This window comes from Apteryx mantelli, chromosome 2 (genome assembly GCF_036417845.1).
Source record: "Apteryx mantelli isolate bAptMan1 chromosome 2, bAptMan1.hap1, whole genome shotgun sequence".
Lineage (NCBI taxonomy): Eukaryota > Metazoa > Chordata > Aves > Apterygiformes > Apterygidae > Apteryx > Apteryx mantelli.
Window position 1 is genome coordinate 153,792,800 of NC_089979.1, and position 119,014 is coordinate 153,911,813.

The 119,014-nt window shown below is 38.7% G+C and overlaps 1 protein-coding gene across 5 annotated transcripts; it reads right to left on the minus strand.

Moving 5' to 3' along the window:
* Positions 1 to 40,688: 40,688 nt before the first annotated feature.
* Positions 40,689 to 108,237, minus strand: EPC1 (enhancer of polycomb homolog 1). Of its 5 annotated transcripts, XM_067291872.1 has the most exons (15): positions 108,149 to 108,237; positions 107,350 to 107,456; positions 62,342 to 62,501; positions 60,421 to 60,566; positions 60,129 to 60,335; positions 59,588 to 59,736; positions 58,047 to 58,206; positions 56,112 to 56,288; positions 55,919 to 56,008; positions 55,685 to 55,833; positions 54,400 to 54,752; positions 44,259 to 44,377; positions 43,279 to 43,420; positions 42,749 to 43,115; positions 40,689 to 42,442 (listed from the first exon to the last, which is right to left on the minus strand). In XM_067291872.1, the coding sequence occupies exons 3-15, from the start codon at positions 62,439 to 62,441 to the stop codon at positions 42,370 to 42,372; spliced, it is 2,232 nt and encodes a 743-aa protein (XP_067147973.1). In that variant the 5' UTR covers positions 62,442 to 62,501; positions 107,350 to 107,456; positions 108,149 to 108,237; the 3' UTR covers positions 40,689 to 42,369. The 5 variants fall into 5 exon arrangements, with proteins under 5 accessions (XP_067147973.1, XP_067147972.1, XP_067147974.1 ...); XM_067291871.1 differs by lacking the exons at positions 107,350 to 107,456; positions 108,149 to 108,237 and adding an exon at positions 89,974 to 90,420; XM_067291873.1 differs by lacking the exons at positions 107,350 to 107,456; positions 108,149 to 108,237 and adding an exon at positions 76,053 to 76,069.
* Between the last annotated feature and the right edge of the window lie 10,777 nt (positions 108,238 to 119,014).

Here is a 119,014-nt window from a genome sequence, read left to right on the forward strand (position 1 = left end):
TTGGAAACCTGTGGAGGTCTTCTGGGGCTAGGAAGTCTGCAGTGGGAGTGTGGACCCAGCACGTTGCAATGATACACAGCCTTTACAGCTCATTTCCCGTGAAGAAGTCTCCCCACCTTTTCATTCCAATAAAAAAAGAACATGCACAATATTTTTCTAAAGTTTCATTTATCACAAGTTTTATTTAGTACAGATTAAGTGGAACTTTAACGCTAATCCTTAGAAACTTGCTGACTGTATCTAGATTTAAAAAGTTGTCAGGTAAACCATTCAGATCAGAGGATCTCAGAAGAGTTTCAAGATTATACCACCATACCGATTCCATCTAGGTATAACATGAACTTTCAAACTGGGTCAAAGTACGGATTTACAGCTCAGCTCAGTTAAGTCAGCTTCCTGTCAGAAATCACCATCTGTATTGGAAACTTTTAAAATGGCCTGGAAATTAATAAAAAATGAAGGAGTCCTCTTAAATTAGTAAATTTTAGTAGGCCAGAATTACTCAGAATAGCAGTGTCATTCCTTTAAAAGTATTCTCTTTTTCATTAGAAAAGGAAATTTGATTGTGAATGTTAATAGGGACCATCTGAAATCAAGCAGCCTCTGTTTTCAAGACCCTTCTTACTGCAAGGTTTTGAAAGGTGTGTTTTTACTTAGTATAGGCATACAAGGTGGATGTTGTTTCAGAACTCCTCCATGCTAATCCACGTGGCAGGAAAGTTACCTAATAACCTAATTTCATCTACAGCTTTTTTTTATATATACTGTAATACAAAAAATATTTTTTGCTCCTTGTTTGATGTTATGAGGTAAGCTCTAAGTCTTCTAAATTGAGATCATGTTGTAACAAGTTTATTTTTCTGCTATAGTTAAAACTTCTGCAGCGCTGTGCTGTCTTGATCAGAGCAGCAAGTCACCCCTCCCAACCTACCAGTGCACTTCAGTTGTTTTGTAAGGCCGGGCTATATACTCCGCCTTTAGAAGGTGCACTGCTGCTCCACAGCATCTAGCATGTGATGTACGGGCATCTGTCTAGAGTCCTGTTTAACTGCTTTCAATAAAATGTTTTAAACATAATGGTTGTTCTCCTTAAAATGTGCAAAAAGCCTGTTTTTGTTGATTTCTATTTTAGAATTTGTGAATTTATATCCCAGTCAGCAAGATACATTAATACATCTAACTCAACTATTTCTTGGACTGTTCACGTGCTTATGGGTAGACATGTGTTTGTACAGCTGCTGGATTTGGATCCTTCCAGATTTCCTGTGACAGGAGGTTATTATTTTTATGAAGGGCACAAAAATTATTTACTACTTTTTCAATTCATTTTCTTTAATATGGGAGGAAAAATAAATGTTAGCTGCTAAATCAACAACTTCATGCTTATTGCTCCCAGCTGAAACACTGCTGAGACATCCTTTACCCCAGTCTATTTAGGAAACTTGTAATTATCATTATCCACAACCGAAGGGGATATATCATTAGCTACATTTGCTGACACACAGTACTCAAAGAAAGAACAACTTGGTAAAGGAAAAAAACTCATAATAAAATGGTTCTCAAGAAAATAAATGCTTAGGCCTGCTTATCTTTTAAATGTTTCAAATAGCATACAGTTCACAAAGAGACAGTATAGACTCATGAATAGGTAGTTACACATTTTAGTTATGTTGTAACAAAAAATACCAGGAGGTATGAACTATGCAGAAGGAACTGCCCTCTTCTAGGCTGTGGGTTCCATGCAAGCTCCTGGGAGATGTGATTGATGGTATCTCTCATACTGGCTGTGGGAAACCTGACTAAATGAGTTCCCTTGAACTGAACATGCATGTTCTCATATTCATTCCAGATATTCGGTCATGAAAATTCTCGTCTGTGATCTGCTCTTCAAAATGTTCAGCAACCATTCTTTTACGTGACCTATTTACAGCCTAACAGTGAAGCAGCATATTCAAAGAGGGCAGTGTGTTATCTCTATCGGCTCTAGCATAGGGTATCAAAGAGCAGTCTCGATGACTTGTATTTAAAGGTGTGGTATCACTTTCCCAAAAGCAGGGCAGACACCAAATGTCCGGGTAAGTTTCCAATTTGTCACAATTAAAAAATTCTTTTTCATTTTTAAGTGGAAATACATTTTACCTCTTCTGTATTATGTAATTACCTGTCTATACCATACTTTTTCAGTCATTTAGGTTGAAAGACTGTTTAAAAGTAATCTGTTATCGTGAGAAAATATGATATATCAGTTGTCATAAAAAGTGAATCTTGTCATCTGGTATTTAAGCCAATATGTCCTCATAAATTAAATATATTTTCTAAAGAAATAATTGATCTAAAAAGTATCATAAAGTTTCTCAGTAAAGACCAATGTCTTTTAATAAAAGTAGTTTATGTAACCAACATGTCTGCTAGTTCACTAACCATGTTTCTTCTCATCTATGATCTGTGCAATAATCCTCTAGAAATTCTTTTATGATTTGCAGTTCCTGTAGATCTCTAGTGCCTTCCTGGCATTAAAAGATCAGCATGTTAAGCAAAGGGAATTAGCAAACCTGAGGCTTACAGTGAAACTATATCTGGATAATGATGTAATTAACCATGAAAATTGTTTTGGCAGAGTGACAGTGATCTTGATTTGATCTTAAAAGAACATTGCATATTTGAATAAATCTTTAAAACAGGTGTTTGTGGAGAAGCAAATTAAAGCTGCTTCCTCCTGCCCTTTAAAGAATGAAATTCTGAGATGGTAGACTCATCAGTTGACAGTACTTGTTGAAATTCAGTGTTCCTGATGCAAACACAAGTGCTCTTTTCATTTTAATTTGCAATGTGCTGGAAAAATATAGCACATGACTTTTGAGAATCCAAGGTATATTCCAGGTCAAATTTATTCTGAATTTGCAAATCAATTTGTAGGACAAATGAGTGATTAGTTTGCTAGATATGCTGCACTTAGAACAAAATTCTTTGTTGCTTGTAACATCCTCTGTCAATAAAGGCTCTTAAGATAATTTATAAAGTTTAGTGTCATTGCTTGACACTGGAAAAGCCTTCATTAAAAGTAACAAGATTTTATTTCAGATAGCTTATTCAAATACATTTTAAAGTCTCTTTACCAGCAAACAAACTGAGTGTGTTCAGTTAATTCAGCTCGGGGAACTCAATAGCTAACTGAACTGAGATTAACAGAAGGTTGAATGAATGAAATTCAGTGGCCTAAGATACTACTGGAGTCAAACTCGATTATCTAGAGGTCTCATTCAGTTATGAAATTATAAAGCTTCCTTTTGCTCCAGCAAACAATATGATGTTGGAATGTATCTCCTGTCCCAGTCAAATTTAGGCTTTTGTATGAACTAGCAGGATGAAACATACATTGAGGATGCAGCTGCTGATGCACATTAACTTCTTGTCATAAATATGAGTAATCATAAAAATTAATTTTATTTTTACTTTTTTTTCCTGGAAATGCATAAAAAGCAAGTTGACCTCTAATTTATTCCTAATCACCAAGACCATATTTAATTGTTTCTAACAATATTAGACTAATTAAAAGCAAAATTAAGCTCTGGGAATGATATCATATATTATAAGTTTATTTTGGCTACTTTATGCAAATGCATGCAAAAATTCTGTAAGCTTGCTATCTGAAGCATTGACTCTGAATCCTATTTGGAGAAGGGCTATTCTCAGTTTTTTTCCATTGCTTGTTATCCCTACTAAACTCACCACTGGATTGTATTTTTGCTTGCTGGGTGCTTGCCTCAAGCAATTTTTTTTTTTTTTTTTACAACAGCAGCAAAAATGGTTTAGCTCTTTTTAAGAGTGAGATTAGAGATACCTTGCTTGCCATTGTTGCTAAGGGAAAACTCATGTGCAAGTTATAGCAGTGTTACCTAAGGACTGAAATTTCTTAGGAAAATCCATGTCAGGGCTCTGCTTTTAATCATGTAAAACTACTCAAGCCTGGCCATATCATAAACAACCTTTGAAAAAATCTCAAATGAACATCTTCTTTAGAGCGCTTCTTATTGAAGCTTTCATTGGAAGGAAATCCTTACAACTATTCTCAGTGACTCTAGTGTATATGTATGAATCACTGAACAAATGAACATGCTCCATGTCTGGACCACAGGGGATGGTTAGCAGGGTTTCCTTTTGTGTTCTGTATATGTGTTTGATCTGGGACCTGGAGCTGAAAGCAAAGAGCACATCTTTCTTGAAAAGCAGGAAGATGCTTGATTCACGTGCAGATAGAGTATGGGGTTTGAGAAGGAACTGGGAAAAACAGCTGGGATAGAAGAGACAAGGCAGAAGAGCCAAGTTTGGGCACATAAGAGAAACAGGCAGAAAGGCAGAAAAGGTCTGTGACTGCTGCAGGAACTTCTCCAAAGCCAAGAATGGGGTCTAAGATCCCTCACTTTCTCCTGTCAGCAAATAGGCGCGGAAGCCTTCAGCAAGCAGGTGAAGCTCAGAAGGCCCCCACACAGAGGCATACCACCTATAGTTGCCATGGGCTTTGTTCGTGAAAGGGGCAAGGCAATGGACCTGAGTCCAGTCATGAGAATGTCTGTATGGTAACTGACATACTCCAAAAAATTTGGCTCAGGTGCTAAGAACAAAATTGGTGCCAATATGGTATCACACAGAGAAATTTCTGGGCTTGTTATAGATAGTTCTTATGCCTGTCAATCCATTTTACAAGTGTTCTAGAAAGAAATAGGCAAAAGTTAGTACACAATGAAATGGTTAAAGGTTAAATTGAGCATATATCTTGCATTTATCAGATGAAAGAAGCTTTTGAGGGAAATAAATTAAAATATGTGAACCTTTAAATGCAGAAGATCTCTCTCTTGTTAAAGCTTACTTTTGGCAAATGGGGAAATTTTTTCCTGGCTGATCCAACTGTCAGGATGTGATATCGATAAGAGTGCGATATTGATAACAGCCTTGATTTCAGTGGATGGCTATAAAGATCATTATCTTGCATCTCGGGTTGCATACAGAAATAACAAGAATCCCACTGAGATGATCATTCTGCCACCTACTTAGCTGGTGGTGAAATTAGCATTTCATAGGAAGCAAAGAAACTGTATCCTCACCTGGAGTGCAAAATGGAAGTCAGCCTTACCTATGTAGTCACATCAGTGTATTCAGAATGCAACATTTCTCTTTGTCCTTGTCTTTGAGTAGCTTTTTCTTTTCCGTTTGGTTTCAGTTTTGTGTTTCCTCTTTTTCCTCACTGCAGGATTGCTCTTCCTAAGGAGCATGTCCTGGTAACCTGGCCCAGAAGTAGCAAAAGTGTACAAATGTACAAAATTGCCGGTACAAGACCTGCATTTGAAAAATATAGCCCTGCTCATTTGTAAACAGCAAGAAGTCCTTAGGGGCCACATGTTATATCTTGAACTTCACAATTAACATTAGATCCAAAAATTGTGCATCCTTTTGGAAAGTGACAGTCACATCTCCTCATTAATATGGTGTGTAGATTGCTTTGCTTTATTATTCCAAGTGCTTTTATGTGCCAAATACCATCACTCTAATATAATCAAAGTTAGGTCATAGCTAACTTGTCTTACTTCAGACCCTACACTGAGAGAAAAGGAAAGACGGGAAACTAAGTTGAATGACAAAGAAATGTCATTGTATAGTATCATCATATATCTACATAATATGTATTACCTGTCATAATACTTGTGTTATATATCATGTGTACTTTAAAGCACATCACAGTTCTTCAGGGGTTTCATATAGCTAGATATAAGGATGTCAGAAATCCTACTCAACGCCCCAACCTGAGTGTGGATGACACATCCATGGGAAGGGAGGAGGGGTGTTGAGAGCTTCTGTCTTTGTTATGTTTTTGCAGGTGATTCAGGCCTATCTTATGTCCAAGGATTTAAAAAACCTTTTCGTGGAACCTATGGAACACCCTCTGACACTTCTGCCTCCACTGTGGTTAAGAGCAGTCACTTGCATCAGCCACTTGCAAGAACATATGCCTCAATTCATACGTTTTTCTGAATTTAGATTTATAGTATCTAAGGAATCAGACAGTAGTTGGTCAAAACCATCTTTTAGTATGATTCTTTAAAATGTAAAGCTCAAAGGAAGTGTTTCGGAAGACCTAGCTGACTTCTTAGGGGAGGATCTGAAGAGCTTGCTAGAGCAGAGCTAACATTTTGCCTTTCTTCCCATTTATTAATTCTTATAGCTAACTGGCCAAGCTTGTCACTTGCTTCAGTCAGCCAGTGAAAATTAAAGACAGAATCAGTTCAAGATATGTGGGTTTTGCTTGCTACTGATACTGTTCCAATAATGACTACCTGGCTAGATCTTTTTGTACAGTTCATGCACCAAAAAAATGTTGGGTCTATGATGTTGAAGGAAAATTAGACTAGACTCCTAGGTACTACATGGTATTAGATCACCTTAAAATGACACCTAACAGCTAGCAGGATAGTTTCTGCAAATGCAGAAGACTGCTTATCATCCACCTGCTGTCTGTGGCAGCAGAAAATGCAGAATGAGATCCAGTCCTCTCACTGAGTCACTTAACTGGGAGTCTAACTTTTAGGTGTACCATGAAGCAGTTCTCTTAAAGCAAGTGCCTAAGTACAGAGTATAATCAAGTAACCAGTTCTCCATATACTCATTTAGGCAGACAAGATCTGGAAGTATTCAGAAGTGCCTACATAACTCCACTGAATGTATAGATAGGCATTTGCTTTACCAGACACAGATTAGGATCCCACTTACAGCCTGCTATTATTAATTACAACATAAACTTCAAGAATAAAACAAAGGCAAAAAGAATGGAATGACTCCATTCCAGTCTTTATCTTCCCTAACCATTTACTTAACTAAAGCCAGACATAGTGGAAAAAATGGAAAAGGGACAGATTATCATCTGATGGTAAAGAGAAACACTGTGAGACACAGAAGTAGTGCAGCAACTCTGTATGACTAGCTACAGAGCACTAACAATAGAGCAAACCTTTGGATCTTGTCTCAGTGATGGAGTTTTTTTGGATCTTGTCTCAGTGATGGTTTTTTTTGGAACATCCGTCAGTGCCCTGAGTACACCAATAGGCCTAAATTGCCCTCACCAGCCTCATCTGGGATTCCCACCCCTGCACCCTCTGCCTCTGTGCCCAGGAGCTTCGTTGAAGATCAGACCTGGGGTCCCAGACCCTGCCCGAGCTACGTTATAGGTAGACATGAGCCCTGCTCTGTTCCCTGCTAGTCCTGACTTTTTGACTAGATGTCCTGGACTGGCTTGACTGTGAACCTGACTTGTCACCTCGCTTTTGGCTTATGCTCAACGGACTGTTGCTGGAACCTGCTACTGTCACCATCCTGCTCAGCTGGTACGGGACTGTGCCCTTGCTGGTGAGGGCACTGCCCCTGCTCTGGTCACCCCAGCTCCTGGCTGCCCAGTGGAACAGCTCTGCTCTTGTTGCTCACTGGCAATGGTTGGCATATGTCTCCTAGAAGTCATCACTTCAGGTCCAGCTCCTGCTGCTCTGCCATTTTGTATGGGGTTTCAGTTTCCAGTGCTCTCAGCCTGGTGCTTTCACGGTCACTGCACACACACATGCACACACACATGCTGATTATAAAATATGTTTTTATTTTTAAGTGTAGTTCTGGTCAGAGAGATGACCATACACAGTTAGCTTTTTACTTAGCAAATCTGAAACATATTTATACTCAAAATCATGTCAGAGATCTATTGGCAAAAATATATTTTATTAATCTCTGCTTAGTAAGCTCTGCAGAAAGAATGCTGGTGGAGAGGAATCCAAACCCTCTTCTAGCTCTTTCATCAACAGAATTAACTAAATTCTGCCATTTACTGCTGGTGACAGCACATGAGACATGCAGAGCACAGCTGACTCTGAGAATCCAGTTTGAAATTGGTAGACTAAAGCCCTTTTTAGTGTTATATGCTGAACAAATTTCTCTGTCAATGGTAAACACACCAGTCCTGTTGGGGGGCATGGGGGAGAGAAACTGGGGAAGCTGTGCTTCAAAATTAACTTTTTATATTGTTTTAAATTCCTGCTGACCTCACATAGACTCACCGTCCTGACTTCTAATCTTCCCATAAATGGCTGTGCCTTGCACGCAGAAAACTAGAAGAGTCTTCATGAGCTGGAGAGCCGCCATAAACTAAGGGTGTGGTGTGTGTGTGCATGCATGCGCATGTATTTGCCATAGTGCTATTCCTACAGTTTTCTCCATCTCCTCAGAGTTATATTTTCACCAAGCTCATTTATCATGCTATTCACAAGACAAAGTAGGGAGGTTTCAACAGCTTTTCAAGATGTTTAGCAGAAGTCTCTTTTCTAATCTGAATTTTTGCCAGACCTTATGACATTGAATTACAATGTGTGAAAGCAGAAGCTCTGTGTGTTTATTCAGAAGCTTTGGCTCTAAAGTGCTGATTTAGCACACTAAGGAGTGGCTGAGTCAAAAAAAGAAAATCACGTAAGGGATGAGGCAGGTACTAATCACTTTCTGGCAACATCTGAAGAGCTTTTGTCATCCTAAGTAAACTTCAGTCACATCCATATTTCATTTAGGTGGGTGAATAGCATTTATATAGCTATACTCTGCCTCTCCGGCCCTGTAATGTTTTCCCTTGATATCCTTTTGTCTTGCTTTCCCAATGTCCAGTAGGTACCTCAGGTAGGTCAAAAGAGGTATAGCTACTAATATAACCTTTCTTGCCCCTTGCTCTAAACGCATTTAATTCTCTCTTCCTTGAGAACTGTAGTAATTTCAAGCTCACTGGTTTTGCGTTCTGAGCTTTGCATGACTTTGCCACTATTCATTTAACTGTCCTTGCCTCCTCCGTTCATGGTTTTCTTGTCCTGTCTTCTCTGCCAGTGATCCCAGGATAGTTTTTCCTTTTTTCTGGAGTTGCCACAATGCTTTCTACTACATTCCTCCAGCTATCAAATCCTCTTGTGTGGCCTTTAGTTTCTCTTATCTCATCTGCTGTATCTCCACCCAGTCACGGGTCAGCAGGATAGTTAGTCTGCGTGGACCTCATGCTGTGGTGCTGAGATCACTAGAGCTGTCCAAGTTAGCTACGGCATACATAGTTGAGGTATGCATATGTATACATACTCAAGTGTGCAGCGTAGTACAGATAAGCACTGGTTCGGTAGCCTGTTCAGAAACAAAATTGTTACAGTGTGAATTTCATTTGCATAAAGAGTATCATGTTTTTCTCCTTCCAATATTCATACCTTGTGTTTCTGTTAACTCCCATAGGGATGGAAGAGTGTGGAGAGAGACAGGATTTTTTGAAAAACACTATTTTATCTTCTTTGGAGACTTGAAACAGACAAATTGGAAATCTTGGAAAAATCTGAAATGCAGCTTTGAAGGGAAATATTTTCGCTCATCACAGTCAGTGAAAAAGTTTTAGAATAATGTGTAAAATGGTTTTACAGATATACTTTAATTCTTCAGAATATTTTCTAAAGTGAATAAGTAGTCAAAATTAATTTAGTTTATGTCAAACTTCTAGTAGTAGACATCAACAGTTCTTGTATGTGGTAGGCCAAATTTACGTTGGTCCTTACTGCTCAGAGTTAACAGCCTCGTAACAATTATCCATATGGATGTCAGGTTCCTTTTGCAAGTGTTTTCTCTGGAACAGACCCTTCTATGTCTGTTATGAAATTCTGTCTTTGTTTGCCTATCAATTCTGAGCCTCATCAATATAATCTTCCTTTTTGTTTTGAGGTCAATAATGTTGATGTTTTCCATTTTCAACACTTTAATTCCACCTATATTTCAAATATCATCAACAACAATAACAAAATTCTGAAGTAGTATCATTTGCATTTGTCATTGTTCAAAAGTGGATAACTTGTATTTATTGGCTTTGTAAATACACTATCAGTATTTTATATGTGAGAGCTAAATCACGTAAATTCCTTACTCTTAAGGAAATCAAGTACTGATGATCAAGCATCTAGTGCAGATATAGTTCCTCAAATTCTTGTAAACATGAAAGAGGAATTCACAATTTCTGGAAATCTTTACTCTCTAACTTCTACTATCTATCAGCATCGAATGGTTAACAATGGCATAGGTGAGTACCAGTCCTATTATGCTTTTAAAAATGTATGTATAGTGTGTGTTTTGCTTTTAATCTAGAATGTGCAAGGTTAATTGTATCAATCTTTTATACATAAATTTACTAGATGACCAGCTATCTGGAGCAGCTGTCTTTGCTGTGTGAGGATGTATACTGACTACAGAAACATTGGTCCTACTTCCATCGTTGGAAGGTACAGCCTTCCAACAGGTGCAGGTACAGGAAGCTGCACTGGTTGCTGTAGTTTTAGACTTAAATAATGTTTAAATAAAACAATGTAGGGGTTAGTACACAAGTTCATGTTGTTTTAGTATTAGAAATGAATTGGATTGCTCTTGTATTCCCCACAGCTAGATTTCCCTTGGAAAAGATAAACAACAATAGTACATTGTTGTAAGAAACACAAACTGTTTTAAGATTGAGTTTGATAAGTTTATGGAGGGGGATCACGAAACAAGATAAGAATGACCCTGAAGTTACAATTAAAGACTGAGATAATTGTTCTTTTGTGTCCAATTTGTTAGCAAGGCTAATACCCAAATGCCTGTTGGAACCTAGATTTCAGTGTGTTTGCACTGTACTCATGTTTTAGCCTCACTTTTCAGGACTTCTGCTGATCAGCTATGGGAGTCAGGCAGGGGTGGGTTTGGTGCTTGGCAAGATGCATTGACTGCTACTTCTGGTGCTAGAAATTCTTGGAACATCTTGGGATCTTTTGGGCAATTTACTTAAAATTCCCACTATTGTAAGGACATGTGGAAATGATCACTCCTTCTTTCTTTTTATGGTACATCAGAGGCATGGCTTTGTCCTTTCCCTCTGGCTCTTAAGTCAGTATAGGCAATTGGGAGTAGTGTGTATCCTGATGAATGGAAGTGTGCATGGAGTAGCTGTATGGATCTTTTGAAACTAAATATCTGTTGCAGTGGTTCTTGAATCACCTGGGACTTCATTCAGTGAGTCAAGTGGTCTTTTGCAGTTCTTTGTTCCTGTTTTCTAAACCGTGCAAAGATCTAAATCCAGCAGTTGAGAAGCAGTGCTTGGAAGCTTGGAAGACTGGCTGTTTGTAACTCTGAACTGCTTAGACCTCTTCTTTCTCAGTCAAACGTAAGATTTCTTAAGAAATCCCAGATGAGCATTTGTGGATGTTGAATGTGTAACAAGAGCTGGTTTTGCTCTGAGTATGAAGTACATTTTTGTTTTCTCTCATTTGCATATAGATGTGGGAAGTGGCACAGCTCTTTCCCTGGGAGGCAGGCATACCCTTTCTTTTTGCGCTTCACAGCTCAACAGCAAGACTTGGTCTTTAAAAAAAGATGTGGAGTGCTAGCATGCTGGTTGCATTGCTTAAGAATTAATTAGAAATTCCCATGCAGTATAAATCTTTATTAAGATCACTGAAGGCCTTATGGGAAATAGAATATTTTAGAGGAAACATTTTTAGAAAATTTCATACATATTAATGAAAGGATACTATAGCGGACTCCTTAAAATAGTAAAAGAGTGGGTTTTTACTTTAAATAGTGTTTCTGTTCTGAGAAAAATGCTACATGAATATGGCAGATTTTTACTCAGCAAATCTATTTCTTCTGTCTGTAAGCATTTTATTTGCACACACTAGAAGCAAAAGTAATTTTGTTTTGCTTTTTATTCCTGTTAGACATGCTTAAAATCTATAAGCTAGATTCTACTCCTTCCTATAATGGTCAACAGGATTTACTATATTGCTAACAAGTATACTTATATAACTTAGGGAGAACACTGTAAAAAGTGCAAAGGCTTGGTTTGCTTCAGGTGGGCTTCTCATGAGATTAGCAGTGTTCATGGTTTTCACCACTCCTCGAGGTCCAACATTAAAATAAAAATATCTAAACAAGACTTAGAAGTTGCTGTCAGCTGATTATTTGATTATTATTTTCCCTAGATTAGTTTGCTCCCACAAAGAAAAACACAATAAAAGAGCACAGCTAGGAAAACAGTCATCTTTTATTTATGGGAACATTGTTCTTCTGCTAGTAAAATTACTTTTTTGGTAGAAATATCAAGAGAAAACAGACTGACTAAGGAAACATCATATCCCATAGTATATTGGGTCATCAGTATTCATAGTCTGTAGTCTGGCTGATGTCCAGGAGAATCTTTTCAGCATTTTGACTGGGGGAAGCTGAAGTTCTGTCTACCAGAGATGTCGTGTCCTTTTTTTGACCTTGTCCTGGGGCAGGAGTGTTAAACAACCAGAACAGTTACAACAGTTAAATATCTTGTCCATGGACAAAGATGAGTATCTCTAGAGGGTGGTCTGTGTCATTGTAAGATAGGTCAGATAAATTGTCATTGGAGAAGCCCGTGTGCTTTCTGTGGACTATAAAAAAGAGTCCAGCTAAACTAGCTCTTAGCTTTGGGCAGCCAAATCCTAGATGCCTAAAGCTTAGATAGGATGAATATGGAACTGGACTCTTAAATACGGGAATTTTTTTCAGACGATTACATTTACTTATGGAGTTCTAAACTGTAAATTTAGTCCTCCTTCTTAATGAGTTTTACAGAAAACTGCCCATAGGAGGAACGCATCAGTCTCAGAACTTCCTTTTTATTCACATGATAGTCTAGGATGTGCTGCATGTATTTAGCACAACTTTTTAGAACACTTTTGTCAAAGGGGAGGCGGTATTTGGCACTCATTTGAAAGTAAGTGTCTTAATATGCCATAGGAACAAAACAGTTATCTATCTGTATTTTGCAAAGATCAAATAGAATCCATTAAGAATGTTATTGATTTAAAACTTTGCACTCTCCATAAAGAGCTCTGTCTTTAGGCCTATGAAAGGGCTTATTAGACTCTGATGTGAGTTATTAGCATATAGAAGATGGGGCTGCCAAACAGTGTTAGTGTAGGTAGTGAAAAGCATAGGGCATAACTGCACTTCTGGCATGCACATGCATACACTCCCCTACTCCCTGTGTGCCACGACTTCTCGATTGTTTTGTCTGACCTATTATTACACTTCCTCTATTTAAAAAAAAAAAAAAAAAGCAACGGAGACTGGCTTTTTAAAAGTTTAAAATAAACATTTTACTTTCATGTTAAAGAGAGAAATTTGGCAAATACCTCCAGTATATTTGAAAGAAAAGTAATGAACAATCAGCTTCAAAACGTAATTCTTTACAGATGAACTGAACAACCTGCCAGTAATGGACTATTATGCACCTTTTCTACCAGGTTCCAGAGACATTATTATCTATGAAAGCACGTTATATTGAATGATAAATAGAGTTAATTGAATGAAAACAAATCTAAAAACAGAATTGTGTAATAAAATCATCTGTCTACATGGCATTAAAAAGCTTTGATTTACTGATGTATCCTGTGTATTTAATTAACACTTGCAATGACCAAAATCAGACATTTTATAGGCAAAGCACAGCATACAATTTTCCTGTTAAACTATTTATTGTTTTATGTGGGTATCAGAATGATCTTTTTTTTTGGTGGAACAACAAAGACAATCACATGAAAAATAAACTACCATGTGTTATTTTAAGGCACATTTCTGCTATTTTCTTTTTGTCCCTAAATGTACAGTTTCTTTTCATAAGCTTCAGCTTATGTAAGCTTATAAAATAGTCTTTATCATCATTTAATGTATTTCAGTAATTTAAAATCAAATCATTAAAGTCTCAACATGTGCAGTCCAAAATGAAGAGTCGTATCAACATTTCACCAATTTCTGTGATCTTTTCAACTTCGTTTGTCCAGGTAAGAGAATCTTTCCACTGCTACACTTAGTTACGAGTGAACATAACGAATTCCACAAAATTTAAGATCTAGGTTTTGAAGATATGAAATGGTATGATATGGTAAGATACGAGTGGTTCTAATACCAGACTGCTGAAGCAGGTACCCCCAGTCTAATTAATCTATATACAATATTTCTCATTCACACTATCTATATGAGCTTTCTGGCATTTTAACTTGCAGTAACGCTTATGAATTTCTGAGGAGTCATTGGGTAGAGGGGTGTTGAAAGCTGATGAATAAAGCAACGGAAGTTTTATCTGCTGAAATCAAAATGTGAAATAATCTGTTTTGACTGAATTAATTTCCCTTTGATTTTATCTACTTTGCTATACTGTGTTTTAGGTGAATCAAACTGATGTCCAAAGAATAAGTGTTAAAATTATTACCTGCATATGATAATACACTGCCAAAATTCAAGCTCTTTGACTGCATTATACTTGATCATATTTTCAAATACTCTTAATGGAGTTTCATTGCTGTCATAGAAATAATCAATCAAATGATGGATGATTTGTTTTTTATCTGTGCAGACGAATGTAATGAATGGCTATCATAAATGTTGTGATACTTCTGAGGTTGCTGCAGAAAAAGTAACTTTTTCAATAGAGTGTTTTGGTTTTTCGCCAGAGATAAAAATATATTGTTGACAAAACATGACACATTTGTCTTAGCAAGCTATATCATTTTAGATCACAAACATTAGGTCTGTGCAAATGACTTGTAATACATTATTTTCACAATATGGTCTGTTTGCGTACTGTCCAACAATCTAATGTGAGCAACTCTGCATAAACTACTGTAAGCCTGTGGCAATACGCAGAAAGCTTGGAAAGTACAAGTATTTTCTTTTCTTCAATGTGACGTTTTTGCTTTCTTCAATGTGAAGTTATCATTGTGTATCTCACGCGCAGTTCAGATTGGGAATGTAACCAGATAAATTTACATAAAGAATATGTATACTCAGCCAAACTCAAATCACTGTTTGCTCTGCATACACTGCATTTTGGGCCAACAGACTCAAAGTATTGGTTTATACAGCTAGTGGTTAGCTTGGGGTGCATATATAAAAAAAATCTTTTAATGTCAAAAGGTTGATTAATAGGGTAATCTTAACTGCAGATCTTTTAGATCAATTAGAGCTATTTTGCAAATGCATTTTAATCTTAACTGGTATGTCTGTATAAACTTTGTAAAGAAATGTAGAGTCCTCCAGTGTTGAGGCTACTTCAGTATTCACTGAATCTTTGTGAAAAAAACATTTCCAGTACCCACACAAGGCAAAAATCTGGTATTTACACAGCCATTAATGAACCTTTCCTGAAGCTTTCTCCCTTGCATGCCATTTCTCTGCCTGGGTTACAAGTGCAAAAACAAAGTCCCAAGAGTATGGTACAACTGTCAAAGAATCAAACATGGAGCCATACCCCTGATCTTTATTACAAGACACAGTTCCTCTTATTTTAATCCTCTTACTGAGGTCTTGTACTTTTGCAAATGAAGTCTTTCCTCATTTTTCTGTTTCTTGGTTGTTTTCTGCTCAGGGAGATAATATGCAAAACCATAAGTTTTTCAGAAACAGTTGCAAACAACTCTATTTTATCTGCAAATATAAGCCATTAGACATAGGGTTGGTTTGAGTTTTTCTTTTCTTTTTTTCATTTTGTTTTACTTCTCCTTTTCTGACTTTTTCTTCGGAGAGTAAAAAATCTGTACAAGCTGAACAAGCCATGAACCAAAAGAGAAGGATCATACACTCTGTTTGTATGTATTTAGAGGAGGCCAGCTGCATGTGAAATAACTACGACAATTCTTTATTCTGATTTATTTGTTTTTATTTGCAGCTCTTGTTTTTACATCATAAGACAAAAAGCTTAAGGTCCCTGGGGTTTTTTGCAACATAAATAGACAGAGGTTTGAACCATTTCCTTTCATTCTCAAACAGTACAGGAAAAAAAATACAGAATTTCTAAAACACCCAGGTACTTTGTAATGGGGAAGCATAATCTTATGCTTCTAACACTTCCATTCAAATATCACACCAGTAGCAGCTTATTACCACCAGTTATTTTCTTGATGTTCTTCTAGAAATAATAGGCCAGTTCCCGGCACTGAGGTATCCTCAGCCCCCGAACTCCCATCTTCATCACACATATAAGCAATCTATACAGCAGCTAGTGATGAATGAACAAAAGACTGACATAACTTTCTCATCCTACCAGTGGTCTTTTCAAGTCAGGACTGAGATTCATTAGCTGTGGAAGAAAACTTGTACTGCTGCTCCCTTCACTCACCCTATTGTGGCTGTAATTTCAACGAGTGCAAAACACCCACATGGAGCATCATTAAAGTTACCCTTAAGTTTTGTTTGGGCATAGTGGGACTGAAAAGAATGTAACCTAACAATGTGCCTCAGAGCTCGGTACAGTGCTGTTCCGAGAAACAGTACTTCTACAGTTGTCCTCTGAAAATGTTCTCCTTCTGACCATAGCCAATGCTAAAATACATTACCGTCTCATATGGGATTTTTTTTCAACTGAGTAGCAGGATGAAACACTAGAAATTCTTGTCTTTCTTTTTTCCTGGCCTGTCTTCATCCAAATTACACCAGAGCTTTTGCTACCATAGACAAAAGTGGCAGAGTTACTATCCTGCTCTCTGAAAACAACTCTACATTGTTATTCTGAACTTGATGGAATTAATTCTGTTAATTCAGGGGACTAGTCGAAGCTAGAACCAGTTTTCAATTGGAATAGGAAAACAGTTACTGCTTCTTTGGAATCGTTTATTCCTCCCTCTTAATGCTGAAAGGGATTTCCAGGAAAATGCTTGTGCAGGTAGATTCTGGAATTCATAAAGATATTTGATTTTGCTGACAGCAGTGCCGCAAGAAGACAAAGGAAATAGAAATATCCTGAGCAGCTTTGTGTGGTAATTATAAACACACACAATAACTCTGCCATCACCATCAGTTCTCCCGTTGCCAACTGACCATCTAGCCACTATGAAGGTCTTTTCATGTGATTTCCTTATCAAGCTTTGAGGTGTTTTCTCAATATTCACAATGGTCTCTCTGTGTGCTGAGCAGAGCGGGGTGTCCCTGCAGTCAGGCAGCTGATAGGGTTAACGAAGAAAAATTCTTCTAGTTTCTTCTTTGTCAAAAGTTGGAGGAAAGGTTATTGTGAGAATTTTATAAATCAATTATTTTCTTCTGTTCAAAAATTAAAAAGGTAAGGAGTGCAGAAGAAAATTGACCATAAAATCAGTAGGGAACATTTGAAGTGAAGTAGATATATTCTACTCCCTAAAAAATTTCCTGCACTCTGACTTAATTCATAAAAAGAAAGATATTCAAAATCACCCTTAATTCTTCTAACAGTATCGTGTGCTTTTCCCATTTACGGAAACAGAAACTTTATTTGTTTTTTCCAGTGAACCCAATCTAACAACATTTTTCTCTAGCGGTGCTCAGGGGTTGTAAATCCTAAGGGACCAAGAAGGCCAAACGCTCTTTTGGTATCCCCCACCTCTGATAGAGGTGAAGAAGTGAGTGACACTGCCAGAAAGAAAGGGTAGTAATGTCTCACACTACCCTGCACAAGTGTCTTTTTACAAAGTCCAAAAGAGCTTTTGTAATGAAGACTGAGAATTGCAATAATCCTACATCCCCCATGACCAAGGAGAGGGAGCAATCAGCAGAGTGAGGACAAGGATGCATGCCAAGCGCTCCAGCTGGACCCACATCCATCCTAAGACTACTTAGCAAGCAGCCAAAGTTAGCTGGGGACAAATGTTGCTCTTGCCCACAGCATGAGTACCTTGTCCCACCCACAGAAAGGAATCCTGAGTTTGGCACCAGATTGGCAGGAGCACAGGGTAGCTCCTTTCTGCTTGTTCTCAGCCCACTTCAGTGCGAGACAGAGCAGGATCCAGCCTATGGAATTTGGATTTTGGAAACTAAGCCACAAGACAGCATTTTGTTTCCACCCTCTAGCAATTAGGCCTTCTTTCTAAAGCAGTTTTCTTTTTTTTTTCTTTTTTTAATTTTGCCTCAGTGTCTGATTAACAGTAGATTTCATCTGTTCAGGATCTCAGGAACTCTGTTTGACCTCAATTAATGCTTTGAGAAACTAAGCTAATAAGTCCCCGAGACATTAGTTTACCATCACAGGAATATATATATATATATATTGGAAACATGTGCTTTGCTAAAACGGGCTTGGAAGAGTTTCTACATGCCTTTGTGTCCTCTTGGATCGTTACTGCCATTCTTTCTGTGCTGGCATTCCAGAGCTGCTGATTCACAGACTACATCTGGTTCTGCATCGTTCTTGCCAACTCAAAGCCTGATGCGTTATTTGGACACTTGGCTTGCTACAGTCATTAGCCCGCTGTCACTGACTCTTGTTTTTTTTAACATCCTATGTGTCATAAATATGTTTTTGCAGGGCTTTTCCTCATTATATTTGATTGAGTGACTCCATTTATAGTCAGAAATGAAGTATTTTCTTTCTTTCTCTGGGCTCAGTTATGTAGTTGAGGCTATGAAGACAGTTGCTGATGCACATATGGAGTCCTGCTGACTTTGGAAAGGCATGGGGTAGGTGAAGAAGTCTGCTTAGGAAGAGTGATCAGGCCCAGGATCAGGACACGACTCTGTAAGTTGCCATTGGTGGGGATAAAAACAAACTTTCCAGACATATTACTAAGGGAAGTCACTTGGGATTTTTGAAACCTAACATGCAGATATTTATAGACTGACATATACCCCAGTTTTTATGTTGAACTGTAGTTGTGTTAATTCATTTATAATTATTAATGAATCTGAATCATTCAGCCATGTAATACAACTCTGGCATCAAAGGCAGCATGTGAGATCAAAGACAGCAGCTGAGATTTCTACCTAATTAGTGGGCTATAGAGAGGCTGGGAACAACAGAACAGTGACGATGCTCACTGCATGCGTGTAAGGAAGTATGCCTTTTGCCCTTCTTCAAATTCCACAGCTAAACTGAAAGAGAATTTAAATGGTTTGCCATCCTGTTGAGTTCAGTTCCTCTCCATCACAAGTGGACAAGATCCCATCCTATTGAAGTCAGTGAGGATTTGCCAGTAACTTCAGTGGATCCAGAATTACTTCCAATAAATATATATCCCTTGCCTTAACCAAGACTGTTTTTTCTCCCGAGCAAACTCTACGAGAGCTCCTCTTTAAAAGAGCTGCCCAAGGCACCAGTGACTGTTACAAAGTAAGGTTTCTTCCACTGAAATGTTTCATAGGTGTAGCAACTGTGCAGCCCTCTTCATCAATGCACTTCACAAGTCTTACTTCCAGCTTTGCTTGTATTAAATCATTCCCAAGGGTGGGATGGGAATTCAGTCACCATAGCCTTTCAGCCCTTTTGTCTTTCTGTTGAAACTTAGTTATCCTCCAATGCGATGGTGCATTCAGTGATAAGGGCGTTGTGAGCTGAGAACAGGATAAAGAGACTCCTAAGCCATTTCACTAAGAAACTGTTTGTTTGTATAGTGCTTTGCTTACTTTGTTGAGTGATTTGAGAAGTCTGTGTGCTGACTGCTTTCCAAAAGACAGAAACAGCAATCTTTCAAGAGACCCGTTACTGACTTACAACAGGGGTCACTTTATATTTCAGCTGGACAGAGGTGGGCTAGACATTTGCTGTAGTGGGCACGGTCACTAGCACTAATAAGCAAAAGGTCCAGGATCAACAGGGGCAATCTGAATGTTGTCAGCTGGCCCTAGTTTAGAGCAAGCTTTGCAACATCAGGTTTTTTTTCTTCAAACCATGATTCCTGGAGTCTGACAGTTACATGAGAATCTTCACTTTCAGAGCTTTTCTTGCTAACAAGCATGATTCAAGCCTTTGAAAAACTGAAGAATGTACATTTTACTGGCTCAGGGCCAGGGGGCACAGTCTGGGTTTTTTAAATGTGTTTTAAGTCTGTTGTGATTTTTTGATTGCGTGGGTTCACGATCTGAGGAATGAACCAATAGAAACATATAGTAAGATCTATTCTTCAAATGTATTGTTTATAGCAAGTAAAATAAGTTAACTAAAGCAGGGAGCAGATATAAAAATCCCTGGTCCAGTTCCTATGAGCTTGGTATCTGTATGCTGGCCTCCTTCCTTTCTCTGCTTTTCTCCACTCTGCAGCCATGCCCACAGTAGCTGGAAACTAGTTCGGGTCTTATATCACAGCAGCAGAACAGGCAGTGTGACAGGATAAGCATATCTACTGAGCCCCATGCACCAAAGCTAGATTTCTGGTGGGGTCCTAACCAGCTAGTCTGAAGTTAGCTCAGAAACCTGTACTGCATTGCAGGCAGACACTGCAGTGGCTGAGTTTCTCAAGAAATCACTTATAGACTTTCCTTATGCTTAGGAGGGAGGGAGGGAGAGCCGATCTCAGGTTTTCGTCTTCCTTCTAGACAGTGTCCCAGATCAGGATGCTGCAGGAAATGTTATAGTTTCCACTGGAGGAGTCTCTGTGAAATTCATCCTGAATGTTTCCGACCTAAATTATTTAAGGCAATAGTGACATTACAGCCAAAAATAATGTATCTATCAGCAGATGGAGCTGTGCTTGAGCTCACCACAATCTCATTTGCCATACCCAGAATAAAAGTCTTTATGCTGAAAACAAAAACAAAAAAAGCACATGAGATACCTCACAAGTGCTGAAAACAGACTAGTTTAATGCTGGCTTTTACTAGTAAGACAGCTCTGCTTTCCGAACAAATACTAAGTTACAGAGCTCCACATTTCTACTCCTTGCAATATTTGAAGTGTGCTGATATCTGTTCTGTCTATACAGGGAATGGTAACTCCTGAAGGCCTCTTCCAAGTCCTTGGCAATCACTAGTCCTTTGCTTTCCCTGGAGTGATGGCTTCTACCAAACGATGGAGCTCTGTTGCTGGCCAGTGAAAAGTCAGTCCTCTAGCAGGAAGTCAGCTTCAATTCAAGTCTGAGTTGTGTTTTGAATCTTTTTTTTTGTAATGTGCATACCTTTCTGGGTAGAATTCACTTTCCTGTACTTCCACTGAGGCCTGCTCAAACCTGCGGGTGGGACAAGCAGCCATGTTCACAGTGAATTACTAGAAATTTGTACCAGTAAATTGACTGGAAATGACAAGGAAAGGCAAAATGAATACAAAATGCCTAGCAAAGGAAGGCATAAAAGCCAAACTAAGTAAGAGAGATGAGGCTTCTGGATTCCAAACAGCTCATCACTACAAATCTAACATTTATTACATTGGTATTTGAAGATATTTGAGGAGAAAAAAAATAAATAGCTGGAGCTAGATACCAACTCATTGTAGGAATATAGGAGTATAAAGTAAGAGCCATATGATGAAGGCCACTAAATCCAGTGGCATGGATGTAATTCACTCCCAGGCAGTGTGCCAACCCAAGGGCTAATCTCTGCCGAATTATTTTTGGGCTCGGTCTCTTTGGTTGTTGATGAATCTGTCTTTTTCCATTTTATTATAACAGGGTGTTCAGCCCCAGCAGACACATGAGACTGAACAGGCAATTTATTTCAGGGAACAGGCTCAATGTTCCTGGCAAGATGGAAAGTCACCAGCTGGGTTATCTTCTGTCTCTAATCCAAGTCAAATATTTTTATCATAATGTCTATTAGATCAAGTAGAACTGAAAGGTTGATTTTCCCAGTATCCACAAAATCCTGTAGCAGTGGAGAAAGAGGCCATATATTGTATCACATTTTATATTGAAACAGTCTGTGTTTAGTAAGGCACAAAGCTTTGACAGGTTTCTCTCCCCTAGTGAGTGCAAGTTTAATGCAGTTTTTGCGGCAATAATCTGACCATTGAAGATTATTTGTTTGGCTGATCTGGAAGGAATGGATATATAGGAAAGACAAAGTGTGAGACATCTCCCAGAAACTTCCAGGTTAAATCTAGAAGTCTTTTTAGAAAAGGGAGGATCTGAAGACACTCAGCAGCTCTGACTGAATTGTTCTTGCTGCTGAGAAATGATTCTGTGGGCAGCATGTCAACACAGACATCCAGGCTCTTTCAGGATGCTCTGTACTGCGATCATCCATTTGGAGCAGTGTTAGGTGCCCAGTTTTAAGCAAGATTTCTCCTGTTCTCGTTACAAATTCAAATGGAGTGGAGTGTTATATACAAAGTGGATCCTAATCCCAATTAGATTATTTTGTTTTCCAGTACTTCTGGAAAACATAGGAATATTAGGCAGAAGTTTTGTGCATGTTATCTTCCTAAATGCTTAGTCTTGTTGCCTGCTTCTTTCTGTGGTTCTCTGCTGAGACTACAACTTCTTCTCTGTGGAGAAATCTATTAAATAATAGCTTGTCACTCTGATTTGCAGGGAATGAAAGAAGGAATTATTCCCTGAGAAATCATCTTTATCATCACTTGGCTTACTCTGTAGGAAACTTTCTTTGAGGCTATCAGCAAAGAGGTAATGTACGTAGCTGGAATCAGTGTATCTGACAAATCTTATTGGTGCCTTTGCTTATGTAAAATACACTATTTTTTTTCCTGTAGCTGCTTAACACAAAGGTGCAGGCTCAATTTACTGCCATTAAACTTGAGGTGGGAAATCCCTTTCAGATTCCCATTGAAAGGGAGCTTTTAATATAATAGAGCTGTGATGATACTTCCTGTGTTGACTCTGTTAGAAACCTGATCTTCAAGGCAGAGTATCACTAGAGTATCACTAAACTAACTAGCACTTATTTGTTAGTTTTGTTTCAGAGTTGAGATTGTATCATTTACCAAACCATTCACCTCCCTCACGAGGCCACTTACAGAAGTCCAAATTAATTGCAGTTGTGGTGATTGGTTTCATGGTAATAATGATCCATGTCTGTCAGGGTCTGGCTTGAGACCAACTGTGCACTTCTATGCAAGCAAACAGCTAAAAGATGTCTTTTGTTAAGCTCTGGACTGTTTTTTAAGCTCTGGACTGTGCTGGAAGCAGATGAATGTCCTCAAGGCAAGTCTCCGTATCCCACTGCAATGCCTTTGAGCCTTCAGAAGTCCTTAAACCAGACAATTTAACTATACCAATTGAAAGAAAAATGAGGTAAACCAGAGTGCAATGGGCAACCTGGAACACTTGACAAATCTAGAGGAGTTGCCGGAAAAATAACTCAATGATTTGGTGAGCAGCTGGGAGAGCAGGTCTATGAACCAGACAACAGCAGGAGAGAAACAAGGACAAACAGTTTGATATACTAGATACACAGATGCCTGGAAGCGGGTCTGGCTGATGGCAGCTGCTTGCCATCACCAGCCACAGTCAGGCATGGCTCCACGACACAAAGAAGAGCAGTCTGACAAAGTGCTTATCCCAGCAGCTTGCCAAAGGCAGTGCTCTAAAAGGAAGAGCACTGGCGCCAAGGGAACTGTGCAATGGAGACTGTTTGTTTCCATTCTCAGTGTTTACCCACATCCGTGTCTTCATCCTGGGGTCAATCTTCTCCCCCTTCACACCCCCACAGAGTGTCACAAGCCTTCTGTGGAAAGGACTCTTCATTCTTTCAAGTCGGTCAGCAGCAGCCCTGAGGAGCAGTGCTTATCATGCCCATCGAGGCTATGCTAATGCTTATGCACACAAACATGCAGATTTATGTGATGGTGCAGTGGTTATTGTGCCCATCAAGGCTATGCTAATGCTTATGCACACAAACATGCAGAAGTATATGCTGGTGCAGTAGTCCCCTCCTGCCAACACATACGAAAAAGGTGACTGTTTATATAAATGAAAAATTAAATATGTGATTTCCTGGTGGGTGCACTTTAATGCCCTTCCTGAATCTTAGCATATGCTTTACTTTCCAAAATATAAATTATACTTGTTAGCTCTAGAGTACAAGCAAAACGTTAAGTGAGACAAAACTGGGGAAGTCATGCTTCTGAAATTTTTAATGTTGACCATATTGGCAACAAAATACTAAAACACACTGCTGATTACAAATATACATGTCAATCCCCCTTGCTAAAGCAGCAGTTATTCCTGTGGTGATGATCCAAAGGTTTTTAGGTTTAAACTGGGCAATTTTTGAAAACTGAAAACCACAACTGTTGTACTGATGGTACTGATGTACCACAAACTAAATAGTCTAAAGAAGAAAACAAGCTTTGAACATACAAGAGATTCCAAATGTCAGATTTATCTAATGCTACATAATATCCCTGTTCTGATTTTTGATGTGGCTGGTTTTCTTTATCTGTGTATGTATACATACTTTAAGAGATGGGATTATCACACTGAGACACGCAAATAGAAACAGAATGAGAACTTTCAAACTTTATGAAATACGTATCTCTGATACTAATATTCCTCCTATGATGATGTCATTTTTATGCTTATGAAAATATTACTGGACATGGAAGTGCATTTGTTTATATGATTTGATCCTGTTTTAGCCATATGCTCAATTATACAGTCAAACTCATTAAACTCATTGTTTCTTTTTTTCAATTTAAATTCTTTCAGGATAAAAATTGAGTTTATCCCAGATACTCAATCAAATAGAAATTCAGTTTAGAAAGCATGATTTCTAACACAGTCTCAAGAAGCTGGACCGTTATACCTGATGTTGCAATGCTGGGGGGCTTGGTGTTTGTTGGCATCTGCAGAGTGGTAACTTAATACAATAATTTGTTCTATTGCTGCTGAAGAAGGGAAGAGCCGTGATCCTGGTTCATCTGCGTATGTGATATCACCTCAGAACTGTACAAAGAGTAACTATTTTTTTGGGCACCACCAAGTCCTGGTCTGAATCATGGACCTCATGCTCATGCCCAGCCCAGCATTAATTTTACCTTTCTAAGAATGGTTGTTCTCTTCCATTCCATCAGGTAGGGCCAGAATGTTAAGATTTTAGATAATATTTTCAGTGAACTTGCTTTAAAAAGTTTACCATTATTTACAACCAATGTTTCCAAAGGTCTCCTTCCCAGATAGATAGGAGCTGACACTCACATGCAAAATTGGAGTAAAAAATATGTTGCTATAAGCAGTACTGGAAATTAGTTTTAGTGACAGTGGTTGAAGTGATTTTGATCCAGGGATTGAAAAAAATCCTCTCTTCTGCCTCAGAGAACATTTGGCTTCCCTGCATCTGCTACAGCCCGAAGCACCATGACACTGTGGATCCTTACCCCTCCCCGAAAATAACCCTTCCCTTACAGTGGCACCACAGTTGTTCCCTTCTCAGCTAGCAGTTATCCACTGTGGCCTAGTGAATGTATTTCCTAAGATAGTACATTTATCCTGCGAGGGCTTGAAAGGAGAAGAGAACTTGAATTTTCAGTGCACTTTATTATCACCCTCTAAAGAGACCTGCCCACCTTTCCGTTAAATGAAGGTGGACACTGCAGTCAAGTTAGTATTTTATTTGCACGTTGCACTATGAGATGCATAATGCAGAGATAGTCTTCATCTAAAAAAAACATATTTGTTTTTAAAATAACTAAGAAACTATAATATTATTAGGACTGTACATTTTAAATATTAAACAAAAACGAAACCTATATAGAAACTTCCTTTTTTCGACCTGATTCAACTTCACTGAATTAATTTTATTCATTTTATATACTAAATATATATTATATATATTTTATACATTTTATATAATAATGCATAAAATTTATATATTATTCTATTAGAGCAAGATCTGCCTCAATATGCTTAAATTGCTAAATATTGGTTCCTAATTTGACGGTTAAAATATCTCCTGTTTTCTAAATGATTTTAAAGTTACCTTTCACTTTTGCAGTCAAAGGAATTAGTTTTGGAACTAATTTGTCCAAAGCTACAGACTCAGCTGAATAAAAGGCTGAATTTATGCCATGTTCTTTAACGAACCTTCATGTTGCTGATTAAGGTAAACTACAAGGACATGAACTTCTAGTGCATAATTTCATTAGCAGACTGTACCTGCAGTAGTGGATGTACTAATTTGCTTTTCCTAAGATTCTGTTTTTCACGCTTGGTACTGAGACCAGTTATTCAGCTGTGATTCAAGCATAGCACAGTAAGAAAAAAGGTGAAATTAAAAGCAACAATGGAGCAATTTCAAGACTAAGAATATTTGGAATTACAGGGAACTAGAAGGTAGTTTTAAGAAATCTTTTTTACATAATGCCGCAAAATCTAAATTTGTACTTCAACCCTTTTGTGCTCAGTTTGCAAAAGTTTGACAATTGCTGAACTTAGATCATGCCGTCTCCCAGTCCTACCTTGAGCAGACAAACTTTTCTCAGCAAGTATTACTGAGAATTATAAGATGATATTAACATGTGAATACAGGAATAAAGAATAGCCCAAATTTAAGCACATTTATATTCTATTTTTCATATATGTATAGATCTGAAATGTTCATGTCATGCCCTTTTTCCCTAACTATCCCAATTTTTGTATAACACAATTCTTTTGATAGTGAGTCATTTATATAAAAATATATAAGAAAAATCTCATCATGCATCCATGCAATTGCAAGCAGATTTGCTGAACTGCAGCCAGGCGCTTGGCCCTCCTGCCCTGTCACATCAGGTGTTTTTCAGCCAGAGAAGTGCAATCATTTCTGCACCAGAAAGGGGAAAGGCCATTGCATTTGGCTGTGGAGGCTCAGCACAGACCAGGCCAGGAGAGCTGAGGCAGGAGGCACCAGTGGGGCATCCCTTGTGCCAGCTCCGCTGTGGGCTGCTCCAGAGCAGGAGAAGCTTCTCAGCACTGCTCTGCACGTCTGTGTGAGGTGATATTCCCATATTGGCGCCAGTGATCAAGGCTAATTCCCTGTGCTCAGCAAGAGGAGGATACGGATGGCCACCCTGTGCTTGCTCCCCTTTTCCCCTGTTGCCTTGCTGGGACTGGCGAGTGTGCGTGCCAGTGTGACTGTCCTCAGCTCATTGGCCTTGAAGTTCATGCTACTTTCAGAATTCACTCCTGCTCCCACTTTGCTTCTTGTCATTAGTTTTGGGGTTTTTTTTCCTCATTCTGCTTTTGTTTGCATTTATTTTTGGAATTGCTATTTTAACTTGTAACTGGTCTGTGCCTAGAGTGAGCCAATCCACACCTCTGAATAAAAAGAGAGCAGGATGCTTCATTTGGTCCTTCTTCCGCCACAGGGAATCAGCAAAAGTCACATTCAACTATTGTACTTTGCTGCTTTCATGGGGAAACCTTCTATGCTCTGGACTAAAGCTGGAACACCATAAAGGGGACAAAAAGGCTGACTTCAACTATGCCATCACAGTTGTTAAGACGCACAACATGTATAACACAACCATAGAACGTGTGTAACCACACACAAGCAGGTTAAACAGAGAGGCTACAGAGGCTCCATCCTTGGAGTTTCTCAAGGTTTAGGCAGAATTACTCTTAAACAACATTACTGAGATTGCAAAGTCAACTCCAGAACTGAGACTGTGACGTAGCCAAGGACACCTGCCCTGCCCACCCTTCTCCACCTGTTTTCAGTGCTCAGGAGGAGCAAGGCTTCATCAGTGAAGCTTGTGTTATTTTTGTTGTTTAGTTAGTCTTATTAATGAACATTAGTCAAATCCTGTTCTCAGTAGACACATTTCTCCATTTTTATGATGTTCTTCACAGTGAATATTTTATTTGCAGTACTACAAAGTCTAAGAGATGAATATTACCCAGGGGGAGATGGTAAAGATAGAATAAATCAGCCTGCTAATTTGGAGGGTGCAAACTGAAATTCCAGCTTCTCAGTGTTCTTGAGTGACTTGGAGAGCTTATCTTGAAGTTGTGCACATAATGTCGACAGCAAAAAGGAAAATGCTGCCAACATTTGCTGAAGTGCCAAAGTGAAAGTGCTCTGGCAAGACGGGCATGTATTCTGCAGACCACGTTTTAGATGTCACATGGTCCGCACTTGGAAACACTCTTCAGAGCAATATCCAATCTGAGATTTCAGATCACCTCTAGAGGAGCCTGTTCCTCTCTACTGATCATAGAGACTGCTGGAAGAGACTCCCTAGGTTCAGTTTAGCCTTTGAAATATTCACCTGTCAACATCCCTGAAATGCTTGTTTTAAATGACTTGAATCACAGGAAAAGGAACAATGTGACAAATGTGATGACAGACTCCAGGTCTCCAGAGTGATCGCAACTGCCCTTGATCACAAGAACATCCCATCTCATGCCTCAGCTGCCTTGCTCACTGCACATCTTCTGACTTTAGCCAAAAATAACAATAACGGTCTCCTTTGCCCTGCAGCTTGGGATAGGGACCTCAGCAGCTGCCCTCTGGGCCCTGGATACAGTGAACATGCTGAGGAAAAAGCGGTGTAATAATGTGGTTAGAAAGCGTGCTCTGCAACAGATAGTTACCATGGGAAATGTTGCTCCAAATGGTTGAAGTTGCAGGGAACTGAACACAGATCACACATTGGAGAGTGTTGAGTAAGACTAATACAACAAGTTAACATCAAGCTGCAGTATCTCATATGCCAAAAATTGCCCTAGATGTGCTTAAATGACCAAAATGAAGGGTGAAATTTTCAACCAGGAATAACTGAGACTCCTATATATCTTCCCAATGAGAAAGGAAATGCAGTTGAGGCCATTAATAGTTACATATATGATTGCACATGCGAATTAGATACTTAGAGATATAAACGGCCTAGTTTGCTTTGTTAGATAACTGGATATACACTGGATCTAGAACTTAAAAATTTGTCTCTAATTGATATAATTACTAAAATCATATCAAAATCATATCAAGTCTGATCAGGTATTCTTTGCATCCGAGTGGTGTTCCCTAAAACTTATACCAATATTGCATTTAGTGAATATTTCTGTGAGAAAATAAAGGAAGAAATGTTATTGACCAGAAAGGTTATAGAGCCTCTAATCTACTAGTTTCAAAACAGATCATATAAACATCTAAAGGCACTTAAAAATGCATTAGAAACTCATGCAAAGCACACCTTGAACTCAGTAGCAGACATACTGCAACAGATATTGTCGGTCTAAATTTTTTCTGCATACCAACTGTTATTCTTTTTATCTTGATACATTGCCTCCTACAGGTATCTGATGGTGAAAATTTTCTCAGAGAAGTACAGCATGACTCCTACTACTTTCTCTAGAAAATCTTACTTTCTATGAGATTGTTTGATGCAATTGTACTAGACTAAATTAGCTTTTGTCTAGAGGCCAAGTAAGACATTATTTTGTTCCTTATCACTTGAACTTTCTGCTTGCAGTTCTTCTGTAACTCATTCACAGTTCAGGGCAGTAAACATACAGACAAAAATCAGAGCTGCGTGTAAAGCTTGGACTCTAAAGTGTATCGCACTTCTATTCTTTACCCACTATAACATTTGGTAATAAAATGGGAAAGGGATTCAGCTGCACTACAATGGTATGTTGAAAGGCTTTTGCTGAACAGGGATTAAAAGGTTAATTAGCTCCATTACATGTACCTGAAGATAATCCACAGGGTAATCTCCCATGGCGTGCAGCTGAAATCCCCTGAACACAAAGACTGAGAGCCCTAGACGCTGCTGCGTGAAACACCCCTCCCTGCTCCTGCAGGAGCCTTGGTGCTGCCAGGGGGCAGCAAGCCCACCTCGCCTCCCTCTCGCCTGAAATCCCCCTGCAGCGGACGGGTGTCTACCAGGGAGGGAGAGCGGAAAGGAGAGTAAAACTAAGAGAATGGAAGCTATTACCCTAAAGGCAAGTGCAGATTAAAACATGAACACAGAAGAATTTGACAATGGGAAATCGGTCATTTCAATCGGCCAGTCCTTTCATATTACTCTGCATTTGTGGGCTATATTCCTTGGTACTTTTGAGAGAATGATAAAAGTGGTTCTCCAGAAAATGCTTGGAAATAAGACAAAAAATAATGGGAACCCATGAAACAAGGCAATACAAACAATACAGGGCAGCAACAACAGCTACCACTGAGGCTGAAACAACGAATGTTGTTAAAGTCAATGCCTGATTATTCTGGCTGGGGATTGATTTGGCCTCAGGTTCTTTCACTTTGTTATTCTGCCAGTAGTTAAAAGTACACATTGTACTAACAGAACAGCGGCTACCCATGCCACACTTAAGACACATTTCTCGTTGGCCTCTCTTGCCTTGAAGAGCATGAATTAGCTTGTGGTCAGAAGCTCTTATCCCATTTAATGTCATTAGCTCATTTGCTATACAGCTGGGAGAGCAAGGCAGGGAAGGGAAAGGTGACTGAGACAACAGACCTGGCGCGGGTAAAACATAGAAAGTTTCACCAAAAGGAATACTGCATGAAGAAGGGATGTGTCCTACAGACTTTTCTATGGCTAGAACTTGTGCTTTTGATGGGTAATTCACAATTATTAATAATTCACAATTTTAAAGGAGGAAATAAATATAAACGATATGGTTTTTCTTCTGACATTGCCAAAAACCTTAAAGATGAAAAAAAGGTGACTTGGAATAATAACCAAACTCTGTGAAATGGGAAAATAACAGTCTCATAGTAGAGTTTATGGGAAATCTGGTTTAGTTATCCAGACTATTTTATTATTATTTTGTCTCTTTTTAAAATCTGGCAGACCACAGAATTCTTGCTGTTGATTGCTATTTGTGGTTCTTTTATTTAAAAGCTATGAGCAGGGAATTTATTTCCTAGCACCAGTAGCCTTGGGTCTTTGAATGTTTACTTACTAGCTAGGTAGTGTACGCAAATATTTCTATTCCACTAAAAACACCTCATACTTGCAGAGACATCACTAAACACTGGAATACCGAAGTAGCAATTATAACCAGCTAATCACTACAGTGGTATTCACCAAGGCGTGCTTGCCAAGTTAATCTCCCTGTGCTCCCTCTACAGTCAGGAGAAAATCTCCATAGTGCGATTCAGAGCAGAAACATAAGGTTTAAGTGCTCTAAATCACTCTCTGGAGTAGTGTCCCTCTCTTGGCTATCGGGCATCTCAAGAGACAGCTTCCCTAGACGATACGTAGCCCTGTATTCTACCCCCCCCCCTTTTTCCAATTTAAAGAAAGTAAATTCCAATAAATCAAAACAAACATCAGTCACGGAAAGGACAAAAATGAATCAAAGGAGAGAGCTGCTGATCTCATGCTTCCGCACAGAGAAAATAAGGAAAGGGTGGAGAATCACTGAGACACTTGCTGATTACCCTGTGAGGGAGGATGGGAACAGTGAGGTGGTGGGAGCCTGCCTTGCCAGAGCACTTTCGCTTTGGCACTTCAGCAAATGTTGGCAGCACTTTCCTTTTTGATGTCAACATTATGCGCACAACTTCAAGATAAGCCCTCCAAGTCACTCAAGTTAATAGATACATCAGGGATGCTGTATTGGAACATTATGCCCTTGATGATACATAACCATATCGCAAAAATAGATGTTGCTTTTGGAAAAGGGACCAGAAAGATCCAAACGCATTACGAACAAGTGCTGGCCAGAAATTGGTAGATTCACTGCAGCCATTTCCTTTAATGCGTGTCTCTGACTGAAGAACTGTGAGGTTATGTCTTCTGCTCTACTTCTGATGAATAAATACTCTCCTGCCTCCCAAGCTGCATATACTTGTCTCATCTGTAATTGTCCCTTTGCTGGCTGGATATATAGTTTTATAAAAAAGAATTGAGTCCTTTTTGTTCTGAATTTACAGCTGCCTGTTGCAATATAGCCCTAGGGCTTCAAAAAGGACAGTTTTGAATTTGGTGCAGGAGCTTGTTAGTGCAGAGACAGACAGACAATTCTGACAGTTGGAGCAAAGAAACGTCACCTACTAGTCGCCGTTGCTCAAGATGCATCATCCACCGGCATACTTGCGCTGTGGACGAGCACCACCTGTGACACAGGTATACAGATGCTCAAACCACATCCTCTTCTTCCTCCCCAGTACTGCAGGTGCACTCAGACCCTACCCTGCCCATGGTGGTTCAAGCAGGGGAGATGCCTGCAGCCCTCCGCTGTCTCCACCAGCGCCCACAGGAGATGCAGAGAGGGGAGGAGGATGGCTAGTGAGCGGTCAGACAGACACAGCAGAAGAGAGCCAAACGTGCAGAAACAACACCATAGGAAATGTCTTAGGGGAGCCAGCCAGGCCTCCAGCTGCCGCTCCAGAGCAACACAGGTCTCCCATGGGTCGTGTGTCACGTCTGCCAGCAGGATGGGTATCCTGGGAATCCCAGAGAGTGCCACAGGGGACTGGATGCCCTATCAATCAACCAAATCTAGCCCTACACCTCAAAGAACGACCATTACCAGCTGGTAACCTTGTTTTCCCCTCCTATAAATTCCTGTCTGTCAAAATTGTCTAGAGTAAAAACAGATGTTGCTTGTGCTGTAGTGGAAAGTGCCCCGAGCACGGAAGGTGAATTTGCTTTCGCACCTTTCTCCTCCGACACTACCAGGTCCCAGAAGACTCCTGAGAGGCTCATCAGAGCTCCCGAGGCCTAGAGGCAAGGGCTTTAGTCTGCACAAACTTTAGAGATGTCTGGTCTGCTCTGTATTTCTGCAGGGGCATTGCTGCAAGTATCTAATCCGACAGGGCTAATCTGGAGCCTGCTACAGTCAGGTAGGGAAGACTTGTAAGAACTGTCGTAACTGTACTTTTATAATCAACCTCTTTCTGTGCACAATGTTCGCTGGGTGTAACTGTAAATAAGGATTACTTTCATCTTATAATTCACAATGACGAGGTTTCTCCATTGCTTGGGCAGGGATCGGCCTTGCACAGCAGCGTGCTGAGACGCAGAGGAATGACAGCAGCCAAACAGAGCCGGGGGCTTGGTGTTCTCCGGAGGAAACTGCAGTTAAAGCGTTTTTAGTCTCACTGCTATACTACTTTTATAGTATAGTAAACTCTTGAAAGTCAAAACTGACTACATCATAAATGTAGTCCATCCAGTCAAATCAGTAAGACAATCTTAAGTTAAGCACTTGAAACCTAGAGCACTTTCCAAACACCTGTTAATTATTTTTGTTAATGCACAAACAAAATGTCACCGCATTCATTTTATTGAAGGAGGAAACGCGACAGAGGTGAGGAACGAATCCAGCACTATAAAGGTGAAGGTGTCTTGTGGCACTTTGAGTTGACGCACAGAAGATGCTGGCTCCCATTCGTAGCTCTCACTTGCTTCATTCCAGTTCTCCCTTTTGTGCAGCTGTATGTTCTGCGTAGGTCTGTCACAAAATTAAAAACTGGAGACAAGGTGAGAGCCATCTGCTGTGTTTGTTTGCCAGCAGGCAGCTGGACGTTGCAGCCGCCCAGGCGCTCGAGGGCAGGACAGGGCTGCAAGTGAGACCAGCGCCGAAGAGCCCAGAAGGCAGCCGGTGCCCCGCGCCTCCAGGGGCAATTCCGGCTCCTCAGGCTCTGTGAGCGGTGATATTCCAGACTGATGCTACCCTCTTGTACTAGCTCTTACTGTATTGTATTTTGAGGACAATTCTGGGGGGAATGTTTCCTAGCGGAACGCCGTTCCGTGCTGGCAGGGGAGGTGCTGCCGCTCGGAGACATGCAGTGCACCCGGTCGGCTGCTGAAATCCCACCCTGCGGCGAACAGGGCTCGTGTGCGGCAGCACCGGCCCTCAGCAGGGTCTGTGCAGGACGGGCCACCGAGGCCTGCGGTCTCCTGTCCCCCCGGGCACCAGGCACGGTGCTGGTGCTGGGCCTGGTTTCTCCGGCCCATCTCCACGGTCAGCGAGAGCGCCAGGCCCCAGCGGGAACTGCAGGGTCTTACACAGACCGGCTCTCGCTTCTGAAGGTCCCAGGTCTTGGTCAATTCAAACTCGGCAAAATCCCTTCCCCGCGCAGAGGTGGGACCGTGTTTCTCCGACAGAGCTGCCCCGAGCCGCCGCCGCCGCCCCGCTCGCGCCTGCCCACCTTGGGCCACGACCACCGTCCTCCCCACGGTGTTGAGCAAAGCGGCATTGTGGACACGGAGGATCCTCGAGCCATAAAGAGCTTTCTGAAATGAAACAGAACTATGCTATCAGCAAATGTATATTTATATTCTGTGTTGGCCTCAAACCATGTTTAACTTTTAATCAGGTTCATTATGAGAGGGCTTGTAGCCAAGATCAGCCTTACAAGCACAGAGGGATCCCATAAAAAGGTCTAAGAGCTCCAATTTCTGAGTAAATATGTGCTCAAGAAGCTAGTTTTGATAGTGGTGCTTTTGCAGTAAATTAATTTTTAACCTTAACCTTTACTCAGTGTAAAACATATTTTCTTTTTCAGGTGTATACATTAATTTTTAAAGTAACTCATTGTATGCAGCAAACAAGATCTGTGTATAATGTTAATGTAGGCAACACACTGGTACAATTTCCTCCAGCTTTTCCAGTATGAATTTTGCTTTCTTTTTTTGTGACACAGGACAATTTTATACTACATAGGCTATATAAGGAGTGCTTAAAGAAAATGAAATCAAATAGTCTTGATTGCTAAAGCTCAACACCAGGCATATGTGAAATAATTGTAATTAGAGAATATTAACTGGTCCACAAAGTGCCCTGGATTCACCAACCATTATTTAACACATGTTCAACAGTTAGTCATTAGCAGCGCGTGACTGGAATAATGATTTTTGGAAGGTAATTAACAGCTGGACTGGAATCTATTCAGAATGAAATCCTGCCCTGCATTATGCATGTTAGTATGCTGGGAAATAGTACTGATGCTGATCTCACAAAAATAGGTTAAAGGAACTCGGCAGAGAATGATGATCAGCTCTTAAGGTCTGTCGCTAGATCCTGAAGCCAGGGGAGATCTGCTGCACAGCACATGGCACTGGACTGCCCTTGAATCTTCTTTATCCTAATCCATATTTCCTTTTAAAGAGCATCCAGTCCTGATTTAAAGATTTCTAGGAATCCGCCTGGTAAATTATGCATTTACCTGGTAGCTTGAAGGGCATTCTCTAATCGTCCCGCTGCTCTCCCTGCAGGCACTTGGAGACTGTGATCAGGTCTCTGTAGCAAACTGAATGGAGCAGGCAGAGCTCCGCAGCGCTCTCACCATCGGCGGGTTTCGGTCCTCTGACTCTTTGCGCAGCTCGTCTCAGAGCCCGCCAGTGCGCAGCAGTACCCCCGAGCGGGGCAGCTGCAGTATGCCGGCAGCAGCTGAACCAGGGGCAGAGCAGCTCCTTCTTTCCTGACACCCACGTGTAGAAATTATTCTAGCTTTCCTGTTGGATTTACTAGCTCTTCTGGCTCTTCTTGCCATCATTTTATGTCAGCTAACTCAGCTATCGCTTTACACAAGCTGCTCCTGATTACAAACTAAGCTAAAGTCAAGAGCACAATCTATTCAAGATCAAAAAAAGCAATAGGCAGGAGGGAAAATGCAGAGTCCCCCTTTTACCTGGTGACCTCTCAGCAGGAGGGCTGGTAGGCAAGAAAGGAGAAGGCCTGGCCCAGCAGCTGCTTGGGGGGGGGAGGGGGGCTGGGGAAAGTGCAAGTCTAACAGTATTTTAGGCCAGGTCTGGGTCAGGCTGGTGTCGCAGGACTGACTCACGCTTCCAAGTGAGCCAAGCCACGAGCAGCCACGAACAGCCTCTGAACAGCCTCCTAACTGCACGTTGGTGCTTTGTTTGGTTATAACTTTGTTCTGTTATCTCAAGCCTGTGTTTTTAAGTAACTATTGTTTTATCTTAACGCTCGGCTAAAGCTGACTGTGAGTAATCTAGCATGTGCTATGCACGCTATTCCTTAGGGGGAACGGATGGATTATTCAATGGCATACTGGGAAACCTTTGGAGATCCTTAATGCCCAGTGTTGGGGACTTCTCAGAAACCTGAGGACCGTCTGCCTGCTGCTGGCAAGGACCTAGTCACAGATGGGTCAAGGAGAAGATCTTGCTCAAGCAGGATCAGTCTGTATCACGCTGAGAGGGGTAAGAAAATGGGAGAATTATCTGAGATTTATGGGTCTCTGGAAGTTTCTCTTGGATTGTTTCTATCCATTGTTACAGGCTGCTGCCGCTCTACAGCATCTTTGATACCGAAGGTGACTGTTGTCTCAAGGAAGCGAGAGAACGGCGAGGGTTCGCTGCACTGCTGCCCGCCAGTGGAAAGTGCTCATGGGGACAGTGGTAGAGCTTCAGGGTGGTCACAGGTTAGCGCTGGAAGGACACAGAACACACTGCTACCATGTTTGTTCAAAGGCACATGGGCTTAATTTAGAAATTGGTTGGTACGTTATTTAGTTTTCAATAAAACGGTGTTTGACCAGTGAAGAGTCTGTAAACTTTTTATTTTTGTTCTGTGCTAGCTAAAGGAGTTTATCTTTCTATATCTACTGCTTTGCTTATTGTGAGCCACTGTAAGTAAAATCTCCGCACTTTAGTTTTGGGTCTTGCACCTCCATAAGGATTGGTGGGGTTTTTGATACAATTTTGTATAAGTACCCATAAATAAGTTGATTATATCCCCTGTATCTGTGGAAGTTTAGTGGGAATTCCAGAATGGAAGTGAGAGGAGGAAGCTGACAGCAGCTTTGTGCCAGAGCATCAGTGGATTGAAGAAATTTGTCCTATAAACTGATTTGGCCGCCAAACTAGAATTCCTGCTTCATGAAATAATCACCTTTCAAGAATGGAAACTATCACGAGGAACATCAGCTAGGCAAGGATTACTGACAGCTACAGGCTGATTTGCACTGGCACTGCACTAAAAAACAAATGTGAAAGGACAGGAAATCCACACACTAATACAAAGGATTTTATCTATTTCTGTTCCACTGAGTTATAATCCAGGAAGACCTGAGAGAGAGTGTTGATGAAACAGGATTGTTGCAAATGCCTCACATCTCTCATCAAACATGTCTTCCTCTGAGTCTGAAAAAAGATGATGGGACTGACAACTCTTCATATAAAACCAATCAAACAAGCTGTGGTCCACAGCTGCTTTTACAGCAGAGGTGTAACAAAACGAGATGCAGATTTCAAAGGAACAGCTAACAAATGTAAGGATCAACTCTAGCCGAGTTGGAAAATGCCACTGAAATACTCATGTTTATTGTCCCGTACTGCAATCAGTGTGAGAAATAGGACTTAAGTGTTTAAACACTTAAATATACAATAGAAAGATGGAAATCTTATTGGAACCTACCGAAAAAGAGTGTGACGTTACCGTTAAGTCATTGTATCTTCCTGCTGGAAAATCAGCAGACAGCACGTAGATGCTACGACAGAACCATGCTTCTTAGCTATTGACCCCTGTGAAGTAAGCAATTATGTCCCCGCAAATACCTGCCCAGTCCAGCTCTAAAAAGGCAAGGTAACCAAGATTATTATGCCAAAAATAACAAGGAAACACATGTTACTGTTTGCACTTATGCTCGATTTGGGACAGACAAGCATTTAAAAAAAAAGATATAATCAGAGTGCAGCACGACTGGCAGCTGCTTGCCTGTCACTGTGAGCAGGAATCCACAGGATCAGTAGTCTATGACCGAGACGGGCAACTTCTGAATGCAAACATTTGAAAATATGTTTGTACTTAAAACAAACATTTCATTAAATTAGTTTTATATCAGAGAAGTGCTGTTTCAGTAATTTAGTCAAAGGCCACAGTTCTGCGATGTTTAATTTGTTCCTAATTTGCCTATTATATTATCACTTCTGAAATAGCAGAAGTTCTAGCCAATGCCTAGATTCAGGTTAATGCACAATTCATAAGCTGGAATTAAAATTTCTCCCTGCATTCCTGACGATAGCAATACCACCAGCTCTGACACTGGAACACTCTTCACTTGGGAGATAATTACTTATCTCTTTCAGTATCTTCAAGGTTCGAATCTTTCAGTGGATGAATTAAAATGTGGCAAGAGGCTATAAAAGTTTTAAACAGAATTTAGAATGTGAGTGGTTTTGCTGTTGCATGTGTAAGATGATACATATGAGGACATGGAACACCCCAATTACTTAAAAGAAAAATAGTTCATGTTAAAGTATGTTCTTTCATTTATTTTTACTGAAAAATAGACCCGGTTAAACTGAAGAACTGCAGCTAAGCTTCCAGCACCGCTCTGAGAATCTCAACCAATGGCTACAATTTACATGTTTTTTGTTTTGGACTGCCACCTAATGGTGAAGAGCGAGCTTGTTACTAAACCTGTCCCGATTTCTGCAACGTCTTTATAGCTGCTGCATAATCAGTAACTCAACAGTTACAGAGTTCAAACTACCGAAGACTAGCATTAGACACACAGGTTTCTGCGAGAAACACCCCTTCCCTTTCCCTTCCCCTTCCCAGGGAACCTTCTGATGAACTGCTGCTCCAGCTCCACCTCGCTGGCAGGCGGATACTGCAGCCATCGCTCTGGCGAGCTTCTGGGACATCGGCTATTCTTGTTTTTACAGAATTGGACTGTATGACCTGGATTAGTGCTAACAGGCCTAGCTCATTAACTGCTTAGGACACCTTTATCCTAGAGCTTCGTTCTTGCAGATTACTGAAGTTTACTGTTTACTTTAAAATAACCACTTGCTTTAGTGACCACAGTTCATAAAGCGATATAAGCAGAACAAACACAGAGGCAGGTTTGTTTCCCTGTTTCTTTCCTCTTCTCTGACACAGATCAATGCTGTCGCTCAGTCCTGGCTTTCTCCTAATACTGCAAAGAAGTTATTTCTTGTGAGCTACTTCCCTAATGGACAGAGCTTAGCCCTGGCCTTCCTCCTCCAGGGCATTTCTTACCTGCTCCTTGGGAACTTTTGCAAACAAATAAATAAAAATGAAATGAAAAAAAAAAAGTGTTCTTGGTTTGACTACCTTCTTTAACAATATTAGCTAATCCTATTCAATTGGTAATAAGCCTTGTACACTTATTCCCTAAGATATACACATAGAAAATAATTTGTGATCAGTGGACTATCATACACCAACAAGTAGAAAATTTTAATATGCTCAGTGAAAAAGCACCTAGCAATCTCAAAAAGTACACTTAATCCGCAACATTTTCATCGATATGAATAGGACTCACTCGTCTCAAGTAAATTACTCATATCAAGCAAACACCACTACTCTTTCATGTTATGCTTTAATCCCCCGTATATAAAGCATATTTGAACTTTTCAGCTATTTGAGAGCTTACACAACTTGCTCCCACTATCACTCTTTTCTTTAAGTAGCAGTCACTCATAACCTGCTGGTAGTACCTTTTGTTTTTCTCTATGGACTAATCTACCAGTATTAGGCCACGTCCTGCGAACAACCCACATTCCTGGAACCCACCTCTCCATCTGTTCACTAAATACACATCCACAAACAGTTCAGAAGTCATTCTGCCATTTGCTTACCTGCATCTGCCAGTAGACCACAGATGAGTCTCCAGAAAATTCTCACTTATGGGTTGGTTACTAAATCTTAATGAAAACTCATTTCAGCCAGCATTTATTTATTAGCTAATAATTTTGTGGAAGTAGTTCTGTGCTAGAAGCAAAAATTATACATGGCAATCCAATCTTCCTGCATTTAGGAAGTTCTTTGATACTTATTTCTGTATTTTCTCCTCAGCAATGCATAGGAGAACAGCCAAGATAACAATCAAATCCCTAACCTTAATTAAAAAAAAAAAAAAAGCAATAAATCGCTAGGTAAGATCCAGGACTCTGTATGGTCTCCTTCTAATGGCATTTCCTCCTACTTCCCCAGGACAGAGTACTACCTGCCCTAAAAATACCTTTATCAAGACAACTGATCTCAGGCTGCTGGAAATGGCAGCAACACAACCAATGGTGGCGGCAGGGCGCTGAAAAGAGCCATCGCTGTACTCCTCGCAGCAAGGAAACCGCTGCGTCAAAAAAAATCAACCACATTCCTTACCATTTCCTGCCACATGTGAGCCACGGTAAGCTTCAGATCTGTCCTGAAAGCACAGGCTCTTAGTGCTAGTATCAGGGGAAGGAGAACAACAACAAACCCAAGCACCATGAGCATAACGGAAAGGGGAATTGTTTTTCACCTAGTATTTTCCTCAAGGGAAGGCCGTCCAGTCTAACTGTTCCTTCCTGCAGCCGTATGGTCTAAGCAGGAACAGCAGCAACAGGTCTGTCCATTTTCAAGAGAGGAGATCACTGAGCACAGGAAAAGGGCTATAAAGAAATGAAAGGAAGTGCAGGTAATCCATTCATTAAACAGATATGCTAAGACTGTGGTATTAGATCTTAACTTGGGCTTTTAACCACAGGGAGAGAAAAGTAGTAGTGATGCGTAGGAAGAATAAAGATTTCTCATGCACCTCGCCCCTCTCTGACTGGGTATTAGCAGGATCTATTTAATCAGAACAGAAAAATTTTTTGCTTGAAAGCAGAAAGATAGAATTCAAATATTCATCACTTTCCCATATTTTTATGTCGCCTGCAGAAGACCATGAACTTGTGTTAAAACACTTATTCAAAGTAAAATCCTTCTCTACATTAATAGAATCATTTAAAGATGCTGCAAACCTAAAGGCAATTTGATGCAATTGGCAAAAAAAATATTTTTTAAAAACGTAAACTCATTTTAGGAATGACAATTGCAAAGCTTGGGTTTTCTTCCATATAGATTAGCAGTCCTCTCTTAAAAAGGTCACAGCACATGTGTACTCTTGACTAAAAGTTGTACGGGGAAAAAAATTACTTCATTCTTTCCAGTCTGAGTTCTGAGGAAAGTCAATCACTTAAAAATTTAGATATTTTCCCATGTATACACTTAATTGCTTGTAACAGTTGATAACAAACTTATAAAATAGCCATGAAAGAGCCAAGTCATTTTTATTAGTAATCAGAAGCATGAGAGGCTCCTAATCAGACTTTCCAGCTTTCTGTGGCAGGCAAGGCACATTTATAAAAATAGACATTTCTCTGTACTGTGTCCAGTTCCATTTGTGATTCTAAACAGGCAACTTAAAACAAACAAAAAAAACTTACCCGTGACTTCCTTCCCACTTATATAATATTCTAACAACTATAAGTTTCTAGAAAAATATTAAGTATTTATTTTTCACCATCTTTAGTGATGTTGTGTGCAGAAGTTGTGACAGCTGCCACTACATAACCATTACTTCTCTTAATTGTAAGGATGGCTACCACAAGAGACCCAATTCCTTCGAATAAAAGCAAGAATAATTACAGAAATTTAAAAAACCCCAACCAAACAAAAACACGACCACACTTTTTTGTCAACATGTAATGCCCTGGGTTTATTTTGTGAGAGTTCTGTCACAATTTTCCAGGTGGGATTAAAAACCTTAAGGATAATGTATGCCATTGGAGTGGGCATTCAGACTTCGGTACTGACAAAGCACTAATAGTAGTCTGTTAAGTACCATTCTCTTCACAGAAGAGAGGTCAAATATTTCCAAAGGAAGGCACCCGATAGTTGTGGTTCTGGCCTTGCAGCCTTCTGGAGAATCTTAAAAGGAAAAAAGCTGGCTGTTTTTAGAAACTGGAATGATGATACACGTACAGCAATTACTGCATTCTTCTCCCTTATATCCTTTTCTTAAGAACAAGTAAAGAATGAAGTCTTATAAACAGTTATACAATAAAAAAATACATCTTCAAAAAGGGCAAGACAACATAAAAACTCCAGTTGTAAGGACTCCATTTGCATACTTAACACTTTTGGTGTGCAAGGAAATGGGACTAACGAGGGGAGCAGCAACATAACTTTAGTGCTTTAAGTACCAGAAAATGCCCACATGCCTGTGGACAAGCTAGGATGGGAAAATTCAGACTTCATTATTAGCTTGTTACTTGTCTTACGATACTCAGACAGGAAGATCCCCATTAAACAGTACATTCCCCATTTTTAAACTGATGCCTTTTTAAAAAATTCTGTATGTATGTCACCATTTTTCACATGATACACAGAAAACTCAGGGACCCAGAGGGGAACCAAGTTATGTTATACCATTTACAAAATACCAAGGAGTCCACAGCTACCTAACACATTTACTACAGCACAGGAACCAATGAAGGTACAGTGTACAAAAAACTGTAAACACGGCACAATAAATAGATAAAACAGCAGGTTCTGCACCATGCACATGATGTGATGACACTTTTTCATCTCTATACAATCTCACATCTCACACTCTTACTTTGTTGCAATTTGTTTCCCTCCCTCCCCCCACCCCAAGTGCAAAGCATCACAAATGAACAGTTTTGTATTCAAGTAACATATATACAAGGGTATTACAAATATGCAGTACTGTACAGATAATTGCTGTATTGTTAATTTACAGATGTTGATTCTTTCCTATTAACAGTAAGAAAAGAAAAATCAAAGCATGAGAGATGTGCATTGCTGTCAAGTCCCCACAGCTGCCATGGAAACACAATGTGCAGCATTCCATCATCCCTTGCATTCAAAATGCTACTGATGCATAGCACCTAAACAAGTTCCCAAGGCTGCAGTTTCATTCCTACGGAAACTACGTCACCTCCATTGCTACTGTATTGTCCGCTATATTGTTCAGTGCTGGCTTCTCCGTTTCATGGTTTTCCCTGTTGAAATAAATTAAAAAAAAAATCTTAGTAAAACTGCATAGTACTAGTAGATCAAGTTCAATTTTGAATTAACATTGTATTTTTGGTCTGAAGGATAGCAGAGTGTCCTGGGAAACCATCGGTTTAAAATCTGTCTGTTCTCATTTTCCTACCTAAGTATCCATTTTTGACTACCATCTCACACACAAGGTTAAGCTAGCTAGACGGATGTTAGCCTAGTCTGATCTAGTACATCTATTTGCCACAGATGTATTTCTCTAGCAAAATAAAGACCGGAAAACATAAACAGATAAAATAACCTACCTTGGTACGGCATCCACAGAGGATGAAGCTGGAACCTTGGGCACCTGACAATTTGTTGCTGCAGCCAGCTTTAAGGCAGATGACGGAACAGCACTTAAAGTCCTAGGTATATGCCGTGCATTGAGTGTGGTAATAGAGTTTACAGTGGCAACTGATGAGGGTACAGTTAATCGAATGTTGTTCCCAATCAGAACCTGAGTTGTTGCAGAATTGGCAGCAGTTACTTGGTGACTCAGTGCACTGTGGGAACTTGAAGTCTGCGTTATATTTGAAGGCTGTAACAAGGCTGAACCTGCTGTTGATGATGAACTTGTATGTACAAGTGCTGTAGGTGTAGTACTACTGAGGTGTAAGCCCTTGTATACTCCTGCAAAAAAACAAAAAACAAAAAACAACAAAAAACACACAATAAGCTCATTTTTCAGAGGATATGCAACTCCAGACAGACATTCATATCTCCACCAAAAAACAAACAGAAACAAAACACCCCATCAAGATGCAGTCAAACTCCCTATGAACAAGCTGCATACCTGAGGCTTGAAGAATGCCATTCACCCCAATTCCAAGCACCACATCATCCTTCATTTTGAATCCCATCAATTGTTCTGATGTAACCAAAGCTGAAGCAGCAAATTGAGCACTAACAGAATCCAGTGTCTTGGAAACAAAACCCTAAAAAGAACAATGGTGGCAAATATATGTGATTGAAGCTCCCCGAAGTCATTACTCTCCCCATTTTAAAGCTACAAAAACTAGTAACACACAAATCAATCCACGTAAATCAGAACTGGTCCAGTCATTCTTTCAGACCAAATTTTCAGTGTTTGGTACAACTAGGTAAAATCTGAATTGTGGTTTTTCCATGCACTTTTAGCTCCATTATAATAATAACGGAGGGAAAAAATCACCACAAGTATTTAAAAAACAAAGAAACTTATTTCCAAAAATACTATGGAAGAACATCATTTCACACGTCAACTTGTTTTCACAAAACTCCAAACCCAGTTGAGCGACTCAGAGGTTCAGATAGCTAGCAACTTTTGAACTGTTTTAAATGTGTCCACCAAGCAGTGTAAGCACCACACATTTATGAATATTAGACTTCCACAGCTGTACAAAGGACATTATTAGCTTTAATTATTAACTAAAAAAAAAAAGTGAAATAAAAAGAATTCTGCTCTAAAAATCTCCAGTATCAACAGGATAATGACATGGCTGGAGATCTTTGCCACTCATATTCCTAAGTCTTTGAATATTTCATTTAATTGACTGACCCATCTTTTTTTTTTTTTTTTTTTTTGTTAAGAGGGAGCAGAGGCAATGCAATGCCTGCCACACTCACCTGCAGTGTCCCTTCTAAACACTTTACAGAATGGCTATGATGGAGATTCAGGCGAAAGCCACTTTCCTGTTGGTTAGTTTCAAGGTTCTATGGCAACAGTTGACAATTAGAGATGAACCCTGGTGGGAAACAATGAGGGATAAATCATAGCACAGACAAATCCCTCACCTGTGATGTGTTGGCAGAGGAATTACTATTTGCTTGCTGTTGATGAATTTGTGCAAGCTGCTGTTTCTGCATTAGTGCCAGTTGCTGTTGATGCTGCTGGTATTGTTCGGCTGTAAATGCTGAACAAAATATAAAACGAGAAAATACTACATCAAAATATGTAGGTGTTGTGTATATAAACACATCTATTTTATAATCCTAAGTGAAAAAAACCTCAACACACCACAGCAATCCTAAGAGCCTTAATGCACCTTATGCATTATGGCAAAAAGGCTATTATCCCTTCTTGAGGTTTTGTTCAAGCTAAGCCTTCCCTTCATGAGTGGGTTTAACGTAAAGAATTTAATAGCTCTGTTGTATTTAGCTCAAGATAGCAAAAAGGGAGGGGGATGAGGGAACCAAAACAGAGTAAAAACAAACCCAGAAAACTACACAATCACCCATTAAAAAGAAATTCCAGGTAGAAACAGCATCATTATGTTTCACTTTTTGTAAAACTAAAGTATTTGCACTGTTAATAAAGTAGATTTATATGCAAAAACGTGGCACAGTATATGAAGCTGCATGTTTTCAGCCCTTACAGATGACATTTTGAAGGTAGCGAGTACCTACAATGAAAGCTTATGCCTAAATTTAGTTGAAAACACAAAATTGAGCATGCTTACAACTGTGCAGGTCACCACAGTACAGGGTCTTTAAAAACAAAACAAAAAAAAGCAATCACACAAGCAACTCCATCAATACAGAATATGGCAGAACTACATCCTTCTCTCAAGTCCCTAGTTAATGTGTGATAACTCAACTACAATTTTCTCCAGCTGGACCACAAGCATTAAAATTGATAAAAACAGTGTTATTTGTAGAGACTGACAAGGGGGTGTCCAACAGAAAAAAGGTACAGTTCACTGATTAGCCCAGGAGGCATTAGTCTTTTTTTTTTTTTTTTTTTAATAAACCTAGATTTCCAAAATGAAAGTCTCAGTTGTCAGTTTAAAAATGAATAAAGGACTCTGAGAAACAATCGCACTGACTGTACAAAACCTGAGTAACAGGTCAATACAAATGGCTAACCAAAATGAAAATCAGCATTTGGAAACAGAGCAAACACTGCTGAACATGCATTTTTCCAGTGTACTTATGGTTTTTCCTAAAACACCGTTTCAAATCTATTATATACTGGAAACCACTAGCACTTTGATATCTGAGCACTTAAAGTCATAGATTTTTATTCAGCTGTTACATTCAAGTTAAATAAAATCGGAGGGCAACTAGGCATACAGCACTTGTTTATACTGCCGTACGTAATAAATCAATTTCCTAATGCTCTTACAGGTAAATCTCATTTCAGCTGGTTGCATTTTAAAGTCATTCCTAAGGGAATAGCTTAGAAGTAACATCATTGATAAACGCTTATTAAAAAATAAAAATAAAATTTACAAACCAAATATTCAGAGGCTAGCAGTCCATCTTCATTTTAATTCTACATCATATAAACAAAAAGTCCCTCAGTAGACTTTAAGCCATCAAATAGAATTGACAGTATGAAAGCTTTTAACTCGCACAGACTAGCATTGTGGAGAGCTGAGAAAAGTACTACAGCAGTAGTGTAGGCAGAACAAACGTAACTATAGTTCTGGTATTGCCATTTCATTTATACTACCCAATTAGCAGTAACATAGAACTGTATTAATGTTTCCAAAAATCTCTAAAATTCAGAAACTATATGTTTAAACCCATTTAGCGCTGAAGATATTAAAGGTTCCATGTATTAGATATGACTTAATAAGGTATTTTATTCTACAGTGAGACTTTGTTTCCAAGCAACATATTTACAGGTTAGCAAAAATGATGTAATGTAAAGTGGTAAAACCATTTTACAGACTGACAAATAGGAAAATAGGGCAAAAAAAGATACATTATACCACCATCTTTGAATTAACAGATTAAAAAGACATCCATGGTCATACTCAAACCAATGCACAAAAGCAAAATGGGTCAGTAAAATTTTTGAGCAGTCAGTTTCAATTTAAGCCTTAAGTTTATTTTAGATTTTAGCTATAAAATAGAAATTTAATAAGCACATAGGCAATGCAGTAAATCAGAAAGTTAAAATCTTGTATCTTTGGTTTAACTCCAAAAGTGCTGATTTATTTTGGAAACACAGTAAATGAAATTTAAACAGACAAGCTGCATTTGTTTAGGAATGGCCAGTTTTGTTTTGTTTTTTTTTTAAATTGTATTTCCCCAAGTTCTTTTGGAAGTGACATTTAGAGGAATTACAGTTTTAAATTCTGCATCTGTGTATTTCTTCATAAGTAGTCTATGAGCCTTACAACTATAAAAATTTCCCACTACCATGGAAACAGTTATACGGCTACCAAAGCAGACAAGTGACAAGGTAACCCCCACTAGGAACACCATCCTCATCTGTATTCATACTGCAAACTCCTTACTTCTGCTCAAACAGCCAAAAATGCTTACAAAACCCAGCTTTGAAATGCAACAGAGATATCTATTAACCTGTCATATCAGAAAATATGCAGGAGTATAATTTCTTTCAGCTTTTCAATTTAAGACATTCACCAACATTTTTATTACTTCTAGCATTAAAGCCAAAAAGCCCACTAAGCATTTCAAAATACTGTTTACAACTCCACCAGAGATTTGCTGCTAGATTCTGAATTAAGCTGTTGCATCCAATTTAGAAACAAAACACAGCCCAAGAAATATTGCTACAGGCTACAGGCTCCTAAAATAATCAGATGGATGTTCCTTTTCCATTCCACGGCATATACAGATGTGTTCACGCACCAGAATAGGTAAGAGATTTTAATTATGTAAGCTAACGCTTCCTTCTCCAAGATGCATGTAAAGAAGCACTAACTTCACTGAGCAAATGTTTTACTGGAAACATTACCGACACTCCTGACAACTATCCAAATAAAACTTGATCATTATTTCTGATGAAGACATGTGAACTGGGACAGGGTACTTTATCCTCTTCTGTTAAAAGCTACTATTTATTTTGCTCACTACCCTGATCTAATTGCCAGGTCCCTTTCCCCCTGCAGTACAGCCTGTCTCACACACTGCATAGATTCAAAAAATAAGTCTACTGATAGGCTTCTGGAAATTATTATTCCTTATGCAAAAAGAATGTTTATATGTACTTTACATGAAAAAACATCCATCTATTTAATCTAACCTTATGTCTTCATTTTCTGTAGTATACAACTGTGAAACAGAATTGAGCAAGGCTCTCCCGGGAAATCACCCATCTGCTCAGCATAGTGAAGCAAAGAGGCTCTTCACTGTACAGAGCTCTGCTCTACACCTATAGGCACAACCCTAAATTTTTCAGAGAGCTGCTCTATGTTCAGCTGTCTTTTTAAAAAAAGTCATTTAAACAGAATTTACTGCAGACCAGAAAAAGGTAACTGCTATTAATGGGTTTATTATATGGATTGCAGAGAATATTGTCTCTGCCTGCAAAGGCAGCACATATTTAGTTGCACAGATACCAAACATAGTATCTTCTAGAAAAGAAAAAAAAAACAATAATAATAGAAAAACCCCAATGCCTCTAAAAATTTTCTCTGGAAATTTTATTACCTCTTACACACTGTTCTTCTTCTGCCTGGAAAAAACAGCACGCAAGAAGAAAGCCCAGACCTCTCTGTACACTTAAATCAGCAACCATGTTTCTGCTAACTCAGAACAGTGTTATGATACACTGAATATTACTGGAAGCCTTCAAGGCTTTAAAAATAATATAGTAGAGTAACAGACAACTGAAAAACTGAGATCTCAGAAAGTAAGAGCTTCAAGTTAAGAACAAAACGAAGCGAAAAAACCATGTCCCCCCCACACACTCCAAAACCCTACAATAAGCCAAGAACAAGTTTTTATTAAGCACTCCTTATCATGGATAAGGACAGATTTCCATTGGATTATTCCTGTTTCTCATATGAAAGTTTCTCCAAAGTTGAATATTCTAATAAATATTATACATAGGGACAAAATATAACATCTAATGGTTAAAGATGCATAAGATTTTAAAGCACATTATTGCTTGACTAGCCCTAGAAAGGAATGCAGTATTTATAGGCTCTGTTTAAACAGCATGCTGGGGCCACAGTGTTTAGATTTAGGTCATGCTTTCATCAAACGGTTATAATTATTTAATACTACAAAAGGTACTAAATTGCCCAACAGCATAACATTGTTTTGTTCACTACACAGAATCCAGTGGAAAAAAACCATCTCCAACGCTACTGATACAGTATGAATAAGAACACCATCATTTCAGAAAGTCTCAACTGTCTTTCATAGATAAAGATTTGGGGAAAAATATATTTTTAAAATATCATAAGTGCATCCCACCCCTGTGCAAGAGAAGGATTAGTGGTTACTAATGCCAAAGTGCATGCAAAGCAAATACACCATTTGCAATGCTAAATCCAGAACATCACATTTTGCTCTCTATCTTACGAGAAACATTATCTGGCTTATGTAACTGCCTGGTTAAAGACTTTCTACTGTAAAGCAAGTTCTCATCAGTGAATTCAGAAGACTGGAGAGAGTTAGAGCCATCAGTGTGACTTAGTATTGGACGCATCAGGCCCAAAAATGTTTCACTTTCTGAAAAGAAGTTCAAGATTGATTTTATTTGAACTTGTCATTGTTAGACATTACATTTCTATGAGAACATGAATCATTAGACCCTTGTTTATTACTACAAAAGCTTTCTATTTCAGCCCAAAAGACCTTAGTATGAAATGCCTTATGCCAGAACTCTAGAGCCAGAAATTGCTAGATCTGTGTAGGTACTTCCTACTTGTTAGTGGAAAAAAGATGGTCAGAAAATAATTATTAATGAGGATTTTTACTGGCAACTGAGTGAAAGCTAGAAATGCTTGTTACACATTTATATTAAGTCTGCCCATATTCTTAACAGGAATTTCCAGACATATAGCACAGGCCACTTGGGATGCACACTACCTGTTCAGCAGTTATATACGTGACCATCCTTGCACAGACTGCAAGCAAAGCTTAACAGCTTCCACAGGCCCAAAGATCCAAAGGCAATTTAGAGCAAGGCCTTATTCGGCTTCAAACCAATTGGAGTAAGAAAATCTAGTGTAAATACAAATTCTCTGCACAGAGAACTGAATCAGGAAAGTCTTCAAAAGTGCTCAGATGTTTTAGTAAGGGTTGATTCTTCCCTCAACCCCGTTTACATTATTTCGCAGAACAAAAAAAAGCTTTCCCTTTTGAAGATTTCCTCCTTCAAATAAGTCTAGGGTGGGCTACAAACACCTCCGTTATTCCCGAGTTCCCTGCAGTTTTGTGGGGGGAAGAGGCCAAGACTGAAGTTCCAGTGATAATGGAAAATGCCCATTACAAATATCAGTATTTTTCATGACCAGGTTTATCCAACAATGTGAAACAGACATTTGGAAAAATGAAAACAGTAAGCCAGACTGTGGCATTTGACTATTACGGATACAAAGGTTAAATAAAAAGATCTAAACTCAACCAGGGATGGCATGAAAGCAGAAAAAAAGGTAAGACATCTTTCTATTCTGGTGTGAGAAATTGCCAACTGGATTGGGGAACTTCCTCGTGCTTCCTTCCATGGAAGAGGAATCTGAAGAATGACGTATTTGTCAAGGAGGTTGGAGGGTGTCAGGTATCCTCAGTAATGGAGGGTGTAAAGTACCAAAAATAGTAGAGCTATCAACCATGATTACAAAACAGAGATACAGATGCTAACATCACATTTGGGAGATGGAAGCACAGCCCACAGTGAATCCTGCTAGAATCTTTAGCATGAATGTGCAAACTACTCCTTTTCAGAAGCAGATTAAGAGAGATGTGAAAAAGCATCCAAGTTTGCCAGAAAAAAACATGAACAGTTATTGAATACTGAAGCACAACTTGCAGCACATCACCTACATCTCTGGTTTGCAGAAAACAAAATTCAAGATAAACTATTCTGGTTTCTTTAATGATATTCTAGATGCCTGCAGGCTTTCATACACAGTAGTATCTATAATACCAAACATAATTAATCCCTCAAGATTTTTCAACTACAACTAAGGCTTCTGCTAAAATACTTCATAATTCTTTCTTTGAGAAGAAGCTTAATCTATCAAGCATACTCTAGTCAGCTGCTAGTCTCTTTAGTCTTGATGATTCACAGACTTTCTTTTCAAAGTGACCCAACTTCTTTGGGAGGAAGAAAGTATAAAAGAATAGAATGTAACACTGTTGCCCGGTCTTACTGCAGAGCCTAGGAACAAAAGCCCAAATCTTTCACTAGTGACTGTACCTCTAGTCTGTCTCCTAAACACAAGGCTGCAACAGAATTATAGAAGCTATACAATTTCAAGTGTCTCACAATGTTTTGACTATTAGATACAACCATCCCAAAATACGAATACAAGATATTTAATAGAAGATTTCCAACAGAAACCATAGTCTCGCCCAGATCTGATGCAGTATAAAGATTTCAGCTTGCCTAGCATAACAGGTGGAGATGGGTCAATCAATTAATACAGAAAGGAAGATTAAATTGCTGGGATACAAATACTTCAACTGAACGTTCACGCCTACCATATGCTCCAGACTGTAAAGACACATAAGTTGTATCTCTGAAGACAAGTGTCAAGGTTTTGAGACCTGATGAGACTGTCAGCAATACAGGCTCCTTTCAAAAAGTAATCCTGTCTTTGTCCAGAATGAATAGCTTCCCTACCAAACAACACTTATTCTTCCACAAGAATCATTTATGCTTTTATACTTTTGCCTATTTTTAAGGACTGTATTGTATGCCATATGTTTGAAAACCTTTGAATCATAGGGGTTTTCATGCCTTTTTTTCAAGGCGGCAAAAGATGCCTTTTCATAGCTTTTCAAGTGAGATGAACGGGAACCACCCTTTCCAAAAGTGAAGCTATTTTGCTCAGATACTGTCCTTCAAAACATGACAAGTCCAGTATGAGCCTAGTTCCCGGATAACTTGTAAGAGATTTTTTCAGAGATCCCTTTTTAACTGATGAAGTTGTTGCATTGAGGTCTTCTTTATCTCCCATGTGTCTTTTATGCCAAGTACTTTGAAAGCCAGTGCCAGAATACCTTGCATTTCTTCAGGGTCAAAGGCACTTTCAAAATGATCACTGTATGCTTGGCTCTTTGGGGAAAACTTCTCTCCACTCTTCAGGAGGAAAATCAGTGCTTCCTATAGCCAGTAACAATGGTGTCACAGCACGGCTTTCATAATGAGTCCTCTGATTAGCAGGAAAACTTGAGATACCACCTCAACTTCTCACCTATGCTGGCTGTGTACAAAAGATTTGAAAAGCAAAGTTTTACACAGCAATTTTTACAGGTCAGCAGCATTTTCTGGGACATTCCAGGTGGAAAGACTTAAGACTTTCGTAAACTACTTTGATATGGAACCAGACAAAACATATCCCATGATGATGGACAACAGGCGCAGCAGCATGACCACCTCTGCTAGGCAATACAGAGTCAAGATGAGCATATCTTAAAGCTAAGCAATTTGGGTTGACCCCAACTCACAGTAGCAGTGAAGCGATAAAGGGTTTTTTAAAATAGAGATGCATTAGTCACTGTTTTTTGGCAACAACACCTATTGCCACTTAAAGCTAAAAGGCAAAGAAAACTGAACCATTAAAAATAAATAAATAAAGAAATCTCCGAGCTTTAAAAATAGCCGAGAACAAGTTGAAGGGACACAACAGCATTGCAATCTATTGTAGTGAGCATTAGAAAAATTTCAGTACAGATGTTAGGTACCCTATGTTATTTACAATATTTGCTACAGAAAGTGAGAAGACATAATAAACGGCTGGAGCCCTGACATGCACCTTTGAATAAGTCAAACGCACCTTTGAATAAAACATATAATCACTTATATTTGTAATTTGTGTAGACAACGTATCTTAAAGAAGTCTTCAGGACAGTAAAAAGGAGAACACCAGAAAACAGAATGGCATTAAGATGAATTAAATAATATATACTCTTTTCAAACACCTAACCCTAAAGAGATGACCATCATTATACCATGTATACACAAACTCACACACACATAACTACAGGAATCCTTATTAAGACTATTCATGAGTACAATCTACCTGGCTATATTAATAACAAACCAATATCCAAAGGTTGTGGTAATTAAAGTACATATATGAATCCAGACATAATTATGCTTTTTATGGAATATACTATTCCCGTATCAAACACTAATAAAATATGAATCTAAATGCCACAACAATTTAACTTTGTAAGCACTGAGTATTTACTTAAATATTTTACACAGATGAGGTAAACCACCTGTGTAAAATTCCAACCATGAACGAACGAGCAAAACACACTAAGCACATATATACATATCTATCTATAGATAGGCATAAAAATACTTTCCAATTTTCAAAATACACCCAACACAATTAAAACCTTGTACAGAACTCATTGCTATAAGAATTCAATTAATTTATTTAGCCTCAATTAGGAATTATCTTTACTATTTAAGGAAAAATGCCTTCTTTTTTATGCATGCCTGTGTACATATATACATACACAAAGATATATGTCTTGAACTCAATTTCTTAAGTTTATGCGATTTTCAGATATGGTGTATTACCTATAAGTACTTTACATCGTATTTATAATCTATTTATCACACATCATAATTTTGTTTTTACGTTGGTAACCTGTCTAGCACAGTTTTAGCACACTTCTGACCATTAGCCACAGGATATTCTCATTAACTCCTGGACTTGGCTTACTAGCTTGAAACCTTACTTGGGGAGGGGAAGAAGTCACGCTTAGATCAGAAACCATAAACTTTAGCCCTAACTTATTTCCTGGCAAGAAGAGGTTTAAAAGAGAAAAGAAGGGGTGGGAGAAGGGTGGCACACAGACCTACTCTATGACAGTAGGGTAAAGAAGCATGAAATAATGAGTAGAACAAAGCTGACCACTAAGTCTAAAAACGCAAGGAAGAGTAATTTTCAGAAAAAATGGGAGGGGGACGGAAGGGAAGGGAGCGTACAACATGTATCAGGAAAACAGGAGGATGAAAGACCAACACCAGGGAAGGACTCGTTGTTTGAACAAACTAAAACACCCCACACTTGGGGAGTTTAGGTATACGCATCTGTCCCCACCCTACCCCCAAGTTTTCCAGCTTTTAAAGTTTTTTTCCCCAAAGCTGTAATTCAATATGGTAGGGAAGGCATGATTCTGCAGTCCTTAGAAAATGGTAGAGAACTCTAAAATTAATTTCTTCATAAAAATTACTTCAACCATTATTTTCTATATTAAGATGCTATTTAATGTACTGACTGATCAAAACTCAAGAGTTATATAAGTTATACTCTAACCATGTAAGCAGCAGTCTTCCACTATGGAGAACACAATACAAAGGGAGGTGCTGTCCAATAGTATTGCAATGCAAAACCAATTCCACATCAAGTTTTCTTAGGGTCAGGTCCTCAATTCTGTAATTTAGGTTCTACAGCATGTAATCTGCCATTAGCTGACACAATGTAGAGGGGATCTGTCTGGGAGTTTTGTCAAGCACAAGCAGATGCATGTAGCACTGGCAGGGGCCTGGATTATGTATTTTTTGGATGGGAAAGTGACACTTAAATTTCTAAAACTCAAGGATAAGAGTTCATGAGCATGCTGAGATCTATGGAAACATTTTAGCTAAACATTCCCCACCACCATCACCATGTGCTACAAAAAATATTAGAAGAAAATCTGGAGCTTAATGTTTTTATCAATGTTTCAACCAATGTACTTTTAATTTTAAAAATTCAGATCTTCAGAGTTAACTTAAACCCTGTACAAAATTGGTTTCTAAACCATTATATTTCTAAAAAGAATTAAATAAAAGGATAGCATTTGCAGAAGTTTGAGATGCAGTACACTACTGCCAGCACTAAGTAAGAATAAGCATTCAATGAAGCAAATCAAAGAGAGAAAAGAGAAGATGGACTGCTATCAGAGTAGGCCATAAAAGTATGGATGACCTAACAATATTCTTTTTTTTTCTGAGCCAAGTTTAAAATTTCTAGAAGTAAGTTTGTCAAAATAAACATACCAAAATGCGCTGAACCACTGCTACTTTTACTTTGTATAGAGGTACTGCATGTCTGGGTCCCAGGTTGTGCTGTGCCTGTTCGATTTATACCCCTGTATAATTTCCTACAGGGGAGTTCATCATTGTCACTGTCATGTAGGGATGGTGTCCGAGGCCTAAAATGCCGCCATCTACATGATTTGATATTGACTAGTATCTGACTGAGGTCTTTCGAGAAAGATTTGTCCGAGGTATTTGTTTCTGAGGTATTGGCAAATTGACTGATTGAAGAGTGTTGTGATGAGGAAAGCATTTCCAAATCCAGCTGACGAAATGAACTATCATAGTCCGAATGCGCTCTGTCTAGTAGCACCCTAAAAATGGGGAAAAAAAATAAAAAAATGCAGAATTAGGCAGTGGCAAGAAAAGTCCCAAGATCACTAGTTTCTCACCTGGGCTTGGAGAAGACAGGGAAACAAGTGGTAGAGGTTACACAAAACTGTTCTAGAACAAGCAATAAAATGAAAAACAAAAAACAACCCCCTCCCCCCACACACACCACAACACTGGACAATAGAACTGCTTAACTAAAAAACAATCTAAATGCCCTCCTAAAGCAACTTCAGTCCAAATGCCTTACTCCCATATACACTGAATACACCTACAACTACCACGTGCAGCTCTAAAAGCTGTCACACATTATCTGCCAACCGCCCTTGCAAAATGCCAGCAAGAGCCCTCAGCTCCCATTCTGATTTTGCTAACATTCCAGTCTGACTTGCTAACATGCCAATAGGTTTTAAGTGTTCATCTGAAAGCCAAATCACATTCTTTTATTTAAAAAGATGTAACTAAAGAAGAAATTTATTGGGACATTCAGATTAAATTAAAAGACCTGTCAAACAATACTTAAGAAATAACATTTATACATTAAATAATTTAGAAATACGTTTTTGATCAAGAAATTTAGAAGTAAGCATCTGAAGTAACAGTTCTTAATGCTTTCATTTTGGGGGGAAATGTCCAAAACTTAGCAGTTATGGTCACTTGTTAGGTTTTCCTCCCACCCAATTTTCTCCTCTAACATTGGGAAATCACAGCAGGCCTCCAGATAGGGCCATTTTTAAAAACTACTGATTGAAGATGACTGTGCAAATCATTTTAATAGGAAACATCAGTTACAAATGAAAACATAGATGTGTTTTCACCTCAGAACTTGGGAGTACCAACAAAAAAAGATGTCTAGAAACATGAAAGAGGTGTCTTATTCACAACATTTTTACAACAACAGTTGTGGAGAGCTTACCTTCCACCACGGCCGACCCGTCTTCGTGCAAACCCAATACACCTCTGGGGTACAGTGAGGGTGGTTAAGCAGTATCGATAGCGCACATCTCCTAATCTTCCCTCTTTAGGGCTACTCCACGGCCAGTTGCCAGGTTGGTCTAAGTGAGGCTTAAAATAATTTTAAGCAATTAAACACAAGATTTTTTTATACAACAATGCCCTGTCTTATGATATATAAGGAAATTTTACTTACAGCATAGTACTGACAGCCTGCTTTCCTACGGAAGGCAAAAGGACCATCAGGATCGTTTTCTTCCTCAGCCTCAGAAGAACCAGACAAAACCTTTAAAATTGAAGGGGGTAAGGGGGTGGGGAAGAGCTGGTAAATTCACAATTTTCACTCCCATTCTTACCGCAAGACCAGCATAAAACTCTGGAGGTCCTACCTGGGAGAGAGGTTCTTCATCTGAGCTAGGAAAATCATACTGATTTAAATCTTTAGCATTGAAGACTGGCAGTGCAGCAGGACTCGCCTGTTGAGGAGTAGCAGCAGCAGACGAAGGTAAGACTTTTGGCTTCTTCTCATACTTTCTTTTGGGTCGAATAACATCAGGTTTATCTTGCTGCAAGAAAAAAAAAGCTTAAAATTATGCACACAAGCAAGTTAGAAAACTCCTGTTTTAATCTAAAACTCTTGTGTAAGCAAGCTAAAAAGTGAACTCATCTTTCTACCACCTTCAAAGTAATACAAGCAATCGCCTCATCAAAATTTGTATTTCATTTCCAGCAATTGAAGTATTTACCAAATAAGGAGGAATCAAGTCCTGCTTGCTCAGTGACTACACTAGATAAAACACTGCTATGGAGAACTGGATCTAAACATATCCAATGTTCGCCATAATGCATCATTTTTATTTTCTACCACTTAAAGTTAATAGGCATTTACTCATTGTCAGGCAATTACTAAGTACCAAACAATGTTTTAAAAGGCAAAAAAACAGAAGTTAGACTTTTTAAAGACACCTAGAATCTCAAAAAATATTCTCGAAAATTAAACACATTTTCCCATACTAAGCAATTTTCAGCTGAGGTGGATTTTGCAAGTTTCAAAGGAACAGATTTCTTTCAAGCTCTGCAGAGACACTGTATCTGAAACCAAAATATTGAAAACTATATTGTTGAGACCTATTAATTAGGCAAAGAAAAAAATTCTGCAAAAAATTATTCAGAGTCATCAATAGATGAGTATACTCTAGCAATCTCAATTATAATGCCCTTCTAGCAACAGAAGTATTAACTGATTCAAGCCACCTTGTGAGATCCAGATCAGCCTTCAGACATTATTCAACTACAAGAAGCATGTTTTAATTCAGATTGTACTTCAACATTTCTCCTGTGCTACCTGACCTATGTAACATACTACCAGATAATTTAAACTGTTGGCACAGTAGTTGTGCTTTGTATGACATAAAAATTAAAGCCAACGTGAAAAAAATAATAAATGCTGTCTAAATCAAATAGATGATTTGATACTTCACTTGAATACAAAAACAGTTTTAATTAACAGACAAAGGCATGCTGGGGATATCAGTGGGTCTTTACAACATCACGACTACCACATAACAAAACAAAAATCCACCAAAATTAAAATACCTAACATTAATTAGAACAAAAAAGGAGAGAAAAGGTTTAACTGATGACTCCTAACTTTGTCCAGTATCTAGGTAAGAGATAATTTTTGTTTAGGATTTCTGAACTTTATGGACCATATTAGACAAAAATGTTAATATTCCCCTTGTATAAGAATTTATTATAACTGCATGCGCATTTCTGTCTGTAGTTGACCTTTACTTCTTTATTTCCATCTTAAGGGATATTTAATAGTTTATAAGTTATCATCAGTCTTTTTCCATATATTGTAAAATACTTATTAATACTAAAATTATGAAATTAATTGCCAAAGTCTTTTTTTTTTTTTTTTTTTTTTTTTTTTTTTTTTACAATTTTTAGGTTTAGTTTTGGAACACAGAAAAGAATACTTCTGTGGAAAGCACAGATCCAAATTATTTCAAACAGAGTGCTGGCTGTTGTACCAATATTATTCCTCTAAAAGTTCAGAGGCTATGACATTCTTAGATGGTCCAAACGAACTCAAAAGTATGTTTTACTCCATTCTGTATGCAAGATAATGTCAACAGAACAAAGTATTTTACTCCAATTGCAGCCTTGCTAGTCTATTTCCATTTTCAGAATCTATTCCTCCCATCCCAACAAACTAAAAATGTTTTCCATACTGTCATATTCTAAAGCCTCTGTATATGGCATACCTAAGAGCATGATTTATAACTTGGTTACTGATATTCAGAAATGCCATTACTCACTTTGTTAACTTTAAATTCTTTCAGTTCCATAGTTTCTTGATGTTTAAAAGGGCTGTTGTTAGTCACAGAAATGATGGGAATAGCATAGGTAGGTTTAATCGGCTGCCGCTGTGCCATGACCTCAGACATGATCTCTCCACTGTAGTCACCCAAATTATACCTGAAATCAGAGGATTTTTCTTACTTGTTGGAATGTTTACAAGTTTGGTAAAAACCGTGCAATATGCAAAGTTAAACGTAGACTCGTACTTTTAACTTGAGATAAAAGGAAGCCAGGATGACAACAAGTAGTACAGAAATTATTGCTCCAGAAGAGAGGACTAATAAAACAGAAACTTCACTGCAGTAACTAATGCTGGCCAATAAACAAAAGGATAACTACCTGTAAAAACACATTCAGCAGGACAATAATGCAGGGGAGGAAGGGGATGCAGAAACTAGAAAGAAAAACAGGGTAGGTTTTTCCCCCTCACTCAGAGAGGGCACTATTTAAATAAATAAATACATGACCTAAAAGGTTTTAAACAGTGAGGTCAGAGGGCCTTATTCACAAAGCCTCCCTCTTTCGTATTATGAAATAGTTACAGGACCAGCAAAACCAATGAAACATAACATATTTGGAGTCCTGTGTGAATTCTCTGAACTCTAAGAGGAGTTGAGCTCATGTTACAGTTTTCCATTATGAAGGGGCACTTCAGTCTTCCCTATGAACAGCAGTACAGTTTTACGAAAAAGGTGCTGGCATAGCTTTGAGATCTCTCCCACTCTAGTTCTACTGAAAATTGTCGCTGCTTGGAAAAAAAAACTGCATCTGGTAGAAAGAGGGCAGACTGACATGCAACTTGTCTCCCTAGGAAACCGGACTAGATAATAAAAAGTTAGTTTTAGACCTTTAAAATATTGACTCAAAACATTTATTTTTGAGCACGGATGCTTAAGCTAAAGAAGTCTAGTCAGATCCAAAATATGAACTGCTAAAAAACAATTTCACACTGCAAATGTGATTCTCTGTTGACTATGAAAGGGACAGTTGATAAACTACAGCATTTGGTCTTCAGCACAGCTGTCAAACAGGATGTTGAAAAAAGTATTAGTCTAAATAGAGACGACTGACAGAGCAGCATGCTATGTTTTAAGAAATGCTTTTTATTTATTTTGTTCAGGAGGATATCATATCAAATGCTGCTAAAAGACAGCAGAGATAATGAAGGAGAAACAGTAACACTTGGAAACTGCCTTAAATAGCTGTGATTTCCTTAATCTAAGTACTTAAGTTTAATTTCGAAATTTGTTTCTATATTAATTTACTTGCGTATACATATACATGTAATAAAACCTAACACAGATTAGGGTAACTAGACACTTCCCTGCAATGAGCGATTTCCACATGTTTTATTTTGCTCTTTACAGCCATATATGGAAACATGCTATACTTTAAGCATGAAAAAGCCTAAAACACTTTTTTAAAATCTCTCATGGTGGGAATCAGAATACAAAGTAGTTTCCAAAGCTTTTTGCAACAATATTTCAATAAACATTACCTCTTTTCCATAATTTCCAGTGTTAAATGCAGCAACTCCCTCTTGCTTTTTTCCCTTCTCTTTATCATCTCCAGGATGGTTACTGCACGACTCAGATCTCGACGCAGCTTAAGCATCTTCTCATAAGATGCTTCATCATTTTTTCGATTCTGTAGATAGAGTATACATTTTGCCACATTATTTAAATTATTAAATAATCTGAATTAAAAGAAAATTTAAATACTCATTAAAAAACCCATATTCTAAAGGTTTGATATCAAAGAGAAACGTGCATGTATCAATCAGCTAGAGCTTATCGCCACTGTGAGTGAGTTTAGTAAAAAAAAAAAACAACAACAAAAAAACAGAACATCAAAACCTTCATTCAATAGTGGGCCTAAAGTGGTTTCCCTTTATGTTTTTGCCCCAACAAATTTAAAGGAAAAATAAGAACTTATGTTGTTTCATACTGCGCAGCAGGATTGTTTCTTTATATAAGCTACTATTTGGGAGTGAGAAGAACGAAGAAAAGGAAAGAAGAGGAACGTATTAATCTACTTACTTTTCGTGTCTGCATCTTCTCTGTTCGTCTTCTAAAAGCAACATAAGGATCATTTGTGCTGGAACCATCTCGTTTCTCTTGTTTCACTGATGGGATAAGAGAAGGACCTCGACAGTTTTTCCTCTTTTTAATCCAGTACTCATACACTTCTCTGATCAATTCATCATCTTCCTTCAGCAACAGCTTGGCCTCTTGCAGGCTGACTGGCTAAATGTAAAACCCAGTATGTCACTTTCACACAGTGAAATATGTAGTACGTATTTTGAAGTTTTTATTTGAAATGATGCTGTACCTGCTGACCACTGCCCTTCTCTAGTCGGTCTATCATCTCCTCAAATTGCAAAGGAGAGATGTCCATTCTTTTCTTCAACTTATTCACAAAGACCTCATCTTCTGAATCCAAGTCATAATCAGGCTGCTCAGCATCCAAACTAAAAGCTGAATGATAGAGGGAAAGTTAAGGTTACAGTTTTACTATGGAAATGTTTTGTTTTAATAGTGGTGTCCGGAGTACCGGCCAGATTCTTACGGTTTGCAGAACAAGACAAAACAAAATGATTTTTCTGCACATTGTACTAATCCTACTTAGAGATTACATCTAGTTTCTTTAAAAAAGTTACACTGTTAAAAGCAGGAATAAAATTTGATACCTATGTGACTATGCTTTTCTGAGCCAATGGAAATTTACTAATAGTCAAGCCATCCAGTGGCTTTCAACCTCCTTGCTGTCAGCAACATTTGGATTTGTTAGCTTGGTCTGACTTTTCAATGCTCTTTAGCATTCTGTAGTTCTATGAAGTGCACTGTCCACTTCAGAAGCTATGACTTCAGCCCAAATGTGCTTTAAAGGTACTTCTACAAAAGCATTTGCAGAGTTTGCGCGCGAGGCCACAGTAATAGTCTCGTCAACAAATTTCTGTGACCTAAAAGAGTCAGACTAAACTGGTCCAGGACAGTCTACCCTATGTAGCAGGGTATATTCAAATACAAGCAATAGTTTTGCAGAACAAGAACTACTGTTCAATCTTCCACAATATCCTATGGAAATGCAAATGTTTGAAAATTCAAAACAAGATTTCCCTAGTTCTTATGCCACATGCAAGTTGTTTTAGTTCCCAAGCGAGATTAATTTCTTTGAGAGTGTGCATTTGGAAACACATTGTGAAAAGCATCACCTGCTGCCACGCCCCCCCCCCAAATTAAGAAAATTGTTTTAATATCAAAAAAACATTGGTTTGCTTGAGTTGAGTGTATTTTTATTTAAAAATGAAAACAAGACAAAGTAAAATAAATAGGGAGAATACAATGCAGCTAACGATCACCATTTTGGCTGTTAGACCACCAGATAAGGAAAAGAAGAATGAAAAAAAGTACCTTAGTATCAGGATGGAAGACTCCCTAAGCAAATGGAGACTAATACTAAAACAGAGCAACATGCTCTAATACTTTAGCTCATCACTGAAACTTGGACTGATTTAGAAGTCTAGCATTACACCAAAGTTAACTAGGAATGAGATCTGTTTACATAGCACAGATGCTACATTTTAATTCTGCTAATTATATTATGCAGCAGAATAAATTTCTGCAATGTTTTCAAAAGTTATCACAAGTAATGCAGTGGTCACACCAACGTCCACATCCAAACAGAACAGCTGCCATGTTCTAGCAAGAACAAAAACCCAACACATTCAGAAGTCATCAGTGACACCAAAATATACCTACTCTCAGATGTAGAATATGTCATCCAGGTGTAGGCAAATACTACTACTGCCATTTCTACTTGGCTTCCCAATCCACTCTACTGTCATTTTATCCTGGTTAAACTTTGGGGCAAAGGTACTCTGCTTCTCAACCATGCATTATACATTCTCCCCTTCAAGCATGTTGGTGTCTGTCTGTTCTTGTTAATGAACCTAAATTTCCCTGAAAGCTGTAACTAGTGAGTTATTACAGAGAACAGGAACAGGGCTTTATGATTGCTAAAATTCAAGTATTAACATACAGACTTTATTCAAGAAGGACATTATCTACTTCCTGATTAAGAATTAAATAGGGCTCTTCAGTAGAAGTATGCACTCCTCTACATGTTGTACAAAATTATTTCTCAGAAAGCAGTCGTGAGTAAGTTTGATAGACATTTAAGAGGAATCTCTTGAACTTTTGGCAAAGTAAATTCTTGGTGCAGATTTCAATGAGTAAGTTGTTTTACTTACGCTGTATGTGAATCAGCTGCTTTGGCATTTTAAATTCTCCAGGATATATAGATTCATAGTAAGCAATATTACTTTCTGCTTCTGGGACTGGTATAACCATGTTATCCCTCTTCTCTCCATATACTTGTTGTGCTGAGATAGCCCGCTGGAGATGATGTTCCTATTAAAAAAAAGTCTGGGTGAAAATCTGAAAAAAATATTTTCAGAGCTCAAAGTTTAAGCAGATTTATTTTTTTGCAAATGCATTCATTGCAAAACCCAGAGACCAGACACGAGAAATGGACATTGCACACTTTCACTCCTGTTCTTCCACTTGAAATGCCATCCACCAGGTGGTAGGTTTTTCCAGTAGGTGGCGCTCTCCCTCTTACGCAAACACACATAACACTTCAGTTCCTATTTTAAAGACAGTCAGCTGCGTGTTCTAGGCACACCAAGCTACATGAATCCATAATTATACATCTCTGGAGAGTCACTTAAAATTCATTAAACATATAGATTATAACGAGTAGCTGCAGACAGAGATTGACTTTGTTTTTCTTCTAGATTTGCTATGGCCATTTACTGACAGTGACACCAGAAAAACAGAAAGGGGGCCTGCCATGATCTCCTATTAAAAACAGAAATAACTGTTTTTTTACCCACATAGAGAAGCTGTTTCTAAAAGACATTCTTGTTTATTAAAATGTTTTCCATTTTCCTCTTTCTCCTCTCCTAACCCATCAAATAAAGGTTAATATTAAACTATAAACCATGAGAGTGAGAATAATTAACTTTTGGAAATCTACAACTGTTTCTCAGGCTTACAAGTAAGTTCAAGTAACACTGAAAATTATTTTGGATTCTAGCAGTTTTCTAATGCCACTATTCAAATGTACCATTCAATTCTTCCTGTGGTGCTGGCAAGGGCACTAACCAGCATCAGAGTAGATAAAGATTTAACAACAAAATGCACAAGATGTATAAGTGCATATAAATGATTTACTGACAGCGCAATGTGGTATTATTTTTCTCTCCTAGTAGCAAAGCCGACGTACTAAGTTTCCACCCTCAGATGTTCACTCCTAGTAGCACAACATGGCAATATAGCAGAATGCTGAAACCAGATTACTTGAAACAAGAACTGCAGCAATGAGGAAATGACCAGTTTTAACACTGGAGTAAAACATATCAGTCTGCAACTATGTATGTAATCTTCTTATACTTTTATCTGTTTGATTCCCAATTTATACCTCTTCAGTACAACAATTAACACCTTCCAATTAACATTTAAAAAAAAGAAAAAGAAAACTTATAAAACAAGCTTCATCCTAAACTGCGGAGTGCAGCCTCAGACTATAAAACCTGTTCCAAGGTAAATTGCATATATTTCTTTGCAAAGAAGAGGTAAATGGTGAGGTTTATCACACAATCATAAGTAAACTTCACTGGATTGATTTGATCCTCTAGCATTCGGTAAACATAGATACATATGTCACCTAGGACAGACAACACCTAAAATGGTCTTTTGGGTACAATGACTACAAAAGTTTATTTTATACTTGTTTTTGAACCACTGTTGCTGAAAACCTCAGTTTCTGCAAACAGTAATAATTCTTTAGGATTTTGTCTCAACAGCTGTTGACTGTTGCAGAAGAGGGAATTAAGCTTTATTTCCATATAATACAGTAGGATAAATGTTATGTCAAATGCATGGTGTTAGCCAATGGGTCTTGCCTATAACAGTGAAGGCTTACTGTTCTTACAATCACATAAAGGATTCCTGGTGCATCTACCAACTCCTATGTTTTTATGCAAAAACGCATTGTTTCAGAGAAGAAAAGGAGGTCAGACCCTAAAATAGGATTTTACTTTCTCTAGTCCATCCCTGAAACAGAGATTGGCACTGTGGGGATAGGCTATTTACACCAACTTCAATATCACAACAGGTTCAATAAGAAGTAAAGACATCTGAACAAGACCCTTGAAAAGTAATCAAAGCATAAATCATAATTTTGCCAGACTTTATTCCAGTCACAAAAAAGGCCCAGTACTTGAAGAGGAAATAACTGTTAGTTGCCCAGAAATTCTGAAAGCAACTGGGTAAGATTTCCTCCACTGAAATGGGTAAACTGATCTGCCGTCCATGCCTGCTCCGATTCATCACAAAAGATGTTCTCATAAATAACCAAAAATAAGCGGACAGAGCAATCTCCCCCTACACTCCTACCCCCCAAATTCTCATTTATTTGGGGGCAGATTACTAACAGCAACTTTGCTGCTAACTCCAATATCTTGGTTGGCAGCTCAGCACATCTTCCTCTCTTCTGATTACACAGACTGTAATCAGGTGTGACTGGTAACTCTGGAAGTACTTATCTTTAACATGAAAATATTGTTAAACATCTACAGCTAATCAACCTACTAGAGCTTCCAGTTTCTATTCTGTAGTCAATCTCTGCTGGATTTGCGCAGCTGATTACTCCCACTCAAATGTACTCCTCCATTTAACTGAAACTGTAGCCTTTCATTTTAAAATGTACTGGTTTCCTCAGTCTGTCAAGATGATTTTGAATTATAAATCCTAATCAAACATGCTGGCTGCTCTTGGTGTATCTTCACATTTAACATGCAGATGCTGCAATCCAAGTCACTACTGAAAATACCAACAAGCATCTAAGACCTTTGCAGAAGTTCAACACATCATTTCACTTTGACTGTTAACCCATTTCCAGGTATACCTTTCCAATCAAATGTACTTATACAATAGTTTCTGTAATACTGTTTTTGTTAGTTGCATAACACAGAACAGTGTCAAAAACCTTTTTAAAGTCAAGATGCAACTATCCAGTACGCCCCTTGCCCTGCCACAGAAAAAAAGTTAGACTGGATTAACAGGGTTTATTCTTGAAAAACCTCAAATTATTGTTATTTTTTGCAAAGAGATTAATATCTTTCAGAAGATCACTGGGGCCAGACAGTTAGTTTGCAGTTCTCTAGATCCCACTTTCCAATAGTTTTTAAAGGGTAGATGCATCTTTTTCCCCCTTCTCCTTTGGGATGTCATCTGTCCTTTAGAAGTTCTCAAAAAGCTGTGAAGTTGCTTCACACTATTTCTTTAAATTCCTTAGCACGAGTTTTAGGTGGCTTAGTCAAGCTCAGAGGCTCTAGCTGCGATGTTGGAAGGAAACTCATTTAACAGCTAGTTACTGCTGCAAGGTGCAGTCTTGTGCCTCCTGCTGTCATTCTTCATACCGCCATTGCCTTGTGCCAGACCAACCTATGACAACAGTTTAGGGAACCAAATCCACAGAAAACCAACTCTCTCCTGTCATTCCACTGGAAGCAATTAGTCTTCTGCCAAATTAGCTCCCTGAACTGCCTTAGTTGGGGAGGGGGAAAGAGAAGATCCCCTTTGGCAGCAGCTAGCCATTCAACTGGCTTAGCTCTATCGTTAAATTACAGCTCAACCTTCTGTTAGTAGTGTATATATGTAATACAGTTTGATTTTTTTTTTAAATGAATATCAAGGGCAAAAGAACATTAAGACTCATGAAAAGCTATGGCAGATATATATTCTACTTGATACTGAGATGGCTGAAACATTTACCATGGTCTTCATCTTACTGTAAGTATTGATAAAACATTCTTTTATTCTGCGTATTCACTGCTAGAGGTGTCTCACCTCGAGCCTCCATTTTTCTAAGGTAAACTTTTCATGTAAAAATTATTTGTTCATACTCACTAGTTTCCACTTTGCATACATTCACATTTTTATGTTAAATAATACTTGTGATTTAACTTGCATTGGAATAGGCTGCAATTGTCTTACAAAATCCCAATACAAACTACTAAAGAACACAGAGTTAGCAGTTTCTTCCCGCTCTCCCAAATTGCTTCCCTTGGATCTTTTGTACACACCCACTGCTTAACAACATGTATTTCTTGAAATATGTTTTATATTTTACTATTCTTCCTTTTCTAAAAGGTATAACCATGATGATAAGAGTTTATTCTCATTGAAACTGTCTTCCACTTTTACATTAACTACTCTCAACTTACTAGTTAAGCTCAATACCTAGAAAAGCTTTCCTCTTCAGTTGCTCTCTCTGCCTAATATTAAGAGTTACTAGAAATAAAACTGTGGCAATTATTTTGCTATAATGCTAATTTGATCAACTACTTTCAGAATGATGGTACCTCAAATCTCACTCCCTCTTCCTTGTGCTGACACTGGTGCCCATCTGAATTTGTGTTAAGACTATTCGAAGAGTTCATCCAAAAGTATACTATCTGCTTGCCACCCTACCCGCCCAAAAGTTAATTTTCTGCCAGGTTAGTTTCCTGCGCTGGCTCATCACAGGGTCAGACAGTCCCAGGGTAAAAGGGATGCAGTAGGAACGCTCAGCCCAAAGACAGAGAAAGTGTCTGAGAGGAGCAGCTTCATCAGTTTTGACAATAGCCAGCCATTAATACGAAACTGCACCTTAAGAACTTGCTAAAAAAAATTAATCCCACCATATTTCTGTGCTGAAATGTACTCCAGCAGTTAAAATTCCACCACCAACCCTTGCATTTCAGATTACTCTGCTAGTTGTTTAATCAAATGTTCAACCACCGCTTTCATTCTCCAGAAATTTTCCTGATTTGACAGTCTACATGACAAGCCCACTGAAACAGCAACTCTTTTTCTGACTACCCAGAATGTAGCAAAATATCAGGAGCTTAAGAAATTTATCAAGCAAAATTACAGATCAACACCATCCTTTTTTTTTCCCTGTAGTCTGACCCTCTATTAATTCTTAAGATATCAAGTCTGTCACTTGCATCAATTTTTATTGCATCAGTATCACCATGCATGTTCCAGAAGATCAAAGAGGCAATACTAAAGACAGGAGGGAAAGCTGCCACAGAGGCAATACTAAAGACACTAGGGAAGGCAAGAATACAGCGGAGCAGCTGTCACCATAGTCTAATGGCACAGACAAGTGTAAAAGAACTAGAACTTTTGTTTAGCTCTGGTTTGAGGATAAACATAACCTCTGTCAAAAGATAATGTGAGAACAAGGGTGTAAATTTTCAAGAAGAGTTTAGTACTTGCCCAAAGTGCATTTATAGCACACTACTTAAAAAGCTGTATACAGCATGCACATAATTTTGTATATTTCCATAACCAAAACACCAAGTGTTCTATAATTATGGTTCAACCCGACTACAAGCAGACACTCTTGTCTGCAAGCAGAAACAAGCAGAAGAGTGATAACTGAAAGCAAACATTGCCTTCTTTCTTATTTTGATAATATTTGGTAAGTTTTTGGCAATAAGACTGTTAGATTTCGAGTTACAGTTTCTCAAAGATGACAGGCATTGACAAAGCACAAAGGTTATTCTGACAAAATGTCTACATTAGAATATAGTCTGCAAGGTGGATTTTAAGTGAGAAACAACACACGGCATTAAAAAACAGACATAAAGTGATGTGACCTTGTCATTAACAGTCTAACAAACCAAAGCAACAGAATGTTATTGCTTTAGAAAGTCAATTGCAAAAATGTTGCCACAGTAGCAAAAAGTATCTTCTTAACAACAAAAGAACAATTTAGAGTATTCTGTAATTTGATTGCACGTTTCTTCAAAGAATTTCTCCAAAATATTTCAGAGCTCTTAACAGAAATAATTATTTGAAGCACACCTGCCTACAGAAATAGTCAAACCAAAATCAGCTGTAAAGTCCAGTATGTAGAGCAGAGCACAAAGTCTTGAAACCCTCAAAATCTGCCTTAGGGAAGTCAGCATTCTCTTTACTGGCGGAAGCCATGGGTGGAGGGCAGGGGGGAAGCCATGCACAGGGAATTAAAGGAGTTTTAAAAAATATAAGAAAAGACACAGAGATGTGTTCAAATCTATACATATCAAAAACACATCTTTGCACCCAAAATACAAAAGCCACACAGGAGGACACTAGAACTGATTCTCTCACTATTGGCAGCCATGTCAAAATATGGTCCCCTCCACTGATCTCCATGGTCCTTCAGATTTAAACCAGTATGATTGAGAGGAGAATCCTTTCACATCCCTCCCTGGCCTGACAGAAATGCTTTCAAAGCTATTATCTCACAGCTCTCACAATGATGTTCTAAGCTACAGAACTAGAAAGAATACAAGTTTCAACAGGTAGTTATCAATAAGCACTAGATTCACAACAGTTACACTGAAACAGAGACACAGCTGAAGCAAATTTAAGGACATACAAGTTCAAGTAAACTCACAGTCCTGTCTTTTTATATACACTTTACCTTCTAGGAACTTATGGTCTAAAATCCTTTTAGAAAAGACCAAACACATCCAACAGAACTGCAGCTTATTTTAAACATGAACACATTACTCTGTAATTAGGATGAAATAACAAAACATCAGGAACAGGAAAATCACAAGCTGTAAAGTTCATTATGTCATCCAAGAGTTGATGAACAGCTGCCAGAGCAACCTGGTTCCAGGCTACATGGTAAAGCTTTTTTGCCTGTTAACTTCACATCCGTTTTTCCCCCAGGGACAATATGGTTCCTACACCTCAGTTATGTCATGTCAGCAGCAACAAGGTTTGCTGGTGCAAGGACAGCGGAGGGCGACACAGCTAAGCTGCGATGAGACCCAGCTACACAGCAAGACTGTTCAGACTAACTCATCCCATAACATACAGTAGGACTACTAAAGCACTTTAATGACCTACTGCATGCAAATCACTCTCCAACCTCCACCCTTCCTTGGCTCACTAAGCTATGGGGTATGAATTTTGTGCACCTCAGCTGTGTGAAGATCTCTGTAACCTGAATGGTCAGGGAAGATGGCCTCTTTTGGACACAGATGGTCAACCTACTCCAAAAGAAATTTATACAACAAAGATTCAACCCAAAGATCTTGAAGACAGAAACAAAAAAACCAAACGGACTTTCTCTCAATCTTCTCTTCCTGTTACTATGTCTTGTTCTGCAACCTACTGAACAAACAATTTATATCCCCAAGGCTGGGAGGAAGAGGCAGAGTGATCTCTCAGAGAATTACATTCTAACCTTTTAAGATAAACTGTTTTGCCTTATGCCTCCCACCCCTACTTCTCATGTTCCTTCTGGCCCCTCCTTAGAGCCAGTTCAGGTATTAGAAGCATGTTTCTGTAATACTCTTGGTGTGGTGGTTTTCTGCTACTGCAATAGGAAGGGCTCACCCTGGGACAGGCAAGCACCAACCATGCTGCAAGAGAAGGAACTGAATACGCAGCCAGAATACAGCAGCCAATTCAGAACACTTGAAACCAGTAAGAGACACCCTACCCAAATCTCCTTTGCATTTTTCTTACTGTCAGAGCAGCAAGCTGCTGTAGTGGCTTCTAGCATGACTGAAAGCAAAAATACTTATTCATCATGCACAACAGGCCTCACAGCTTATTACAAAAGAGCTTAGTATAGAAACACACTGCATACTTTCCCTTTTACTACCTCACACACAAATCTAATCACACTTTACAACATGTAAAACAGCTAAGACATTCTGATAAATTTGTTATAGCATCTGTTTCCAAACAACGGCTGGCGAAGAGCTCCAACCCTACCCTAATCAGCATGACTTAGTCAATCTGGTCCTGCCTTGCAGAGCACAGAAATCTTCAAAAGGTATTCTGGCACATGATCAATCCCCAAGTTACCCTGATCTCTGAACCCCAGACAGCAAAATTCAACTCCTGAATTCCAGCTTACAGCCCTTGATAACGGCAAACTGCCCTGAGATGAACAGTTACGCAGGCAAGTATACACACTGCTTCTAACCTCTGACTCCAAGTACATGCACATTATATAATATTTTGGCCAATACTTTAAGTTTGGTCACAACAAACACACATGATCAAAACATGACAGGGGCTACAGGTCACCAAAGCAACATTATGTGGTTCCTTATCCTCCCCCTATGATGGGCCCTGAGGAAGATAATAGTAGAAGATCACACTTAGTTCTTTAGTCTGGCCTACAAGCCATTTGAAGCCATCAAGACATTGCAAGCCAACTTTTAATTAGGGCTATCTACATAAATGTAGACAGGGTAAACATCAGTTTAAGCTGCCTAAGGATTCACCCAAACCACAGGGCTGTAGATTTTCCCTTCTCAGGCAGCTGAGGTCTCAAATGCTCTGAATCAATTCATAAGATAGAAGAATTCATTTCCTTGATATTAAGGTGGAAATTAGTAAAGCTGGGCCTCAAACTGTTCCTCCATATTCCAAACATGGAGTAAAACCACAGAGATAGCTTCTGTTAATCAATGGATGTCAGTCTCATGAGCAGTCAGTTAAAGATTCCACTGTAATTACTATAATAATTAGATCTCTGCTACAAATCCCAACTTAAAATAGCTGCGAGGATTAAATAGCAATTGCTGGGTGAAAATGTAGTCTAACTGTACTTTAAAAAAATATGCATTTTTGTAATCAACATAGTGTCAAGAGATCTTGCTAATTGTTAGTATTTTTAGCTGGGACACTAGTTAGAAATGAGGTCAACCACACAGTCTTGATCATCTTAGTCTACTGCTTTCCTCACGTTCAAATCAGAGACTTCTAAGAGTATACAAGAAGCCTGCCCTTTTCTTGGCAAAATCTTGCCGCCATATCTGTGGATTACCAGCAGCAAAATGATCATGAATTACTTAAAATTTTGGGGAAATTTTCACTGGCTTTGTTTCCTAGGTGAATTGAGGTGGTGGACAGGGCATTCGACCTAGAAGAAGAGGACTGACAGCATTATTATTAGGGATCATGATGGTGCTGAAAGAAATGGAAAGTGATTAGCCATCTCATTACTGGGGAGTGAATGGAAGAAATATTAGTTTTGTATTCCAAATTACTGTGAAAGACAGACAAACGGAGACAAAGAAAAGAGTAAGACTGGCCCAAGACATGCTACAGAGGAGAATGCACACAACCTAGGAACCTTACAAACTAGGAAGACTCTAGTATCTAGCACATGCATTACATAGTACACTTTACAAAGCAACTGAATTTTTAACACCTCAGTCTTCCCAGGTACAGACCCCATACTGATTACCTAGAAAGACTCAGCTGCTTATCAAATCACACTGCACTAAATGCACTCGTAACCGTAAGACTCATCATCAGCTTCAAGTATTTTGTTTGGGAATTACTGATAGCTTAATACTAGCAGAGGGAGCTATCCCCTTTCCTAATGGCCATAGATATCCCTGATCTTTTCTCTGTACTGATTTTGGTCCCATGCAACTCCTCAGCCTATTCAGCTCAGTAACCCATGGACAGGAAGGGCAGCTATTCTTCTGAGAGTCTTCTGCTTGTGCAATGAGCTAAATCAGTTCACAGAGGGGTCATGTGAAGACCACGGCAAGCCCTAAGGAAAAGGCAGGACTATCTCTTTTCAACACCAACACATTGTTAAACTGGCTCAGTCCATATCATTGAACTTCATCATACAGCCACATCTCACAAAAATCCAGCCTCAATTGCAAAACCAGTTGAAGTTCCCACCCCTTACCACAGCTTTTAACATGGATCAGTTACATAGTTCAGTTTGCAGTACAGGGTATGAACCTTTTTAAATGACATCCAAATGACATCTGCTCAAGTCAGAGTATCACAGAAAACAGACTAAGATTTGACACTGGTTATATATTAAACTACACCCACCCTTTCAAGGTGTAATCTATTCCACATATAATTAAAAAAAAATTAGTTTTCTTTGGAGCAAAGACTTACACTGGAATGAGAATACCCCTAGAATTTAACCTTCTGTTATCACAGGTTCCAGCTGTAAGGCCAGTAAGGAAAGCCTGTGATAAATCTTTACAGCAAAAGTTATTTTTCACTTACACAGCGAAAATGAAGTGGAACTTCAATATATTTTTCAGCAGTTAACTTATAAGAAAATTGTATGAGGTTCCCAAACTAAAAGAGAGATACAGCAATGCCTTGCTGCTTACTTAAACATTATTGCAAGTCAGCAGTACTACATAACACAACTCAAATAGTTTTGGATGGCAAAAGCTGTACACTGATTTCTGCATATTTTGTTACAGGCACCTGAAATTACTGTTAGCACTACTGAACACTGCTAAAAAATCAGTGTGATTTGAATAATGAGTAACGTGGTAGTCCAGCTTAGCAAGAAACAAGTTTCTATTCTGTTTCACTACTCTTCTGAATACTAATGTTCAGACACACACAGGGCTGCATCTATTTCCAATACAGATAGGGTGCTGCAATCATTCCAATACTATCACGTCATAGCAGAATACCATACACAGCACTGGCTAAAGTTAAGAGGTAAGCTATAAATCCACACTAACAGATAACAGGACTTGAAAAGTAAGTCACTGAAGTTGGATGAACTTTTATACTATGTTTTCCTCTCAAAAGTTTGCTCTGTCAAGTGTGAAACACAAACAACTGAGAAAATCACCTGACTCCTTCCATATACCATGAGAAAAAACACTAAGTCTTTAAGTGATCCTCACTAAACCAGCCTCTTTTTCAGTCTTAGCTGTCATGAGTCTGTACTGATGCCAAGCTGTTTAATGGGTCAGGTTTGAGATATGCCTTAATTGCAGAGGAAAACAGCATGCAAGGAAATAAAGCCATACAATTTAAGTGCGTGTGTGTGTATGTATATGTGTATATATATATATATACACACACAGAGAGAGAGAGAGAGAGAGAGAATATATGTATGAAGTATATACAAGTATTAAGTATACACAGTATAAACCATATAGTTTAAGAAAGTAGTACCTCTACCTTTCTAGTATTAGTTTATTGAAAGTTTAGAAATATTCCCTTCCACAATACAGACTGCACAAACTGGGTGAAGGGGGGGTGTCAACAGCCTCCCAGTTCTCAGAAGGGTGTTCGCTCAAAGATTCTGAAGAAAAAACAAGTCTAAGAATGAACAGAATTTGGTTTCTTTTGTTAGAAAGCATTAGAAAAAATTCCTGAAAATAACACCCAGGACTACTATTTTTCCCTCCACATTTCCAGTAACAAGACTCTAAAACTTAACATTCCCTGGAGCTTGTAGGTCAGATCTTTAAACACCAAACTGTTCAACCACAGGCCTTAAAAACAAATAACCAAACTCTGGTTGGCTAGACTAAGTCTAAATCACAGGCACTACTAGTAAACTAATGCTTTAAAGAATGCAGAAGCCTTTTTGGAAACTAAGTGCAGGACAAGGCTAGATTTTATCGGAGGGCTATTATGCCTAACATCCTGTCTCCAAAACCAACTCATGGGCATCCCTGCAGACGGCAGTAAGAACAGAGCAAAAACACAACCATACTTCACAGTGGTATTCTACCTGAACTGCACGTTACCAGAAACTGGGACTTTGAGCCACATGTGTTTTAGTCTTTATATTTAGTCTGATATATTTTTCTTCCATGATTTCTTTTCAGTCCAGCATGTACTATGCAACTGTAATGTTAATATTAAGAGTCTTGCCAGACACCCAACACGGATGCAACCTTAATTCTGGTTGAAACACTAGGGCCCGTAACACACAAAGCTACAACAACCATAGCTTCCCTGGCCATGGTTGCCTCGTATTTACATCCTTGTCAGGTTTACCTCTCTCTTTTGTAAAGTACAGTTTCACTATCTCAAGCAGATTTAGGTAGTAACAATTTGACAAACATTGATATTTATACTGAACATTTTACAGTTTTCTCAAGTTGTGTGGGGACAGCAAAACATCAAAACCATTATCCAGAAAATGGAGAATATCAGAGAAAAATAGAAAATAACAATGAAATTGATATTTTCAATGAAATTGATCCAGAAAATGGAAAATATCAGTATTTGTGTCAATTTGTTTGCTTAGCAATTGAGGCTCAATACTGCTTCTTTACTACAAACAATTGACAGGAAAAAAAAAAAAACCTTAAAAACCCCAAACTAACCACCTTTTAAAATACTCAAATGTACACATTCCATATAAAACATTCATATACTGCAGTTCAGGTAAAAATTCAAACTATCTAAAGAAGATTCTAGAGCATCATGTTAAACCACCAAGCTCATTTCTGAATTAAAAAAACTGTAGTATTATCCATTTCAATGCTACAGGGAAGGAAGGAAGGCCACAAAGAAAGCACAAGGTGAATCATACTAATGATTAAAATCTAGTCAGAGAAGCACAATTCTGTAGACTCCACAACATCTACATATTAAGTACTTTCTTCCCCTGTGTAAGATCTCACACAACAATGGAAAGAAACTGTCATACAGCGCAGAGCACAAACGTGGGCTGCACAAGTATGTGCAGGCTGCACCAAGCCTCACCCTTGAATTACTGTCACACTGTCAATGATATCAAAGTTACCATCTCATATCCCTCTGAAACAAAAGCTGAATTAAATTGCCTGAAAAGGGGGGGGGGGGGGAATACATTGCACAGGTTGTAACTCTTACCAAGAGGCAAAGGTTTTGTATGTACCAAGACAGCAACGTATCAAGACATGTGGGAAATCTGAAGTTACCCCCCTAAAAAGTACAAATGCTAGAACCGACATCCTCAAAAAAGTTATACCTCAAAGTCTGCAGCAAAGAAGAAACACGTCTGGCAATTAGGATAGGATTATTCTAGTCAGCTAAATTTTGTCAAAATATGTTCGTGAAAACGCAAGTAAAGTTATCGATACTTTTTGACTAAACTCAGTATTGCCTTCTGTATTCACAACACCCAATAGACCAGAATTTCAGGTCTGATGCCACAAAGGTGGAAAAGTGCTTCTTCACTAGTGACAGTAGCAGGTGCAATACTGAATAACTTAAAATAGACTCTTCAAAGATTACACCACTGTGATGCGCTCATCTATATACTTCCTGCTGCAGATGTCAGTCTTCACTTTGCAGAGCTACAGATTTAGACACTTTTGAACTTAGCTATATTTGAATGCAAAAAGATACTATCTACAGCAGAGACTTGCACTAGGCAAAAAGGTTTAAACAAACACCAACTTTAAGTCTCCTGATGAGTCAAAAACGTGTTTTGGATGACTAAAGTGCTACATGCACCACAAGTCAGGTGCCAAATCACTATTCTTTATAGGTCAGCTGTTCTTAGCACCTTGTTATCTACAAGTTTATCAAGATTGCCTTTAAAAGTACAAGATACTAGTATTCCAAATTCATGACCCTTTTACATGCAATTAAGTGCAAACTCCAGTTTTTCAGGCTGGTATAAAAACTGAACAACTGAGACAGGCAGAAGATGATAAAGCCATGTGGGTTTAGGGAAGGAAGAAGAAGGAAGAGCAAAGGTGAACAGGAAAGGTTTACTATGAGGCCAGGCACTTCCCCAATGCTCAAAAGCGAAATGTATTACACTGTGCACACAGAGAGAATAATCATGACAGTTATGAGCTAAGTGGCTGAATGGGACAAAATATGACTACCAAATGTGATTTACAAGGATAGCATCAATACAAATTCAGTCCATGCTTTCAAGTTCAGCCTAGAAGGCCTTTTGCTCTTCTTTCAAAATTACAGGCATTATAACACTTTTTAGGCATCTTGTATTTTCACTTCTCCATCATTAAAATCAGCTTATGACCTTCATGTATTTAAAAAAACAAAACAAATCAACCCCCCCAACACACATACACACACCACACCACTGCTATCATTCCTTATGTTTATTGTATTAATAAAAGCCTATACCTCTCAAGGATGAGATGCATCTTATTTCCTCTGCCTCTCATAGGTGGAAGAGTTCAAGCCCATCCTGACAGTCATAATCCACACAGAACACAATATATCACAAATATGTGGAACACAGCACAGAGCTGCCTGTTTCTCTGCCACATGTTCAGCTGCAAAGATTGTACTGAGTCTTGATGGATAACCCCTGGCCACAAGGGAATAGAGTTATTAGTACAAATATGCATACTTTAATGTGCACATTTAATATGTATAAATACACAAAGTGTAATAGACATTTTAGAAGATGGCTTTTTGTCCTTCCTGAATACTGAATTCAAGAATATAGCTCAGAGGTCAGCACAGAAACTCATTTACGGGACCAAAGAAAATATCCTGTTAATTATACTAGCCATCTTAGAACTTATCACTATGTAAACTACCATAGGTTGCAAGGAAGATTTTGTACTTTGCATCAATTGATCATGTTCCTTCTGTGCAGGAAGTATTTTAGATACATTGCCATTTATGAACGTATTTATAGAAGACTCTTTAGCACATCATAGCTTGAAAAGCATCAACCTGATACTGTATACATTTTTAGAGTGCAAAAAATCAGCACTGCCTAACATATGCTTATAAATTACCAAAAATCAGGCTCAATCTCATATTGCTTACTGCATTAAATAGTTTGATCATTCTATATGACTCATGGGTTTCTTACAATGCCAAAAATAAAGGGCCAAATAATAACTGATCAATCAAAAGAAAAAACAACATTCTAATGCAAGGTGAGAAACACTTGACATAAGGTTAAAGCGTTTCGTTAACATGCAATTCCAATAGAGACAACTGAAATGACTTGCCAGATTTCATGCACAAGAAAGGGAGGCGGTGGCAAAAAAAAAGACAACCCCCTTATCCCCCAAATTTTACAGTTTTTAGGACCATATTTAGGCCGCAACACCTTAGTTTTTCTTGTTTATCAATCCGACATCACTGAAATACAGAAAGAAAAAAAAAAAGTCTTCAAGGGTAATATCTCAAAGCATTTTATAACAATAGTTCAAAGACACCTAGAAGGTTTTTCAAACTGTTTTGCACCTTTCAGGATTTCTGACAGTACACTGCTTCTGATAATTAATTACCTGAGGTTCTCAAATAACTGGTATTGTATGGCCTTTTCCTCAAGCAGGTGTTTTATTCCTTTCCATATTGGTAAGTCATCAAGGGAACCACCATCCTATGAAGAACACTAGCCATCCACAAGAAAACGTATTCCTGCTTCTTCCGTCCATTCAGTGCTGAGATAGATTTGACCTAGTAAAGTCAGTTCAGTAACGGCAAGCCAAAATATCTTTCCATCCCTGGAAAAGACACTGCTGCCAAAAGCTGGCTTACGACCTCAAATTCTGATTCCAGCTGCACAGTTTCATCTGCTAAACTGATAATCTGACTTACTTCAAATCCTCAGCAATGAATACTGCCTAGAATTCACAGGTAACTTGAATGGATAATTTATATTTAATGTGTGTGAAAGAAAAGTATTGAAACAATCCCCTCAGAAAGTAAACTTCTCAGCTATCATCTAGTTCTGTGACTGTCTCAGGAAAAATGACACCACAGTCTAACACATCCACACACTCATTCTCCCTGTTAGTGGTGGTGAAAACCACAACCACAAAAACAATACACACATTCATTATAAACACAGAAGTAAATTGTACATACTCTGCTGACCACAGTGACGAACATTCTTGGATAAGAGACTATCTGCCTCCAAATCTAGCAACTTTTAATGCTGAATCTCCTCCTTCTCTATAAACCAAAAAAGATGCTTCTTTGCCAGAATTTTCTTAAGCGCAGGGATAAGGACAGTAAGAGGTCAAACTTATACTGCTGAGAGACAGGACAATGTACTGCTTTTCTCATATTCATGAGAAAACTAATATTGGAAAATTTTCTGGAAAAACATTTTTGGGTTTGAATGTTACAGCAGGGAAATTACAGTTTAATTTAAAATATTGCAGATACCTTATTTCTTCAATTTTCAAAATACAGCATTAAACCAATCACTGGATACAACTTTTAAAAATAATCAGGTTTATAAATCATGCCCATGGACCATCTTTATCTGCCTAAGGGAATCAATAATGAACAAATTGAGGGCTTGGTTTTATACATTTGTTTTTCCGATAGACTCTCATTTGTCAGTGAGAATATCCATGAATATTTTTCCCACTGCCACCTGGGAACGCCACACTATCCAGTCATACAACTTAACTGTTATCCTCTGAGTGGACTACAGTCACACAACATACCCATGTATGAAGTTAAGATTTACAAAATCATAACTAGCAGAGAATTTGTGGCACCTTTTTCCTCAGTAACATGAGCTTATTAGGAGCACTTCAAAACTGGTCTTCCCTCAGCAGCTTCTCCAGAATTTATAATCAAGGCTAAGGTTCTGTCCTTATTTCCAGGGCACTCCATAGCTCATACTTGGATCATCTAAAAGCCTGGTAAAGCTCCCAAGAAACAAAGTCAACATTCATCAACTATCCCCTATCAGCTCAAGGTCCTTCTGCAGTAAAAGTATGGACGCATGAAAAAACAGGACTTACCCAACGGTTAATGCATAATTGTAGAAAAAAATTCAAAAAACAAACAAAAACAAACCAAAAAAAACACTCCAAGGATTAAAAAACCCACTGCTTTCTGTTCCAGTCCAAGAAATACAATACAAATTGCTTTTAATTATCATTAAGCAAATTTCTAAACATCTTCCAAAGTCAAGACACCTCAGAAAACATGCATCTCCTCCAGAGAAAGGGTGAGAGAGTAAACACTCAAATTTCTGTGAATCACTCTAGTTCTACAGCTCTGATACAAAGTGCCCCTGTCTAAAAACTTTTAAATGAGAATGCTTCCCTAATTTCTCCACCATGCTTTTAGTCTATGAAAAATACCTTATAAAGCCAAAGAACTTTTTCAGATTAATGTTTTCCAATTGAACAAGTCTTACATTGGTGACATAAAAAAAGCTGCTTTACTTCAGTTTCTGTAGTTGAAGTTCTTCCCCATCACATGCAAACAGTGAGACAAGGAAGTCTTGCCTACTACCTTGAAGTCTGTTGAAGTTCTAACTTGATGAAATGCATTGCTTGCCTGAAATGAACTGAAAAAAAAAAAAATAAATCTTTATCCTAACATTTGAACAGTCTCATACAGTACTTGGCCTCCACTTTAAGACGACAGCATCTACATCAGAAAACAGAGTTAGTACACTAACATTAACCATAACTTTATTTCAGCAAAACAGAAGATAAACAGCAAGGTCAAACAAGCCATCGCTTTTGACAATGAACATGTAGAAGTGATGGGTGAGAAACAGTATAAAATCCATAAATTTACCCATATGCATCTGTAGGCTTTAAAACTTTCATAGAATTAATCCACTTACAGGATTCCAGTAACTATACCAAATATGAAAATTCTGCAGTGCTGAACCTTGAGTAGGTTCTTTCCTATAGCTTTACTCCTAAACATTCCAATAAATATCACCCTGTTAACTCAGAAGAGAACTGAACTTAAAACAAGCAATAAGATTTCTATGTTGGAGAACTTTAAGTATTATGTATAAGACACTACAATATTATAAAATCTTCTTCCTGATATCAGTTTCCATTTTCTCTCAATCTTCTAAGAATTCTTTTCCTTGTAATTTAAGAAGTGAGAAAATCAAATAGGCACACAGGACATGTCCTGCTAAAACACTAATACAGGATTGAGGATGGGAGGGGGGAGAAATACTGTGTAGTTTTGCAGTTAAAAAATGCATTTCTTAAGAGGATATGCAAAAGCAAAGGGGAGAGCAGGAATATAATCAACAATGTTATGAAGAGACTTAAGAAGGGGAAAAAACTATGGAATTTAAAAACAAGCAAATAGGACATTTGAAATAATTAAACCTGGGAAAGTGCCTAGAAACAAAGGTGTCATACTACGTAAACGGACAAATACAGGGGATGATAATGGCACCAACAGAAGAGTATACAAATCAAGTTACAGCCAGTGTTTTCTTACTTGCACCAAGAAGGGCATTTTGGGCAAGATTCGTGACAGGTAATAGTTTGGCAAAGCGACTCCCAACCTTCTTTCCTTTCCAAGAGAGGTTCTGTATCTTTAACCCACTGTCATTACACTTTCGTAATACAGCCTTGCATAAAAACCTCTAGTGTTGAAAAGGAAATCTGGAAACAAAAGCCTAAGCAGAATTTAACTTTCCATGCTAAGACCTTCCTAACATCCATACTTTGAGCTGCACATCTGATCAGTGAAGATGAAGTCTAAAGCTCTTCAAATTACAACAGAAAAGGGACAGCAGCATGAAGTATATATAGGGAAGTCCCTGCTACATAATCTCTCTCTCCAGTAACTGTTCCAGGCAGGCTGCAAGATCTTGAACTATTTTCTACTTATCATTAAAAAGGAAAAGACTCTAAGTCATGATATAGATACAAAGCTATGAATTTAAAATGAAATTTCAACTAGCTTCATCCTATCACAATACTCCTGCTCTCATAACTGAAGACTGTCCAATTTTGTACCAAGATGCAATGCCACTTTGGACATCGACAAGCAATCCCTTCCAACAACACACTCTCAAAAGCTTCCATTTCAACTGAAAAAGCATGAATTTCTTAACTTCTGATTAAATATAAAGGAAACAAATCTTTAAGAGTGGTACTCAAACCTTAAGAAGACTATTTCCTCTCTCACTGAAAGTGCCTGTCCTTTAAGGGACTGACAGACTAGCCATTCCCCCCACCAACTTTTGTATCATCCTCAACTCATCCTATTCACCTTCATGTATTTGTTTAACCAAAGAGATCCTCTCTGAACAGTTAGCCCCAGAAAGCACATACAGCTGAAAAATATACAGATACTGGTGGAAAGCAGGGAAGAGAGAATATACAGGCTTGTCAAATAGAAGAGAGTTGTCTACAGACAAAAGCAGCAACTGGTCTTTTTGTTCAGACACATCAGTCATTTGATGCATTCCTTGATATTAAAGCTATTTATTCTTCTTACAAATACAAAGAAAAGTACTAATGAAGGGGAAAAAAAGAACAAGTGACTGATTACACATATCAAAGCCAGCAAATTAAAGAACTCTCTTCTAGCAGAGCAGACTCCCATGTACAGACATACACATGTTCCTTTAAAAGAAAGGCTTGAGAAAGTAATGTATTAATTAACAAGTATTCAAACTAATGTTGAATATGCTCTGCAAATTGATTTTGAAATAAATGTATATATGCTGCCAAGGAATATTATCATGTAATTATGACACAATTCTCAAGACAGAGAGAAACAAAGTCATATACTCAAAAAAACATTAACAGATTTAAGGGCTTGCCATATTGCACTTTATATCTACCTGAAACAACTGAATATTAAGCAGGTTCCTGTGAACAACTTAACTTTCTACTGGAGTAAAAAACAAGATGTTGGCTACTGAAATCAAAAAGAAAACTAAAACTGTGTCACTCTGATCCTCAAACATTTTTTTTTACTGAATTATTGCCTTCCCCCCAAATATAACCTTTATAAACATTTTACTGCATGAAATTAATACCCGTTTCTTTGCTGAAATCCATTACATCATACAAATCAAATTAAAAAAAAAAAAAAACAATTACAAGACAAGGTTATTTGGCTTCTCCTTAAGACAAAATACAAAAATTCACAGGAGGTACAGCCTTTCCATACAAGCCCAGACTTAAACTTACTTAGAATTATGTCCTGTCATAAGCTCCTCTTCCCAACCTCCAAAGCTCTACCTGTTCCATTCCTTCTTGTGCTATTAAGAACAGTGCTAATAAAGTTGTCTTTGCTTTTTTTGGTCTTGATGTAAATAATTTGAAGAGACATTTTCAATCTCTTCCAATGTTTAACCAACCTCATTGTTACTGAGGGAGCACTAAATACGTCTAATCTATTTTATCTTACATCTGAACTTTAACAATTGTCCTCATTGTGGTTTATTCTGCTATAAAGCCACTGCTATTACAAGCATCCTCCTCTATGTGCAGTTACAAAGTGATGAAAAGGTTAAAAGTGATTTGAACATGGGTAATTCAAACTAATGCTTTAAGACTGGTCTGCATTTAGTTCTTCTGGAACAGTTTATTTAAGAAGAATTTATCATCCTGACAAGTTATGTATGTATTTAAAAGAGATTAAACAAATTAGAAAAGAAAATCCTTCACCTGTAACATATGTGTCCTAGCTTGAAACTCTTCCAAAGTTGATTCGCAAATTCCTATCCTCCATCATTTCAAAACAGAATTTGGACCTTCTGGAGAAGTCTCTGATTGATCATCTGCACCTTGTGCCAACCCACACTCTTCCCACTATCCTCTGAAACTTTTGAAGTATTTAATACTTGTAAGTATTTTGAAACATTGCACTAAAGCATAGGATACCACCTAAACCCTTATTAGAGTACTGTGTTTAACTGATGCTGTATGCAGAGCTAACATCACATTATCAACCTACTTCCATATGATAATGCCCTGCTCACAACTTCAAGGAACACATTTAGTGCCCGACTTCTCAGTAGCATAACAATGGGCTATCTACCATGATTCCTAAACTTTTATCCAGGATTGGTTACAGGACGTTGTCAACATCCCATAGGTGTCTTCTATATTCCCAGTACCTAGATGAATATGGTTAAGTTTTGCTTTTTCCAATTTCAAATTGAGACGGACAATCTCATTCTGTAATAGAAAACTGTGCCACCATGATCCCACTGACTTCAAAAAGAAAACACTGGAGGTACATGTGGTTTTCATACCACAAAAATCAACCAGTCTCTTTAGATAGTCAGAGAGATATAATGACTAAATTGCTCACTGGAGGAGCCACTCTTCATCACCAGCCAGAGTTCCTAATTTGAATCAATATTTCAGGTGCATAAAATACCTTCGATTATTAAGCAAAAGAGAACAGAAAGCTTTGGTGCAACTGAAGTCTATTGTAATAAGGTGTGATATCCAGTAAACTGCTGCCACTATTACTAAACAGTTTGGGAAGGGAGGGAGGAGGGAGGGAAGATGAAGCAAAGCACTTTTCATCACCTGAATCCTCTGACATAAGCATCAGCTGGTATGGGAATTTTCTTGAACTTGGCATTTGGCCTTGTTTGTGGTAAGCTGTCACGTGTTTTCTGTCTAAATTATCTGGCTAAGGATCTCGGATCATTTTCACAGAGATACACCTGAAGTAAGTTAGTGAGCTCAATACCTAACTGAAAGGTAAAATTTAATGGCCTATGATACCAGTAAAGGAGCTCACAGAAAAATCTCTTTCACCTCTTAACTGTGGTGTTCATCGAGATGTTGCTTTAGATAAAATTGTATCAAACCTTCATTTCTCTCTCTCCCTTGTATCAAATTATGAACACACCAAACACATTCTGTTTTAGCAATCTGAAGTATGAGTCAAGAGTGTTTAAAATTATGCACAAAAAAAGATTAGACTGGTATATAAAATTAATGCCTCCTACTATACAATATATAACTACATAAACAGAAGAGTTGGACAAAGGGGAACATACTCAGGAAGCAATTCTAATCAACTCTGCAAGATTCCTGAATGGAGCAGCACGCAAAAAAGTTTTCTACTATCCTCATTTGCCTCAAGATTCTTTAGATTACCAGAACTCAAACACTAAATTACCATCACTGAAGGAGTTCTTAAAAGGCAATCTTCCCTTTTAAGATTACTTTGGCTTCTACAGTCTAATGGGTGGAGCTTTCTTTTCTTAGTAAGCTGATTAGAAACTTTATATGGAGTTTCCCAATCCTACATCAAAAAAAAACCCCAAACAATTTCAGACTTGAAACTGATTTTTCAATTAGAGCATTTGTAATGATTTGACATTCGCAGGTCTGTTTGCCCCACCATGATCCTAAAGAACTTATTATCAGCAAATCATCCATCAGCAAGGCAACTGTTATTTTAAGAGTATTTAAATGCTGTGTACACAGCTGCTTAATTAGAAGGAAATACATACTTCAATAGAAGTATGTGTTCACACAGAATGTGGTTTCTTAAACCAGTAAGAATGCCCTGACCAAAGAGATGATCACAGTATCATTAGTGAAACTTAAGTATGCAATTTCAAGAGTATTCATACACTGACTCACTACACCTCAGCTATATGCTTACTTCACTCGTATTTTTAAATTATGGTGACTTATGGCCCAAATCCGGTACATTCTAATTCAGTCTTTTCCCTTGAAGAAGAACAGCTGTTTCAGCAGCAAGAGAGTCTAGATATTTTAGCCTTCCAATGCTTCCTGCACGGATTTGGGAGGAGCAAGTCACAGCTTCTGTCTGTGCCCTGCTTGGAAAAGAGCTGTGATAATATCCTCTCTGTAGAACTACCTCAGGCACAGCTATCTTTGAGCCTGCCCAAACCAGGTAAATGTGAAACTGAGTACTACTTTGCTAAAATAGAGGCAATCTATTAGGAAACATGTTTAAAGTGTTCTGAAGAATCTGAATGAACATTAGGCTCATCTTCATCAGATGTTAAATAGCATTTAGCAAATACTGGCTAGTCATGCCAATATCAGAAAAAGACCAAGTATGTCCAATAATGACATTTTAATCAAACAAGCTGTTCTTAAGCATCTCCAAAGACAAGGGGAGCAAAGATAACTACAATTAGGGATTTTAATATGTTCAAAAACACACTTTAAACTATTTAAACAGTTTGCTCAAGTACTCAGAAGACAGAGTATGACCATTTTTAAGGCTGACAATTGCACACGCAGACTTAATTCCATCTTCTGTGCAGCCTGTTAGTTATATCGTAACACATATACACAGGAAAATAGTAAGAACTGAATGAGCAGTTGTACAAATTTCAGATTCTGGGTGCTTAATTCTTCAACCTGCTTTTAGCAGCATTAACTAATATTAGTTAATAAAAACGGAAGTTTATGCACTGAACCTTCAGAGAACTCCATGCAGTGTATCAAGCCTAGCAAAAATCTAATAGGCAAGAAAGTCACTAATTCAAAGTTAGGAAGAGAGCAAAGACTAACCACTGGACCACAAGCTTGCCCAGAAGATTAAAAAAAAAGTATTTATTTACCAATAAAGTTTTAGTCCTTCTCACCACTTATGCAATATTTCCCCCCCATCCCTTCTCTCATCTCGACACCAAGGACAGAGACACCAAGATTTAGAAAAGTTTATCTGATGAAAAATTTGAACCTAACCTATACAAGCATGAATGTAAACAAGACTAAACAGAAATGCAACATTTAAAAAGGTAGTTGTGAACAACTAAAACCTTAGTATGGCCACAGTAATATCATCATTTACATCAGAATAACAATCTCACACAAGGTAGTAAAGAGAAAAAAAAAAAAGAAAAGCAGAACAGGATAATTCCCATACCCACAGGACCATATTCATGCAGCATAACGGACTGTTATTAACCACAGAAATGCCATTAGTCACATTTTCCCATTTAGATAATTCATTTCTCTGATATACACTAGGACACTTAATTAAAAGTATCTGTTCACACACTAATCTTTATGAGGCACTACTTCAGATAAAGATCCCAGGAAGTTCATACTTCTTGACATTTTAAATATGCCTCAGAAATTGAGTTGAGGTCCTTCAAACATAAGGTTTTGATTTTCTTCATACATAGCTATAACATCCTTAAATCTTTTTCAAAAGAAACTACATTCAGGGTAATTTTCTACAAGAATAAAGATTCTAAAACTTATCAACAAAGTCTTGGAAAAAATTTAAGTTTCTTATCTTTGAGGTAAGAGAGCCTAAGAGTGTTTTGAGGGGTGTGGGAAAGGGGCTGCATTCCCTCTCCTTTTGGAAAAAAACACCAGTGAAAACATGTATAGTATTCATAGGTATGGTTGGAGACCACCAGACCTAGGATGCTTTTAAAGCTACCTTTTCTTTCTGAAAGGTGAGATACTTAACATGTTTTAAAAGCTTTTTTTAAGTAACAATTTTCAATACAATAATCAAAGTTGCCTTTGGACTGCTTTTCCAGTTGTCACCTTTATGTTTCAATCTACTTGAAATTTGAATTTCCAGTCTAAAAAAAAAAAAAAAGCCACACATTAACATCCTCTAAAAAAGATCTTTACAAAAAATAAACAAATCTGACTTCCTCTACTCCTTTTTACAGTTTGTTATGAATCAAAATACACTGGCATATGTTAGCTGAATTTGAATAATCAGAGTATTAAGTAACCTGCTCGCTGGTTCTCATAATTAAAGCAGATAATAATAATTAAAAATAATTTAAGAACAGAGTTTTGAGACAATACAGTAGATGTTCAGTGTTGCATAAGAAGTGCCATATTTCTGAAAGCTTAGTTTTGTTTTTTTTGTTTTTTTTTTTTTTAAGATGCAAATGCTTCCTTATGATTTTAGTTTCTTAGGTTCAGAAACAGCCTTGGCAACAGTCACAATGTGTTTACCCTAGGAACTTGGGAGCTAAACCAACTGTCAGAACATAGTATCAGTTGATAACTTCAAGTACCATTGTCTGTGTGCCAAAAGCTTTTTACTGTAATGTCTTTCACCTCCAAACAAAACCACTAACTGAAGTCATGACTTACTAAGCAGAAAGTTATATTCTACTTGTTAACTGAATTAACATCACTTTAAGACCCTTAGTTGCCCTTCTGTTGTAAATGTTACTACACCTCTTCTATCAGGTGTATTTTTCAGATTCACATCCAACTTAGTAAAGCTTTTTGGCCTTCAAAACACTCGTACAGAACATCAATGCTCACCTTAACTTTCAAGGTCTAATAATGAAGATGTTATTTTCTGCATTTATTCTTTGTAGGAACAGGATGGGAGAAAGATAAGATGAAAGGGAAGCAAAATAAATTCCTTTTTGTGCATCAAAACACTAACTAGTCATTTAAATAATCTTGTGACTTGATGCTTGAATATTAATCTTTTTGATTGCATTTTTCCCTAGGGAAAGTTATTTAGTCAAGAGGAGAGCTCTTAACTCCAAGTATGTGTTCCTTTAAAACTGCATTTATGCAAAACTCAAAGTAATGTTAGAATTCTATTTATAAAATAGTTATAAATGGTTGTGCTCATTAGTTGAAGCCCCCCCAATCTCCCTATACACACAAACACATGCTCTTATGGCCACTTTACCATCTATTTGTAAAGAAGTAGATATTACAAGATATCTATTATTTTTATGCACTATTAGGAAAAAAAAAATCTAAATCAGTTCTTCAACTGCTATGTAACACACACAATTCCCCACTTCCCAAAATCCTCTACTATGTGGAGTTTAGGAAAGAGAAAGTAGCAGTGTATTAACCTGTAACATATGTCATAACTTTAGTCCATTACCATGTCTCTTTGTTGTCAACACCAAGGTAGAACCGAAGAGAAAGGTTTTGGGGGGGGGGGGGGGGGGGACAGAGGGAAGGATGGAAACTTAGCAAGTTTGTAGAAACAAAAAGGGGAGAAGAGTAACATCAACTGCTTTATCTAATAAGTTCCTAAAAGGATTCAAGACGACACTTGTGTTTACCAATGGCAAACAAATTTTGTGAGCGTGTATTTAGAACAAAGGCACAGGGAAACTGTGAGAGGTGTTTACTTGCACTCAAAGCTCTAAAGTGCAATACCTTAATTCTGAAGGCTAGATTTCGCAAATAACATTAGTCATAGAAACAAAGTCTTATAATTAGCACTTAAAAATTTTTCCTTGCTCATGATACTTTTCCTTAGCTGGGACATATATCTGTATACATATGGAGGCTGTATAGTTACTCCATATGATTTTCTATCCCAGACTTGTACCTGCAAGGCAAACAGTGGAAGAGAAAGACAGCTATCTGACATTTCCACATATGTAAATGCACACACACATTCATTTTAACTGAAAAATAAACTCAGCAGACAAGTATCACAGCAGACACACTTAAAATTCCAAAGCAAGTGGAAATGAAGGGTGCTCTCTCATGTCAGAATCCACAGGTATGAATTCAGAATACACCTACTGTATTTAAAAAGCTAAGAGCATCTAAGCATACCTACCTACTGCTTATACACTACTTTTACTAAATGGATACCACTCCAATAATAGGTTTTAAGAACTACTGCTTCACAGAAATGACCCAAAATATCATCACAGTTCATAATATGCATTTTAGTGGATGTTAAAAGCAGTTTACAATCTTTATAAGATTTGGAGATATTACATGTAATTAATATATGGGGGGCATTCACACACACACACAAAAAAAAATCAGACTAGTTATTGAACGAAGACAATACCATGCAACCACACAAAGAATCCTACTCTCCCTAAAATATCTAGAAATTATACAATTTTAACACATTTTGTAAGTGCTCATATAGTCAGTTAACTCAGACCAACAGTGCCACAAAGAGAAGACTGCACTCGAGTACATCTGTTTTAAATTTTAGAGAAGTAACTCAACTACACTGTGCTACATATAGAAGGATAAACAGGAACTTTATAGCCTGTCTGTCACCTTCAAAGGACAACAGCAGTCTGACAGGTAGCAAAATTCAAGAATATAAAATTGTCACATTTATTCTTATTACTGTCAAGACTTTAATAATCATATTTCTACCATTTCTCTTGTACTGCTGTACTTAATGTACAAATGGGGAAAAAAAAACATTATAGTAAGGAAATAATACGAGAGCTGTCAGATGTATAAACACTGGGAAAAAGAGGAAAAAAGAAACCGCTTGCACAGCTCAGGCTCTTTAGCAGTAACAGTCTTCAGCAGTAACAGCTATTAAATGTTATACTTGTCTTGGAATGCATTAACTGAATGATTAAGTGAACCTACACTTGGAAAAGGTTCAAGTTTCATTCTCCATTGAGACAGCAAGACTGAGAGGGGAACTGCATACTTTTTGGCCTCCAAACCTTCTTACTTTGAGTAACAGTTCAGTACCCATTTCTACGTTTCTATGCAAGAAACATCAGAACTTTACTTACTCCACGCATGTCTGAAGACACTTCTAGGATTCTCAAATAAACCTAAACAGAAAGCCTTCCACTTTCTATTTCTGGCAGCGAGGAAAGGCTCTCGGTTCATACCCAGCAACGCAACGCGAAGCCCGCACTAGAGCAGCGCCGCTGTAGGACCGAGGCCCCCCGGCGGCCCGCAGAGCTCACGAGAGCCGGCGGGCGGCCCAAGCCCTGCCAGACTCGCCAGCAGCGGGACACTACGCGCATACGTGTGTGTGTGGGGGGGGGGGGGGGGCGAGCGCGAAGGGCGAGCAAACAACGCGCCACCCTCGTCCCCTCGCAGCGCCAGTACCAGCGCCACCACGGGCCCCGCTTCCCCGCCGGCCCGGCCCCGGCCGCCGCCGCCGCTCCCCAGCGCGCGCTCCCGCGCGAGCGGCCACAACTTCCTCGCGACAGCCGCCGCCGAGCGCCCCCTCCGGCAGCGCCTGGCTCGGCAGCGCCACCCGGTGGGGCACAGCGGGCACAGCACCGCCGGGGCCCGTCTTCCCACCGCTGCCGCACAAGGCCCAGCCCAAGAACCAAGAGACAAAATGGCGGCCGCCCGCGGTGTCACGTGACCCCCTTTGTGCCTTTCGGGGCCCCGCAAAAGCGCCCCCGCTACGGCGGGGAGCGGGCCGGGGGCAGAGGGAGCCGCGGAAAAGCCCGAGGGGAGGTGCGGTAAGGGGCAGCCGGGCTCAGCACCTTCCCTCCCCGGTCCCCCCTCCCGGCGGGCGGGGAGAGCGAGGAGAAGATGGCGGCCATTTTGTGCTTGCGCAGAGGCGAAGGTGGGGGCCCCGGGTGCGGGGGGGATGGAGGGACCCGGCCGAGGGGGGGGGGGGTCTCACGTACCGACTCCTCTTCCTTCTCCATGCCCGTGGGCATCTGCGGCACGGCCCGGTTAATGGAGGCATATTCGGCCAAGTCGGGCAGGTCCTCGCAGCGGAAGACGGGCAGCGGCTTGGACGCATCCAGCGCCCGGGCCCGGAACGACAGTTTGCTCATGTTAGGCGGCGATGGCGGCTCCGGCTAGGGAGGGGGGGGCGACAGCAAGAGCGCTCCGAGCTGAGAGCCGGACCCCGCCGAGCGCTCTCATGGAGGGACCGGGGCTCCCCCGGCAGGGCGGGGCGCACTCCGACACGGGGCCCGGCGGCGCCGGCTGGCGCGGCTGGGCTGGGCGCTGGCTCCTCTCCTCCGCCGCTCCGGCTCCGCTCAATACGCCACGGCCAACATGGCGGACATTAAACCTCGACTGGCCGCCTCTTTCAGCCAACCCCAGCGCCACAGCCATTCCCACACTGCATCGCGCAGGGGCGCGGGCACAGCGCCGCCCGGGGGAGAGCGCGCGCAGCGCGGGCACGGGCGCGGGGCGCGCGGGCTCGGGCGCGCGGGCGAGCTCCGGCCGGCAGCCAAGCGGGCGCGGGGCAGCGCCGGCGGGGCTCGCCGCGGCCCCTGTCCCGCCGCGGGGAGGAGGGCGCGGAGAGGCTGTCTCGTGTACAGAGGCTGCCTGGGCTGTCTCCCCATGGGGCGACACGCGCTACGCAGGCGGGGGCCGGCGGCTTAGCGAGCCCCCACTCGGGGCGGGGGGGGGGGGGAGGGTCTCCCTGCCGTTACCGGGGCGGAGGGAGCAAACTCGGCTCCCAGCGACGGGAAGCGGGGAAAGGGAGCCGGGGAGAGGGGAAGGGGCCGGCGCCGGCTTTCCCGGCGCCCGCGGCAGGCTGGGGCTCGGGCCCGCCGGCACCTGCCGCGGGCGCGGGACTTACCCGACCCGGCAGCCGCGGGGCCGCCTGTTCCCTTCCGAGTGCGGCGCCGCCGGGGCAACGGCCGGAGCGGCGCGCCGCGCCCGGCGGCGATTGTGACTTCAGGGGCGGCGGCGGCCGGCGGGGGCAGCGCTCGGGGCGCCCCGCCCGCCCTCTCGCCGCGGCGGCGGCCCGCGAGGGCTCCGGCCCGGCCCGGCGGTCCCGGCCGGCGGCGGCACCTGCCTCCCGGCGCGGCGCCCGCCCGCATCGCGCCAGGTGGAGGCGAGGCGCGGGCACCTGCTCCGAGCGCCCCGGCCGCGGGGGCTGCTCACCTGCGCCCGCCGCCCCCTTCTCGGAGGTTTTCGGAAACTTGGTCCCGTAGCTAAGTGCAGGCACGGGAATTAGTTTAACCCTTGCTGGGATCCACATTATCACTCGGTTACCGATGCAAGCGAGCTCATTACACAGGCAAAGGTTAGAACTGATGTGAGCGTGTCTCATGAGCTGAGCTGCTCCATGTCTCAGTGATTTAGTTAAACCGAGGCGCTATTCTGCCGTCAGCCCGCGCAGGAAACGCGGAGCCCCGCGCGCCGCGGGAAGGTCTCCGGGCGCTGCCTCGGCTCGTCCCCGAGCAGCCGCAGAAGTGTCAAACCCGTCCCCAGCCCTTCGCTGCAGCGGTCGGTCGCTGCAGGACACGCTGTGATACCGGCTGATGCGGGGTATGGTTTTGCATTAGAACATAATCTATTCCTACATTTCAAAAATCTTCTAAATAAACCTACACACCTGAAGTTATGCTTCTTTTAATACAGATTTATCAGAAAATACTAATGTTTTGTTTGAATTCAAATATCCCTACTATTAAAGCAAATATTGTTGCATTGTGCAGTTATATAAGACTCAATAAACTTAACTTGTTCTTTCTCTATCACATATTACCCAGGAAAATAGAACTTTAGGAAACAGGACACAGATGTAACAGAAGGATTTCAAAAGTCTTAACTTGCTTGTTAATTTTCAATCTGGTCTATAATCTATAATACAGGCAAAAAGCCATTTTTTAAACTCATCACCTCTTTAATAATAATACCACCATCCTAGACTTTAAAGAACTCCTAGTCACTGGATAAAATATTGCTAGACACAGTTAATAGCACAGTTTCAATCCAACAGTTTGCATGTCTGACTTCCAGACAGGACTGCCAAACTGCTTCACCTGTGAGTCATTTAGCTTCACAACATCTTTGGGAGAATAATTTTTCTGTAATGCAAATGGATAATTCAATGGAGGACCGTTGCTATGAAGAATATGACCCCCCCCCCAAAAAGGGGGGGTTCATATACTGGCATAAACTAAAGAACACCATTGCATTCACCTGTATTTCACTATGTACACTAGAACCAAATGTTGAAATTGCATATTGCTTTTTATGCTAATTTGAAAGCTTAAGTATTTGCTAGCTAGAAATAGCATTCATAAAGTATAAAATAACTCTCAATTGTATACGAAACAAAGTTTTCCAGAAATATTAAACAATTTCATTTATCCAGCCAGCAGAGAGGTAAGACAAGGACAAAAATAAATGGCAACACACTGTCATAGATTGGCTTTGACCTAAAGCACTAACTGAAAAATGAAATACCTAAGCAAAAAAGAAGGCAATTAAGTACAACTCTCCACTTCTACTGATGAAAGACAACCAATACATAATAAAAAGCAAAGTGTAACAAGCATTCTGAAGTGTAAAGAAAGGATATTCATGCTTGAATTTATCCTTAATTGACCTTTGTACTTCTAACCTTAACACAGGTCTGAGACAAGTGCAAAACATGCAAAATGCACGATAACATTTGGATACAACAGGACACTATGCATTAAGAAAGTTTTGGCCCGAAACTCTTGGACTCAGTGGTTTTTATTGTTTTGCCTATAATAGATTGCTTTCATCTATTTTGGAGAAGTTGTTTATTAATCCTTATTTGATCCTAAACTCATGTGATACTAAAATGAGAAGTGTGATATTTGAAAAACAAAGAGATTCTAAAACAATGTGATATCAGCACTGATTTCTGTTCAGTTAAGGTGATAATAGAAAAAGGTAGAGAACTTTAGAGGCAGGATTTTAAACAGACTAATATTTTTGTTTTACTTTCCTTGCAGTTAGGATATACAGATATATTTTAAGTTTTGCCTTTTTTTTTTTTTAACATTTACATGTAGTAGATAACGACAGTAGTCATTATCTAGAATTGGTATCCTGTTTTGCATAATAACCAGGAGCATGCTGGTTTCCAGCTCTCAGTTAAAGACCAGTAAGTGTATATTTAGTTGTTCTACAGAAGCACTATTTTCCCCTTAATCTTAAAAAGGATATATAATTCCATTTATACTATATTTTAACATATAGAAGAGACATCACACTATGTTATGCTGTTTGTCCAGTTTATTAAAACAACAGTAGAAGCAAATAACATCATAGGCAAGCATAATCCAGCCTTTCTCTACTTTAAAGGTAAACAGTGTCCATTCTAAAAACTGTAATGTAATGAAATGTAATGCAACTGAAATATAATGAAAACAGCATTTTGAATTGCTGTTCTTTCCTGTATAAATATAAAACTGTTGAAAATTAATGCTGCACCCTTTTTTTAATATTGGAGCCACTTCAGGGCTCCATCGTTTTCTGATCTCAAAATATTTAGTGCAATTAGAAGAGTAAGCTTTACTAAAATGGAAGAATTTTGTACAAGAGTTTTAATACATCAGTTATCTAGGAGATAAATATAACCAGACTTTAAAGTACATTCAAAAGTACTAAATCCAGATGGAGCAATTAAGGGGGGGGAGATCTCAGAACTTGATCCGTTTAGGTCCAGAAAGGGGTCTTTTATTACAGTATCTAACTCAGGTATGTAAAAATGTGCTTTTTTTTGTTTGCAAATTCTGTGCAGAATTTGACAGGTTTTACAAATTTTGATAGTTATTTATTTCATGTTTTAAAGTTTCTCCTAGTCAAAGAAAGGCTTTCAGTATATTCTTTCAGCATAAGTTGTTCAGTCTTCTAAACAAGCATGTAATATTATCAAGTTCTAATCACAACATAGAAGCCCTTTATACATAGCTATGTTAAGTTCTGCATGTCATTTTTGGTGCCTTCTGGAATCAAGCAATTGTGTATTTTAGGGATATAAAATTCTAGGAGACAGTTGTTCAACTTCTGGTAAGTTTTTTTTATTCTTGTTCTCATTTTTTGTATTAGAAGTTTATCTCCAAATAGATTGTTGATAAGTATAATATAAAGGTTGCGATGCATTAGTTTTCTATTGTTCTAGCTTTAAAGGAGTCTGTTCATATGAGGAAATACCTCTTTACAGAAATAAATAGTATTAACACTGAACATTTGATGTCATTCCACTCTCCGGCCTCATTGGAAGGGTAATTTTTTTTCCTTTTTTTTCCCCCCCACAAAAAGAAAAATTAGACACTGAAATCCACAGTCAAGCTGGGATTAGAAATCAAGTACATCCTTGCATCCATTCATTTTTCTCTGGCTGTTCTTCTCTTGTAACTACTTAAAACTGTAGTAGACAACAATAACAACATGTTAAAAGTAAAACATGTTTCTTATTTGCCTATCACTTAAAAATAGTTCTTACATACAGAAGATACTATATTTTCATAAATTGAGGAATACACTGTGCACACTAAACTGTACACTAACTTTCATATCCATAAATATTTGCAGTACATAATTTTTCTCACCTGGACCAAGTTTGCATACTATTTCTGCTATTGTAGAACTCATCAACTCATTTAATTACGTAGTAATTTTGGTAAGCTGGTTTTTGCCTGTTTAGCTCCATAAATGCCGACTACTATGAATTGATAACAAAAAAGTATCACCGGTCATTATTTTCATTTTCAATAATCAGATATTAAGAAATGACTCACTGTAAAGCTATCATGCTGTAGTTTCCAGAATGACTTAATCTCAGGGATATTCTGAAAGATATAGTTCATTCTCTTGTCCTGTATTAAGTAATTATGGATTCTGTAGGTATACTCCCGTTATTTTACATTTGCTAATGATGCTTCCTTTAAAATTTCCATCTCAGCTATTTTTTATTATAGATAGCTATATTCTTTTAAATAATGTCAGTAAGATGCAGTTTGGAATAAAATGAGATAAATATTGACAAATATGACACTAGTGGTTTGTCATTTTATGAAATTCCACAATATGGTAGAAAGTAGATGCATACAGGAATGATCTTAACAGCATAAAGATCTCATCCAGAAATGAACTGATTCCTGATGAATTTCACCTCATTTGCTACCATCAGCTGCCTGTTTTAAAACAGAGAATGGTACTATCAGATATATTTAAGCGTTCAGACACCATACTACAACACTGGTGTAGAATGCCTCTGTGATAACTTCTGCTGTTTTTGAAAGATAACTTATTGTCTCATAGCTTTGACATCTCAAATAATGGTATGATATATTAACTTAGTTATTTCAGTGCATTCATGGTTGAGAAGCAATAGGTACAAAGCCTGTTTGAAGTCCTTATTGTATCATAAGTTGAAATAGCGACTGGGTAAATCTATCTTCTTCAATCTTTTCTCAATGAGGGAAAAATAGTTTGTATCTTGTATATGAATTTTTTTTCTGTAATGAACATGTACTGTGTAACCAAATCTTTTAATTATCTTTTATTGTTGTAAGCATTTCTGATTTACATAGGGAATACAAAAAAAACAGCATAGAAGGGATAATACTGCAAGCATTTTTTTTTGATCTCCTATTTTCTGTACCATTTAATGACTAATAAGAATATCATCCTTTAGATTCAAAAGCTCCCTTTTTTTAAAAATAGGGAGATATAACAGCCTGATAAAATGAGAAACTCTGAAACCTCACATGCTCATGTTTAACACTTACAGCATCAGATCAGTGATTGCTGTTCTCATGAACAAGATCTTACCAGAAATGACTGGTAAAGCAGTGTTATGAAACTGTCTCCTTAACGTTCAGAAGGGAAACACAAAAATTGACTTTCCTGGAACAAAATCTGAAGTTTTAACACTTAGTGGCAAGTACCATAATTAAAACTGGATTGGGAATTACCATGTGATCAGTGGGTTTCACATTTTAAAGCTACATGCAGGAAGCCACAAGGCAACAATATTATTTTGCATTAGGTAATGCTAACAAACACAAGATAGGCCAAAACAAACATTCATCATTTCTCAGGCGCTGAGCGTGAGGCTGCAATTTTGTAATGTGTTGTCTTTGTTAGCAATATTGGCTTAAGGTACTGCTGTCCCTATCCCTGCTCTGCCATTCATTCTTTCTCCTCCGTAGTCATGCTGCCCCCGCATTTGTCTCTGTACAACTACTTATGAAGCTACAGTGAGTACCAAGTTGGAAATCTGGTCAGATACTTTAACAACTCAGCAAAAAAAAAAAGTATATAAATTGGAAAGAAATCCACTGAAAAGACCCATGCTAGACAGTATATTCCCCAGCTACAGCTTACTACCATTGCCCTCTTCCTTCATATAATCCTGTTTTGAATTGAGTAGAATTGAGTAGTCTAATAAAACATTTGCAAAAAAAACTTGAAAAATGATAAAACTGTATATACAATTTAATACAGCCTCAGAGCAGTAAAACACTGTCATATGCTAAATATTTGAAAACTTCTGCATAAGAGAATAGTGTCTGAACTAGTCAATAAATGAAGGATTTATTATTTGCTTTCATACTGATTACATATCACCAAGTATGTGTGGGGTTTTAATGTTTCAAAAACATGAAAAGACCCCAGGCAACATTTTTCAATGAGCAAAAAGGAGTTAGATGGTGCTTTAACAGCATAATCCTACATGCAGAATGTGTTGTCAAACACATTCAAAAGTAAAGTCCAACATCCTAAGGGAAGCTGTCTAAAAGTAATCCTGCAATAATCAATTTACTGCAAAAAGTATTGAAAAACTAAGTTGAAAAATGTTATTCCACTGGGCTACATTATAATGGTAGAAGATGAGGAAAAGGCACCAGAAACCTATTAAGAGGAAATAGCTAACTGAGGAGTAGCAAAAAGCTATTAACAGCATCCCTGCTTTTGTAGCTGTAACTAGGAGGATCTTGACGATTGCGCAGGTAGCCTGCCTTGCCAGGACGAGCAGGGAAAGCCTGCAAGAAGCACTGGCAACTTTCTTCTTCTAATAGTAGGGTTATTATCCTAAAGACTCAGTACTTGTCCCACCACTGGTACAGACTGAGCCAGTTTTACCATTCTCAGTTTACCTAAAATGTATCTGAAAGCACAAAGGGTTTGTGGGATTCTTGTTGTTGTTACTATCAGAAAGGCATTAGCTTCCTTTATATGGCTTGTTCAGCAGACTTAAGTTTTTATGCACGTATGGAAAACACGTAATAGTGGAAGCAGTTATTCTTTTAGAGCTAGCAGTGATAAAAAGACAAAACTTAGTCAAGCTGAGACTCTTCTGTAAGAAAAGATTATATATATATTAAGTTTTACTAGATTCAGAAGTTATCTTAAGAATTGGAAGGGCTAAAAGAAGTACACAATTTATGAGTTTCTCTGCTTTATTCTTCAATTCCATATTGTGTTCCCTCCAAAATACTATGCTAGACATCTTAACTTCTTGCTTTAGTCATCTTCTACAGCAACTCATTCCATAAACTAATCTTTAGGATTAAGTCGTTTCCTATGTACTAAAGGAAAAAAGAAGAAAGAAAGAAAACAATTCCTTTAAAATGTAACCCTTCTGCAAGGGGTTCTATAATTATTCACAATTTTTATCAGTAAGTTGAATGATTATTTTCCCCTTTTTGGGGTATTAATGAGGCCAGTGCTGAATATAAAACTTAATTAGCAACTGGACCAGCAGATTAAAACATCAGCTGTTGAAGCTGGTTCATTGTCTCAGAGTATTTGCTTAGCACTCAGCACAAGCACTTAATTTCAATAACATAATTTATAGCACAAATAGAAACATGTTTATAAATAGCATGCAGTCTAGTATTTTCTGCTTTTGACACCTATAGCCTTTAAAGTCTGGACTGTGGCTATGCTGTATCTTTCTCGCCAGACTGCTTTGTTTCGTACCCTGTATTACTGCTTCACATACAGCTCCCTTACTGTTTTAAAAGTTACTGTAGTTACGCAAAGTAAGCTTATTTTAAATCTCTTTAACACCAGTCCCTTTTCTTCAGTCTTAGATGATAACTGCTTCTAGGTATCCATTTCTGTCCAACTCTGTTTTAATTATATTTTAAAATAATTATTCTGGAATTATTTGCAGACTTAAAAGAACTACTGGTATGGGTTTTTATGGCTGGTTTCATGGTTAGTTTCTGACAGATCTCCAGCTTGGTTTTGTGCACATTCCAGGTATTCTTACATCTTGAAACACAAAAATGAGTTTATTTTTCACTTTAATTCCTCATATTCCGCTAGCAGTTCATTTTAAGGAGTGACAAAGTTCCAAAGTGAAACAGTTCATTTATGTGTGTATGTAGAAAACTGCTTCAGTGGCCATCATGATCTCATGAACCTTTATATTTGACTGCCCCTGTGACAGCCACTTTAGTTTATAGGAGGAGCTGGAGAGTTCACCAGCGAGATCCTAGTCCGAGCTTGTAGAAAACAGCACTTTCAGTAGGCAAGCTCCCCTTTTTATGCAGTCATTTAAAAAAAAAAAAAAAAAAAATCTTTTAGGAAGTTTTGAGAAGCTTCTAATTAAAGGCTCTATCACAGCAGTCACTGAACTTCCTCAGTCTTTTGGGCATTTACAATACATGATTATCATCCATGAATTAGGTTTCTATAGGTGTGCAGAAACAAAAAGAAACTTCTGTATTATTCTCCAACTAAGTAGATATTTGATCAGGTACTAACACTGTCATACAAGCAAAAAGTTTGTGGGCTTTAGTAGGACTTTATTAAAAAATAAATAAAAAAAACTTTTATCCATAATATTTTGTATTCTGAAGTACAAAACATAATAATAATAAAATCACTATTCATTCTTCTGTCATGCCAATTACCCTGAAACATGATGGTAAATAAAATCTGAACATGGTAGACAGGCTACCCACCCTTTATTTAGGCATGGACTTTTGCAAACATCGGTTTATAACACATGAATAATTTCTGAGTCAAGTGAACTTAATCTCATAATTATGTATTGCCAGTAAAAGGGCAAAAATCCTATCTTTTTCTGGAAATGCGGAGGATTGGGCTTTCAAAAAAATGCAGCTGTGTTGGCAAGAGATACTAATTTATTAATCAAACAGCTAAGAGAAACTAAAAGTAGAGATTAGTCTGACATTCTACACAGGATAAGGCAAAAGGCCAAAAACAGGTGCAGATAGGTAGAAATTATGCTTATAGACAGATCTAATGGTAGGTGTGGTGATGCACACTGTCCTGAACCCTTTATTTAACCATTAAGTGAAAAAACACACACTACATGAAACCTTAGGCTGCCAAAGTGTTCAGAGAATGACCTGGGATAGGCAAGTATGCTGGGGCCAAGCTATGTTCCTATGCATAACTTCAGAAAAATCTGTTTTAATTGTATGGCTCTATGTGCCAAGATACAGCAAATATTCATTAATCCAGATAAAGCATGATTTTAACTTTTTTGTTTTTAATATAAATCACTTACTTTACTACCTTAGACTCCTGTGATAGAGATCCTGTCTTGCAAGTCAGTATTAAAATCATTTCTGAGTATTTCAGAACAAAGAGAAAAAAAAACACACCAAATAACCCAGGTTTTGGATTTAAAAAGTCTGAAGTCGCAAAAACAGCACATTAATTATTTGTAAACTGAGGGAATATTTCACATACCAAAACAGAATCCTACAGTACCTAGAAATCATTTTGAACTGTTATGTACCTTGACTAGCCTTTGTCTCCTCAGTCTCAGAACTGAAGATTTGTATAGCATTTCTGAATTTTATTAGTTTTTGAGATTGCAAGAACTCTTTCAGCCTTCAATGTGGACTTCCTTTACACTACACACTGCAGTTTGATTCGTACTTCTAAATTAAGCATAAGGGAGAACATTACAGAGATCTCATTTGTCTTCTGGGATACAAACTAGCCATGATCACATTTATATGCAAACACTTATTCACACACTTCAAAAGATTCAATTAATACCACTATATTAGTGAGAAAAAGCTGTAGAACTAAGTTTGAATATATATCCAGCAGAGGAGGCTAGATCCAAATGCAGAAACTGATAAGACTATTTCTTTTTTTAATATTAGCATTAACAGAGGCATTTAAAAAAAAAAAAAACTGTGATAGGATTTAGAATGAAGAAAATAAATCATCAGGATAAATCATTTTTGACATTTAGAGAATGCAAAAGACTTGAGGGAATTGGGCAGATGTTGAGAGAAAAAGTGTCTGGTTTAGATGGAAAAATGAAGTTGCCCTGAGAAGAAAGATAGGTGAGCTCACAAAACCAGGCTGATGCGCCAATATCCGGGCTAAGTGGTTGCCCCCCCTCCCCCCCCAAATGAGAAGTACTGTACTGAATTTACAGGCTGGGTAGTACAAGGTCTTCAGACACAGACTAGGAAACCACATACATATTCCAAATCCCTAAGTCTAGTGTAAGGCCATCCTGAGAAACACAACTAAACGGAGAGTAGTTTTCTCAAATCATTTAGAGTACAAGTAGTAGTGGCTTTTTTTTTTCCAGATACAGATACTCCATTGTCATATTCTTACTAAATAATTTTTTAGTTTTACTGTTGTTTGGCTTTCTGTTGATCTCTCCAAGAGGAGAGGACAGGTCACGGTCATTGACTCAGGGGCCAGTCACAAGCCACGTACTGCTCACAAGTGCTGAGCCTGCAGAAACTCATCTGACTTGTAAGCAGCTCAAGAAGGGTGTTAACACAAAAGGACAAAACCTAATTAAAAAAAAAAGGGGGGGGACTTTTCAGGGGAGAACATAGAAGATAGGAATAAAAACAGTTTCTCGTATTAAAGCAGCTGATCTGAAAGCCTGCTTCACTACAACATCCAAGTCCCACAAACGGCCACAATAGCAGATTGTTAGGTGGGAAACTGCTTCAAAGCTGACTAAAGAAATTCAACCATTTTCTCATGGAATTCTTGTTCCTTGAGTGATTTCTAAATGGAAACAGGCCGAACAGAATGTGCACAGAGTCATCAGAGATACAAAGTTGTTTTCTGTTTGTTGTTCAGCATGGTTTCTCTTTAAAAGCTGCTGGTGGCTTATTCACAATTCAAAGAAAGTGCCACAATCACACTGCCCAAAGGCATCAAAATACACTGCCTTGTGCGAATACCTTTAAGGTCATCAGAGATAATGCAACTGCTCTGCAATACAGCATTTTGAAATTAAACTTTAGCTTTTCTTAAGGAACAACTGTCTGAACTGATTCCTCAGGATATTGTGTCTCTGCCTGGCATTAGAAGTTGTCAAGTAAAAAGACCCTTTGAGGAAAATATGTTTTTATCCATCATGTTACGGCAACACCAAGATTCCTAGTAAACATATAAAGGTTCTAATGGATGTCTATAATGCTGAGAGGCTCAGATCTGAATCACCTGCTTTTTAGCCTGTTTGAATGAATATGAAAAAGTCTCTTATTTGCATTAATGCATATAGCTGCATGAGATATGACAGGGCCAGGGAGCTCTTGCTTGCATTTACTAAGTTTCTTAAAACTCTGAATGGGAAAAAGGATTAAGAACTAACCTTTCATTACTTAAATTGTGCACAAGTCACAGTGTAAAAAAGCTCTAAGGAATGGGATTTATCTCATTAAGTGAGGACATTCACATCTGAGCTAGTCATACTAGGCATGTGGAGATCCAATCAGGATAATCACTGAAGTTTAAAATATGGTTCATCTCAAACTAGATATCCCAAATTGCATTTTTTAAATATGCAATTTGTTTGACTCATTTCTTTTCAATGGGTAGGGTGACAGATTTAACAATACCTATCTAAAGTTAGGAGAAGTGAGTTCCACATTGAGTGCTTAAGGTACAGTGATTTCAATTTACTCAGAAGCATAACTTTCTGTTAATCTGTTGAAGCACCAGTTAATTTTACAGCCTTGTTATCTAGATAGCTAACCATACACTTGTCGGCATAGGTCCAAGAGAGGAAGCAAGACGAAACCTGACAAAAAGGGGACTCCTCTGGGAGTAACAAGTCCTGGGTTCTGGTTACCATTCCTGGGACTTCCTACATTTTGCATTTAAATGTTATTGAACAAAATCTATAAAGCAGCCCCAGGAGCAGGAACGAGTTCCACCCCATCCTTCTCTCCTCTCATGGGAATTCTAGTGCTTAACACACTGTGAAACCCAACTCCTTCCTATCCCTTTCCTCTGCAGAGTGGCCCAGAGCTTTGGAGAGTCCACGTCCCTTCATTTGAGATCACTGTTCCAAGTTTGAATTCCCTTAAGACTACAGAAAACCCTAACACTTAGGGCTCTTCATATCTGTGCTGGTGCTCAAACCAATAGGCAATGGCTTCTGTAACTATTGCTTTCTACTGTCTGGCAATATACAGCTCTGAGCAACTTTCATTTATCATCTGGGACCTCTATAACAGCATCTCAACTCCCTGCATGACTAGTGAGAATTAGCACTCATGTTAACTGGCAGTTCCTATCTCTCTCCACTGTTTTTATAGGGAATATCTAAATTCAGTAGTAAGAATAGTTTTTGCAAGTTTACTTACTTCTGAAGCACTGCAATGCCTACTTTAATGGTCAAATTCTGACCACCAATTTTAGGCTCTAGCTAGTATCTTATTAGTAGGGAGACTAGACTTACGAATAAAACATCCTATTAAGAAAATACGCAGTACCAATATCGTCCTCCTCCCAGGGGCCAGAGGACAACCCAGTGGTAGCAAGATATATTGGAAACATGACTTAGCGAAGACTCTAAAGAAGCCCTTGTGGCTGAAGCCCTTGGTATGTGGTCGTACGTGTCGAAGGCAGGTGAGTTTTCTCAATTGATCACAACAGCAAACCAGAGAAATTCTATTTCAAAGCACTGATTTTGTTTTTCCATATATTTATTAAAGCACTTAAAATCTAGGATTGTCTCAGCTTTGGATCTCTTCACTACAACATAATTTAGCTTTCTGAGATATTTGATAAAAAAGGAAAACATGAAGAATGCTAAAAGATGGTAGGATGCTTTAGCCATAGCATTATCCTCTGGCACATGAAAGGTAGAGAAGATTATTTCTTAACACTCAAGATCCATGCAAATGCCAGTTTGGAAGAGGTGTGGAGGAACCTAACTTCCTAGCATATGAAAATCCAAAGCAAGAGAGAAATACACATCCTTTATTCATAGCTGGAAAACATTACCCTTGAAGGAAGCTTTTACTTCCAAGGATTCATTATTATAACTTGATGCCGACATGTATGATGTGAAGAACAACAGGTAACAAAGTCATGAAATGAGAAAGGTAAAAAAACAGATTCTATGTCAAATGGTGTTATTAGAATAAAATGATTTTTTCCCCCTCTCCTGAAACCTTGTTGAGTGTTGCATCAAGAAATCAATGGACAGTTTAGAGCCCTCAAAAAGGAAAAGCTATGAATCCTAGCTGCCAGGGCATATTACCACACATGGAAGGGGGGGGGGGGGGGAAACAGAGAGAGAGAGAGAGAGAGAGAAAGAGAAAGAGAGAAAGAGAACACAGTAATATATGTGAACAGAACTGGGGGTATACCTTTTATCTGAACTGAATCCCAAAGTATATTCTTTTATGCCACTAGCATATATCTGAGGAAATGTCTTCATATTTTTTATTAGCTAACGTTGAAAGCTGGTTAAATTTCAAATTTAAAATCTGACTGGGATCTGTACATCTGCATCTCTATGACATTTCCAGAAAGAGGGCCAGCTTCATCAGGTGGCTCCTAACTGAGTATATAGTACTAGCAGTATTGGTAGTAAAAGACCAATATGATAGTTATGTCATGAAGGCACACAGTTCTTTTCAGTCCAACAAATCATTCAGGATGTGTTAATGTCTTGGAAAAGACTATTTGGTTACAGTAGGATGCTACACTTTAAACAATTTTAGGCCAGAAAAGCCAAATAGCTTGAAAGGGTTTATGGAGTCTATACAGAACTTCTAGATATGATAGAAAGTGTATTAGTAGAAAAATAGATTAGCTTTGCCATCTTAGAAATGGAGGGGTGCATAGGGGAGGAAATTAAGAAACCCGCAGTTAAAAAAAAAAGGAGAGAGAGAGAAAAAAAGAAAGAAAATCTCTTATGATTTAGATCCTGGTATTGCATAGATGGGCATACAGACATTTCAGAAGGAGAGGTTGGAGAAACACAGCCATAAGACAAAGTCATCCTTCAGTAACAACTCTTCCAGCCATTTCTGCAGAAGATAAATTAGTTGCGATTTAGCTCTGAGAGAACTCTTAATCAACTCTTATTCCTTGCTGGCACCACATCTGCTGGGAACTGCTTCTTCTTGTTCAATAATAGTTCAAGAAAGAAATTGGAGAAGTGAGGAAACGGCTGAATTGCACAACATCAGCACTCCACTCCTTCTCTCACTTAAGATTTTTTGATAAGAATGAGAATAGTCACGTTCATGAGATGCAACATCAAAGCTACAAAAACTTAACCAATATTAAAGAATAGCCCCTACTGAATGGGAGAAAGAGCTAATGGAAAGCAGATTTCTATTCATAATCCATGTTCTTGCTGCCTCTCCTGGGCTAGAAGCTACATCTGAACAGCAGGATCACTAGGAATCAGTCCGTTCATGGCCAGCAGGCTGCAGTCGCAGGAATTCACCACTTTCATAGTCCAGGATGACAAGAGCAGCAGAAGCATGAAACTGCCTGCAGTTTCTTACTTGCTCAATATTGTTGTCCACAGATCAGCACACTCACCATTCGTTTGGTCTACATAATGCAAAGAAGCCAATGAACGCTGTTTCAGAATTCCTAAGATGTAAATATCCCAGTGATTCTCTAAGATTTATAATTATTTTAATAGATTCAACAAAAATTATCTCTACTTCCACTGGCATTACCCAAATTGCCAACCTTATGATAAGGAGATCAGATCTAAGTGACAGAAACTGTACAATATTCTCACTTTCTCAGAAGGCCCAAGATTTGAGAGTTTCCTCAGACCTAAGCATTGTACCAGGGCACTGAAGATGTAATGGTCATCCTGCACCTTCCTAGGCCAATGAGACTCTATGCAGCAGATGAGACTTCATAGAAGCAGATCTTGTCTGACAGAGAGGAGAGATGCTGAAAGCTCACTACTCTCTTGGATACCAACGCCTCTTACTGGAGGGAGGTTACAAAACATATTTATCCAAGATAAAAAAAGAAAGAAAGGAAGGTTAAATCTATTTCTACATGGCCATTACACAGAACTACTGTATCAGTTTCCATAAAACTAAACAATTGCAACTGAACAATCAGCAAACTTTCTTTAAAAGAAAATCTAAATGCATTTTTGACAGTCAAAATACTCATGAAAAGTTTAGAGACGGTTTTCAAACAGTACAATCCTTGTCAAATGTATTCTTTAAAAGTAATAAAAAAAAATTAAAATATAAAATAGATGCAAAAGTTTATGAAATTGTCAGCCTCACATCAGTCCAAAATAACAGGCACACTGATTCATCAAAAATATGTTAAATTTAACATTAAAATTTATTCCTGAACCTGTTGAGTTTTCTAATATGTGCTCTGATCATGATCTGCTTGACTACATCTTCCCACCCATCATCTTATAACATTAATCACTTCTGTTTTCTTATATACCTAATATGGATGTCAGCAGAAAGCCTTCCAAAACATTTGCACTTTCAACTAAGGTGATCAGTAACAAGCTGAGATGCAACAAAGAAAACAACACATATTTAGAAATATATATATATGTATGTATATACACACACAAACTCATGCTCCGATTAGAAACAGGAAAGAAGAAACCCACCCACCTCAAATGAATCCTATTTACAATCTGAAGGAACATGTTAGGTTTCACATTCTTTACAATCCCATCTTTAAACACAATCTAAACTCCCTAAGACCTCAACAGGGCATTTGCATACACAAGCGCATGAAAAATAGGGACCTTAAGATTTAATAACCCACAATGGATATAACATTTAACTTCACAACACGCAAACAATGGACTAGTTGTACAACAAACGTATATCAAAGCCTTCCAAATTGTATGCAAAAATCATTTAGAAACATTTCATTTGTAGCCACTGCAAAATCATTTTGGGGGTGGGGCTGAAAAAATCTCGTTACCGAAGAAAACTGATCTCTAGGTACAGGATTAAAAAAAACAACAAAAAAAACAACCTGCTTCATTACACAAAACAGCAGAATGGTGAGGTCACGCCTATTCCGGGCCATAGTTCACGCAATATTACAGTTTTTTCAAAGATACAGTTTAACCATCTGTTCTACCCGATCTGCGGCGACTTTTGATAAAGAGCAGAGGAAGAGATACAATAGCCGAGCTCCCGCCCCACCTTCCCCGCGCCCCCTCCGCGGCCCCCTCCCCCGCCGGAGCCGCGGCCAGAAGCGCTCGGAGCGCCACAGCGCCACCAACACAGATCAATGCAAAACAAAAAAGATCTCCCACCGTGTGAAAAAAAAAAAATGCGCCTAGAAAAATGCCAAAAATTACAAAATGTCTCCCAAATGTACCTTCTTGGAGGAAAAAAGAACAAACAAAACACCCCCCTTCCCCCCCCCAAACAAGACACCTAAATGAAGTGTGGTGAAATAAGGACCTTTATATAACTAATGCTTTAAGCTAATTGCCCTAAGAGCGCTAATTTGAGAATAAAAAGGTCACTGTTTAGTAACAGACATAACTTAATATAAACCCTGTTATGTCAATCTCCACCTTCATCATACCAAGGGCAGTTTTCCCCCCTTACTTTAGACCAAAGTAATCCATCAAGAGCCATCAAAAATGGCATTGTAAACTCTTTTAGCCACGACCAGACTATATAGCAATGTAATCTGCTTCTTGATATCTTAGAGCTTCATTATATTTATAAGGACAGTAAAATATTTGGTCATGAACACGTTTATTACTCGGTAAAGAAAAAACCCAAACAAAAAGCCAGAAGCAAAAAGCAAGTCCATCTCGAAAATACCCGAGTTCTTATACTTTTAAATTGAACTTAAATTGTTGTTAAGCTTCGCGTGTGTTAAATTTTAAAGAGGAAACAAAACTGACTTCGGCAATTGTCGAAATTAAGGAGACATCGTTGGGTGGAATACACATGAGAGCAAAGCTAAGAAAAATACAAGGCTGTTTTGTTCGCCAACACAACGAAAACCTTCCACAGCACGAATACACGGCAAAAAAACGCAGCCACGGCTATTTTTGGTTAAAATCTCAAACTTACCTTTGGAGAAGAAGGCAGTCCTTGCAAAACGGCGGTGACAATATGGGCTGCATACTCGCTCTCCGGCAGCCAGCCACCTCCACGCTGCAAAGGGCTCGCCGAACATCCTTAAAATATTTCGCAAATGTAAAAAGTGAGACTTTCTTTTTTTTTTTTTCCCCTCCCCTCCCCCTCGCCCCCCAGGATGGCCGGGTGGAGGCGGCGGCTTCCCCCGGGGCTGCGGGCGCTGCCCGCGGCGGCCGGGCCGGGGGCGCCGCGCCGGGCCGGGGGGGCCGGGCGCCGCCGAGGTCACAACTTTGCCGGGGCCGGCGGCGATGGGCTCCGCGGGCGGCGGCCCCACCGACCCCGCCCGCTCCCCCCGCCGCCGCCTGGAAAAATGCAGCGTGCCATTTTACACCCGCCTTTCAAACGTACAGGACCAAAGTCTAGCGCTGGTTTTCGGTGACACTGCAAAACTACGGCTCGCTTCACCCCCCCCCCCCCCTTTTCTCCCTTCAATGAGAGCAGCCGGCTCCTGAGAATGAATAAATAAAGACAGCTGGAGAAAATAATTCGGCGACTTTGCCATTTTCCCTCCCCCCCCTCCAGCCCCTGAAGCAAGTTTCTACCGCTAAGCGCATCCCTTCGCCCCCCGCGGCACCAGGCGCCCCCACGCCAGCACACCAGCCTCGCTGCAGCTCGGCAACCTCGCAGCAGCTAAAAGAGCCAGTCATGCCTGAAACAAAATCCAGGATTCCCTGAAACTGGGAGGCTTGAATCCCAACCAATACTCGATTTACTTACAAAGATAAATACCTACCTTACGAAAGAACTAAATTAATACTAAATTCAACAGATACATCCGTTACGGCAGGAATAGTTTTTCTATAAATACTGGTTTAAAAACCCCTCCTTATACTGACTGACAGAATTCTACCATGCTGCCCACAAACAAAATGGCTGTGGCACCGAGTTTTTTGGTTCCTCCCACTGTGCCTCCCCCTGGCCTCCAGGAAGTGGTAGAAATCCAAAATAAAATCAGCACGAAAAGTACAATGCCGCGGCTAAACTCCGCGCGCCGCCGCTGCGCGCCGCGGGCATCGCGGCCGCTTTAGGGACGCCGGCCTTTCTCGAGGGCTTTTATTGTTTTGCAAAGGACATCCATCGCTGCAAATTTATATCACTGTGTAATTTGAACTTCCTGCTTTACATATTTATAAGGTCTTTCACCTATCTTGGCAGGCTTTCAAATTAAGTGGGTTGGGAAATTTGATGCTGTGCCTCTAGTTTGTGAGCTGAGTCAGGTAGTCACTGCTGTAGCTGTGCTGTGGAAACGCAGGCAAATTCTCACACTTAGTGCTCAGGGCAAGATAAAATTACCCCCGTAACATATTATAGTGTTGCAAATGAGCATGTAGACACAAACAGGGCATTCAAATGAGGATCCTCGGCAGAAACTGCCATTTAGGCCTCTTGAATGTAAATAGTCATTTTGTAATATTTATTTTTGTGCTTGTTGTTCAAAGTAAACCGGCTGAATTATGGTTTCTGTGGAAATAATCTTGGATCATCTCGTATTTTTTATGACCTTGTGCAGTTTGGGAGCCGTTAACTTTTTCGACATTCATTCTTTAAAAAATAAACAGGAAAATATGGCATATTTAAATTAGAGTGGATCATAAAAATGTCACTGTGTACTCCTGTGTCTGAGCCACCTAATCGTGCTAGGCAGTAGCACAGCTCCTCTAGTATACAGTTTCCCGGGCTCCACAGGGCCTGATTCATTTCTCATGGGAGTCTCTTTACTGCCTTTAGTAAGAGTTACAATGGAGACAGGCTGTCAGACCTGCGGAGCCTGATCCACTGCTATATAAAAAGATATGAATTAATATTCCCATCCACTGCTATTCTAAACCTTCTTCAGAGGCACTGAAAAATCAGTGAAATTGGTGATTTTTTTCCTGAACCACCTCTTCTTTCTAGGTCTTTAATTCCAAACGTTTATCTGCAATGAACTTCAAGCAAATTTTGTCACTATTATTGCTTGTTTGCATCATCGTGGTATCTGGCAGTCTTAATACGGGACTATGATTACGATGGTATACCATATAGAAATATAGGGCAAGAAGATAATTCCTGCCCTGAAGAGCTTAAAAGTATAAGACAAAAGACAACAGATGGCTACAGGCAGATGAGGGAAACAATGAGAGGGTATTGATCAGCAGGAAAGGCCTGTTTCCAGCACGCCATCAGCCGAACACTTGTTTCTGTGTGTACACCACGGCAAAGAAGACTGAAGGTGGGATTTGATGAAGAAAATGAATTGTTTTTGTGGATGTTTAAAAGAACACTTCAACAGGAGGGACGGCACAGAAGACAGCACAAAGATGTTTGTTGGAAAAAGCAGCAGATGAACGACAGAAGTCTAAAAAAATTGGCATTATCCTTTTTTTAAATGACAGAAAATTGTTAAGGGGGAAGTAGACTATGAAAGCCTGGAAAATAAAGATGTAAAGCTTATGTTTGATATAAGAAAGAAGGGGAGGCAATGAAAGGATCCAGAAGGCAGAGTGACATGAAAAAAGCATAAGCCAGGCCTGTTAGCAGTTAACAAGTCCTGGAAGAAAGGATATACAGCAGTTTAAATTGTCTGGGCCTGAGGAGATGTAGCTGCTGAGATTAATTATTTTATTTAAAAACTCAGCATGCTCTTTGTAGCAATGAAGGTGTTGTTCTTGAGCATTTGAGGACTATGTGTTGATTAACTGAACTTCCCTCCTAAATTGTATTTAGTGAATTCATAAAATTGTGTTTAGTACTATGTATGGCAGCAGTGTTTATTATATGAACACCTGCTCACTAAAGTGTCACCTGAAACTAGTTAGTACAAGTAGATAAGCACACATGTGATGGGGACCAGAATGACCAGGCACACTGGAAAGGTTCCTTTTGCTGTTACCTGTTTTTCAAGAAGTTCTCATCTCCTTGTGGTTTCTTGTAAATTAAATGTTCATCACCCTTTGCCCTAAACTAACTAATCTGAACGGTGGGGATGTGGGAAGGGCCCCACAGTCCTGCCCTATAGCATAAGGGAGAGCAGCTACGTCGGGAGAGCAAACCATGGTTTGGAGGAGAGGTATAGCCCATAGGCTTCTACCATTCCCAGTGAATTCTTTCTTATGTAATGTTGTTTTAGGTTTTTAAACTTTTTTTTTCTTTCTTATCCTCATTTAGTAGCTGTATTGCAGTAGTAGCAGCTGCACATTTGCATTTTTTTGCAATTCTTTTGCATTAAATACCTTAGATATGATTATGTTTACTACAACAATTACGTGAGGAGCTCTTAAGTGTGTTGGCTAGTCATTACATATTTTGGGGCTAGATGTATCAAGTTAATGCAACTCAGTAAATTACCTCAAATGAGCTAGGCCTTGCTAAATGTCTGTGAGTATTATGATGTGGAAAATGTGAAATAATTTGACTGGGCTCTTCTGTTACAAGCTAAATTAAACTGAACTATCACAAATTTCCTCTTGATTTAAAGCATGCTACTGCTGTAGATCAGCTGATGTGTGGTAAATGTTATGCCATGGTAATTTTCTCTTAGGTTTGATCTCATCACCAGATTTAACTGAAAATAGTGTGTATCAAGTGCTAAAAGTTGAGAACTGAGAAGATGAATGAAATTTACATTTCAGCTTTGTTTTTTTTTTTCTGAATAAGTTTTCTAAGAAAAGTTGAACAATATGTTCTCATGCTTTGAGAACTGCCCTTATTTAAGTCAAATTTCTTGTTCTTGAGAGTAACTCCAAAGAGCACTACCATGCTGTATCCATTCTGCGCTTTATTTTTTTTAAAGTCTTGTTCAATGTCCAGTGGGAATGTTCGTCTTGGGACTTTACTCAAAAGCCTGACAGTAGAATACCTGTACGAAAGCAGGAAACAAACTAGCTCTATTTTAGGATTTAGACTAGCACAAAAAAAGTGGCAAAAAAGTGATAAAGTTCAAATAGCATCTTCTTACTCATTAATAAAATTATTTTTTACAGTCTGCTTGTTGTATAATTATTTTGATTATTCTTTATCTTTTATTTTTATTAATCTCTTTCTTGACCATAAACATGTAACTCTAATTGCACAGTTTCCAAGTAGGTCTCTGTCTCCACACTTGCAACAGAGAAATTATATATGTATCCTTTTGACAATCTCTCCTTGATGTCTTTAGGAACTAGATTATCAGTTCTTTTCAGTCAGTAAATCATTAGGTAGACAGCAATAGCTGAAGGATATCAAAGAGCTTTTACAGCTGGTAATTTAAATGATCATTTGTTTTCCTTTTGAAAAAAAAAGACTTTAAATGCTCTTCAGTTGAAAGATCACCAAATGTACAAATATTTTGCATTTTAATTCAATAGATAAGATTCACATAGCTGCATAATTGCTCTTGAAGAATTCAAGACACTGATGTGCTGCAGTATGGAAAATTCACAGATTATAGCATAAGAATGGATCACTGATGCCTGCCTATATTGTAGCAAAAGACATAAGATTTCCTGGCTTAATTCTTATGTGACCCAGGTCAGACAGTTTTTCAAAGCCTCCTGTCTTGACTAAAAATTTATGGTGATGAAAAGTACACTATAAGCTTCGGTAAATCATTGCAGCGATTACTTGACTCACTCAAAATTTAACTTTAACTTATGGCTTTATAACCTTTTAAACCTCTTTATCCATCTCTCTGTCCAACTTCTGTTTTTATGTGAGCATGTGACTCATAAAATGTCTTTCTCTGTTAAAGAGATTTGATCATGGTGCTTCTTTGATTTGTCTCCAGTTTATCAGTAACCTTCGTGATTTGTGAATCATGGACATCAGAAACCGGCACAACATGCCTGTTAAACTGTCATATGATTTGCCAGATACTGAAGTAAAGTTACTCCTGATCTCATTTCTGCATATCCTAAAGTTTTAGTAGCTTTCTTGCTGCATTATCATCATGGGTACTCATGGTCAGCAAACTATCCTATTAATTTCTGTATCTGCAGAGTCGCTCCTTTTCAGCCACAGCTTCTTGCTTCTGCCAATATGACGTAACATTGTTCTTGGATTTTTGCTTTTTGCCTGTACACAGATTTATACTGTTTACTTGTGCCCACCTTAATAAAGTGGTCCGAGTTGTTTCTTATCAATGACCCATCCTCCACTATTTTCCTCTCATCTACACTCTTAAGTAATGTGAGCTGCATCAGTAAGGATTTATTTTCTCATTAATCTCACTTCAGGCAGTGTTTTTGCTTAGTATCAAAAGCTGAAGTTCCATTGCTGAATTTCCTTCTTTTTGCCAGGACCACATTTTCAGATACTTTATGATTAATCCAGTTTGATTTAAATTACCGAAGCGTCACAGGTAGATACGTCACTTATTTCTTTCACATCACAAGTTCTGCCGGCGATAGTTCAGATGGTTTTAGGATAATATTCAGTGATGAAAGCTGCAGAACAAGAGCCAAGTAAATACAGGTGGAAAAGTATTTGGTTACAAAAATGCATGGGAGTCTTTAGAAAAGACAAAAGTAAACCTCCAAAACATCTGTTGCTGTTGATTGCCAAAGTCTGCCACATAGCCCTTAAGATAGCTTTTCTTCCCCCCCCCCCGTTATTTCTATGAAAGTCTGAAAGTATTTACTCAGACCCAATGTACACATTATTCTGCTTGTGATCTACACCTATGTATACCTTAACAACCTCCATGACTTTTGAAAAGTATCTTGTGTTGAATTATTGTAGGAGTCAACATGCATCATCCTTTCAGAATTAACACATTGTTCCTAGGAAAGATCCTATACGGTAATTTACCTATTAAAAGAATATTTTGGCCACACCGTGTTGGCACAGATATATTTCAAAAGCTCCTGGTCCTCTAGCTGCCTGTATTTAATTTTTAGTTGTCTGTAATTAATTTTTATTAATGTTGAAGCTGATGAGGAAATACTGGGTTTGACTTCAGAACAAATTCAGAAAAAAAATTAAAGCTTGTTGTGAAACTTTTCTTTTAACTTTGGCAATGTCTTGACTGGGATTGTTCTGCATACTTTCTCTGTTATGTGCTGATGTTTGAAAGAGTATCACATCAGCTTTTTTCCAGGTCTTGGAATTGTAGGTGGGAGGTTATTTAGTGCTTTTGAATCCAATAAGGCATAAAGGCCTTGTTCTCATCCTTTTATTAAAACTGAAGCAGAATAAATATTCACTGAGATGTTTGCAAGTACAAGTAACTGCTAAAGCATCTTTTTCACTTGAATGTATTCCTTTTTTTCTTTTTTACGTCTGCAATGCTTCTTCTGTGAGTATTGTTCTGGGACTGTAAGATACAGCTGTTGCTGCTGCTCTTGAATCGTTTACAGTGAGCTGTGCCAAAACAAGGGAACATGCGAGTGGTTCTTCTGCTTTATTAAATATGTTTTATTGTCTTCTCCCTCAGGTTTTCATTTTCTGACAATTAAGGGGATCTCTTATGGATTTTATTAGATGACCTATAGTGCAGATAATTTTCCCAGATGATTTATTATACCTAGGAAATTTCAGCAGAAAAGTCATGGATTCAGATAGGGTGAATAATGGCTTCAGTCCATCTGTGTTCAGCTGACTTGCCTGTTGACTGGTTTATGTGTTCAGCAGATTTTATCTGTTCCTTTCTGAATTCACATTTGTCATTCAGAATAAAGGGCCACTGTTGAAAACATTTCAGAGCTGTTCAGAGTCACTCACAGTGTTCATTTTCACTGCTGCTGCAAACAAATGCATCATCTGTTGGCAAAGGCAACACTGTCACAATTCAGTTTTCTTTTTTGAAATGTTCTGATGCTGATGACATATTGAATGGAAGCCAGTTTAGTCAGCAGAAGCTTGATGAACACAGTATGAGTACAGCAAGGGGAATTTAAGAAAAGCCTACAGTTGCGTACAACTTTGAGAATATTTACGTCTGCCATGACCAAACCAAAGTTCTTTATGATTCCAGATTCAGCAAGACTGTGAACTGCAGTCATAAGAGCGTTAGCCTTTTCTCCTTGTTTCTTACAAAGTTTAGCCTTTTATAGATGATGCTATTTCAGCTTGGGTACTTCTCACTGAGTACCTAGAATCGGAGAGGATGAATTCTGGCCAGCAAGCTCAATGCCTGCATTGGTCAGCTCATCAAAAATTCCAGAATGCAAATGATAAGGGATTAGTTATTTTAAGATATCAGAATATAATGGCTATTGTTTCATAACATTATTACTGTTGGAAAACAATACAGTTCATATACATCTTCTGGTATTATTACATCACATACTCAAATCTGGAACTATCTATTTGACATCTCTGCTCTTTGTTATTATTATTATCAGCTGCTACATATCAAATCACTCAGGGACAAATACAATACTTAGGAGTTTTTTACCTAAATGTACTTAGATTCCTTTTTGTAGCCCTAATTCTGCTGATCAAGTATTCTTTGCTTTTTCACATCCTTGTCAATTTTCTAGAGAGTCTAGCTCTGCACATAGATTTATTACCACTTTCCCTGTTCTGTTTTAACAATATGTGTACTCTTAGCTTTTTTTTATTGTTAGAAAAAGTTCTGAAGGCTAAGCTGACCGAACTTAACTAGCTTGTTGATTAATAAATGTAACCAATTGGCAACAGGAAGTATATATGAGTAGACGTATCATGTTGCACGGATGCAGCCTTTTCATATAATGACTTGTATATCTTCTGTCATGCTCGTCCTAGTTTTGCCTTCCTCAGGCTCCCCACCCTCCCACAGGTACTGCAGAGATGTTAGTAAAATTCATGCCTGTGCTGAAGAAGCAGGGGAAGAAGTGTGCTTCTTGCCCTGCTTCTTCCACTCACGTGGACCTAATGGCAGCAGCATCTCTTAGCAAGGGGCAAGAAGAGTTCCTTTGGTCTGTTATTTTTTCTTTGTGGAAACTATGTTTTTTTGACAGAACCTCCAAAAAACATTCTACTGACTAGATTTAGTACCTGTACTGCCACCTGGATCACCATATTTATTTACACAGTAAATTTCCAAGAAACATTGCCACAGCCCTTTTGTTCAAAGATGGAGAATATGCATAGCATCCAGGGTTGTTGCGCAAAAATCTTAATAGAACGGTTCCTAGGTGGCTGGCAAATCGTGCACCTACCATTGTAAGTGGTCAGTTACGACTTGTAGCATTGATCATTAAATGGTATAGAAACCTGATTCGGTGTCTGGTGTAAGGCAGGAAAAAGCCTTTAGTTTTGCCTGCGTACAAAGGCTAACTTCATATAGGTATGTTATTAGTCAACAAATGGAAGAACAGGGCAATTAATAGTTCATAAATATATACTTTATTTTCATAGCTGCTTACTTCCTTTCCATGTAAGGTTCCTTTTCACTTTTAAAACTAGCATGGAATTTATTTTGTGATGCTATAGCTTTACGTTTTATAACTTTAGCTTTTATCTTATTAATAGCTATTCACATTTCTCCTGATGTAATTTTCTTCAAAAGTTTTTAGTTTATAATTATTTTTTGAGAATGAAAATGTGTATTTTTCACAATGTGTATTTTCTGAAAAGAGAAGCCAATTAGTTGTGGTTGAATACTATTGAAACCTGGAAGACCTAATAGTTCAGTTTTACTCTTTTAGTAGTCTCAATAGTTTATAGTTTAAAAGTTATTTGCAGCCATATTTGCTGCTTTATCACTAGAGTTTTTTTAAGGGGAGCAAATGACAAGATATCGACAGTCCAGCAAAAGTGTCTATTCTGGTACATGTTCATTAGGTATTGAAGTTTCTTGTCTTAAAATCATTCCAGTTTTTGTTTTTCAACTCTTAAACTAAAATAGTGAAATATAAAATGTAACTAGGTTCGCACTGCACCTGAACCTTCTATAGATGAGACCTAAGCATAAACTGAAATATATAGCATTAAAAGATCATGCAGCTGACTACTTTTGATTTTGCTGAGGCAAATCCTGAAAGACTACCTGCAACCTGTCTCCCTAGTGACCAAGGGGAGCCCCATTATATAACCCTCAGTAACTGGGACCTGGCCAGTGATTTAGCATTTTCCTCAAGTTAGTGTAAGGCGATAGCTGTCCTTTAGGGTTTAATGTACTTCAGGTCTATATTTATGTTTTATTTCTGCTACTCGACATGTCTCTCTATCTTGACCTAATGCTCTGCCATACTTTATGTCAAGGACTCCCTTCCTTCCTGACTTTTGGGCTTGCCTTGGACTATATTCTTACCTTGTTCTTTGGACTAGTTCATCGATTTGCTTCTAATCTTGGCTTACTTTGACTGAGATGCTGTCTCCTGGGCCAGGACTCCAGCTGGGCAATATTCATTTAAGCTGGCCTGCCTCATGGAAGATCTTTTGCTGCTCTGTGAGCTGAGCCCAGTGTGCATGCAAAGGACTGATTGCATTTTCCCAGTCCTCACTCAAGTGAGTTCCATATATATTTCTCTCAGGAATCTTACTGCCCTTTTCACATGCCAAGGTTTCTTTGGTACTTATTCCTCCATTTGCCATCCATCAGATGATGCAGGTGTCCCTTATTTCTCCTATGGTACCTAACATCCTCTGTTGCCACACAGATTCTCTTGGTGCTCTTAGTCCTTCACAGAGCTACCATGCACCCTGCTTGCCCTTGTATCAAGGTTTGCCATTCTTTTTCTCTCTTACATAGCTTTTTATTTTTCTCTTCCTGTCATGACCTCATTCCTCTCTTTCTCCCCATTCCACAGGCACTGTGTACCTCCTGTTCTCTCCCCAGGGCAGTTTTATCTTTTTCTCCCTTTACAACTCTATGCCTGTACCTTTTATTCCCTTGCCACTCTTATTTCTTTTCCTTCTGTCCAAAAGATAAGACTTTTAGACTACTGTATTTGGCAGATCAGCAGACCTAAAAGGTAGGATAATGTTATGTTTGGTGCTTCAAGTTGTGGGGGGAAGGAGAAATAAATAGTAGTGTGGTATTTCAGCCTAATTCTGAAAGGTTTCTCATTTGTCCTGGAGCACAGCTCTCAAACAGTAAGTAATGATACTTCATAAATCAACAACATCTTTTGGGTCAGACTTGGGCCCTTCTTTGTGTTACTCAGAGTAGGAGGAAGAAAGGTAAATGTGACAGTTGGCTAGAGTTATCCTGGAAATAAAGGTAGTCCACACTTGTCCAAAATAGGACCAGGCTTTTTCAGGCCCTGATTTGTTGGAACAAAGCCGCTGAGTATTGCACTCTCGTGATCCCTAGGTGGCACAGCAGCATAATTGCAACCTTTGCCAACCAGCTAGAGCTGCCTTGATGTTACTTTAACTTATTTCTTTGTCTGAATTTGGCCTTAGTAGTCGCATCTCCCCTTCACCTTGGATCTTGCCTTAGCAGCAACTCAAAAAGCACAAGGTTAGTGTCTTTAGTAAGGAACCACCTTCTTGTACTATTTTACATGTAGTTGCTTTCCACAGAGTTGGTGTTTGAAAGGCCAAGTCTTAGAACTCCTTCAAGTGATTACTAATTTTTCACAGCTGCACCAAAACTTGAAGGCAAATGAGTTTTTCTGATGGAGAAAATTTGTCTTTGTGACTACTGGTTTTAATGGAAAGAAGAAACAAACACCAAAATAAACCTTATAAAGCTATTTGTATAACTCAAACTGAAGAGGTGAGGAATAGTACCGGCAATCTGGGGAAGGGTCCAAGAACGACATCTTCTAAAAAATATCAAGGCAAGAATCAAAATAAAAATTATTTAGCAGCACTGGTCTGTGTGTTTTATTTTAACAAGTCATCACCTGAACCACAATAGATCAAAAAAAGTCCTGAAAATAGGCACTATGCTATATGTGTTATCTGTTCATTCTGCTACAGACTCTTTAAATCAATAACTGGGAAAAATAGGCTAAAATTCTCCCATGTCTGTAGGCATGCAAAAAATGTACAAAACAATCTCAAGAGTCTGCCTTGAGAATTTTTTCCAAAGTATATCTCAGTAAGGTTTGGATTTAATCCTGTAGTGTAAATATAGTTCATGATGATCCTTTTAAAATCATTTAAAGGCATTACATATGTTTTAGACTATTTCATTGCCTAATAGCTCTAAAGTCATTATTCAGTTCTACTCCACAGTGTTTCACAGTGTCAAGGACTGGCTCTAGGTATTAGAGAAAACTGGTTACAAAGTCTTTTTGATATGGGCCTTGTAAAAAAACTATGAAAAGAACATCTACTTTACTGTAATAATATCATGTCCTATTAATCCAAAGTAACAATGAAAATAATGAAACTTGTGACTGCTGAATACATTTTCTAAACTATAATACAGTATTTTTCAGCCCACAATACATGCTCGGTATAATTAATGTTTCACATAGTGAAACCTCCTTGATGGAGTTACTAAAAATACCATAACTTTCCAGTCTTTTCTGGCAGCTGACCGTAACAAAAGAACCATGTGGGTCAAGGATAAGAACTTGGGGCTTTGTGTTATGTCCCACCTTTTGTCATGTTCCCCCACCCTGTTCCATTCATACAGTACTGACTTGGAACCACTATCGCTGTTGTTGGAGGATGGTTTGGTGTCTGGCACAGCTAATGACTGAGAGGGCTGGTGCATTAGAACATGGTCTTATTCCATATGAAACTTGTACCC

Coding starts and splice junctions, on each gene's coding strand:
- EPC1 (XM_067291871.1), bottom strand. CDS start 90,126: ATGAGCAAACTGTCGTTCCGGGCCCGGGCGCTGGATGCGTCCAAGCCG. Junction 60,567..62,341: donor GCAGCTGATTCACATACAGC/GTAAGTAAAACA, acceptor TCTATCATTCAG/CTTTTAGTTTGGATGCTGAG. Junction 44,378..54,399: donor CAGTGGTTCAGCGCATTTTG/GTATGTTTATTT, acceptor TATTTTGTTCAG/CATTTACAGCCGAACAATAC.